The sequence below is a fragment of the Paramisgurnus dabryanus genome, chromosome 19 (genome assembly GCF_030506205.2).
Source record: "Paramisgurnus dabryanus chromosome 19, PD_genome_1.1, whole genome shotgun sequence".
In the NCBI taxonomy this organism is placed as follows: Eukaryota; Metazoa; Chordata; class Actinopteri; order Cypriniformes; family Cobitidae; genus Paramisgurnus; species Paramisgurnus dabryanus.
Genome location: NC_133355.1, coordinates 9,501,456 through 9,629,034, shown reverse-complemented (window position 1 = coordinate 9,629,034; position 127,579 = coordinate 9,501,456). Strand labels below are relative to the sequence as shown.

The following is a 127,579-nucleotide window of genomic DNA, read 5'->3' as shown; positions in this document are numbered from 1 at the left end:
GTGTCCAGTGGTGGTTCTCATTAATGGACCCAATCATGACATCAAATTCATCTGGATCCAGCTGCAGTACAGATACACAAAAAAAACTGTTACGGCTCATTATACTAGATCTCTGATGACATGAAAGATTTATTTGAAGAATTTTCATACCCTCTTCATAGAACTGCCGTTGCCCTTCCAGATGTTTGTCGCCTGAAAGGAATCAATGACATATGCCTTGCCTGCATAGTTCTTGGTCAGCAAACTCAGATATGCATTGATTACCTAAACAAAAGAGAACAAAGTTCACACAGTTCTTTACGGTCTTAATTTATGCCTAAAGAATAGCAGAATACAAAATAAACAGTTTTACAAAATATAAACAGGTATGACTTGCATCACCTACTTCACTTTCAAGCATTTCACCAGGTCTGAGGCGATCTACATCCCATGTGAAGACTTTGTATGGGCCAATTTTACTGCACACTACACCACCTTTTCTTTTGGCCCATATTTCTTGTAATACTGTGTGCGAAAGACACATTCCATTAGTTTATATTTAAAGTAACTTTCAGTCATTCATATAAAGATGTACATGCAAGTAATCAGAACAATACATACAGATTGCGCTGTTTGGCTGGGAGGTCGAGGCACAGACAGGAGGTGGCTGGGAGGTCGAGGCACAGACAGGAGGTGGCTGGGAGGTCGAGGCACAGACAGGAGGTGGCTGGGAGGTCGAGGCACAGACAGGAGGTGGCTGGGAGGTCGAGGCACAGACAGGAGGTGGCTGGGAGGTCGAGGCACAGACAGGAGGTGGCTGGGAGGTCGAGGCACAGACAGGAGGTGGCTGGGAGGTCGAGGCACAGACAGGAGGTGGCTGGGAGGTCGAGGCACAGACAGGAGGTGGCTGGGAGGTCGAGGCACAGACAGGAGGTGGCTGGGAGGTCGAGGCACAGACAGGAGGTGGCTGGGAGGTCGAGGCACAGACAGGAGGTGGCTGGGAGGTCGAGGCACAGACAGGAGGTGGCTGGGAGGTCGAGGCACAGACAGGAGGTGGCTGGGAGGTCGAGGCACAGACAGGAGGTGGCTGGGAGGTCGAGGCACAGACAGGAGGTGGCTGGGAGGTCGAGGCACAGACAGGAGGCGGCTGGGAGGTCGAGGCACAGACAGGAGGCTGGGGCGCAGGACAAGCATGTTCCTCCAAAAAATGAACTAAATGGTCCTTGTTAATTTTCGGAAATGTGTGTCCCTTGTCGTCCCTTAAATCTATGGACTTACCATCTACACTCGTCACAGTGTATGGACCAATGAAGTCTGGGTCCAGTTTACCTCCCTTTCTCTGCCTGCTCCGTATATTTTTACGCAAAACCCTGTCACCAACCTTAATGTCTACAGACAATCCCTTTTCCAGCTTCCTTTTTTTGGCCTTCTGTTGAGCACAACTAATATTGTCCCGGACAGTTTGAAAGATGCGGTCTTGCCTTTTAATGCATTCAGAGATGCACTCCTCAGCCAGAATGTCCTCCACAGATTCATTGATCTATGAATAAAAACTGCCATAGTTCAATCTTAAAATGAATTAATATAAAAAGTAAAACAAAAAAATATATATAAACTGACCTCATATTTGTCAGGTACCTCGGATGGATACCTTGCCTCCCGGCCAAACATTAAGTAATATGGAGAGTACTTTGTCGTCACTTGTTTTTTGGTGCGGAGACCAAACATTGTGGCCTCCAAATAATCAGACCACTTGTGTGGCTGCTTTCCCACCAGCTTGCTTAATGATCTTTAAATAAGAGAAGAGTCACAGTAGGAAAACATTTATATGGCAATTCTGACCAATCAGAAATGTATTTTAACTACATTGACAAGTATTATTCAATTTATTATCTAATTATTCTTATCATTTAAAATGTCTGTTACCTCTGTATTGTGCCATTTAGCCTTTCAACTAGACCATTGGTTTGTGGGTGGTATGGTGCACACAAACTCCTTTTTATTCCCAGCAGCTGACAGACACCCATATTGACCTATATACACATACAAAACACACACAAATTATACTCTTCAATTTCACGAACAATTTCCAACTAGCAAATAAAGTGTAATCCTACCTTGTTCACAAATTCTTTGCCCTGGTCAGTTAACAGCCTTTTGGGGGCGCCAAATTTGTAGAACAGTTTTACAATACAGTCTGTGACCTCCTCAGCAGACTTGGTTTTTAGTGGGAAAGCCTCACACCACTTTGTTAGATAGTCCACCATCACACAGATATACTGGTACCCATCTTTTGTTGGTGTGAGCTTTCCCACTAAATCCATTCCCACAATCTCCCATGGCTCAACAACCTGTCAAGTGACATGTTCAATGTGGTTGATTTCTTAAGCAGAAAATAACACCATCCAATTTACATAAACTTACCTCAATAGGTGTATAGTCTGTGTGATTTTTAATGTCAGCTTGCTTTGCTTGGCAGGCTGCACAGTGTTTTACCTAAAAATAGATTCACGTTGTAATGCTACGCATGTCCACATCAAACAGTAGGCCTACTCATTGATTACTTACCCAATTTCTAATGTTCACACTCATGGAAGGCCAATAAAATCGACGGCTGATGGCATCAGTAGTTTTCACAATGCCACAGTGGGCCCCGATGGAACTGGTGTGGAATTCTGTGAAAACCTCTTGGGCCTCACTGCAGCACAACACTTTGGCTAAACCACCCTCTTCCCTTCTTCTAATGTAGTACAAAATGTCATCTAAAACCAATATGTTAAACCAATACTTTAAAGACCACATAACTCATCCAACCTAACTGTACATGGGACCTTCACCAAATTTGTACCACTGACCTTTGATGACATACTTCTTTGCCTTTCTTACAAGTACTCTTTTTTTGTTTTTTGTTAAATTATCAGGAACCTTTCCAGACTTTTTCAAATCAAACAGCAACTGGTAAGTTGATCTGTCCATTTTGCCAATTAAACAGAAAATAAATTAGATGGTTGGTTGGCCTTTTATCAGAGGTTGGATGCTTAACTAATTGGTTTGATTTGTCTAATTAATAAAGATGTTAATAAGTAACCACTTGTTTAAATGTGTGCAGGGATTGTGGGTAATGAACAGATTAGAAACAGTAATTGGCTTTGAAATATGTGTTTTTTCATGGTTTATGAACAACATTTGTTTGTATTGTGGAACTGTAATTGTGTGTTTCTGTTATTACATGTACAGAAAACATTAATTGAGGACCTTAACACTCAAAACCATTTTTCAGTTTGATACATCTGTGTTTTACATTTGGATAAATAGCTGTTCAAGTATGCATGTCAAATGTTTTTTGTTACTGGAGTCATTTTTGTTTGTGATGGATGGCAATTTTGAAATGACTTTAAGCTTTATTTTGTAATATCCATATGTGTAATGTGTTAATAAATACAAGAAGTTCATTTGTGTGTGTTTTAAGGACTGACAAGCTATTTTGTTTGGCCTAAGAATTGTAAACATTCCTTTATAACTGGTATACCTTTTTGGTCTGTCTCATCCTATTTTTAGCTGTTCAGAACATGGGTCTTGCATTTAGATAAGGCATTCACATTTGTATGTGTAAAACTTTTCATGTCATTCCATTTACATGTATAATTCACCAGAGAAACATGAGTACAGCACGTCATGAAAATCTGTCCTTCATGCGTGATTTTGTTCTTGACCCAAATGAAAAGATGCCATTCTGAATGCATTAAAATTATTGCAAAGGCTCATTTGTGAAAGGCCCTTTAAGTGTAACTGCGTATAAAAACTGACAATAAGCAACACAACAACAGCAACCATTTCCAAGTGTTTATTTGCACATCTTACATTCTTGTGAAAGTTATGATGCATTAAAATACAATACAGCTAAGGAGAACTTCAAAAGACCGTACAAAGACAAACGAGGAACAAGAGAAATGTGCTCGATCTGTGCACTTACTCACACGCGTAAGTTAAACAGCAAAAACATTACGTCGCCATAACAAAGCGTTCTGATAAAATAATTTGCGCAAAGCGCATTAGCCTACATTGTAAAGAATATAAACATTTGTACCTAGATCTACATGGGACGTATGACAATTCGGCTTTATTACCTTATAGAACTAACCAAACAAGAGCTGAAACACAATGAATGACCACTCCATGCAATCGCTCGCAGTACTCGCCCATGGTAAAGCAACCTCATGAATATGCATATATGCCCCGCCCATTGAGACAGTTTTTCATGGGGACTGAATTTTACACAACACCTGACTATGAGCTCAGCTGCGCTCGCTTGGATAAAGTAAGTGGATTCTTTTGTTCATTAGTTATTTTACGTTACATTTCTAGTTTCTTGTTAGCTGTTTTGATTATAAAGTAACAGTGGAGATGACTAAAATACGAGTTTTACATGGTTTCATTTTCTATGACATGTTATATAAATGAATCATTTTTATAGCTATATGAATCAAATGCACAGAATATACAAACTAAAAACAAGATATGTGGTGGAAAATATCAGTATTACCAGCTGAGAAATATAGGTTATTTGGCAAACATAAGACATTTGTAATTATAAATATATTCATGTAATGTGTGTATGTGTGTATGTATTATGTTCATGTATATTACATCATAGTTTCTCATACAAATAGTTGTATGTCTCTAACTTTTGACTCAAACTAAAATCCTCTCTTGCTTTGTGTGTGTCTGTGTTGTGTTGTGTTGTGTTGTGTTGTGATGTGATGTGATGTGATGTAACAGGTCTTCAGCTGACATCCAGAGGAGGACTGGAATCTGGAGTGCATTCATGAGCGACCACATTCAAAATAGCAAGTATTTTGTTATAATGTGCAAATGTTTTTTTCTGAAATAGTTTTTTCTATGTGCTTTGGTGGGCAGAGAAGTTCTGAATTGATATACATCATGTAATATGTAGTCCTGACTCATTTTCTTTTGATAATCATGTCATTTTGTTATCATGTGTATATTTGGAGTTTCCAAGTGCACTTTTTCTGAAAGGACGCCTGGATTTTTTTGAAATAAAAGCTCACAGAAACAACATTTTTTGGAGTATCATTCTCAAATTTGAATCACAGCATGGTCAGACATTCAGTTTACCTATATGGTGTCCCCAGGTGTCTCAGATTACCATTTCATACCTTTTTTGCTAAGTGAATGTTATTTAAAGAAAAACGGAAGTCATTTAATGTATATTTTACCTTGTTTTACTCTGTTTCTTTACTACTCTGAGTTGTTATGACTATTAGGCAACAATATTTCAAGTGTCTAGTTTCAAACAAGACCAGAATTATGAATATAGACCATAGGGTTTAAGAGCTGCAGACGTTTTAGTTTGGAGTTGTCGTTTTTCAGAAAATGCTCAAAAATAGAAGTGCTGGCTAACAGGTTAATATTTAATGAGAAAAGTCCTAAATGAAGGTAACTGAATGCTTACTTTGTGGCTGATAAAAGCATTAAAAATCAATATTATGAAAAAGAAGTAAAATATTTGTCTAATTTTTATTCTTTAAGCCACTGCTAAGCCTTCCCACAAATTACAGGCTGTTTACATTATTAATATTTTATATCATATTAATATATTATTAATAAATAATAAACATGATATTATATGATATAATAATATTGATGAATAATATAAACAACATAAGAATACAAATAATTTTGCACTGTGCTGCATTATTTTCTCTTATTATGTGACGTAAACAGAAACATGTGTTTCCTTACTAAAGCCATATGCAGTAAAGCTAAAGGCACATTTATAAGACGCAACCTTACATTTGCAGAAGCTTTTATAATAAATAACATTAACATGAAAGGCAACCAGTTTTGTCGACTTTACAAAAAATAATCTGTCCATTCCCTCAGACAGTTGTAACAATCACTTTGATGCTTTGCACTTGCTCCACATGAGTCTCTAAGCCAGCTCTTAAACTTCCACTCATCCATCCCCAAGACCAGGAAACGACCTAGGACCTCATATGCTCTTCTTATTCCAATCTTTTCAAGTCGTTCAGCCAACACAGGACCAATTCCAGGAAGTGCGTTAACAGATTTGTCCCCCATTGGCTGAGAACAGAATATTCTTTGTCTTTGAAATGGTTTCATTGGTGCTAATTGTGAATTGACAGTGAGCAATAAATAAGATCCGCAGACCTGAGAAAGTGAGACAGAAATACATATACATTAGGATATATATAATAATCCTGATATTAACTGTAATTACCGATTTAATGTTAATACTTTTAATAATTTCCATAAATGCGTGAATGATAATTAGCGTCTTATTTAAGTAACACCTAAATACTGTCAGAAATAAAGGTACAAAACTGTACCTTTTCTGTCACTGGGGCTGTACCCTAAGTTTCCGTTTGGTACCTTTACATGAATACAAAAAAGGATTTTGGATACCTTGAGGACCTACATTGTTAGAAAAAGTCAAAATATGTACCCTAGGTGTCAGTGGGGCAGCACCCTTTAAGAAGGTAATTGTATGGACCATTAAATACAGATATGTAAACATATACCATGTACATTTGAAATACTATTATGTATTTTTGAGGTATAATAAGCTCTCTTTGGTCCCAATATGTACCTCTGAGGTACTACAATGAAATCCTTAGGTGCAAAGCTGTACTTTTTGAAAGGGTACAGCCCCAGTGACAGAAAAGGTGGTTTTGTACCTTTATTTCTGACAGTAAACGGTAGGTGACAATTTTGCACCTGTTTTTACAAAGTTTTGCTTTGAGAACCACGATGGGTTTTCTGTTTCTCTGTTGTCCTACAATTGTATTTTAATGTGATATATTGACCAAAAAAAGACAAAGCACATAATAAACAAAATTAAATGTTATTTCTGTTTTATTTAATTCGTAATATTGTTGTAAATAATGAACTTCTTTGGCCACGACAATCTTGTACATCAAATCTGATATTGTGAAAATCCTAACATATCTTTAAAAAAAGTATGTAAAATTTTTCTTACCAAAGACGAAATACACCTGCACAGAAGTATCTCAATCCGGACTGTAATGCTTTTCTATTTAAATTTGCTGCTTTATATACGAGATCATGTCCATATATAGGCCGTTTCTCAATGTCAAGGATACTTCCAGGACTAGTCCTTACAAGTCACTTCCTTCAGAGGCGAGGCGAGGCTCCTCTTAATCATTTGGAGAACACGTAAATGGAACAGGCTTGCAAGTGCACGTCATTGCGTCAATGAAAGGTGTGCTTTCGGCGCTGCGTGATCCACCAAACTTTAAAAAACTTTTACGTTTTATTTATGCTATGACTTTTCCAACTGATGGGACTTACCGAATTCCTAAACGGGGCGATCAAACACCCCAAAATTTCCACTTCAAGCCCTGACGAAAGCCTTGTTGGCTGAAACATTTTTTTTTACTAGATTAGCCATGTATTAATAAAGGCCTTTTAATCTTTATCCTCCTGAGTGCCTCAGACTCTATTTTAAAATACCCCAAAATTTCCATTAACTTAACATTACGACAAACTTTGACCGATCATAGCTGTGAACGAGAAATTTGTAGAAACTTGTGGGTTATCACAGTTGAAGAGGCTGGCAGGCTGTGTAATGGCGCTTTTCCATTGCATAGTACCCCATGGTTTAGTTTAGTTTGGGTCGGGTCAGCTCACCTCACTTTGGCGTGGTTAGCTTTTCCATCGAGTTTAGTATCACTTCGCAGTGGGAGGGATTATAGGCGTGTCGTTATATTTACGCTGCCTATTGCTGTGACATCATACACGTGAGAGCGTTGTTGTACATTCCCATACATTCATTTATTTCTCAGTCTGCCACAAAATTAAAATTGGCCACCACAAATAGATGTTTGCACATTGCGTTTATAACTACCTCTGTCTCACATGACAGTTTCTGGGGGTTGGGTCTTTTAAACATGTTAGCTTCATGCTAACTTTATGCTAAATCATGCTAGCGTCATGTTAGCTTTATGCTTTATGTTAAAAAGCTTCATACTTAAGCATACTAACAACCAGATAGCCTACTAAATTCTGTCAAACCACTTTAAACATTCAGACCAGGCTTTGTCAAGCCAACATAAAGTTTGTCTTCAAACTTTAATATCTAGTTTCATTATGCTGTTATGTTAAGTTATGTGAGGATATTTATTGCCATGGCATTGTCGTTATATGAATACCCTTATCTTATATTCAAGTCATATGCGGAATAATGTGTGCATCTTTGAATAACTGTAAAAATACAGCTTTTAAATTATTTTTTGCCATAATGTTTTGAGAAATACTAATGTTGTGAGGATATTTATTGCCATGTGAAACGTTTATTGCCTTTGAATACTAACTCGCAATGTATAACTATTATCAGACGGCCCACCGGGAAAAGTCTTGACTCTCACAATTGCCACTCCCCTACTGGCTGTAGGGAAGTGAGTGCGTTTTGGTCGCTGGTCGAAAAGCTCATCCCACACCCAGATGTGATGTGCCTCACTCAGCTTCCAGGATTTGAGTCTATACCTAGTGTATCTATATCTATGTATTTATCTGTAATCTATAATCTGACTACTTTAGTCTACTCGCCTCTGGTCACTCTCAATGATCTCAGGGCGGGTTTGATAAATGCTCTCCCCAAAGTGACGTAATGCAATGCATTGTGGGGGAAAGGAATTCTTGCAAACCGTTGTAAAACAGTACCTACTTTTTGTATTATATTCCGTTTTGTGATACCCAACAACATAAAATACAGTGGATAACAGTTTATATGTTTATTACCAACATTCAAATTGCACAAATTTGTTGAAAAATTAATCCTGCAACACGGTCAACAAGTGTCTCGTCACATAAAACACTACTGAAGCTTTTATAAATATTTTAAACATGCATTAAATCAAACAGGCATAGTGCATAAAATAATAATAAAATATTAAGCAAATATCCCAGTGAATTAAGATCCATACATTTTATAATAAGGTGTAAATTATTACCAATATGAAAAGCATGAATTCAGCTCTTGCTGTTACTACAGGCACTGCACCTCATTAAACCACACTTACTGTCTAAATGTGCTGTGTGTGTATATAGAGCAGTGGTGTGTACGGTGCATCCCTTTTGTGCCCCGCCCCCAAATACATTTCATGGCATAAAACAATCTCAAATGTAGAATAAAAGACAATATAATAAAATATACAATGTAGTGCTGTTGGTTGGAAATTTTCTGATGAATCCTGGCTCCATCTCACACCCCAGTTTAAGAACCACTGATATGAGCAACATTCATTATAAATGATGAGGAGACAGAAGGCATAACACGCCTGTGATTTTTAGATTGTAAAATTCTATACCTATATCCATATCTTTATGACTAATTCATCAGAAGAAAGAGGTGCCCTAAAGAGGTGGAGCACAACTGCACAAAGGCACCGGTGGAGGTGCGTCAGGCAGCAATGCCCATCAACCTGTATTTTGATAAATGATAAGTGTTTTACAAGGCAGCTATTGAGTCCATTGTCCGGTATGGTATTGTGGCTTGGTTTGGTAACCTGTCCGTTAAATTAAAATCACAGCTACAAACATTGATAAAAAGGGCAGGGAAAATAATTGGGCAAATGCCACCTACTACTCTTAATGAGCTCTTTGAGGAGGCTGTGAAGAAACAAGGTTTTAAAATCATCAATGACCCCAATCATGTCCTGCATAATGAGTACGAGCTGATGCCTCTGGCTAGAAGGTACAGGTTACCAAACTGTAAACTTAATCTGTATAAATTTTCATTTGTGCCACTTTCAATCAAATTAATGAATAACAACAGATAGGGGTGCGTGTGTATTAGCTGCATGTGATGTATGTATGATAAATATTATTAAATGAGATTGGATATACTAGTAGAATAGGTTATGGCTTTGTACTTTTAGGGCACAGGTGCAATATATTATAAGGTTATGTATTTATGAGTGTATATGCTGTGTTTATACCTGTTATGGAATTGTGCAATCGGGTAATGTGCAATACAGATGCTAATTATTATAGCAAGGTTAACGGGACATGTGGAATTGTCAGGTTGAGGTGGGATGGTGGGTGTGTTTTGTGTAAGTAAAGTGTGTTTTTTGTGTAAGGTTATGTATTTATGAGTGTATATGTTGTGTTTATAGCTGTTATGGAATTGTGCAATCGGGTAATGTGCAATACAGATGCTAATTATTATAGCAAGGTTAACGGGACATGTGGAATTGTCAGGATGAGGTGGGATGGTGGGTGTGTTTTATGTAAGTAAAGTGTGTTTTTTGTGTAAGGTTATGTATTTATGAGTGTATATGTTGTGTTTATAGCTGTTATGGAATTGTGCAATCGGGTAATGTGCAATACAGATGCTAATTATTATAGCAAGGTTAACGGGACATGTGGAATTGTCAGGATGAGGTGGGATGGTGGGTGTGTTTTGTGTAAGTGTGGGTATTTTTTGTGTATGTATTAATGTATCGCTTTTCATTCTCTTGATTGCCCAAGACAAATTTCTCCAATAGGAGACAATAAAGGCTCATCTCATCTCATCTCTCATCTCATCTTTATTTTCTGCTTGATCTAAAAACACAATTGCACATCAGTTTAAAAAAGAGATTTAGTTACATTTTACACTGAAATGCTACAAAACAGGGCCAGAAATTATAAAAAAATTATATTTTAAAGAAAATACTAAAGTTCGGTTATAATTTTTTACCGTTGAATTGTTTAATATGTCAATTTATTTAACAGAACAGGAACACAATTGAGCAGTCTTGCTTTAAAGGAGTCATATTATGAATTTTTTAAGATGTTAAATAAGTAAGGAATAATTGATGACGGGCCTTGGGTGTGCATTATTTTCAAAAAATTCAAATGACCGAAGTCAACTATTTCTCTTATACAGCAAACATTGCTATGGTGCCTATTTTTAAGACATTTGACAAGTTAGGTGTGCAGTTTACAGAAAAATAATCAACACCTATGGAACATTTCTTAGCCAATCAGAATAAAGCATTCAACAGACCCGTGGTATAAGTGACTTGATAGATCAACCATCTATCAACCACCAAGCCCTTTTCACACAGACATTCTGGAAAATACATGGAAAAGCCATCCTGGATTTTTTCGAGATCGTTTGATTTTTTGTTCATTCACACTGCCATGATTAGCTGGCATCTGCAAAGTCCCGGAAAGACACGTTTTCTACGCAGCGTCTGAAGTTTGCATATTATTTATTATTTCTCTCTCCAGAAACAACTCGCGTGCATTTTTGTTTATGATAAGACCAGAGTCGTATAATAACAGAGTTACGAACGCTTTGATCTCGCCGCCGCGCGGTCACGTGATTCTTGTAACGTTCTACAGTTCCAAACCAAGCAGGGGCATGTTCAATCTCACACCGGTGCGCAACGTTTTGCTACGGTTTCCGGGTTGAACGACATGTTTCCTGGAAACGGTGTGCAACGGAATGCAACAGGTTTTAGAAGCGTTTTCTCTTGTTTGGTGGGTGTGTCAGAAATGTCAGCCCAATCAGCGGCAAGATGTATAAAACCACGCGATAGTAAAGAGACAGCTCTCTCAATGGGTTCAAGTTGGAATGTTGTCTTTCATTTTGGACAGCAAGGTCAGTGATTGTAACATCGAGGGTATTTTACAGTATTAAACACACATTTATAACGATTTCACCAGGCTTTAGAAACATTTAAAAAAGAACACAAAGAATGGCCTCTCAGCTACCGTAGTTGCAACTCTTGCGTCATCACAACAGGGTGTTCAATGCATCACCGTTTCAGTTTAATTAACGTTGTGCAACGTTTTGTCGGGGCTGAACGCAGCCCTGGGCTGTCAATCTGTTTGCATAGGTTTTCAGCTATTTTAGGTAAATATTAGCTTGTAATGGGAATTGATCACTATACTTACTGTGTTTATAACGGGTTTTTTTTACTAGGGAGTGATGGAAATACAGTAAATCAGTTAATAAAGATAAACAGTTAATTGTGACCCAAATATAACTGTGGTTATCTATACCAACTACAGCAATACAGTTTATATTTTATTTTTGTAGCAAAATATGGCTATATAAATAGGTATCAATCTGCTAAAAACATAATACCTACACTTTTACTATATTAAAATCACAAAAAAGATCGCCAACGCGGTTATTTGTAACAGTGAAGCATAACAGAAACACACTAAATTCATATTTTAAATTCACATTAAATGTTAATATAATCATACATGATTTTCGAGGATACGTCACTCGTATTACTTACCAAACACAATGAACCACATAGCAGCATTGTGAAGCAGTGTGACTTTCTTATAAGGCATTTAGCTTGTCGCTGTTGCCCCCTAGTGTTGCTCGTAATATATAAAAAAGATAAGTATAAAGTAGATGGCCACCAGTAATAACATATTAAACCATTAAATCTATATTATTCACACATTATACACAACTCATTAAAATATAAAAATTTTACTAGTTATTATTAACGATAATCATTACCTACAGCAGAGTTCATAAAATATCACCGTTGACTATATTAATGAAATGTCCGAAAATGTAAAGAGAAACGGTAATTTCATCGATTTACCAGCAGGTGCCATTGAAATGAATGGGCTTCAGTGCTGCGTTTGGAACTATGCGTCACTACCGGTCACTACATGAAACGCTGTTACTTCCGCATTCCATTCTTACAACGGACGTCTATGTTTTTTTTTTTTTTTTTTTTTTTTTTTTTATTGCATGTTCATTTAACATTACAGAAAAGAAAACGTACAACATTACATAACATACATAACAGGGGGAGACGCATAACAGACCTTACTACATTAACATACATAGTTTACACAGAGAAAAAAAAAAAAAAAAAAAATACCTTTCCATTACAAAGCCACACAAACCAGATCATCATAAACTAGATAAGATTTTTCCCAGTATAAGAGATGTTTTCTTCTTTTTCTTATTTTTAAGATTTGTTTTAAGAGATTCAAAGAAAATTTTTAAATCTATACAAAAAAGATTAAAGGCAGGTTTTTTTGACAGTATTTTAGATTTATGTAAATGAAATTTCCCTAATAGAATCATCAATTTTACTGCAAAATCAACATCAGAGGAGCCAGAATTACATTCCAGAAAAAGAATCATAAAGTCATCAATTACAACTAACTTGTGAAATGTGTCAAAAATCATCATAGATACTCGTTTCCAAAAGTTTACAGAAAAGATACAGGAGCAAAACAAATGAGTAAGGGTTTCAGATTCAGTATTACAGAAAGAACATAAAGGAGATATCTCTTTGTTAAACTTATTAACAAAAACGTTGCAAGGATAATATCGGTGTAGAATCTTAAAATGTATTTCTTTTACCTTATTAGGGAGTAAAAAGTAGTTATATTCTGACCATATTTTGTCAAAAGACTGTATGTAAAACATCTGTTTCCATCTTGTAATTGCTTTTGGATAGCAACTTAGTTGTTGAACAAGAGACTTTCTAATATGGAGATTATTACACTTCTTATCCATAATATTAATACCTCCAATAACAATATTTGGAATCTGTCTTGCAACCATGTTATAGCTTAAATGTGTTTTAACAAGGAGAAGCAATTTAATAGAGATGTTTTTTACAACCACATTATATTCTCTAAGGGAAGGCTTCAACCCTGATACAGATAAGAATTGCTGATAAGTATAAACATCACCATTTCTGTTTAGTAAATCTGAAACAAAAACAATTCCTTTTTCTATCCAATCTTTTTTAAACATGGACTTATTTTTAGATAATACATACTGATTATTCCATAAAATGCAAGAATGTGGGGAAAAGTTGTGCTTGAAAGCTATTTTCCAGGCTTCCAAGCATTGTTTATGATAATTGGATAACTTAATGGGAAGTTTACTACATTTAAAGTCACAAGAAAGCAAAAATTTTAACCCACCACATTTCTCAAAAATCAAATTGGGGATATGAAACCACACAGAGTTTCTATGGGCCAGACAATGTTTTATCCAGTTAATTTTAAAAGTTATGTTAAGTGTATTAAAGTCCAGGACATTAAGACCACCTTGTGAAAAAACCCTAATAACAGTCTTTCTTTTTATATATTCAGTTCTATTTCTCCAAATAAACTGAAATACAGTTTTATCAATGAGAGAACACATTTTCGGGTTAACATACAGAGAGAGAGCAGGGTATACAAGCCTCGATAAACCTTCAGCTTTAGAAAGTAAAACACGTCCATGGATTGTCAGATTCCTTTGCAGCCAACAGTTAAAAATAGATTTTGTTTTGGCTAAGCATTTTGAAAAGTTAAGGTCAACTCTTTCATTAGGACATTTGCTAATTAGGATACCAAGATATCTGATTGTTTGTTTAACCTTGATACCAGAAATCTCTGTAACATTGGAGTCATGAATAGTCAAAATTTCTGATTTATTATGATTAACCGCGAGCCCAGAGGCATCAGAAAATAATTTTAAAGCATTTAAAATATTGGGAACCTGATTTTTATTTTTTAGAAAAATGCATGTATCGTCTGCAAGTTGACTTACCAAAATAGTGCTATCTGCTATCTGAATGCCCTCAATATTATTGCAGTGTATTATGTATAAGTTTAGAAGCTCCGCAACCAAAAGAAATAAAAAAGGCGATACCGGACATCCTTGTCTGATACCTCTCCCTACAACAAAGCGAGGAGAAGTCCCTTTGGAAAGAGAGACACAGCTAGTAATGTTATGATACAGGGTTTGTATGGAATTCAGAAACTTGGGTCCAAAACCAAAACGAAGAAGAGTTTCATACATAAAATCATGCTCTACTGTATCAAACGCCTTGTAAAAGTCTAAAAATAAAATAAGAGCATCATCATTAACGAATTCAGAATAATCAAGGAGGTCTAAAACAAGACGAATATTATTAGAAATATGTCTGCCTTTCATGAAGCCAGATTGAGTGGGAGAAATAAGTTCATCTAAGCATGGCTTCAATCTTGTTGCATATACTGCAGCTAATAATTTATAGTCTGAATTAAGCAAACTTATAGGGCGCCAATTATCTAATATTTTATTATCTTTATTCGGCTTTGGAATTAAAGTAATTAAGCCTTGCTTCATAGATTCAGATAAATCCCCTCTATCTAAACATTCATTAAGAGCATCTAAAAGTAAATGTTTAATATCATTCCAAAATAGTCTATAAAATTCAAAAGGTAGCCCATCTGGGCCCGGACTCTTATTAAACGGGGATTTAGACAACACATAATCCAGTTCCGCCATTGTCAATTCACCCTCACAAACATCATGACTATTCTTACTCAAAGTTGGAATGAAAGATTCCACTTTAGAGAAAAATGTTTTAGAAGACTCAGGGTTAAAACAAGACGTATAAAGGTGTTGATAAAATTCGGATACGGATTTAGAGATTTTCTTTTCATCCAAAGTTAAATTACCTTCAATTTCAAGTGCAGAAATCCTTTTAAGCTCTCCTCTTCTTTTTTCTAAATTAAAAAAATATGATGAATTTCGTTCTCCAAATTCTAACCATTTTGCCCTTGACCTAATAAAGGCGCCTTTAGCCTTCTCTGTATAAAGAACATCAAGCTCTTCCCTCAGCAAATATAACTTCTCTTTGTCTTGATCACTAGGTGAGGATAAACATGAAATATTATTTATATCTGAAATGATTGCAGAGCTTCTCAAATTCTTTGCCTTAGCAAGTTGCTTACCAAACTGCACGGAAAATTTACGACATTCATACTTAAAATATTCCCATTTTATAATAGCTGAATTTGAATTAGTTTCAAGATTATCAATTATACTTTTGATGCCCGAGCAAAAAGAGGTATGTTGTAAGAAGGTGGTATTTAATTTCCAATATCCTGGTTTTCTTTGAGTGCTATTATAAGACTCAGATAATTCAAGAGATATGCAAGCATGATCCGTCAACGGAGCAGAAGAAACATCACAGGACCTAATAAATGAAACAAGGCAATCAGATATAAGCCAATAATCTATTCTGGATTTTTGTGTCATATCAGCTTTGAACCATGTAAATGAGGAAGAAGAACTGCCATGGACGTGTCTATAAGCATCTAGTAAAGAGAGGTTGCTGCAGAAATCATTAATCACCATGTTTATACTGTTAACACCGAGTCTTGGAGGAAATCTATCCAAATGTAAGTCAGGTGCCTCATTAAAATCCCCTCCCACGATAAAAGCTGCTGAAGGATATTTTACACTTAAAGCAGAAATTTTTAACGATAAAGTATTAAAAAAAATACGGTTCAACTCAGATCTGTTAAAGCCATAAATATTACAAATAATAACAATTTTCTCATTGATCTGTACCACTGCTATTAACCATCTTCCCTCAGAAGAGGATTGAGATTCAATAATTTTGCCATTGAAATTATTGTTAAACAAAATTGTTACTCCAGCAGAATAAGAAGAACCGTGAGAAAATAGACATTTTCCACCCCATTGTGTTGACCAGAATGATTCATCATTAATTGCAGAATGAGTTTCCTGTAAAAAATAAACATCTCTTTTTTTAGATTTACAAAATAAAAATAAAGCCTTGCGCTTAGTAAGATCACGAATCCCCCGAACATTAAGAGAAAAACAAGAAACATTAAAAGACATTGAAAAAACACTTGGAATAGACTGCCCTACGGCAGAAGAGTATTGCTATATTAAACTCAAAGAGAGAAAGTGCAAAATCTTAAATTTTAACCCTCCGTGTTTAACAACATATTTGTAGGGTAACAGAACCTTAATAATTGTTATAATAATGTCAGGAAAAAGTGCCATTTAAAAGCAAAAAGGATATCAACATCGCCAAAACTTTGCTTTTGTGCACGAACGAGCCGGGAAACCGATAATCTTAGAACCACCGCGAAGCACCGACAGTTGATAATACAAGTCACATATTGTCCGCAGAAATCTTCTTCCCATCAATAATAGCAAACGATCCTTTAAAACCAGCTCGTTTTCCATCTTTCCTTGCTTGACTCACCAATGGCCACAGCTTGTTACGTGCCTCTCTCGCCCGCTGAGTAAGATCTTCAGTTATTTTGATGCCTTTCTGTTTAAGAACTTCAGAGTTTTTGGCGTCTGACCAAATCCGATCCCGGATAGAGCGTGACAAGAACTGCACAATAATCCGCCGTATCTGCATGCCCCCTTCTTTCGGTCCGATTCGGTGTGCCACATCAATAGAGGTCTGTAGAATCTCTCTCAAACCTGGGGACACCTGAGAGAAAACTTCCATTGCGATCATCTTCACGTTTTCCCCAGCCTCTTCCGAAATCCCCGTTATTTTGAGATTCCAGCGTCTTTTATACTCATCCAGCTCGTCAACTCTTTCCCACAATTTCTTATTTTCTGCTTTCATTGCCGCTAACTGTGAGTCCAGTTTATCTGTTTTGATCATCGCTCCCTCAGCTTTTTCAGAAGCTAGATCAACTTTGGTGTTAAGATCAGATATTAAAGTAGAGTTGGATGCAACAGACCTTTCAATTTCTAGTAGCTTCTCCATAAACACATCTTGCTTTTTCCCCAACCTCTCGATTGCCTCCAGAATTACCACATTTGAAGGTTCGGACGAGTGTCGTCTCATTTTCGGTAAAGGACTTTTAGTCGGCGTCTCCGGTAAATGCTGGCAATCCATATCTTCTCCAGTTACGGGTTTAGTATAGTCGTGTACACGCTTCACATTATCTCCTGTTCCTTGATCCATTTTTAGCAGTAGGGATAGCCTCACTTAGCAACGCAATTTTGCTAGTATCAGTTAACTCAGCCACGTGCGGGCTCTTCACGGGAATAACAGGAAAAAAATTGACGAATACTTTCCGTTTAACTTCAGAATAGTTACAGAGTCATTCCAAATATCAAAACATTTGCATTAGTTACCCTTTCACCACCAGGGAAGAGAAAAAAATCAAGATTTGCACAAAAGTTAGTAAGAGACAGAGATTTTACGACTGCACGGACGCCATCTTGGCCGGAACCCCCTAACGGACGTCTATGTGAGTGTCGTAACTCTATTATTATACGACTCTGGATAAGACTACAAAGGAGCGCGTGAATGCACAGTTCTATTCTGGTGAATGATCTCAGCTTCAGAGTGGATATTTGACGAGCTCCCTGATCTCTGCTTTAATTTTCAGACCTTTCTCATCGTGATTGTTTATATGCATTAAAAACCCGCATTTTGAGGAGCTGTTGGGATGACGCGCGGGTATTTTCGTTTATTATAGCTCAAATGAGCATGTGACGCGATATTATTTTATGCTGCTGAATGATCTCCGTTTCAGCGCAGAAAGTGACGAGCTAACTTACCTGATATCTGCTTCAGCCCAGTTTGCTGACATTTCTCGTTGTGAATGTTGTAAAACCCTCATTTCGGCTTCTTGTTCACAAAGAGGGTTTTCCGGGTCCTCTTTCCGGCAACGATCCCAGAAGATTTACAGGACTTCTTTGTGTTCACACAGACGCTTGTCTGGCAATTTTCTGGGTATTTTCTGGGACCAAAGGTCTGTGTGAATGGGGTTCTGAATGTAGAAAGAGTAAGGGGATGGAGAATCCCAGGAGGCAGGATAGGGATTCAGTGACATCTTAACAAAAAATTATTAATGGTTGGGCAGGGCCATGTGGCATGGATGTATGTGTTCGGACAATTTTGTGAGCAGTGCAAGCAAATTTCTGATGTAAATCCCTTTTTTGGACAGTCTTTCCACAGTGTAATGTGTACTATAAAGAGTCTTATACTGTATGAGCTGGAGGTTGGCATTTTTAGGCAAATTTGAGTCCAGAAGTCGGTATCTGGATTTGGATTAGTAAGGTTATGGTTTTATTTGAATTAGTTGGGGGAGGATATATTAACTTAATCTGCTAATGGAGAGGGAAGTTGAAGATAAAGGGTTTGCCATGATATATATGAATTGGGGTTGGTTTGCTAATAAGTCACAGCTCTCATTTTCATATTGCAGAAACAAACTTACTGTGAGATACAACACGCTTATAGACTAGACATACACTAAAGATGAGATTTGAATGACATTGATGAGACAGAATATGATTCATGTATTTTCTGCATGATTTAAACCTCTGCGTGTCTTTATAGCCCATCATGTTTCTACCTGAATTTCACGATGAGTGTGGTACAAAATATTATCAAACCATACCACCAGGTGTGAAGCCCAAAGGCTTATTTGCGCAAATATTTAACCGTGAAAAAAGCGTGTCTTAAATTACTTTGTGCTTGAAGTTACTGCAATTATTGCTAAAAAAAAGAGGCATCACAGATAGCAGAGAACGTGTCGGCAGAGGATTGTTTTAACATGTAGCAGTTTATTTGTTCATTAAATACAGATAATACAATAAAAAGTACAGCTATAAAAATATACAAATATGTTATGTAAAAAAGAAAGAAAAGTAAAACAAAGTGACCTGCTTTTTACTTTTACTTAAGTAGATTTTTAGACCAGTAACTTTACGGGCACTGGGCCCTATCGTACAAATAGGGGGCCCGATTTCATCAAAAATCCTCCTCATCCTCCTCATCTTGATGACAGCTGTATGAGCATTTTACCAGAAACTCCACCTTATAAAGTTGTCTTTTAGGAAAATGAAACTTAATAATTGGGCCACACCCACCAGTCACCTGCCGAGTCTCTCTTGACTGCATTTCTATCTCTTTTATCTTAAAAACAAAACACTAACTCTATCTTTTTCACTCAACAGGTATTGTTTTTGGAATAGTAAAAACTTGGTAGTATAACCATCTTTTGTGCTTTTGCCTCCCTATGACATATCGCTTTACCGCCACATTGAATAAAAGTGATCATTACAAACATTCTGGCATTTATGCAAAGTTTTCTTTCATTCTGTTCAGACCTTTGTCACAGATTTACCTGTTGTCTAAGTAGCTCATTATCCACTTGTATTCTCTCCACCTCTTTATAACTCTCCTATAGCCTCTGGTTAGTCTGTCTGAGTTCTCTCATGTAGTCACAAGCTTTAGACAGGATACCTCCTTTTCTCGGACAACAAAGATTTCATTTAAAATGAGATATAAGCGACTCAGGACATTTAACTGGTTTTCTGCACATTTCGTACCGCTCCCATTTTGGTGTTATCCATATTGCAGTCATGATATCGCTTTACTGCCGCATTGAATAAAAGTGTCTGCTAAATGTAGAATGTAATGTCAATGTATTCTTTTTACTATGTAAGTCAATGGGGCTCATGAATGGTTTGGTTTCAAACATTCCTAAAAATATCTTCCTTTCATCAGAACAAAGAAATTCATTTTACTTTGACTTTGCCAAGGATTGCTAAAAGGTTTGTGTAACTAAGATTTAGTTTTAACATTTAATTTAGTTTTAACATCCTCCTCATCTCGATGACAGCTGTATGAGCATTTTACCGGAAACTCCACCTTATAAAGTTGTCTTTTAGGAAAATGAAACTTAATAATTGGGCCACACCCACCAGTCACCTGCCAAGTCTCTCTTGACCGCATTTCTATCTCTTTTATCTTAAAAACTAACTCTCTCTTTTTCTCTCAACAGGTATTGTTTTGGAATAGTGAAAACTTAGTGGTATAAGCATCTTTTGTGTTATTGCCTCCCTATGACATATCGCTTTACTGCCGCATTGAATAAAAGTGTCTGCTAAATGTAAAATGTAATGTCAATGTACACTGAAAAAAATGGACTTGGTGGGTCTTTGAATTTAAATAAAATAAACATGTATATGCAACACAAAATATTTATATTCCTTGTGTAAACATAATTTAATTGATTATGATGAAAATGTTTTGTTTGAATGTAAAATGAACACATTATTCTCACATTGATTAAAATTGATTGAATTGAATACTTAAAGCAATAAAATTGAGTTTGCACACAAAATGGCAACTCCTAAACAGAAGGTGGCAGTAACGCTCAATAAAAAGGACGTCAATCGCCATAAAAGAAGAATAAACATCGTTTGTTTTGGGCGCCAAAATGAAGACTCAGCAGCAGTCAGTCAGGCAGAAGAACTCTCTCAGACGGACACCACGTTATTAAAGTAAGTGCTATTATTTATTTATGTTCACTTTATACGTGATACATCTTCACTAGATAGACAGTTTTTTACAATATGTAGCCATTGCAATGACTTGTAGTAAAAATGAGTTTGGAGGATGTTGGTGGAGTAAGTTAACGTTACAGTCAGTCAGTCAGTCAGTAAGTGTAAGGCTCATAAAGAAAAACAGCGTTTTAAAAATGTCAGCTGTATTCGTTATTTCACGTTTGGTAGTTTTATCCGAGTTGAAAACTGACAGATTTGAGTTGACTTTTGAGGCACTTTTTACTCAGTTGTTCTATGGAAACGGACGGTTCAGGACAAATAAAACGCTAACCAAAAGTTATTCTGTCCAGAGTAACGTTATCCATGTAAGTAATTTACCAGATGATATCAATTGACTACATTAATAATGACATTGCGTATGAAACAAACTGTCTGCTTAATCAGATGAACAGACCCGCGTCAGTTATTCGTGACTTCGCTACGCCACGTGCAACACTTGATTCAATTAGAAAAAGCTTTTTTTAAATGTCTCGCGTGACGTCTGGTATATTAACTGAAAAAATTGCTTTGAAGTGCCACACCTTAAAGCTGACGTTTTCAGAAGAGCACCTTGTTTTAAGATCTCATTTTGTCCAAAATTGCGTCCTATGACAGATATAATACTTATTTCATTATTGCTCTGTGTATGTGTTACCTTAATCATTTGAGGTTATGTGTTGATTTCACCTCTGAATATTTCCTCTTATAGGTCCATCATCCTTGCATGCGCTACACACTCAAAAGCATTGGTAAGTAATTCCTATCACTGTTTGTACTGCTGTTAGGAGCTAAATCTTATTTTTGTAACTAATATACATGTATTATTCTTTGACTCGCAGTACTCAAATATACAATGGTTGGTTAATTTGTTTTCAGATAAATGCTGAATTTAAAAGAATCACTACTGTCTTATGTTCCTGCGTGTCACCTGGACCTCCAATCCAAAAACCTGTTCTATCAGAAAGGAGGACAGCTAGCAAAAAGACTTCAAACAATGAATGATCAAATGACAGAAGTAAGTAATATAGATTCATAGACATAAAAATGTGTAAACATTGTTGGAAGTACAGAAAATGTAGTATGTTTTAGTTACATCTTTTGGCACACGGGTCATTAAACCACCTGGGAAGATTTAAAGGGGTAGTTCACCCAAAAATAAAAATTCTCATCACTTACTCCCTATCATGTTGTTACAAACCTTTATAAATGTCTTTGTTTTGATGAACACTAAGGAAGATATTTTGAGGAATGTTTGTTCCCAAACCAATCATAAGCCCCATTCACTTCCATAGTGGGGAAATATAATACTATGGAAGTGAATGGGGCTCATGAACAGTTTGGTTGCAAACATTCCTCAAAATAAATGTCTTCCTTCGTGTTCATCAGAACAAAGACATTTATACAGGTTTATAACAACATGACAGTGAGAAAATGAGATAATTCACTTTTGCTGTGATTGTCAGGTATGGTAGCACACACTCGAAATGTGGCCTCTTTATTTAACTCATTCCAGTCTAGTAAACACGCACACACACCTGGAGCAGTGGACAGTGCAGCTGCCTTGCTTTGTAACCCATATATTTGTAACCAATTGTAATATGCTGTGGCAATGCACATGGGTCTGTATACTTACATTTATATTTGTTTGCATTGTACTAATTTCCAATGACACTTTTATTGTAACAGTAACTTTTTTTCTCTTTCTTTAACTACATTTGTCTGTTTTGTACAGGGCATGGATGAAGTCAGCATCAGTGTGGTCATTTGAAGACACCACTGTTGGGATTTGTGCTCTCAAACAACATGCTTCTTGTGATGAAGAAGAGGATCTTTGTATAGTCCTGGAAGGCTTGAAGGTGTTGCAACATCGTGCCATGTTGTTTGAGCTGATGTATGCCTTAAACCTGAGCTATCCTGATCTCTGCTTTATTTTTGAGGAAATCCAAAAGATTTTAATGGAACTGCATTGAGCGTAACTTTAACGAACAGTTTCTTTCAGTGAAAGGATCAGAAAGACTGTGCTGCTCATTTATGTTCTTTTTATTTATCTGTTTTAAGTGTTTTTTCTTATTAAAACATTAACAGTTTGCTGCTCAGAGTTGATTTTGGAAATGGTTGTTGTATTTTGTTTTTGTTGAATCTTTGATTATCAGTTTATACAAATGCTGTAGCTCTGACTTTCTGAAGGATTGATATTTTCCAGTTTGTAAATCCATTTAAAAAATAATAGTACTTACTGTTTTGCATGTCTCTTTGGAATGCAGTGTTTGTGCTTTAGCACTTCTAAATCTACTGTGATAGTAACTATTTTAAACATTTGGGTCAGTTTTACAGATGGGGCTTTTTCTAGTCCCAGACTTTTGCAATGCCTTAATTTGAAAACATATTGCACTGACATATCTTGACATATATCAGTGCCATTGTTTTGTCTCAAGATGTACTCCAGTGTTGTTTTTGTAAGGTAGGTTTGTTTGTAAACTTTTTTTGTAAAAAATATCCTAATATAGCTAGGGCCTAGTCATGGATTAATCTACAACCTGTTTGGGAAATTGCCCCTTTGTATGTACTGCATGTGCTGATTGTTGTAATAGTTATTGACTGTTGTTGAATTAATGTGTAGTGATTTACATGAATTGATGATCTGAAAGCAGTGGTTTGCCTCAATATCACTAAACTTTTGTTTAAAACTCTTTGCTTTTTATGCCAATGCAAATGTATTTTGTATTTAAAAAAGAAATAAATAACATTTGGATAATTATGGATGATTATTCTGGTGCCAGAAACATAATGAAATTGCTTTAGAGTTACATAATCCCATAATATAAGCATTAAAAAAGCATGTTGGAATTACAGATGAAAATCTAGTCCCCTTACATAATAAAATTACTTAAACATTACAAAATAAATGTGTTATAGTAAAGAGAAATAGCACTTTGAGTCAACATATTTATATTAGACTAATTGAAACAATTAAAATGTTTTGGTCTGACACATAAAAATTAAATGAGGAAAATTATGTTGGTTTAACACAATCGGATTATGTGGGACCGATGTACACATTAAAATTACGTAAATTGAAAGGATTTTTTTTTTCAGTATTCTTTTTTTTTTACTATGTAAGTCAATGAGGCTCATGAATGGTTTGGTTTCAAACATTCCTCAAAATATCTTCCTTTATGTTCATTCAGAACAAAGTAATTAATACAAGTTTGTAACAAGACGAAAGTGGGAAAATTATGACAGAATTTCCATTTATACTGTAGGTGAACTATCCCGTAAAAGCCAATTTTTTAAGTTTTGCACTGTGTATTCAGCAAAGTTGCAGAAGCCAATATAAATATTAACATGTGTAAAATAAGTCCATTCAGTTTAACAGTCCTTCTGATGCTTTGCATTAGCTCGACATGAGTCTCTTAGCCAGCTCTTACATGTCCAAACATCCCCACTTTTTGTAATTCTTTTATTTGTCTTGTGTTTAAGTACAAACATAAGCAGTCCTTATAGTATAAACAAAGCAAATCTATTAGCTCACCCACCTATACTCTCTCAATCTCTTGATCAATCTGCAATGTAATGTTTAAAGAAATTCATACTTAGTGAACTCTTATTAACAACGACTAATTTAACCACAGTATACATTTGGAAACAGTTAAAGAGGATCCATACTTAAGATTTGATAATTTAAAGATAAAAAATAAATATGACGTAGAACAGCATTTCTCCGAAATAAATAAAGAATTATTTAAACACAGACAATATGTAAAGTTTTTTTTAAAATTGAAGAATTTAGGTTTATCAAGATTAGATAATTTATTCAAGAATAGGTCATGACTAGAGGAATCAATTATTATTTTAATTTGCTTTACAAATTAATAGCATTAGTTGGACATTACAATACCTTAGTATTTATTGAGAAAAGTCCTAAATGTAGCTAACTGAATGATTACTCTGTGGCTGATAAAAAAATCTATATTATGAAAAAGAAGTCAAAGGTTTAATATATACATTATTAATATATTATACTATATAAATATAATATATTATTAATAAATAATATACATTATTTATATATTATTTGTATTTCTACAAATATTGATAAATAAGCATACAAATAGTTTTGCACTGTGATGCAGTATTTGTTCTTGTTATGTGACGTAAACGTAAACATGCGTTTCCTTACTAAAGCCATATGCAGTAAAGATAAAGGAACATTTATAAGACGCAACCTTACAGTTGCAGAAGCTTATATAAATAATATTAACATGAGTAACATGAAAGCCAATCAGTTTTGTCGATTTTACAAAAAATTATTTGTCCATTCCCTCAGACAGTTGTAACAATCCCTTTGATGCTTTGCATTTGCTCTACACGAGTCTCTAAGCCAGTTCTTAAACTTCCACTCATCCATCCCCAAGACCAGGAAACGACCTAGGACGTCCTTTGCTGTTCTTATTCCAATCTTTTCAAGTCGTCCACCCAATACAGGACCAATTCCAGGAAGTGCGTAAACAGATTTGTCCCCCATTGGCTCAGAACAGAATAATCTGTGCTTTTGGGATGTCGTCATTGCTGCTAATTGTGAATTGACAGTGAGCAAAAAGATCTGCAGACGTGAGAAAGTCTGGAGACAGAAATACATATACAGTAGGATATATAATAATCCTGATATTAACTGTAATTACCGATTTAATGTTAATACTGCACACATTACCGTAAATGCGTGAATGATAAACTAGCGTCTTATTTAAATAACGCTTAAACGGCAGGTGACAAATTTACACCTGTTTTTACAAAGTTTTGCTTTGAGAACCACGATGGGTTACAAAATTGTTTCTCTGTTGTCCTACAATTGTATTTTAGTGTGATATATTGACCAAAAAATGACAAAACAAATAATAAACAAAATTAAAGGTAATTTCCAATAGATTTTATTCAATTCGTAATATTGTTGTGAATAATGAATTCCGTTGTCCACGACAATCTTGTACATAAAATCTGATATTGTGACAATCCTATCATATATCTTATCTTTAAAAATTGTCAAAATGTAAAATTGTTCTTACCAAAGACGAAATACACCTCCACAGAAGTATTTCCGGACTGTAATGCTTTTCTATTCAAATTTGCTGCTTGATGTAAGAGATCATGTCCATATATAGACTTCCTTATAAAGTTGTCAAGTAGTACTCGTGACACGCAAACACCCAAAACAAACAAAACATTCACGCAATGTTGATCTCCTGCTCAAACTTTTTCTAAACCAAATACAGACTGATCTTCCAGAAGACATATAATTATGAAAATAAAGATTTATAATAATTTCATAATTTTTTTATTTAAACAGCAACAGTCATCAAGTATAAACAAATCAAATGTATAGCTTATAGAGTTCAATCTATGGGTAAGAATGCCATGCTGCGAGTTTCTGAATTGAATAATCAGACATCATTAAAACCTCATCATTTCTATCTCATCATATACAATCATTTGAATTAAACAGCAAGAGTGCATTAGAGTCTACTGATTAGACTATACTATCACTTTATAAATCAACAGTCATTTTAATCCAGCATTAGTACTGTAAGACAACACATCTGAGCAAATAACTGTCCGTTTACTTTGTATTGCTGTGTAATCTATGAAACTCATATTAGAATTTTTGGTTTGCAAACCACGCAAATTATTTTAGGTCTAATCCGCTGATTTTGAACTGGTAAGAGCTACTATTGACAAGAAAGTATACCTGTGGTTTGTTTTCCTTATGCATAGCCATCATCAGATAATTTACTCACTTACAATTTTGTGATATTTGTCCATTTCTTAACAGCTCTTCAGTTTTATTTTTCAAAACATAGTTGATGACTGCTTGGAAATGAAGACAAATGATGAAAAAAAATCTTCCATTCTATTTTTCACAACTTAAATTGGGAAATAGGACTTTCCAGATACATTTGTGTAGAATTCATTAATTGAGTTAAGAACAGTGGGTTGAAATACATGATATATACACATTACGTCTACTATGTGAAGCCAAAAGGGCAAAAAGTGCAGGGTTAGAAGGTTAAGGGATTCCAGAGCCTTTGTATTGTCCTGCATCTCAAACCCTGAGCTACTTGTTTTGCCTTCACTAAATCACAGTGCATTAAAATCTGTATATTCTGAAAACGGTAGACAATGTCGCTCAAACATAGTTTAAGTTTAGTCATCAAATTTACCAATCTCTATTATAAACAAAAATGTTCATTTACAGTCTACGCCTACTGTAAAGTAATTAGTCCTGATGTGCCATTATGTAATGTCTGATTAATCATCCATCCTCAAGTCTGATATAGGACAAAACTGCAAAATAAAATAAAAAAACCCTCAGTCAATGTAGGTCGCATGACAACTTTGTTGAGGTTGACGTTTTTAGCTTTAAGCCAAATGCAAAGGTTTTGTATACCTGCTGTGTAATTACTCTCGAAGGCTAATAAATACAATACCAAACAAACCCTTCAAAAAAGACCTTCTGTCATAAAAGTGTATTAACAAAACAAAAAACGATGACCATTAGGCATGAGCAGGCATATAACTGGTTCCAATATTCAAAATAGGACAAAGATCTGTTGAAAGCCGGATGCAGGAGGGTAATTCCATACTGAGTGAGTCCAGGGTCCCGAGTTCTCGTAGGAGTGAAAGAGAAACCAAAGTGTGCTTTTACAGCAGGTACATTTTCACTACTGTCAAAGTCTTTTGTCTGTGTAACATACGCATTCATATCCTACTGAACAGCTAAATATCTGAAGTCTGTGATGAGACGTGAGCAAGTGAGTTCTTGGGGGTTATAAATCCGCTTTGCTGTCGAGTCTCTAGCTGGTTAATGTTTTTGTCACTGTGATGTAGTTTCGCTGATTTCCAGGCCGTGCTGTTGTAATTGAGCTCTAAGCAGTGCATTGTCGTTCTTCAGGTCTTCAATCTACAGAGGAAAATATATTACATTACATACTTATAGTACAGGAATATACTGTTCTATTACACATGCATAGACTAGTTAGTCAGTTTCACTACTGATTATAATAAGTTCCCATTTCATTTTAATCATATAAAGCAGTGGTCTTCAACATGGTGCCCGAGTCTGTGAGTTGCCTGTCAAAGCATATTCTATTAAAGGCGGGGTGCATGATTTCTGAATCTTCTTTTGATAGACCCACCCCACACATACGCAACTCAGGCAACGATTTTGCTTCGCAGACACGCCCCTTACTGCTGATTGGCTACAAGTGTGTTTTTTAGTAGTCGGCACAATTCTCTTTTCCAAAGTGTTTTTTTTTTAAATCACACACCCCGCCTTTAATAGCTTACATTTTAATATTTATTTATTACAGATTTTTATATTAGCTTGACTTAATTTTATGTTTATTAACATTTTAAAAAATAATAAAACATATCAACAAGTAAAATAAAATAAAATAACAAGTAAAACAAAAACGTTTTGAGTAGACTACATCAAAAAAGTAGCCCTCCAGATTTGTTTTATCCATTGTGGTAGCCTTTGCTCACAAAAAGGTTGGAGACCCCTGATATTAAAAATATATGGAATGGTATAAAAGTCTTAAGAGTAGTTTTATAAAATCTCTAATTTGTGACATGTAAACAGCAGTGTAAAAAGGTAACATATCCTTATTTTGTTTAAAATCCCACAAGATGCTTGCAAATGCACAAAATATTCAAATCATGCTGAAATAACACAGATTATTACATACAACAGAGTTCCCACACCTTAGTTAACTTCAAATTCAAGGACCTTTCAAGGACTTTCCAGGTCCAATACCCTAAAATTCAAGGACTAAATGTGGGGACACATTTCAAGTGAGAGCAAGGTTACATCGTGTTACCTATAAAGATACCTTGTTAGGCTTCAGTCACACCAAAAGCGCTTTAAACGCTTGCAAACGCAAGGCGCGACGCACTGCCTTTTTTAAAAAAAGAGCAGTGCGACGCGGCTTTTCATATTGCTAAGCAACCACCGAGTCAGCTGTCTTGTCAATCAAATATTGAAGCGTGAGCGCTCTTTTGCTGTTAACTGTCATATCAGCAGAAACTTTAAAAAGAGGACGCTTGCTCTGACCTTGTTTGAGGGTGAGAGGTGCAGAAACACAGGAGAGAGTGAGCGAGTGGAGTCCGGTTCTTCAAAGCAACTGTAAACTTCCCTCACCACAACGTAAGGCCCGCCTCTCCCCTCATTTGATTGGACAATGGAAAGACACGAATGACGTCGGGCGCTTCTCCGCTCTCAGCGCTCCTTCAAAAACGCGTGCGCGGCAGGCGGCAAAAAACCGCAAGGCGCTCGGCGCGCATAAACAGCGCGCAAACGCGCCCTGCCCATAGAATATCATTCAAAAAAGGGAACTCGCGCTGCATCACTGCAGTGACACTTTGGGTAAGTGCATCTGAATGTGTATATCAAATTGAACCAATGATGAGGCTTAACGTCAAAGACAGGGTGACGCGGGAGCCAGGAAGTATATTGCTATCTGATATATCGCCAAAAACACTGTTACAGGGACGCAGGAAGTATGGCAAGGGAGACGCAGCGCCTTGTTCCCTTTTTAGGGAACAACAGTTACATACATAACCCAAGACGTTTTCATGTGTCAAACACAACTACGCAAAAAAGCATTTTGGTATGAATCAACATTCACATACAGAAGATATAAGCATTTAAGCGAACAGTTTAGCATGTGTGTTTAAAAAGTCTAGAATTTTTATGAGATTATCCTACACTACACAGGGAATAATATGGATTTTTTCCCCAGAAAACTTCTTGCATAAAATAGATTCAAGCACTTTCAATGACCTGTATCTATGTATGCATATATTCAAAAGCTTCCCAGGTCATTGAATCCCCCCCAGATTCACAAACTTTCAAAAATTTCAAGGACCCGTGGGAACCCTATTACAAACATTCTGGCATTTATGCAAAGTTTTCTTTCAATCTGTTTAGACCTTAGTGTCATAAATTTGAAACATCACAGATTTACCTGTTGTCTAAGTAGCTCATTATCCACTTGTATTCTCTCCACCTCTTTATAACTCTCCTGTAGCCTCTGGTTAGTCTGTCTGAGTTCTCTAATGTAGTCACAAGCTTTAGACAGGATACCTCCTTTACTCTAGTGAGGAGGAAAAAGATTTTATTCAAAATGGGAAGACATAAGTGACTCAGGACATTTAACTGGTTTTCTGCATATTTCGTACCGCTCCCGTTTTGGTGTTATCCATATTGCAGTCAGGGATGATTTTAGATAGCGTAACAATCCAGTTGTTGATTTTGTCTCTTCTCCTCCTTTCCACTGCAGAAACACACACAACAATTTTGTAACGTTATGAACTGATGTAACATATTTCATTCAATAGACTGGATTATAAATAAACCATTTGTAAAACCCATTCAATTCCATAGTAGGAAAAAAGAATACTATGGAAGTAAATGGGGTCCACGAACATTTTAGTTACAAACCTCTCAAAATATCTTCCTTTGTGTTCATCAGAACAAAGAAATTTATACAGTCTTGTAACAACATGAGAGTGAGTAAATGATGACAAAATTTTCATTTTTTATTCAATTTATTATTTGGTCATGATGATGTTCACATTGGGCTCAGTTTCAGAATTTAAAAGTCCCATTCTTTCTGATCCCATTTTTTAAACCCTAGTCAGTGTATAATACATGGATTAAAGTGAAAAAAATTCTTCTGACTGAAATTTTTTTCAGGCCAAGACATATTCCTTGTAAAAAGGCGAGACCAATAGCATTCTAAGGGGAGATGTTTTTTGCCATTGATGCCATATTAAAGTCTACTGTGGCATTTATAGGGTTGCCAACTGCTATGAAATACAACAGCAGTGCGAGTATGTTTTTTGTGAATAAACAGTGTTAACACTTAATTACAACATATGATAGCTTTATTAATAGTTTGTTAATTTACAGCTTTACTTTTAACACAGTCCTTTAATTGAACCATTACCTTTAATATCTGTCTAAAACAAAACACTTGTGACTCCTGCACTAAGGGTTAAAAACGTTATCCCGTCATGTTAATCTACTTGTTGTGACAAACTAAAAAAATGTATTCTGTAAAATGTAGTTTGCAGGGCATTTCAGATTAAGGTGAAACAGCTAAATAACTCCCTATATAAAAAGAAATATGAATATCACCCACCTTTAATGAACCTTAATTATTTATTAATTGTAAATCTTATTAATGTTGGCATTTACTTATACATTTTTTTAAATCAAGGTTGAAACTGTTAACATTAGTGAATGCACTATGAACTAACATCAATTACTTTAATGACATAAACATGAATTAATAAATGCTTATATACTCTATATTTTCTATAGTTTGTTCATGTTATATAATGCATTTAAAAATGTGAACAAATACAACTTTTTCATATCATATTATTCAGTACACATAAACGAATAATCCAGGGTCTGTTCTGTTCACAAAACAGCTTACAGTCACAGCTCTAATACAGTAATGTTATGTATGAATATAAACCCTGAACGAGCAACTCGAATAAAACTCGTGTATAATTCGCACAGGATGCCTGTAATCGTGACAGTTGTACATTGAATGATTGTACCCTTTATCAACAAATTATTATTTTACAATAGAGGCAGAGCTGAGGTGCTATTTTATGCGCAATGTTATGCACTTAAAACAACGCATTGTGCGCAACGTGCGTATATTACACAAGAACAAAATTCAAGCTCACGGATAAACAGTCAGTGATGAAATGAGAATAATAAACAATAATGTATATATCTTAGTAAAGGTATAAATTGATTAAGTCAAGAGCAGTGAGAGATTAATTTTTTGATTAACATTAGTGATAGATACGCAAAAAAGTTAACTTTTTTCTGCTGTTTACTTTCTCCTAAGCTCTAAATGGTCGTGTTTGATGATACTTGCAAAGACTGGATTTTTGACGCATAATAACCTTATGTAAATAAAGCGGCAAAAATACTCACAAGCTCAAAGACAAGCGAATGCGCGACTTGCTTATTCCCCTCATACAGAAACAGCGCATTTAACACTGTTGTTATTGTTTCAATTTAAAATCACTTGTTTTTAAATGCGGATACATGTACAAACGTCAAGATTTCCTGACCACGCGCACATGCAACTGCAAGAACTGACAGGTGGATGACATCAAAGTACTGCGAGAGCATTTCGGAAGCAGTCTCGTCTAATGAGTTCTCGGTTCGCTCTCACGGGATTTTGATGTCATCTGACTGCCTCTTGATTCTTGTGGCGCCAAGTGAAGTTTACCCATGAGTTTAACAACTCGTTGTATCAGCCACTGGTTAGATCAGCGTAGCAGTCAAAAACGATCATGTACGAGACAAATCAATTACCCCCAAAATACAGGACCCTAGGCTTACTGTGCAAAGACACGTAAATTACCTGGCTGTTTGATTTTCTTAGCCCACGAACTGAAAGGCTTGCCAATCTTCCTCATTTCGCTAAGTCAAGTTAATCTCCATTGGTCTTATACACCTTTATCGATGTCCAAAACATCGGATCCTTCCTGCATTACAAGTATGTCCATGCTAGCAGAAATAAAGTTTTACCTCAGCTTAACGTGAAATACAGCCAGAAAACCCGGAGTGGATCTGGTGCGTATGATTACAGAACGCTTACAGTGGAGAGAGGAACGTGATTTCGCTCCACTCCAGGCTTTTATCACATTCCACTTAACAAGGTGAATACACTGCGTCTTTATGAAAAGTTAATTTAATAATTTTGCAACTGACGGAAATCCGTCGTAGACTCGCTGCAATCGACGGAAATCCGTCGCTACGACGGAGAACTTTAATCCATGATAATAGCATAAGTAATACCTGCAAAATGATAAAGCTTAAAGTTCACTGCCAGGCGATATATTTTCTTTAACAGAATTCGCCTTTCATAGCCTACAGCGGACGGTCGGTTTGGACTACAGCCCTCTACTTCCTGCTTTAATGATGTCAGTAGAACAGTTTTTGACTAAACTCCGCCCACAGTAATACGTCAGTCACCAGCTACGCTAACGGCAAGCTAAGCTGCTATCAAATCACAACACACTAATCAAGCTACACAACCAGAACTCGATACGCATTTCTGAAGGAGGAACTTCATAGAACAAGGAAGACATCAGTCTATTTTGACGACAGTGGTATACAGATAAGTAAATTGGGTGAAAAATACTACATTTTTTACATGTGAAACATGAACACGTTATATTGCTTACTGTAAACACAATCAAAGCTTCAAAAACACAGAAAGAACGGGACCTTTAAGACTACACTACAATACATTCATACAATACAGAGCCTGGTTGTAGCTGCGAGTATTGCATTGGTTTACCTTCATTATGCTGTGCTCTCCTTCTCTCATCACGAGGTGCTCTGGGTCCATCAATCTTCCTGTGTAAAGAAAGAGGAAACAGAAAGTGCGACTGGTGTGGTGAGCTTGATTTATCACACTGTTAAACTACCTTATCAACACGCTTAATTTTAACACCCCCAAAACCTCCAGTTCAAAAACTGATATCACATTAATCCATACCATATGATTTGCTTAAAATTTAAGGTGTTATTTGCATAAACATTTAATATGCATAAGAAGCAAATGTAACCCTTTATTTGCCCCACATCAATTTTGAAAGACAAACATGTTGAGATCCAGGAGGAAATCCAAACGCCATCAAACACATCTACACTTAAACAGATTAAAACTGCTCTCTAGTGATGAATGGGCTAGTGCAGTTATAACTAGAAGAACAGAACAGACTGGCAGCTGAAGGGGGGGTTAGTAAAAAGTCTTCCTCACCAGTCTGAGCTGTTGTGATGAAGAGTCTCACGATCACCGAGGTCTCTGGGGATGGCAGGCAAGTGGGACAAATATGTTTTTTTCTGACTTTAATTTTGTGAAACTTCAAATTGATTGGGACATTTGAATTCATTTCAATTGACATTCATAATTAAATTTTTATGACATTGCCCTGTTTTCCAGGATGTTACGATTTGAACTTAAAATTCACGTTAGTGTTTCCATTGTATTGTTTTATCAACAACTCCCCCAAAACATAACAATTTGTTAAATTAAATATGAGTATCTATAAATAATACCATGTTACCACAAAACATTGCAACGGCTAAGTCTGTATGCCTTTAGCACACTGTAATGTTTGTTTTGTCAACTCAACAAAGTTATTTTTTGGCACTTAGCATTTCCCATTAAAAATAAATAATCAAGCTCACAGTCGAGCTCAGCTTTTGTGAACCAGCAAAGGGGACCTAAATCATTGTGTATATAACACAGGGCAGACCCGTGGACAGTACTTACGTGGAGTAAGTGTGCGTACGAGGGGCGATTGTCCGCTGTGTACCAGTCTGTAACACATCTGGTGGACTCATCATCACATAAAACTGACCTAATGAAAACCGAAAAAGTGTTTATTTGTCATAAGCTATAAAAAACTAATTAATTTACAGTGCAAGAAAAATGCAATAAAAAAGCACATGTGCACAAGTAAGATTTGTCTTTTGGGGGGGTCAGCATACTACTTACAGCTAATAGCAAATGTTTTAATTTTTTTTTTAAACTGACCTCCAGCCTGTGTAAGAGTTGGATCAGACGTGGCCTGCACTGACACAGCTGTACCATCGCTGACAGTCGCTGCAGGAAAGTAGGCAAAGCGCGTTTCTCCACCCACCGTCTCCCCTGCTGGACTCCCTCCATTGAAGGGGTTCTGGATAACGGCCTAAACACCGCAAACAAACTTTATTTTAAGCAAAATGACAATGGACCTGGCTATACAGAAGATGCAAAAAGTCAATCCCAATGAAGCCACGAATATCAACATGTTCAATAAAAGGTCTCTTGATTCTTATCTGTTTAACCCATATAAATACCTGCGCTACTGCCTGCTGTGCTCCTGCAAAAGCAGCCGTGGACACCACACTGACTGCAGCTCCTCCATCTCCTGCCGCTTCCAAATGGTCTTCTGTGACCTGGACCACGCGATACGTCACCTGCAAAACCCAAGAGCAGGGATAAACACAAATGTCACATTTGAAGAACGTGTGTTAAGTATTTGTCCCTGCTAGTTAGATTTTTTTGTGCGTTCTTTAACATGTGGCATCTTTTGATGTGGATTTAAGTTACATAAACATTGCCTTGAAGATGTAGCTTTAAATCACTGCTGAACATATGGCTCTCGTGAGAGCCATCAAAGGGGCACAGAACCCCAGGTCGTGTTTTATGACAGTCACCCCAGTTTGAACCCTGGGTAGCTTGCACACCCCCTATGAAGGAAGGTTAAAGGTCACACTGACCTGTCCACCATTGCTCTCTGTGCGAAACTGGTATTGAACATTATGGTCTCCAAACGCTGCTGCTTGCTGGACGCTCGCTATGGTAACCGCCGCCTGCTCCTCGGCCCCCACCCCCTCTGCTGAGAAATGCACCAGAAACTGTGTTAGATTGTCTGATGCATTTTTTTTCTCTATTACAAATTCACTGGAATAGCCTACATGTTTATCATACCAATCACACAATAGATAAGGCTGGATATATTTCACATAAATTACCTTCCTGTAGTTGAACACCCTCCTCAGTTTCCTGTTTCTCGTGACTGCAAAGAGAGTTTCAGGTCATATTATAAAATAACTTCTTAGGTTTCTTCAAGAGAAAGTTTATGGTGAAGATATAATCATGGGGTTTTAGTAAATTCGCCAGGCCTAAAGCAAACGATGACAAAAAGGCAAAGATATGAAAGATAAATAGAAACAAAAAAAAGAAAAGAAAACTTATGTCATGTTTTATAGGTGTACGTATTATAGACATAAATATTTCTGCTCTGTGAACTTCAACCATGGTGAACGCCCCGCCCCCACCCTTTACAAACTGACCACTTTCGCTTGACAAACCTAAAAAAAAAATCAGCTACATTTTTTTTAAATAAATAAATAAATAAAATAACATACTTTTCGTAAAAATGCAGAAGAATAAACAGAGACTGCAAAAATAAAAGCTTTTAAAATAAGATAACGACTAAAGATCGGTTGCAGGTTGATATAATGCATTAAACTGCTAAAGAGATTTTCGACACCACTAAACGCGATTATTATGGTTAAAATATCCCGTAAAGTGCATCTTGTATCCCCAAAAGAAAAGAAAAATAATAATTCTCCTTGCAAAACAAACTAGTATACCGGCTTACAGAGCAGAGTTTTGAAAATAACGAAACCTAGATAAAAATCACCAAATTAGCAATCGTGCTAATACTGATATAAATATGTTCACCGTGGGTATTTAAACAGTACTGTATGTTGTTTTGTCGTTGCGCCGATCACGTCTTACGCTTGACTTTCTATATAAATGGCATGCACAAAACTTAACAATAGTCAGAAAAACAAACTTAAAAGATGATCGCTAACTGCCAAGGTTTAAAAACAGAAAAGAAAATGGTCGACTGGGGCCTGTCTAGTGGCCTCGCATAAAGGACGCGCTCATACCTCGTCGAGGTGTCCAAGCTCTGTTCGAGCATATCCATGAAGGCGAGCGGATTTAAAATCGCAATATTCAGCGACACTTGAAATACGGGAGATGGAAGCGCTGATCACGGGGACAAACACACGGGTCATGTGAGAAAGACAGTCCAGGACACGTGAGGTGCAGGCTGGGCGAGGAGTTAAAATGGAGACCGCGGTGGAGGAAGACGGAAGGTGTTCCTGTTGTCGTTGCGCTCATTCGGTTGCATAGGTTTGCGCATTGCGCGCGGCTTTGTTGCGTATGCTACACCCTCCCGCCCTTCGACGAAGGCGAGATTACGACCTGTTGATCCTCGAAGTCGGTTTTCAATCGTTATGCTTGTGTTTTCGTACTTAATGACAGATGGTTTTACGGTAAAGCGTGTTTTTGAGTCGCGCTGTACGGCTTTCGCAGAAACATTAATGTATCCATCCGCAAGCTTTATCGCTGCCCTATTTTTGAACTGCCGTTAATAAGACGCGGAATGGAGTGTTTTATAAGAAACAAAATGCGTTTTATGATTAAATAAATGAACATTTTTGGGTGGACACGTGACAGAACGTGACTATGATTGTGCACGTATTTATAACAACTCGCCGTGTTTTTACAAAAACGACAGAAAACAGAAGCGATAGTTTTAGCATGTTGGTTTGTTACTAAGTTATATATTTCCGATCGTGAAGTCTTAGTCTCAGACTAATAAAGTACTCGTTGTTCATAAAGCGACAACCTCGTGAGTTTCAAGTTTTAAAATAAACGGTCCTTTAATAGTCGCATTTAATCATGAAGTGATCTTACCTTGCGTTTTCGTAAGGATTCACAACCTGCCCGTTTGCAATCTCAGAATACAGTGCAAGTACAAAATATACAGCTTTTCCTTGGACACAAGGAAACAAGAAATCAGGAATATGACGAGTGTTGAATTTCTCAGGTGACCCCCGAGATCCAATCCGGGATTTTGGTCAAACCACATGACACGAATGAAGAGCGCTGGAGGGGAACCGGACATTTATTAAACCCTAGCATGGCGAAGTGGACAAAACTGATGTGTCTAAATCGCTTTCTTGGTATAAATGTGAAATATCTACATAAAGAAATATTCCCCATGTTTCCTATGATCTTCTGTTGTTGTTGACACGATGCTAAATGGCACAATGAACATTTGGAAGGCACAGCAACATGTGCAATGTACAAAAGCGACATCAATGGTTTAAAATACATAAGAGTTTTTAAATAACTTTTAGGGAGGAGGTTAAAGTGAACTCTAGGTGTCTCTTGGTGTTTTTCCATATATTTTTAACATTTTGTGACTGACTATTTTGTCATCTGCCTTGGGGTCATTATTATGTTTCATTAATAAAGATCTGTAAAGGTTATTTGTACAAGCTTTTCTTAAAAGTACAGCATCCTACAAATGTTTATTTAAAATTCAACTGAAAATTAATTTTAAATGTCAAATACTACCCCTTAATATGATTTATTTTAAAATCTATATTTATTTTAAAAGTTTTTCACTTAATATCTGAAAAAAAATCATAATAAATTGATTTGCAATAACTATACAGAAAGTACATGTGCATTCTATCTTATAGCAAAGCATGAGTTTGTTTTTTGTATTGTACATATTTAAATACATATTTAGAGACCATATGAGTTTCTTCTCATGATTGATCTCTATCCAAAAATTGGAGAAGTCAATAGGAAACATTGGGAATGTTGCACTGTAGACTAAAGGCTTATTAAACCTGGGTAACCATACCATCAAAGCAAGCATGCAACTCAGCATTTTGCATTGACCACTACACCACAGCAATCCTTTGAATGGTGCAACAGTCTACCCTACCCAGTCAAACAAAAGCAAAACCAGCAGACATCATTCATACACACATGCAGGGCCCCTTCCCTAACCAGATCAAATGTATGCAGGGACAGAGCAGGTAGCATTTAAAGGATTTTGCCACCATCAACAAAAAAGGGCAACCTTTTGAACTTGAAGTTCTCTATGTGTTTTTCCCGTGTACCTCCTAACCATTCTCCCTCTCAGAGGATAAGGAAAGCACGGTTTTGCCATAGAAGCAAAAAGGTAAGAAATAAACATACTTTGAAATGTTCAGTTGAATCCGAGTAGTTATACTTTAAATGCACATGGCTATCACTTTACTCCATGAATCTGTGCACTGTAAATGTTAATACACCCTAATGTAAATTGTTGCTTTTAACTTAATGTGGCAATTTATATAAAAATGGTTTTGGGAATGATTCACAGAAAATTTCTGCTCATGTTTGCCTGAACTTTGTTAGTTCATAGTTACATTATATAACACATTTGCTTTACATAGAGGTATATGTTGACTGAAAAGGTATACAGGCATATAGGCTATATGTTTTTTTTTTTTTAAGAAAGTTATGCAAAAAATAATAGGAATAAACAAAATTAATATGCACAGTACAGTAAATAGAGTTTTTAAAATGAATGAAATAATAAATATTCCAAGTAAAGAGTACATATCCTCTCCCAGTCAAGAGTGCATTTTAGTACATAACTGAAAAATATTTCAAAATGTTTGTGTATGAAATAGACATTGATATCCAAAACCAAATTTATTATGCTTGGACTGAAAAGCATGAATATTTCTTAATATGTTTATTTATTGTCATTGTGAGATGACTGTCATGGCTCCTATTTATTTCATTTCTCCTTTGCACATGGTTGCAGTGTGTGTCAGGATGTACAGTTTTATGAGCGGAGGCCTTTTTTGTGCATTATTGGGGAGCATCCTAATAGTGGTCTCCACGGCGACAGACTATTGGATGCAGTATCGTCTCTCAGGCAGCTATGCTCATCAGGGCCTGTGGAGGTACTGCATGGCTAATAAGTGCTATATGCAAACTGCAAGTATAGGTAAGTGGTAGTATATTTGTGTATGTCAAATAAAGTTAACAAAAAAATAAATCTATTCACTTTTTGCTTCACATACCCTACATGGCTGAAAATATGTGGACAAAACTTTTAATTAATTGGCTTAATTAAACAAAACTATAGCTTAAGATATCCGAGAATTGTATTAGACATTTTAAAGGCAACAATTTGGGATGGACCCTTCTTTCTTCCAGCATAACATTTCTCATCAACTTTTAGGGTGGTCACTACCTTTTAGCCTTAGTGCATCTAAATTTGTGAATAAATTAAACCTTTAAAATGAAAGTGTCCCTTAAAGTTCACCTGTAGATGGCACCTGATGATTTATTTTCAATAATTGGGCGCCTCACACTGGTTTGTGTTGTCTGAGCATTGCACAGTCATGTTCTGTACAGGTGCCTTAAAGTCGTTTCCCTGGTCTCATAAGATGACATCTGAGATTACAGGAGCTGTGCTTTGGTTCATTCAAGGTGATTTAAAGGAATAGTTTAAAAAAAACAAAAAAACAATTTAAAATAAGAAATCCAAAAATCAGTGAAACTATTTTTAAGCAAAAGGGATTGAGAATCTCTCTTTAGGTGTTTCAGTAATAAATTTCGATTTTTATCTCCAGCATACTGGAATGCCACACGGGCATTTATGATCCTGTCAGGAATAGCATGCTTTGCTGGCATCATTGTGGGCATTTGGCCATTCTCGAATTTTTCCTCCTTTGAGAGGTTCAGCCGTCCCTTTGCTGCAGGCATCATGTTTTTCATCTCCAGTAAGTCACGCACATGATAAAAAGTTTTCCTGTCATGATGGGGCTCTCCTTTGACTTTAACTAAGCCTTTTTTTATCTTTTCTTATACAATTCTGTACATTTCTTTTCTTTAGCTTTATTTGTGCTGCTGGCTATGGCAATCTACACTGGTGTAACCTTAAGCTTCCTGGGCAAGCGTTTTGGAGACTGGCGTTTCTCCTGGTCCTACATAGTGGGCTGGGTGGGCATGCTAATGACATTTTTTGCAGGTGGGAGAATATAATCTTATAATTTACTATTTAAGGCATTAGAATAGCCAATAAAACTGTTTATGAAGACTTTGTGGTTAAGTAGACAGTTATAGTCTTGCAAAATTGTCATGTTTTGGTCACAAATGTGGGTGCGTTTGAAAGCAATTTAAGCTCTTGAGATAAATGTAAGTAAATAAAAAGTTTTTTTAATTTAAATGTATTTTACATTTTTAGATTGAATTAAATTACAATTTACATGTTTAATGATAGACACATTGTCTGTTTTAGGGATATTCTACATGTGTGCTCACAGAATGCATGAATCAAGAGGAGGGACTGAAAATCGCTAAGGGAAGAAACGCAGGACTGCATCTAAAACCATCAGGACTTGTTATAGTAAAAGTATAAGATAAGATGCAGTACATATGTTTACAAAATATGTAAACAATTACAAAATACTAACACACTCAGCTACACACATACCAGCCTGATCTCATGGGAATTTGTATGTATTTTATGAGGTGGCTATTTAATATGAATTAGTACAAAGTGAATTGTACAAAAAACGTATTATTAAAAAAATACATTAATGAAGCCCCACCCCCACTTCTGCTCCTAAATGTCACTGGGGTGAAGGCATATGGTACTTTTTCAAAATCAAAAGTTATCTGTTAAAGGAACACGCCCACATTTGGGGAATTTAGCTTATTCACCATTTCCCCACTCTGTCTGATGCACCCACCGCTAGCCTAGCTTAGCACAAAGACTGGAAGTGAATGGCTCCAGCTAGCATACTGCTCCCAATTAGTGACGAAATGATGCAAACATTTTCCTATGTATGTGTTTGGACAGAGTTGTGCAAATCACTCCGCCCAAGTAGCAGTGCTTTGCCTTCTGAGAATATAGTTCCCAGTATGTATACTGTTAAAAGATAGCTGTGTCTGACCTTGTTATTTGTACACAGTGTGACTATGCAAATCACAACACATAAATAGGAAAATGTTCGCATTATTTTGTCACTTATTGGGAGCAGTATGCTAGCTGGAGCCATTCACTTCCAGTCTTTGTGCTAAGCTAAGCTAGCGGGGGCTGCGTCAGACAGAGTTACAGCACACACGGAGATGAGAAAGGTATGGACTTATCTAACTCTGGGGTATACGGTGAATAAGCTAAATTCCCCAAATGTGGGCGTGTTCCTTTACCAGATAACTTTTGATTTCGAAAAAGTACCATTTGCCTTTCCCCCAGTGACGTTTAGGAGCAGACATGGGGGTCCAAAGGTATCTATGGACTTATCTAACTCTGGGGTATACGGTGAATAAGCTAAATTCCCAAAATGTGGGCATGTTCCTTTAACATTATAGTAAATTAAATTAATATGATTTAAATGTATTAAAATTAATCATGCTGAAAAGCTATTGATCAATTTCCAATTGAATTTTCAGGGGGGTTTTTTTCAATTAAATTTGACATCAGACCAATTGTTTAGACTTTTTTGATCTCTAAGCATAATGCGTTATATATTTACCATCTTTTATGTCCACATTGCTGCAAGGCAGAGCTTTTGCATATGTATTGAAGTAGATATAGTATAACGAGTTTGTTTTGTCAATGAGTTAATCTTTGGTTTTGCATCTTCTGCTTGTTAAAGCATTTATTGCATTGTGAGGTCATATGTGTCAGTCGTGCAAATTCACAACAGCCTTATCATCTGTTCATATCATACAAGTGTTACATCCTGTGCTAAAGACAAAGTGTACTGTACAAAATATGATGATGCCTTAAATATTTAAGAATTGACTGTAGATGTAATTTCCACTTTAAATCTTGACTAGTCATGAATGCTGTAACTTTATATAACAAAATATGTGTGTGCTTGTGCATTTGTGTGCTGGTTTGGTTGAAATAAAAACAATTAAGATTATTAAAATGTGCAGTTAGCTACAGTTTTGGGTTTTGCATTTTGCAGTTTCATCAGTGGTTTAGCTTCATTGCACGAGAGTTGTAAAACAGTGGTGGTATATGGGGATTGTAGAAAAAGCCACTTTGGACGCTCAATAGATAAAAGCATTTGCTAAATGCAAAAAATTCTCACAGTCAAGTACAGAAAGTGGAAGTGGGAAAAACATCTTCATAAGCGTTCTGTCCCAGGTGAAAAAGAAATATATTTAAATAGTATTTTTTGGGACATACTTAATATATTTAAAAGCTACTATACTAAATGCATATTAAATGTATTATATTGAACCCACTTCAAATATATTAAATGCATTTCAAGATATATTTAAAGTCAATTTTAATCTATTTGCATTATATTTAATATATTGAAATTGTGTTAAATTGGAACAACTTCAAATATATTTAGTGCAATTTAAGTGTACTTCTTTAAAATTCATTTGAAATGCACTTCTCATACACTTAAAAATACAGTTAGAATACATTTAAAGCTTAATTTAACTGTGCTTTAAGAACACTTTAATAGTACTTCAGCATATTAGAAATATACTAGCATTACATTAATAGAAATGTATTAGCATTACACTTCTATTTTATTATAAAGCTGATTTTAATATTTAAAATGTTATATTAAAATCATTAAATTTTAAGACACATACACAGATTTTGAATACAGAACAATTTAATATACTTCATATTGTGTTGTGTACATTACAAAAATACCTAAAGTAAATTAATCAAGCACAGAGACATACATAATCTCTTGACCAAAGAGAAACATATAAAACAAATATCAGAGAAATGCAATTACAGAGCTACTTCTATCAAATTTTACAACATTAACATTAAATGTATTAATGAAAAGTACACTATGAATATGCAATCACTAAATATTCATAAGCAATGAGTATATAATAATCATTTGTAATTCTCTGCATAAAAAGTTAATGAAAAAAAATGTTTAAGTGCAATATAAGCAATTAAGCACAATGTTTGAAAAACGCTGTTTGAAAAACGCTTTGGAAAAGGAAATTGGGCCGACTACCAAAACACACTTGTAGCCAACCAGCAGTAAGGGGCGTGTCTACTAACTGACATCCTTGCCGGGGTTGCGTATGTGTGTGGTGGCTCTATCAAAAGAAGGTCCAGATTCTATTGGGGTAGAGACATGTTTGTTTAGGTAATTTCAAATGTTAACATTGGCTTTCAAAAATTGTGCACTCTGCCTTTAACCAACTTAAGATAAACCTATGAAAAGCTGAACTAAAACACAAAACAGTTTAGATGTCACATGTTTAAGTGGAGGGTGACTTCTTCTTGCAATTCAGACACTGTAGTAATTGAAGACTGCTTTATCACACGGGCTGTGAAAAGGAAACAGAATATACCAATTAACCAATAATGAATGAACATTTGGATATCCATGTTTAAAATAAATTGGCATAGATATGCATGTATGGAAGTTTTGTTAACTTCTCAGTTTACCTTTTAAAGCTTGACTGTGTCCTCATCAAGCGTGTCAGTTTTATCTGTCAGAGCACTCTACAAGTGGGAATGAAGATAGGATTAGAACAGGCTCATGAAATAAAGCAACCTGTGTGTATTACAGGATATGTTTTACATTGATAATTGTGTTTTATTTGAACCTAGATCATTTTCCATTGTTTGTCTATTGTGGTCTTGCAAACTTAAGGTTCACCTCTGTTTAAGGAGATTTAAGGAAATCAGAAATGATGCCAAACAGGGCTCCAGACTGCTATCAAATGGTGGCATTTTGCCACCTAAATTTGAGAGTGTGCCACTGAATTTTACATCCGGTCGCACATGTGCGACCAGCAAATTTGACCTTTTTTTTGTGATATGACCACTGATCTATATAAATGACTGGATTGCGCATAGAACGCTTGACGTAACTGCGTGAGGTGAAGCCAGCGCAGAGTTCGAGCCGCCATCTTGGTATACCCAACCGGCAGAGAGCGTCATTGACTTCCATTCAAAATCATGATCAAAATTTACCCCCTTTACAGCGTATCAGTTACACAAGGTTAATTTTTAGGATATGTGTACGTTAATTATTTGTTAATTCTGGTGTTATTTGCAATGTTTATGTTTTAATCGGGCAGGATAATGGATTTATAAAAAAACATTAAGGTGAGTGTGTCTGCTGCATTTGCTAATGACACGGGTATAAATAAAGTTTTTTTTGACATTCAGCTACACTGTGACGGTCAGCGTTATATCTCTAAATAAGTTTAGGTAACTTGTAAGTTAAGATAACATAATTACAAAACTAGCAAATTATTGCATGCACATACTGTACAAAGCATGATTATTTATTTAGATTTCAGAATGAGCACGTTTATTGTCATTAATACTAAATATGCTGCGGTCTGTCTGCTGATCTGATACTGTAATAAAGATGAATGTATAATAACTGTTTAAAATGCAAAATGTACAACTTTCAGTAAATAACTATTTACATGCTTTGGACGTTTGTGTTGTAATAATGTACAGGGTAACTTCAGATATAAAAACGAAGACGAGTAAAGTGATGTTTTATCATTAAAATCTGATAACGTCCATTGATTAAATAGAACTTTTGGGTATACCAACATGGCGGCGCGGTGGCTTCACAAGTGTGACGTCATGTGCAATCCAGTCATTTATATAGATCAGTGGATATGACACTAATCTGAAACAGCACATTGTACTTTCTGAATCTATAATTAAAGTATTTATTAGTAATACAGTATAAATTAGTAGACATGTGAATATTTGGTTAGCATGTTGTTTTACCGTGTGTGCCCCTAAATTTTCTGGTTGCGCCCCTAAAATTTTCAGTTGGGGGCCACTGTGCTCCTAGTAAAAAAAGTTAGTCTGGTGCCCTGCCAAATGGTGCAATGATGACTAGGCCAAGTCCCTTACAGCTTTACAATAAAAAAACGGTTTTTACAAGAATAATTCAAAAGGACAGAAATTAGCCACCTGGAATGGATGTGTTGCAAACGTTTTTCTTCACTCCACATTTGCCCCGATTCAAAAATGTCAATAGCAGTTGATCTGAAAAACAACAGGCAGGTAAATGATGATTAATGATTTGTTTTCGTTTTAAGATTTACTTACCCCGAGTACAATATATTAAGACAATATAATATAATCAAACCCAGCCTCGGCAGTTTTACAATCTCTCATAAAAGTATCCCTTCTTACAATGTCATTTTTGTGTCCATATGTAATTAGAAATACATTTAAAAATAAACAAAAAGACAATAAGGTTGTCAAGATTGAACTGATATAAACATTAGACATTGAACATTACTGGAGTTATAATAACCATATGGTCATATCATGGTATTTTCAGGTAAGACAGCTCAAACATTCATTTTAAACTAACGTTAGCGTTGCAAGAGAAACATTAGAAAAACTTAAACGTGAAATCAAATAGCAACAACAAACTTACCACCAAGAATAAGTCTTTCTATGCGCTATATCTTCATTTGTTCCTGTCTACTTGGGATCTGGTTGGTCATATTTATGTCGCTGTGCTAAAAAAAAGAAAGGTTTTAATGATTTCTGAAATGCTTAAGAGAAATGCCTAATGTTAGTCAGAAAATAAAGATGTTCCAATTACCACACGCAACACAGACATAACGTTACATAAAGAAGCTGGGTTAAATGTAATGTAATGTTTTACTTATTTAATAGTTAACTAAATAAAGAAATGTGAAAATCTGTCATCACTTACCCTCGTGTTGTCTCGTTCATCTCCAAACAAAAAGCGAAATACTTTTTCCCTCAACGTCAGATCCACTAAAACTGCTCATATTTTAAATCGAGTTGTTTTATCTTAGTCCTCTGGTGAAATATGATCGCCGATTAATTAAATAAATACGTTTAATGCAGAGTCGCCATCTAATTTAACAGTTTATACGTTTAATGCAAGCAACCGCATGCACCGTGAACAACTGAACTAAACTGAACAAGTTTCAAATAGCACCGTGACGTGTTACTATGACAACAACCAATCAGGTTTAGTCACGTGTGTCACGTGTGTTGTTTGAAATTAAACAAGTAAGATTTTGAAATTAAACAAGTAAGATTTTAAGCAAATCTTTGAAAAAATAGCTTATTGTGCAATCGGAATGATATAATGTTGAAAGGCTTGAGGAAAGTTCAATGTTAGCTTATTACAATTAATGAATCATGTTTTGAAAAAAGTATGTTTTATCCAAATATACTAAAACTTCACTAGAAGTACATTTGTGTTTAGCATATTTCTTAAAAGTTTAATTATGCATATATTTATTACCAGCATACTTTTAGTACACTTAATATAAATACATTAAAAATATTCTTAAGTTTAGCATATTTCTTAAAAATGTAATAAAGCATATATTTATTACCAATGTACTTCTAGTACGCTTAATACAAATACATTAAAAATATTCTTAAGTTTAGCATATTTCTTTAAAATGTAATTAAGTATATATTTATTACCAATGTACTTCTAGTACACTTAATATAAATACATTAAAAATATTCTTAAGTTTAGCATATTTCTTAAAAATGTAATTAAGTATATATTTATTACCAATGTACTTCTAGTACACTTAATATAAATACATTTAAAATATTCTTAAGTTTAGCATATTTCTTAAAAATGTACTTAAGTATATATTTATTACAAGTGTACTTCTAGTATACTTTTAAAAAATATGTTTAAATGCAATTTAACGTATTTTTAATACACTTCAAATAAGTATGTTGGAAATACAAATGTATTATAAACATACTATTTGTATTTTAAGTATATTTTTAATACATTAAATACTACGTCTTTTTGACCTGGGGTTGCGTCAGACGATTCGGTACAATTTCAAAAAGTGACAAAGCTGAGTCATTCCATCATGTGGCATTTTCTTTATTTACTATTTGATCAAAATAGACATACTATCTATTATTATAAAATACAATTATAAAAAGACCAAAGTAAATACTATGTGACATAAATGTAATAAAAAGTTTTAAGTCTCAGGAAAGGACACTAGATATAAAGAAGCAACCAGTCTCACCCCATGGCGTCAATATTTGACGACACTTGACCATGCGTCAATATGTTGACGCGGAGGGTATACCTTTCGCGTCATTTTTTGACGAACTGGGAACTTCAATACTATTAAGTCCGTTGCATTCTCTTTCCTATTTTCTTACCATTTTCGCGTCGGTTTAGGGTTAGATTTACATAATGACATCCCTACCCAAACCTAACTCTAACCCCAACGCCAGGTGACAACTGTTTAATTTCGCGTACACTGTTTAATTTTGCGTAATCTAACCCTAAACCGACGCGAAAATGGTAAAAAAATAGGAAAGAGAATGCAACGGACGTAATAGTATTGAAGTCCCCAGTTCGTCAAAAAATGACGCGAAAGGTGTACCCTCCGCGTCAACATATTGACGCATGGTCAAGTGTCGTCAAATATTGACGCCATGGGGTGAGACTGTGTTACAACAAGAACCATTCAATGAGACAAGAACATTTTAATAGTTTAAAATTTGTATCTGTAATTAACTTAACACGGTGGTGACACAGGTTCCAATTCTAGTGATAAAGGCCTACTTGAACATTCGTCTGTAATGGTGTTCTGTGACAGAATTTGGCCTTCTTCTTTAAGAGCTCTGTGAAAAATCCCTAACAGGCTTTGACCGCTGCGTCGCCTGAGATTCAGTCCCATGCAAAAGTAAAGCACTGGGTTCACACAGCTGTTGAAATAAGCTAAGTTTGTAGCCATATGCCATAACCCAGATGTGTTGTATTTATTATTCAATAGCTTATTAAGACGAAGGATGTGATAAGGTGCCCAGCATAAGAAAAATGCAAAAACCAATAAAGCAAGAATCCGGAGAGGCCTTGACTTGCCAGAAAATCTCGTTCTGCGAATCCCAATAGCAGCCAGTGTGTAGCAGATGAAGATCACCATGAAAGGAAACAGAAATCCACAAAAGAAGCGAATGTAGGTAAAATACTTTGCTGAATCAGTCTCACTGTCCCTTACTTCTTCCTGCAAATTTTAGACATACAAAATAATCAAGTTAAACCACTTATTTTAACAGTGGTTTACATATATAGTTTTATATATATATATATATACTACATTCAGGCAGTTTTGAAAAGCTGTTCTGACCTTTAGTGAGCATTTGCTGCTGTTGTTCTTGCCAAGGGAGACCTTCCAAAATGCAAGGTTTGGTGAACTGAAGATCACTGCCACAATCCAAACCCCCAAACTGATCAGACGAGCAGCAAATAAAGTCCGTCTCTTCCTGGTAAATATTGGGCACCACACGCAGATCACTCGATCCACACTGATGACAGCCAGAAGAAAAACACTGCAGAACATGTTGGCATACATCAAAAAGCCCTTTAACTTGCACATAAAGTCTCCAAAAGGCCAGTAGCCGATGAAAATCTTGATGAGAGAGGTCATGTGTGTCATGCAGAAGATCAGGTCAGCCACGGCAAGGTTGATCAGCCATACGTTGTTTATGCTGGGTTTCAAAAGGACGCCGGCCACCCAGATGACCACAGAGTTCCCAGTGGTGCCTAAGAGAACAATGATGGTGTAGCAGACAATGTCCAATGTAGTTTTCTCATGGTAAACTTTGGATTGATGGGCAACAGATGTATTGAAGCTCATACTACAATTAAAACAGATCAATTTGAGGCATTAAGAAAAGGTGCTTTAGTGTTGCTTTTGTAAAATATTTAGCGTAACAGCGTGTTTTGCTTTTGGTGTTCAAACTTTAAGTGTTCATTTATAGCAGAGATGTGTGTGTTTCTTGTGTGAAAAAATTTATATATATCACAATATGTGCTGCATCAATTCCTACAACGGAACGACCTATGTTTGTCCATCTTAGTTACCTTGTACTTTTGATTTTCCAATGATTTACTATACAAATGTGCAAACATACATTTCCATAATTTTGTACAAATGCAGCTTGATCTTTCACCAAGCTATACAAATCTTTATTTAAGCTTTTGAAGGTAATTTCATAGCAATAATATTTAATTCATTTAGAACTTCATACACATATCACCAAATATTTTATATGTGTAACTTTTGCAATGAAATGTACACAAATTTGTTAGCTATTTTAAATCTGCTAAAGCAACTTTACAGTTACAGGAAACATAGTATACTACATGGACTAGATAAAAATGTATTGTTTGTGCAAAAGAAATACAAACAAATTTGTCATGAATTGCTGTGCTGTAATGTCTTACCTGTACTGTTCACAATGTCAATACTGTAAGTGTTTGTCACCCCTGAATGAGTCTGTGTAGCAGAAACCGTGGTCACTATTTGATCACTGTTCAGTCTAGCAGCATTCAGCTCTTAAGGAACTCATTTTTTTTCTTGAGTCAATCAGTGGTGTCAGCCAACAGGAAGAGGGGAAAAAATGCACAAGCAAACATCACACACACTTAATGTAAAAGTAGGCCATATGCTAAGTATGTATATATGTACTGTATATATATACAGCTAATTATAATGACTAGAGCTTAACTCAACCCTAGTACAAACCTTTCTTTAGATATACACCCTTTTTACAAATAAGGACATCCCTAAAGAGAACATTTTAAAATTTTTGTGGACGAATTTGTCCCCATACAATTAGTAACAAGTCTTGAGTAAATTAAGTTCTTTAAATGTAGGACAGTGTGGCCTCTAGTGGTGAGGTTGGAGTCAGGGGATGGAGACAGGTGTTACTAATGAGTTTATAAACATTTTGTTACAATGCATTATGTTATTTATTTACTGCAACTATATATTCAACCTAATATTTTAAGTTTTGGCTTAAAAAAGTTTACATAACTTATAAAATCAAGAAGAACTTTGTCACGACCGCAAACAGAGGAGTGAAGACCAGGTAAGAGTGAATCCATTTGCAGTAATACTTTTAATAATAAACGACGTAGCACAAAAACAAACCCTGGAAAACACTACACACGGTTACACATAACAACAACAATGAACCGTAACAAACAGGTGAACAGGAAGTGACTAAATACATGACAATGACCAATGGGAGAACTGAAACAATAATAAACAGATACAAAACACCTGAGTCAATTAAATGAAACCATGGTAACAAATGATGGGGTGGAGATAAACAAGGCAAGAGAGACGGGCAAATAATAATACAAGAAGTCAAACAAAACAAACAAAGACACAACCCTAACAAACTTGTTTAACTAAATTTTTTAAAGTTAAATAAAAACAGTAGTTTATTTGACAAAAAATATTGCACAGTTTTTACATTGTACGTTTGTGTCATAAAATAGAAAGCAGTGAAAATGCTATAACTTTATTACATTGAAATATTATTTTAAACCCAAGAGACCTCTAATACCAATCACATGCAGCCAATAAAAATATGTCGAATTACTATTTGAAATAATATTTATTGTGCTTTCTTTAATGTTTTATATAAACATAAATTCACAAAATGTATCACTAAAGTGGTGATGTTGAGCAGATGTCGATATCCAGTGAAATGAATGGGTCTCTATGGGCATCTGCTGGTCGAAATGATTTAATTCTTAAACAGTAATTCTTTTATGTGTTTTTTTTTTCTTCTAAAAACCGATGGCTGAAACACCAATATCTAGAAACAATTTAAATCAAATTTAGATCATCATTTATGTGCCTTTTCATAACAATGTGATATTTTTCAGGCAAGCCAATGGTGTAGTTGAGGAATTTAAACAGGTACAAAAGTACTTAAAATATCTCAAAACACAGCTTTATTGTATAGATGAGAAGTAAAAAAAACTATATTATTTGTATTATTGAATTTTTTTATTTTTCTTTAAATTATGCTTTCATATAGACCCCAAGGGCCAGAAGTGTAGACAGAAAATAAGGAACATTTGAGGGTTAACCTTTACTAAATCTAGAGGCTTATACCACGGTGCTGTGGAATGCTTGATTCTGATTGGCTGATAAATGTTCCATGGGTGTTGATTATTTTTCTGTAAACTGCATACCTAACCTTTAAATGTCTTAAAAAAGGCACCAGAGCAATGTTTGTGGTAACTGTGGTATAAGAGGAATAATTGATTCCGGTCCTTTGAATTATTTGAAAATAATGCACACTCCGCGTCGTGCCACATTACCACATTGGGTGTGCATTATTTTCGAAGAATTCAACGGCACGTTGTCAAATTATTCCTTACTCAATACCCTTCTCAACCCTACATATAATTTTGCATTTGTGTGTTTGTTTTTATATGATTCAAGCTTTGCATAGTTTATTCATTTATTTTTACTTTCAATTTCATTTTGAATTACATATTACAGCAGACACAGAGCTATTTTTGTAAAGCTGGGAAGGACAACAATTAAGGAAATCTTATGTAATAAAGGTAGTAATATAATTAAATGCAACTTGTTCCTCTTTAAATTTGTACTGAATCTTTTCAATATCTGACGTGCTGTTGTGTTCTGGTCTTGTAGGGCAGTACAGGCATAAACATTTATTGTTATTATCTTTCTGCTTAGCTCCCAGAAACATGACTAACAATAACAGCAAACATTGTATTGAATGAAAAGATATACGCAATTTTTTATGCACTTAATCTACAGCAAAGAAATGTAATATCAACAAGATGTGTAATGAAATATGAAATATGCAATTTCTGAATGCAGAACTTTTCAGTCATAAAAACACCTGCAAGGCTTAAAAGAGATCAAGCCTCAGCCAAGAAAAAGTAACGCAAAAGTAACTAAAAATTAACGTAAGCATTACTTTCCATGAAAACACAATTACTTTTTTGGGAGTAACTTAATATTGTAATGCATTACTTTTAAAAGTTACTTTTCCCAATACTGACAGTCATACATGTGTGTGGTGTACCAGATGCTTTCAAAACACAGTTTGGCTGTTAGTGGTGTCCTGAGACAACGTTCGGCCTTCTTCAGTAAGAGCTCTGTAAAAAATCCCTAACAGGCTTTGATTGCAGCGTTGTCTGAGATTCAGTCCCGTGCAGAAGTACAACACTGGGTTCACACAGCTGTTGAAATAGGCTAAGTTTGAAGCCATACGCCATCCTAACTTTACCAATGGGTGGTTTTCATTACTTAATTTAACAAGACCTAGGATGTGATAAGGTGCCCAGCAGAAGAAAAAGGCAAAAACTAATAAAGCAAGAATCTGAAGAGGTCTTGATTTGCCGGAGAGTCTCGTTCTGCGAATCCCAACAGCAGCCAGTGTGTAGCAGATGAAGATCACCAGGAAAGGAAACACAAATCCACAAAAGAAGCGAATGTAGTAGTAAACATACTTTGCTGAACTTTCTCCAACTGCTTCTGTTTCCTGCAAATTTAAGATAATTGGAATTAACAACTTTGTGAGTAACTTCACAATGACATGCACAAGAAGCAGAGAAAAACATTTGCCACATCCTACAATTATTACATCTACAAATCAACCAATCAGCATCCACAACAGGAAAATGAAAATTGTGGAATGTGACAAATATAGATGCGTGACAAGACAAGACCGTTTTGCAAACCTATTCTGACCTTCATTGAGCAGAGGCTCAGGTTGTTCCTAGTTTTGACCTCTCGGTAGACAATGTACGGTGAACTGAAGATCAACGCCACAATCCAAACCACCAAACTGATCACACGTGCAGAACATAACGTTCGTTTCTTCCTAGTGAACACTGGGCACCACACACAGATCACTCGATCCACACTGATGACAGCCAGAAGAAAAACACTGCAGAACATGTTGGCGTACTTGAAGAAGCCATTAAACTTGCAGAGAAAGACTCCAAAGGGCCAGTGGTCAATGCATATACTGATGAGCGAGGTCACTCGTGTACAGCAGAAGATCAGGTCAGCCACAGCGAGGTTAACCAACCACGTGTTGGTTACATTGGGTTTCATACGGACGCCGGCCACCCAGATGACCACTGAGTTACCAGTGGTGCCTAAGAGAATAATGATGATGTAACAGACAATGTCCAGAGTATTTGTCTCATGATGGGTTAAATCGTGATGGGAGACTTGAGAAGTTGTATTGAAGGTCATTCTACAAGCAAGATAAATACATTTGATAAAAAATGTTTTTCTTTAATAAAAATATTTAAAGCTGTACAACATAACTTAGTTAAAAATGTCAAATTTGTATTTCTCTGCCATCATAACATGTGGAATATTTTTAAATATATATATATTTTTTTTATTAATATATTTGTGCATAAAGAGGAGAATAATACAATTATAAACTTTCTATTAATTGCTGTGTGCTGTGATAGTCTTACCTGTAGGCAATATTACGATTTTTTTCCGATTTCGGGTGTTCTTCTGAATGTGCAGCAGACACTTTGAAGTCATTCAGAAGTGTCAGCCAAAAGGAAGGGGGAAGAGATGTTGAACAAGCAAAAACACAAGTGATAAATATCTTAATTTTTTCCACGAAGCAACAGCTTCTGTCCACATTGCTGCAAGACAGAGCTCTTGCACGTACACAATGTATTGTAGTACATATAATTAAACTTTGTTTTGCCTATTAGGTCATACGTTTTGCAATTCACAACACCCTTATCATATGTTCATATCATAAAAGTTTTACATCCAGTGCTAAAGACAACGTACACTGTAAACATTTTTGATGAAAATTGGCAGTACATGTCAACTTATGAAAAAAGAAACTGAAAATGTTTTATGACTTACTGATCACATACTTTTTTTTACAATGTGTGTGTATTTTATGCCTGTATTTTGGTTTTGCATGTCCATTTTAAAATCATCTACTGTATTAAAAATAAATGCAGTTTTGTGCATAAAAATATTTTAAATCACACATTTATTCTCTTCTACTTTTAAAAACTTATCAAAAGAATCAATGATTATATGTGTCAGGAATTGGCAAGACGAGAACCCAGGCGCAGACAATAAACAATAAACAGGCAGAATCCTGACAGTACCCCCCCCCCCCCCAAGGAGCGGATACTAGATGCTCCTCAGAGGAACACTAAACACGAGACATGACCGATAGACAAACAGAGACAACCCAGAAAAACATAATAAATAAACACAGGGGCAAACAGGCATACATAATTACAGGGTTGGGATGAAATAATAAAAACAATATATAAGGGGGGGGTGGCGGGGGAACACTAGAGTTCATAGGTGGTGGTCCAGGGTGGGAGGGTGGGGAAGGGATAACCGTTGCAGAACATGTTGGTATATTTAAGAAAGCTCATAAACTTACAGATAAAGTCTCCAAAAGGCCAGTGATAAATGAATAAACTGATGAGCGAGGTCAGTCGTGTAAAGCAGAAGATCAGGTCAGCCACAACAAGATTGACCAGCCATACATTAGTGATATTGGGTTTAATACAGACACCGCCCACCCAGATGACAACAGAGTTCCCAGTTAACACAGTCTCACCCCATTTCGTCAATATTTGACGACACTTGACCATTCGTCATATGTTGACGTGAAGGGTATACCTTTCGCGTCATTTTTTGACGAACTGGGGACTTCAATACTATTACGTCCGTTGCATTCTCTTTCCTATTTTATTACCATTTGCGCGTCGGTTTAGGGTTAGATTTACATAATGACATCCCTACCCAAACCTAACTCTAACCCCAACGCCAGGTGACAACTGTTTCTAACCCCAACGCCAGGTGACAACTGTTTAATTTCGCGTACACTGTTTAATTTTGCGTAATCTAACCCTAAACCGACGCGCAAATGGTAATAAAATAGGAAAGAGAATGCAACGGACGTAATAGTATTGAAGTCCCCAGTTCGTCAAAAAATGACGCGAAAGGTATGTGCCCAAGCGAACAATGATGATGTTGAAAACAATGACAATGGTTTTCTCATGATGGGTTAAATCGTGACGGGAAACTTGAAGAGTTGTATTGAAGGTCATTCTAGAAGCAAGATAGATTGGATTAAAATATATATATAATTTTTTTAGCTGTACAACATAAAGCTGATTTTCTTCGAAGTAATACATTTTGCTGCAATCAGTACATGTAGAAACAAATTTACTCATATTTTATCTGTGTAGTGAAGTATGAAGTAATAGTCTTAAAGAGTTGTAATAAAGGTCATTTTACAAGCAAGACAGATTAATAGGATGAATAAAAAAAATGATTTTATCAAAATAAGGTTTGCATCATTCAGAAATGTCAACAGGAAGATGGAGATGTTGCACAAGCAAAAACACAACTGATATATATCTTATTTTTTTCCCACGATACAACAGCTTTGTTCACATTGTACAGAATGTTTTGTATAACGTACATATATTTCAACTTTGTTTTTCCCATGAGGTCATACACTTCATTTGCATTTTAAAGGAAACACTAAAGGAAGCACATTTTTGCTCAAGCCTACAAATTGGCAATTTTAACATACTAGTATACATTTTCTGTGGAGTATTTTGAGCTAAAACTTTACATAAGCACCCTGGGGACACCAAATACTTATTTTACATCTTTAGAAAAATCTCATAATATGACCCCTTTAAAGGCACCAGTTTTGCCTGTAGATGGCACCTGATGATTTTTTTTTCAATAATTGAATGCCTCACACTGGTTTGTGTTGTCTGAGTTGTTTTCCTGGTCTCATAAGATGACATGTGAGATAACAGGAGCTGTGCTTTGGTTAATTCAAAGTGATTGAGAACCTACATTCCCATCTTTATCTACAGCATACTGGAATGCCACACGGGCATTCATGATCCCGTCGGGAATAGCATGCTTTGCTGGCATAATTGTGGGCATTAAAAAATAATAAATTAAATTAATAAATGCTAAAATACTATATTGTTCAATTTCCAATTTGATCAAATGTTTGGACTTTCTGGATCTCTAAACAAAGTAGGGTTATAATACATTATGTAATTATTATATATATTTCTTATCATCCCATTTATTTTCAAAGAAACAGCTATTGGGCACATTGCTAGATAGCAGAGCGTTTTACAGTATTAAAGTTGATATAGTATTATATATTTTTTTTTGCTTATTTTATATTTGGTGTTGCGTCTTCTCTGTTCATTAAAGCATGTATTGCATTGTGAGGTCATATGTGTCAGTTTTGCAAATTCACAACAGCCTTATCATCTGTTCATATCATACAAGTGTTACATCCTGTGCTAAAGACAATGTGAACTGTAAAATATTTGTTGCTGCCTTAAATCTATAAGAATTGACTGTAGATGTAATTTCCACTTTAAATCTTGACTAGTCATGAATGCTGTAACTTTATATATAAAATATGTGTGTGCTTGTGCATTTGTGTGCTGGTTTGGTTGAAATAAAAACAGTTAAGATTATAAAAATGTGCAGTTAGCCACAGTTTTGGGGTTTGCATTTTACAGTTTCATTAGTGGTTTAGCTTCATTGCACGAGAGTTGTAAAACAATGGTAATCATAATGGTAACGATGGTAAAAATCATTAGGTCTATTATAGAAAATACATTCTGTAAGCTCAATGGATAATGGTTTTGGATACATTGTGTACTGTACCTTGAAAACAATGTAAGTCACTTTGAATTAAAGCATTTGCTGAATGCAAATATTTTTCACAAAGTTAGGTACAGAAAGTGGAAGTGGGAAAAACAGCTTCATAAGTACTCTGTTTGAGTTCGGGACAATTTGAAAAAGTGACAAAGCTCAGTCTTTCATGTGGCATTTTCTTTATTTACCATTTGATAAAAAGAGATCAAAAGAGACATATCTATTATTACAAAATACAATTATAAATTACCAAAGTAAATACTATGTGATAAATGTAATAAAAAGTTTTAGGTCTCAGGTAACACTATAGATATAAAGAAGAGATTCGCCTGAGATTCAGTCCCTTGCAAAAGTAAAGCACTGGGTTCACACAGCAGTTGAAATAAGCTACGTTTTTAGCCATATGCCATTTTACATATGTGTTGTTTTTATTCTTCAATAGCTTATTAAAGCAACACTTTGTAGTTTCCATGTAAAAATGACTTACAGCTCCCCCATGTGGTTGAAAAGCGCAACAGTGCCTGGTATCAGACACTCTTCTGCAGGCAGGGAGAGGGGCGGAGCTGTGTTTCCTACCCTCCACCGCCACTTTCAGAGTGTGCTTGTAGCAGCTAGGAGGCTGCTCAGGTTGCAGCAACAGTACAATTTGTCCAGTTAAAAGTTGTTCTATCACTGAAATAATTTTAGAGACATTATTTAAAGGTAAAAAAAACTACATAGTGTTGCTTTAAGATGAAGGATGTGATAATATACCCAGCATAAGAAAAATGCAAAAACCAATAAAGCAAGAATCCGGAGAGACCTTGATTTTAAATCTGCTAAAGCAACTTAACAGTTACAGGAAACGTAGTACAAGTACTAAATAAAAATGTGTTGTTAAAAAACATGTTTGTGCAAAAGAAATACAAACTAATTTGTCATGAATTGGCGTGCTGTCATAGGTGTCATTTACACTGGGGACGCTGGGGACATGTCCCCACCACTTTTTGAAAGCATTTGGATAAAATATTTTGAAAAATCTAACAATACCATTGTGACTTACACTTCAAAAATCACTTTCTTAGTATTTTGTCAAGTTTTCAGTACAAATATCTTAAGATTATTAAATTAAGATGCTTTTTCTTGATGAGCAAAATGACCTAAGAAAATACAATAAAACAAGCAAAAATCTCTGCCAATGGGGTGGGAAAAAATCTATAAATAAGATTTCTTTTTTCTTAAACACTTAATTTAAGCAAAATTTTCTCACCCCCGTTGGCAGATGTTTTTACTTGTTTTAAGCACAAATTCACTTAAATTGTATAGTTTTTGTCTAAAAACTAGACTTATTTTCTAACTATATTTTGTTCATCAAGAAAAAGCATCTTAATTTAAGAATGTTTAGATATGTCTACTGAAAACAAGACAAAAATACTAAGAAAGTCTGATTTTCAAGAAAAAAAATATTTGTATTTTTGTCTTGTTTTCGGTAAAAATATCTAAAAATTCTTAGATGAAGATGCTTTTTCTTGATGAGCAAAATGCCCAAGAAAATAAGACTAGTTTTTAGACCAAAAATATTTAAGTTACTTACATTTGGTTTTTTTGGTCTAAAAACTAGACATATTTTCTTAGGTAATTTTGCTCATCAAGAAAAAGCATCTTAATTTAAGAATTTTTAGATATTTTTACTGAAAACAAGACAAAAAAATACTAAGACCAGCCTACACTATGTCCCCATATACAATCAGTAACAGGTCTTGAGTAAATTAACTTAAATGTAGGACAGAGTGGCCTCTAGTGGTGAGGTTGGAGTCAGTGGGCGGAGCCAGATGTTACTAATGAGTTTATAAACATTTTATTACAATGCACAGAACTTGATTCTGGTAACCGTAATTACTTTAGTAAAATCTCAAAGAACCATGTTTTTATGTATTTTCCACCTTTAACTTACTTTGTGTCAACTGTGAAAAAAATATGCAGCATGAAGTTAACACAACTAGGTTTTGCAAGTTAATTCAACCTACTATTTTCTGTACGTTTGTAACTTAAGTGTACGTTTCTGGCATAAAAATAGCAAGCAGTGCAAATGCTAACTACTTCATTACATTTAAACCCAAAAGACCTCTAATACCAATCACATGGAGCCAATAAAAATATGTTGAATATGTCCTGCTTACTATAGACACAGTGAAGAATATACACAGTTGACTGGATACAGAAGGTTAACTTAACTTTCGTAAATTATGCAGGCTCAATACCCTACTCACCCCTACATATAATTTTGCGTTTGTGTGTTTGTTATATGATTCAAGGTTTGCATAGTTTATTCATTTGTTTTTATATTCAATTGAATTTTGAATTAGCCATTACATATTAAAGCAGACATACAGCTATTGTAAATACAGCTGGAAAGGACAACAAGGAAATATTATGTTATGTAATAGAGGTAGTAAAATATTTAAATACAACTTGTTCCTCTTTATATTTGTACTGAATCCTTTGAATACCTATCTTGCTGTTGTGTTCTGGTCTTATAGGGCAGTACAGGCATAAACATTTATTGTCATTATCTTTTTGCTTAGCTCCCAGAAACATGACTAACGTGACAGCAAAAATTGTATTGAATAAAAGATATACGATTTTTTTAATGCACTTAATCTACAGCAAAGAAATGTAATATCAACAAGATGTGTCACTGATATTGATATGAATAGGGAAGATTGCAAATGGCCGCTCTTGTCCCGCCTCCCAGTTAAAGGAACAGTATGTAAGAAATTTATATCAATTAATAATAATAAAAAATCCCTGATATGTCACTAGACATTAAGAAATAATTTTCATTTCAAATCCTTATATCACTGACAACAGTGTTCTGGCCATGATATTGTCATTTAAAAAGTGTAGTTGCAGTCCTCATCTGATGTTTATGTTGTCATTTTGTGTATTGGCCACCATTTGTGTGATTGCAGTACCAGTTTTAGCCACAAGTTTTGTGATTGCAATACCAGTTTTGGCCAGAATCCTACATACTGTTCCTTTAAAAGAGCCAATCGTCAATCGTTAAATAATGGAATTCTTTGGGAGAGGGACTTTGCGCATACAAAGAATCGAAAGGTCTTGGCTTGCTCTAACAAGACCTGGAGGCGTTGCAAATATGGTGACTTCCTTAAAAGGACATACAGTCATCAGTGTTGAGGATAACACATTACAAGTAACATGCATTACATCATAATATTACTTTTATTTGCGTAACAAATAAAGTAACGCATTACTTTTTAAATGTACCGATTAATATTTCAGTTACTTTTTTAAAAAAGTAATGCAAGTTACTTTTCAGGTTAATTCATTTGATTAAAAAAAAAACATGTACTGAATTAAACTAAACGTATACACATTATGCATTCTATGCATACACACCTGTTTGGGTACAGTTTGAGTCAAAAACTGAGATGGCAGGCCAGAGCTCAACATTTTTGTGATGAAATATGCAATTTTTGAATGCAGAACTTTTCAGTCATAAAAAACACCAGCAAGGCTTGAAAGCGATCAAGCCTCAGCCAAGAAAAAGTAACTAAAAAGTAACGTAAGCTTTACTTTCCATGAAAAGTAACGCAATTAGTTACTTTTTTGGGAGTAACTTAATATTGTAATGCATTACTTTTTAAAGTAACTTTCCACAACTGTGACAGTCTGTGTGTGGTGAACTATACCAGATGCTTTTAAAACACAGCTTGAACGTTCCTCCAAAGTGGTGTCCTGGCACAACGTTCGGCCTTCTTCAGTAAGAGCTCTGTAAAAAATCCCTAAGAGGCTTTGATTGCAGCGTTGTCTGAGATTCAGTCCCGTGCAGAAGTACAATATTGGGTTTACACAGCTGTTGAAATAGGCTAAGTTTGAAGCCATACGCCATCCTAACTTTACAGCCCGGTGGTTTTTATTCCTCAATTTAACAAGACCTAGGATGTGATAAGGTGCCCAACATAAGAAAAAGGCAAAAACCAATAAAGCAAGAATCTTAAGAGGTCTTGATTTGCCGGAGAATCTCGTTCTGCGAATCCCAACAGCAGCCAGTGTGTAGCAGATGAAGATCACCAGGAAAGGAAACACAAATCCACAAAAGAAGCGAATGTAGTAGTAAACATACTTTGCTGAACTTCCTCCAACTGCTGCTTTTTCCTGCAAATTTAAGATAAATGGAATAAACAAGTTTGTGAGTAAATCTTCACAATGACATGCACAAGAAGCAGAGAAAAATATTTGCCACATCATACAATTATTACATCTACAAATCAACCAATCAGCATCCACAACAGGAAAATGAATATTGCGCAAGGTGACAAATGTAGATGTGTGACAAGACAAAGCAGTTTTGCAATATTCTGACCTTCAGTGAGCAATGGCTCAGGTTGTTCCTAGTATAGACCCCTCGGTACACAAAGTATGGTGAACTGAAGATCAATGCCACAATCCAAACCACCAAACTGATCACACGAGCAGCACATAAGGTACGCTTCTTCCTAGCAAACACTGGGCGCCACACACAAATCACTCGATCCACACTGATGACCGCCAGAAGAAAAACGCTGCAGAACATGTTGGCGTACTTGAAGAAGCCATCAAACTTGCAGAGAAAGACTCCAAATGGCCAGTGGCCAATGCATATACTGATGAGCGAGGTCACTCGTGTAAAGCAGAAGATCAGGTCAGCCACAGCAAGGTTAACCAACCATGTGTTGGTGACATTGGGTTTCATACGGACACCGGCCACCCAGATAACCACAGAGTTCCCAGTGGTGCCTAAGAGAATTATGATGATGTAAAAGACAATTTCCAATGTAGTTTTCTCATGATGGGTTAAATCGTGACGGGAAACTTGAAGAGTTGTATTGAAGGTCATTCTACAAGCAAGATGCAATCATAAAAAATAGTTTTTTGCCATCATAACATGTGAATTTTTTTTGCTAAAAATTGTACAATTTCATTTTGTATATATTATGCATGTCTCATACTTTTGTATCATACGAACTGTGTTTAATTTTAAGTTGTGTTTAACATAAATGAAAAAATAAATAAAGAAACTTTATAGTTACAGAAAACATTTTATATTACATCGATAAATTGCATTGTAAGAAAACATGCTTGTGTGCATAAAGAAGAAAATTATAAAATGATTATCTTGCCATGAATTGCTGTTTGCTGTAATAATCTTACCTGTAGTAGGCAATATTTCGAGTGTTCTTCTGAATGTGTCTCTGCAGCAGAAACTTTGTGTATGTTATTGTTTCATCAGTATAGCAGCATTTGATGAACACCTTATTTTTTCATTTTTGTGACGTCATTCAGAACTGTCAGCCAACAGGAAGAAGGAAGAGATGTTGCACAACAAAAGTACAGTGATAAATATCTTATATTTTTCCCAGAAGCAACAGTTTCTGTCCACATTGCTGCAAGACAGAGCTCTTGCATGTGTATTGTAGTATATTTCAACTTTGTTTTGCCTATTAGGTCATACGTTTTGCAAATTCACAACACCCTTATCATCTGTTCATATCATAAAAATTTTACATCCTGTGCTAAAGACAATGTGCACTGTAAATATTGATGCTGACTTAAATCTTAAACATAAACTTATTTTGGTTTCTGCATGTCCATTTTAAAACCATCTACTGAATTAAAAAATATTTTAAATCACAAATTTTCAAATACTTATAAAAAGATTTAATGATAACATGTTAAAAAACTCTAACTTTGGGCAAACTCATTTGATGGACCTCAGTTTTTTCTTAAACCCTATGTATGCCCCTGGTTGTAATGATAAACACTGATTTGTAGCGCAAATAAGCATGCAGAACAGTTTCTCAGCCACTTTCTTCATGGCAACATAAAATATTTTTTTTATCTCATGTTCCTGAATAATTGCCCACAGGGAAAATCTCAAATGTAAATAAATGTACACTGTAAAAAAAATTCCGTAGAAATTGCAGCTGGATTGCCGGTAACTTACCGTAGATTTAAATTTATGTTTTTTAATGGCAACATTTTGTTCAAAGTTAAATGAACATTAAACATTTACAAATCTTTGTCTTTACAAAGTAAAACTAAAAAAACATCATCAAGCAAAACATTCTGGGAAACAAAATCTGAAGCAAAAAACAGAAAAATCTTGATGATGATTTTTGGTTCCCAGAATGCTTTGCATGAGGCTGTTTTTGTATAGTTTTATTCTGTAAAGATAAAGACTTGTTAATATTTAAAATGTATTTAACTTTGAACAAACTCTTGCCAGTAAATAGCATAAATTTAAATCTACGGTAAATTACCGGCAACCCAGCTGCAATAACATTGTAATTTCTATGGAATTTTTTTACAGTGCACCTTGGCCAGCAAATAAAAAAACACAGACCCACTAACCTCTATCGCGTGTATTTTAACTCTTCACAGCCAGAGGGAAACAACAGATATGTCAGAGAAATACTGAAAAATATGCATGACTGTCTATGAACAGTGGATGGTTTCCATATGGTTTGCATAATTTATTTCTGATAAAACTTATCAATGTGAAGGTCATGGTTTCTCAGTTATTTCATTATAGTCAAATTTGTTCTCTTTTTATCCAAGAGAGAACAATGTCAAAAATGGACTTTGCAGGGATGAGTTATTTTAGAAATCGATATATTCCCTGAAAACACCGTAAATCACATAGTTTCAATAAAACATCTGCCGAACATTTTTAGAAAGCTCATAAACTTACAGAGAAAGACTCCAAAAGGCCAGTGATGAATGAATAAACTGATGAGCGAAGTCAGTTGGGAAAGCAGAAGATCAGGTTAGCCACAGCGAGATTGACCAGCCATACATCAGTGATATTGAGTTTCATACAGACACCGGCCACCCAGATGACCACAGAGTTTCCTTATCAAAATAAGGTCTGCATCATTCAGAAATGTCAACAGGAAGATGGAGATGTTGCACAAGCAAAAACACAAGTGATATATATGTTAATTTTTTCCCACGAAACAACAGCTTTTGTTCACATTGTGCAAGAATGTATTCTATAACGTACATATATTTCAACTTTGTTTTGTCTACGAGATCATACGTTTCATTTGCATTTGAAAGGGAAACACCCAATAGCGGTACATTTTTGCTCAGGTCTACAAATTGGCAATTTTAACATTCTATAATATATTTTCTGTGGAGTATTTTGAGCTAAAACTTTACATAAGCACCCTGGGGACACCAAATACTTATTTTACATCTTTAAAAAAATCTCATAATATGACCCCTTTAAAGAGTTTTGCCTGTAGATGGCACCTGATGATTTATTTTCAATAATTGAATGCCTCACACTGGTTTGTGTTGTCTGAGTTGTTTCCCTGGTCTCATAAGATGACATGTGAGATAACAAGAGCTGTGCTTTGATTAATTCAAAGTGATTGAGAACCTACATTTCCATCTTTATCTACAGCATACTGGAATGTCACACGGGCATTCATGATCCCGTCTGGAATAGCATGCTTTGCTGGCATCAGTGTAGACATTTTGTCATTTGCTCATTTTTCCTCTTTTGAGAGGTTCAGCCGTCCCTTGGCTGCAGACTTTAACTAAGCCTGTCCAATATCTTTTTTTTTGCGCTATCCAAACTACCCTTCTGTACATTTCTTCAGCTTTATTTGTGCTGCCGGCAATGGAAATCTATACTTAATCTTCCTGGGCAAACATTTTGGAGACTGGCGTTTCTCCTGGTCCTACATACTGGGCTGGGTGGGCATGCTCATGACATTTTTTGCAGGTGGTAGAATATAGTCTCATAGTTTACTATTTAGGGCATTAGAATAGCCAATAAAACTGTTTATGAAGACTTTGTGGTTAAGTAGACAGTTATAGTCATGTATTGGTCTTACCAAAAGGCCACAAATGGGGGTCCGGTTGAAAGCACTTTAATCTCTTGAGAAAAATTTAGGTAAATTAGTACTAAATTAAATTTTACAAAAACATATGACTATTACAACATAAACACACGAATGAATGGACTGCATTTTTATATAGCGCTTTTAAAAGACCTATGGCCCTCCAAAGCGCTTTACAAGTTTTTGCCTCACATTCACCCATTCACTCATATATTTATACACTGACGGCGGTGTCAGACAGGCAAGGCGCCATCCAGCTCGTCGGGGGCAGCTGGGGTTAGGTATCTTTCTCAAGGACACCTCGACACTCGGACCAGTGGAGCCGGGGATTGAACCACCAACCTTTCGGTTTGTAGACAACCTATTAACCACTGATGCATGATGCATTAGTTATGCATTAGCTAACATGAACTAACAGAAAACAATACTTCTACAGCATTTATTAATCTTAGTTTATGTTAATTTCAGCATTTACTAATTCATTTTCAAAATGTAACATTAGTTAATGCACAATCCACAATATTGGCACTAACTAACATTAAGAAATAATACCTTTAATTAATAAATGTAAAAAACTATATTGTTCAATTTCCAATTTGATTTTCTTTTTTATAAAATTCCACATCAGATCAAATTTTTGGCTTTTCTTGATCTCTAAACAAAGTAGTGTTATGATGCATTATATCATATATATTTTTTATCATCCCATTAACATTCAAAGAAACAGTTATTGGACACATTGCTAGACAGCAGAGTGTTTGCATGCACAGTATTAAAGTAGATATAGTATTATGAATTTATTTTGCTTATGAGTTTATATGTGGTGTTGCATCTTCTCTGTTCATTAAAGCATTTATTAGAGTTCCCTATTTTGGGCCCTATTTTAACGATCTGAAATGCAAGTGCGAAGCGCAAAGCGCAAGTGACTTTGTGGGCGGATCTTGGGCGCTGTTGCTATTTTCCTGGCGGGAGAAATAACTCTTGCGCCAGGCGCAAATCAATAAGGGGTTGGTCTGAAGTAGGTTCATTATTCATAGGTGTGGTTTGGGCGTAACGTCAAATAAACCAATCAGAACGTCATCCAACATTCCCTTTAAACGCAAATGCGCAAGTTCCATGGTGGGTTGCTATTATTATGACGGATTTACCAGGCGCACGCCAGGAGCGGTTCACAGCCGAGGAGACCGACGTTCTTGTAAGAGCAGTCAAAGGCAGAGAAGTTGTTTTGTATGAGGATTGGAGGAACCCACCCAAATCAGCGTCGGTTAAACAGGTGTGGGAGGAAATAGCCACAATTGTCTCATCAGCTGGCATCCCCAGGACGCCGCAAGCGCTACAATGATGTCAGGAGACGGGGGAATCCCAAGCTTGCCAGCATAAATCGGGCACACCGTAACGGGAGGTGGATCTGCCTCTACACAGGACCTGACGCCAGCAGAGGACATCGCTGCGTCCACCCTCACCGCTGAAAGCCAAGAAACGCAAGCAGTCCAACCCCAAAGTACACTTACAAATCAAGTTCACATACATTAAGGTTTCTTATGAAAACATTTTAATTATTATTTACATAAAATAAACGTAATACAGCCACACAACAAACGTATGAAAATATTTTTATTGTTATTTGCATGATAATTTTTTAACGCAGCCACACAAAATAAATAAAAACTATCACCAATGCTCACCACAATGATTTCCCTTATCTCATGTGTTAATATTTTTTATTGTAACAATTTATAATTTGCAAAAATTACTGTTGCATCTGTGTAGATTAGATGCAAAGTGTGTGCGCGTTGTGCACGCTATACATTATGGTCAAGCATGCGCCCTTAAAATAGCATAATGAACAACGCGTAATGCGCCACTGACTTTGAAACTGCAAAATAGCATCAGGGATGGTTTGCGCCGGAACCCGCCTCCTTTTTTGCGCTGTACCGCCCAGGGAGCGCAAGTTCATTCCCTAGTTTGCCAACGTGCGTCTGTGGAGGGAAAAACCCGCTGTGCGCCGGTGCAAAATACGAATGATACATGCGTCACTGACAAAGTCAATTGCGCTGGGTGCAAGATAGGGCCCCATATGTGTCAGTCTTGCAAATTCACAACAGCCTTATCATCTGTTCATATCTTACAAGAGTTACATCCTGTGCTAAAGACAAAGTGTACTGTAAAACATTACATGCTGCATTATATCTTTAAGTATCAGACATTTGACCTTTAAATCTTGACTAGTCATGAATGCTGTAACACATTTTTTAAATGTGTGTGTGCTTGTGCATTTATTACTCGTGTTTTGGTCGATACAAAATTATTAAAATGATTAAGATGTGCAGTTAGCCACAGTTTTGGTTTTGCACTTTGCAGTATCATCAGTGTTTTATTTAATTGCACGAGAGCTGCAATGTTAAAGAGCACCTATTATGGGATACACGTTTTTAAACATCCTTTTGTGTGTAAGTGTGTATTAGTACATGCTAACGATATTCAAAAAGTACATACCTCAAAGAAAACGATGACGCGAGTTATCGTCTATAACGTTCGAGGACTACAAAAAACACTCGGATTGTAGGCAACAGTTTACTTCCTGGGATTGGTGACGTAGATAAGACCAACATTATCATAGTTCAGCCCTCTCTGCTTTGCTTGGGTACGCCCTCAAAGACGGGGGTGGGGAGCGCCGAGTCAGAAGAGAGCTAAAATGGCGGAGGTTGGGAGTCCCTGCATTGACTCTGTTTGCAAACTCTTGTTTCATCGTTTAAGCGATTAAATCTCTCGAGTAGACGCTGTCTCTTTAGATGCGAGGGCAAAATAGCACTTTATGGACTTCCACAGAGGACATCATGTTTAATACGGTTCCGGAAAAATCCAGTCAGAAGTTGTTCACGGAGTTTTCACAATAACTGCTTCTCATGAACCGAAGCTGGACGTCTCCTCTTGAAAGTTGGATTACTGTGCACTTTTGGATCACAGGCTGTAAGTATTCACGTTTATTATTTGCCTTTTACTGTACATTACGTAACCGGTAACCGGAGATTAACATAATGTGCGTGTAGAGCTAAGCTTGCAAGCGAACTGTTTTGTGTTGTAATACTGTATTTCATAAACAACGTACCATATTTACACACGTGTATGTTGAATTATGCAGACTATCGTTTTTTTTATCGATGTTGGTTAAGACATGTTTACAAACTTGCTAAGTTACCAGCTAAACTGTTACCGGTAAAATTTGTTCTCATGATCAAACTCAAGAAACTCTAAGTACAGATGATTTGTTTAAAGTTATATGTATTTTACTGTTGTATTTACTTGAAGCTTTCTTAGATTTTGAAACGAAGTAAACACGTAATGTGTGTTGCTAATGTTGGGCCATGTAATATGTAATACATTAACGTTTTAATGAATAGTCTAACGATTTATAGTCATGGTACTCTATTGTTATAATATGTCTTTTTGACTGAATACATGTTTGTTTTATTTGTCTATATCTTAGATTCGCAGCTGGACACATCCTTCTACACTGTATGCAAACATGCAACATCATAACACACAGTACAAGGAGTCAGACTGGCATATGAGGAGCAAAGGTGTGTAACACAAATGATGTATTTAGCTAATGAAACCACTACCAGTCTTAAATGTATAACTGATCATGACAAAGTTTTTTTTCTCTGCATAATCATAGGAACCCACGCAGTAGCATCGTTTCACAATGTTTCCATCACCATCATCAGTGGATGCCTTTGCCGTCCGTAGCCTGAGATTTCAGATTTGCAGCAAAAAAATTTGATTTTCTCATTTATTGGAATGCTATGCAGGTATTTAAGTATTTTAGTAACTGTGTTAAATAAAGTAGTATTTACTTTTACAATAAATTTATGCTTGCTTATATTTTTACAGGTTGTACCTTGCAGCCATCCATTACAATGTCACCAAGCCGTAACAAAAGCAGGAGAGGGAAAGTACAAGGCTATGTTCCCAAAACACAAATGACATACCGTAAGCAGTAATGTTTTATTTCAAATACATTCATAATTAAAAACTTAATGTATGAAGCAGGGAAATAAATGATCAAAACAAAAGATTTATTTACTGCAATATTTGTACAGTTATGTGGATGATGTGATCAGGCTTGTGTTTGCTGAGGTATTTGAAGATAAGCTGAAGGAAACCCCTATTCCAATGGACCTGGCATCACAGTTTGAGAGACCTTCAAAGGAGGACGTGATTGCATGCCATCTTCAGTGCAGGGGTCGTCGGAAGCCAACATTCCGATCGGGAAGCTCCAAGCGTATCTGGAGAACAACATACGACAGGATGATAACCCTAAAGTGTCATCTTAGATAGCATCAGCTGACAAAGCTTTGATATGCCATTTATCTGAATAGATAGCTGTAAGAAGTGAATTGAACAATTTTTGAAAGAAGAGCACAATATGGTTACTAAAGTATGTTTATTTGTATATTGTTTAACATTTAAATATATATTTGTAATAAATAAACTTTTGACTGACTACTATATTTTCTTTAAAGTTACATCTTTTGTTCTTTTGGGTACTTTGTTACTAATAATACTTTAGTGTTATTGGTTTAAAAATGTAATAAAACTTACTCTAGTCCTGCGCCTCAAAGGCTTATAGTCCGTACAATAAATGTTCTGTGTGTAGGGATTTAGACAATTTGTGCAAAACCTGGATGATGAATCACGCAGGTAAGAGGCCCTGGAACATGTTGCATTCTCCTTAAAACCTAGTAAGTAAAAACATAGCACAGTCTTTCATAATAAAGTTTACCATAGTAAAATAATGTAGAACTAACATTCATTTCAATTAATACTTTCTTTGTGCTACATTTGGTGTTTCCATATAGTTTGCACAGTAAAATAGTATGTAAGCAGTATTTTATAATTATGTTGGCTTGAGAAAGCCAACATACTGTTGTTGCACTTAAACTTATTATGTTGGCTTGAGAAAGCCAACATACTGTTGTTGCACTTAAACTTATTATTATTATTATTCTTTTTCTTCTGAGACTAAAATTTCTAACTCTAACTCGTCCTAGAGCTTTCAAGCTACAGCCATCAAACTTTGGACATACCTTCGGTCTGATCTGACTCGAGTTGCTATATCTTTTCTAACTGATGGGACCTTCCGAATTCCTAAACGGGGCGCTGAAACACCCCAAAATTTCCATTGACTTAACATTGAGACAAACTTTGACAGGTCATAGCTGCGAGTGAGAAACTTGTAGAAACTTGTGGCTTACCACATTTAAGGAGGCTGACAGGCTGTGTAAGAACATACCTCACAATGGGGTGTAAGCTGTACCCCTGGGGTGTAAGGGGCCCCCAAAATTTCCCATTGACTTATAATGGGGCAGGAAACATGCCCATAAAAGGGAATAAAAGCGTCCCAGATGGAATATCTTCACTTTAGAGTGTCTTAGAGACATGGGGGTGGGCTAATTTTACTCAAGCATCCAATCAGTCTCTTAGGATCACCCCAGAGCTATTAAGCCACGCCCCTAGCAACAATTTTGGGTACCCTAGCAACATCTCCCATAGACTACCATTATAAAAAGCCCAGATGGATATCTTTGCACCAGAGTGTCATAGAGACATAGGGGTGGGCTCATTTTACTCAGGCATCCAATCAGTCTCTTAGGATTCTTATTGAGGTATTAAGCCACGCCCCTAGCAACAAAATATGAAGACCCTAGCAACATAATAAACAAAGCCTTATATCTCCGCATCAGAACATTGTAGAGACACAGGGGTTGGACCGTTTTACTTGTGGCTTGAAGTGTGATCATTATGGGATGCCAATTTTCTCCCTAGCAACCAAACTTAATACCCTAGCAACGGAATAAACAAAGCCTTATATCTCCGCATCAGAACATTGTAGAGACACGGGGGTTGGACCGTTTTACTTGTGGCTTGAAGGGTGATCATTATGGGATGCCAATTTTCTCCCTAGCAACCAAACTTAGTACCCTAGCAACGCAATAAATGTTAGCTTCATGCTAGCTTCCTGCTAATCATCCTAGCTTCATGCTAATCATGCTAGCATCATGCTAGCTTCATGCTAATCATGCTAGCTTCATGCTAGCTTCATGCTAATCATGCTAGCATCATGCTAACTTCATGCTAATCATGCTAACATCATGCAAGCTTCATGCTAATCATGCTAACATCATGCTAGCTTCATGCTAACTTCATGCTAATCATGCTAACTTCATGCTAGCTTCCTGCTAATCATGCTAGCTTCATGCTAATCATGTTAGCTTCATGCTAGCTTCATGCTAATCATGCTAACTTCATGCTAGCTTCATGCTAATCATGCTAGCATCATGCTAGCTTCATGCTAATCATGCTAACTTCATGCTAGCTTCATGCTAATCATGCTAGTATCATGCTAGCTTCATGCTAATCATACTAGCTTCATGCTAATCATGCTAACATCATGCTAGCTTCATGCTAATCATGCTAGCTTCATGCTAATCATGCTAGCTTCATGCTAATCATGTTAGCATCATGCTAATCATGCTAGCATCATGCTAGCTTCATGTTAATCATGCTAGCATCATGCTAATCATGCTAGCATCATGCTAGCTTCATGCTAATCATGCTAGCATCATGCTAGCTTTATGCTAATCATGCTATCATCATGCTAGCCTCATGTTAAATTATGCTAGCTTCATGCTAGCTTCATGCTAAATCATGCTAACATCATGCTAGCTTCATGCTAATCATGCTAGCTTCATGCTAGCTTCATGCTAATCATGCTAGCATCATGCTAACTTCATGCTAATCATGCTAACATCATGCTAGCTTCATGCTAATCATGCTAACATCATGCTAGCTTCATGCTAGCTTCATGCTAATAATGCTAGCTTCATGCTAGCTTCCTGCTAATCATGCTAGCTTCATGCTAGCTTCATGCTAACATCATGCTAGCTTCATGCTAATCATGCTAGCTTCATGCTAGCTTCATGCTAATCATGCTAGCATCATGCTAACTTCATGCTAATCATGCTAACATCATGCTAGCTTCATGCTAACATCATGCTAGCTTCCTGCTAATCATGCTAGCTTCATGCTAGCTTCATGCTAATCATGCTAGCACCATGCTAGCTTCATGCTAATCATGCTAGCTTCATGCTAATCATGCTAGCTTCATGCTAATCATGCTAGCTTCACGCTAATCATGCTAGCTTCATGCTAATCATGCTAGCTTCATGCTAACTTCATGCTAATCATGCTAACATCATGCTAGCTTCATGCTAATCATGCTAACATCATGCTAGCTTCATGCTAATTATGCTAGCATCATGCTAGCTTCATGCTTATCATACTAGCTTCATGCTAATCATGCTAACATCATGTTAGCTTCATGCTAACATCATGCTAGCTTTATGCTAATCATGCTAGCTTCATGCTAGCTTCATGCTAATCATGCTAGCATCATGCTAACATCATGCTAGCTTCATGCTAATCATGCTAGCTTCATGTTAGCTTCATGCTAATCATGCTAACATCATGCTAATCATGCTAACATCATGCTAGCTTCAGGCTAATCATGCTAGCATCATGTTAGCTTCATGCTAGCTTCATGCTAATCATGCTAGCATCATGCTAGCTTCGTGCTAATCATGCTAACTTCATGCTAGCTTCATGCTAGCTTCATGCTAATCATGCTAGCATCATGCTAGCTTCATGCTAATCATACTAGCTTCATGCTAATCATGCTAACATCATGCTAGCTTCATGCTAATCATGCTAGCTTCATGCTAATCATGCTAGCTTCATGCTAATCATGTTAGCATCATGCTAATCATGCTAGCATCATGCTAGCTTCATGCTAATCATGCTAGCATCATGCTAGCTTCATGCTAATCATGCTAGCATCATGCTAGCTTTATGCTAATCATGATATCATCATGCTAGCCTCATGTTAAATTATGCTAGCTTCATGCTAGCTTCATGCTAAATCATGCTAGCTTCATGTTAAATCATGTTCGCTTCATGTTAAATCATGCTAGCTTTAATTTAAATCATGATAGCTTCATGCTAAGTTGTCAAACTCTACTCTCAGACTAGGCTTTCTCAAGCCAACATAAAGTTTGTTCCGACGAACTTTTCTATCTAGTTATTATTATTATTCTTTTTCTTCTGAGACTAAAATTTCTAACTCTAACTCGTCCTAGAGCTTTCAAGCTACAGCCATCAAACTTTGGACATACCTTCGGTCTGATCTGACTCGAGTTGCTATATCTTTTCTAACTGATGGGACCTTCCGAATTCCTAAACGGGGCGCTGAAACACCCCAAAATTTCCATTGACTTAACATTGAGACAAACTTTGACGGGTCATAGCTGCGAGTGAGAAACTTGTAGAAACTTGTGGCTTACCACATTTAAGGAGGCTGACAGGCTCTGTAAGAACATACCTCACAATGGGGTGTAAGCTGTACCCCTGGGGTGTAAGGGGCCCCCAAAATTTCCCATTGACTTATAATGGGGCAGGAAACATGCCCATAAAAGGGAATAAAAGCGTCCCAGATGGAATATCTTCACTTTAGAGTGTCTTAGAGACATGGGGGTGGGCTAATTTTACTCAAGCATCCAATCAGTCTCTTAGGATCACCCCAGAGCTATTAAGCCACGCCCCTAGCAACAATTTTGGGTACCCTAGCAACATCTCCCATAGACTACCATTATAAAAAGCCCAGATGGATATCTTTGCACCAGAGTGTCATAGAGACATAGGGGTGGGCTCATTTTACTCAGGCATCCAATCAGTCTCTTGGGATTCTTATTGAGGTATTAAGCCACGCCCCTAGCAACAAAATATGAAGACCCTAGCAACATAATAAACAAAGCCTTATATCTCTGGATCTGAACATCGTAGAGACACAGGGGTTGGACCGTTTTACTTGTGGCTTGAAGTGTAATCATTATGGGATACCAATTTTCTCCCTAGCAACCAAACTTAGTACCCTAGCAACGGAATAAACAAAGCCTTATATCTCCGCATCAGAACATTGTAGAGACACGGGGGTTGGACCGTTTTACTTGTGGCTTGAAGTGTGATCATTATGGGATGCCAATTTTCTCCCTAGCAACCAAACTTAGTACCCTAGCAACGGAATAAACAAAGCCTTATATCTCCGCATCAGAACATTGTAGAGACACGGGGGTTGGACCGTTTTACTTGTGGCTTGAAGGGTGATCATTATGGGATGGCAATTTTCTCCCTAGCAACCAAACTTAGTACCCTAGCAACGCAATAAATGTTAGCTTCATGCTAGCTTCCTGCTAATCATGCTAGCTTCATGCTAATTATGCTAACATCATGCTAGCTTCATGCTAATCATACTAGCTTCATGCTAATCATGCTAACATCATGCTAGCTTCATGCTAATCATGCTAGCATCATGCTAACTTCATGCTAATCATGCTAACATCATGCTAGCTTCATGCTAATCATGCTAACATCATGCTAGCTTCATGGTAGCTTCATGCTAATTATGCTAACATCATGCTAGCTTCATGCTAATCATACTAGCTTCATGCTAATCATGCTAACATCATGCTAGCTTCATGCTAACATCATGCTAGCTTCATGCTAATCATGCTATCTTCATGCTAGCTTCATGCTAATCATGCTAGCATCATGCTAATCATGCTAACATCATGCTAGCTTCAGGCTAATAATGCTAGCATCATGCTAGCTTCATGCTAGCATCATGCTAGCTTCATGCTAGCTTCATGCTAATCATGCTAACTTCATGCTAGCTTCATGCTAATCATGCTAGCATCATGCTAGCTTCATGCTAATCATGCTAACTTCATGCTAGCTTCATGCTAATCATGCTAGCATCATGCTAGCTTCATGCTAATCATGTTAGCTTCATGCTAATCATGTTAACATCATGCTAGCTTCATGCTAATCATGCTAGCTTCATGCTAATCATGCTAGCTTCATGCTAATCATGTTAGCATCATGCTAATCATGCTAGCATCATGCTAGCTTCATGCTAATCATGCTAGCATCATACTAGCTTCATGCTAATCATGCTAGCATCATGCTAGCTTTATGCTAATCATGCTATCATCATGCTAGCCTCATGTTAAATTATGCTAGCTTCATGCTAGCTTCATGCTAGCTTCATGCTAAATCATGCTAGCTTCATGCTAAATCATGTTCGCTTCATGTTAAATCATGCTAGCTTTATCTTAAATCATGATAGCTTCATGCTAAGTTGTCAAACTCTACTCTCAGACTAGGCTTTCTCAAGCCAACATAAAGTTTGTTCCGACGAACTTTTCTATCTAGTTAAGTTTACTATAGTAAAATAATGTAGAAATTACCAAGTGAAATCGTTTTATAATCATTTCAACAAATACTTTATATGTGCTACATTTGGTGTTTCCATATAGTTTGCACAGTAAAATAGTATGTAAGCAGTATTTTATAATTAAGTTTACTATAGTAAAATAATGTAGAAATTACCAAGTGAAATCGTTTTATAATCATTTCAACAAATACTTTATATGTGCTACATTTGGTGTTTCCATATAGTTTGCACAGTAAAATAGTATGTAAGCAGTATTTTATAATTAAGTTTACTATAGTAAAATAATGTAGAAATTACCAAGTGAAATCGTTTTATAATCATTTCAACAAATACTTTCTATGTGCTACATTTGGTGTTTCCATATAGTTTGCACAGCAATACAGTATGTAAGCAGTCTTTTATAATAAATTTTACTAGAGTAAAATAATGTAGAAATTACCAAGTGAAATCGTTTTATAATCATTTCAACAAATACTTTCTATGTGCTACATTTGGTGTTTCCATATAGTTATGTAGTACGTTATAATTACCTTTTGGATGTCTTTGCAACATATTTTCGTCTTCGATTAGCATTCTGGCAGAGCTAAGGACACCTAAAAAAGTTAAATCCAATCGCATTCATTGACGGAGATCGTTTATATCGTAACGGCCTTCTGAACTCTCTGGATCGAGCTCGAAGTGGTAAGGCAGTACAGACACCATCGTTTATAGAGAAATATAGCGCTTGTTTACGATGCCTCTGAGGCTGTGACTCTCAGTCAGAATCTGTGTCAACCCACGCGTAGTCAGGGGCGTAACCTTTCAAACACACGCCGAACCCAGCTGACCAATAACAGTTGAGTAGTCATCTGACCAATCCGATTACACTAGACATTTTGGGAGGCGGAGACAGGAACTAAACCGAGCGTTTTCCAGACAGTGGGAAATCGGTGAGGTATGTAAGCAATTTATAAGACTCACAATGCATTAGTTCAAGTTTTAATAACATGTATGTACTATGGGATATTGCAATAACGTGCTAACGTGCCAATTTATTAGCATAATTGGTGCTCTTTAAAAAATGATGGTAAAAGTGGGGAATAACCAAACAAATAATGGGTTTGAAATGGATACATTGTGTACTGTATCTTGATACTAATTTAATTTACTTTGGATACAAGCATTTTCTAAATACAAACATGAACTAATATTTTCACATATTTAGGTACAGAAAGTGGAAAAAACATCTTCATAAGCATATGTTTGCTTCAGTAAAATTTCAAAAAGTTCTTTGTTTGGATTATCTATTGTACTACCTCCCTATTTTAAATACAAACTTTGAAGGCGGGTTCGTGTTTAACGGGGTGTAATCTCATATACCCTTACATGTTACAATGTAAATAGTCCTCAGATTGTATATTATATTGTATTACCAGACGTTCATGCAAAATCTGATGTAAACAATAGACTATACATCTATATTTCACGGATTATACGCATTTGTGGACAACAATGGTCATTGGATAATCTGAAACAGACTGGATTTGACTTGTGATCCCCACAAAGGTAAAAAGACTCATGTTTATTTTTGCATGTTGTCATTTGGACTTCTGTCATAAAATACTACATATATGATGCTAGAACATCTGTATCTCAAAACGGCTTTACGGGGGTATGGCTTAGCTAAATGAGATGTAAATGAGCTCTATTGTCTCCCCCAGTTGGAAAGAAGAGTCCCTTTCATCTCGATTTTCTTCGGTTTGAGTATTTCTGAGTTCCTATATTCAAATGGCCACAACTTCTCCAAATCTTATCAGATTTCCATGTGTTACACATCGTTGGAAAGCTTAAAAACTGCACTTCCAGAATCTGTGAATAACTCAAAATGGCCCAGATCCGACTTGTGTCACTATACTTTCCGTGACTTGTCACATTTGATTCTTACCGTTTGGAATCAATTCAGCTGAATTCCGGGTCTGGCGCTAGCACTTTTACCATAGCTTAGCACAGTCGATTGAATATGATTAGGCCATTAGCATCGTGCAAAAAATAACCAAAGAGTTTAAAAGAAAATAGTCCCTTTGGTTACTTTCAGTAGCAGGGGACTATTTTTGGGCACTGCGTAATATCACTATGCCCGCTGCAGCCATGTTACAACAGCAAAGTCCTTGATTATTACGCCAGAATGAGAAGATTTTTAGCACATCTGCTCAATATAATGACATAAGGAACATAAACATTGCTTTGAATCAATGTAGATTGTTCTCACTTCATTCTGTTAACCTTATTTTATTCTGTTTTATTGGATTTTACACCCTTAACTTACTTGCTCTGTTGGTATTTATACATTTGTGACATAAAATAACAATGCTAACTACTATATTACATTGAAATATTATTTTAAACCCAAGAGACCTCTATTCACTACTTGGTGGGGCCTACTGAACTAGTTGCTTAACTTTCCTCAGTCAGTCTGGGCAAATTTCTAATGTAAAAAAAGATGTATTTTCATCAAACAAAAAGTATGGCCTACTTTCCACTTGTCTTATATATTTCTTCTCATCACATGCAGCCAAAAATGTACGAACAACATTTATTGTTATTATCTTTCTGCTTAGGTCACAGAAACATGACTAATGATAACAGCAAACATTGTATGGAATAAAAGATATTTATTATTTTTTTTAACATTTCATGCTCTTAATCAACAGCATAGATAATATCAAGATGCACTGCATGGATGGTGACTCTAGTCCCGCCTTCCACTTGAAAAAGGCCAATGGTCTTACAAGACCTGTAAGCGTTGCAAATATGATGGCACAGTGATGCAACTTCCTTAAAAGGACTTTGTCCAGTCATACATGTGTGTGGTGAACTTTACCAGATGCTTTTAAAACAGAGTTTGAACGTTCCTCCAAAGTGGTGTCCTGGGACAACGTTCGGCCTTCTTCAGTAAGAGCTCTGTGAAAAATCCCTAAGAGGCTTTGATTGCAGCGTTGTCTGAGATTCAGTCCCGTGCAGAAGTACAATATTGGGTTCACACAGCTGTTGAAATACGCTAAGTTTGAAGCCATATGCCATCCTAACTTTACCAATGGGTGGTTTTTATTCCTCAATTTAACAAGACCTAGGATGTGATAAGGTGCCCAGCAACAGAAAAAAGCAAAAACCAATAAAGCAAGAATCCGAAGAGGCCTTGATTTGCCAAAGAGTCTGGTTCTGCGAATCCCAACAGCAGCCAGTGTGTAGCAGATAAAGATCACAAGGAAAGGAAACACAAATCCACAAAAGAAGCGAATGTAGTAGTAAACATACTTTGCTGAATTTTCTCCAACTGCTGCTTTTTCCTGCAAATTTTAGATAAGTGGAATGAACAAGTTTGTCAGTAAATCTTAACAATGACATGCACATCTATATTTAACGAGCAGAGAAAAACATTTGTCGCAACATAATAGTATTATATCTACAAATGTTTACATAAATATTACAAAGCTGTTCTAACCTTCAGTGAGCAGCGGCTCAGGTTGTTCCTAGTATAGACCCCTCGGTACACAAAGTATGGTGAACTGAAGATCAGCGCCACAATCCAAACCACCAAACTGATCACACGAGCAGCACATAAGGTACGCTTCTTCCTAGCAAACACTGGGCGCCATACACAGATCACTCGATCCACACTGATGACCGCCAGAAGAAAAACACTGCAGAACATGTTGGCGTACTTGAAGAAGCCATTAAACTTGCAGAGAAAGACTCCAAAGGGCCAGTGGTCAATGCATATACTGATGAGCGAGGTCACTCGTGTACAGCAGAAGATCAGGTCAGCCACGGCAAGGTTAACCAACCATGTGTTGGTGACATTGGGTTTCATACGGACGCCGGCCACCCAGATGACCACAGAGTTTCCAGTGGTGCCTAAGAGAATAATAATGGTGTAACAGACAACGTCCAATGTAGTTTTCTCATGATAGGTTAAATTGTGACGGGAAACTTGAAGAGTTGTATTGAAGGTCATTCTACAAGCAAGAGAGATACATTTGATAAAAAGTTTTTCTTTTATATAAAAAAAAAGTTTTGCAGCTGTACGCCATAAAGCTGATTTACTTCAAATACCAGTAATCAATTTAGCAGCAATCAGTACATGTAGAAACTTTACTCATGTTTTATATGTGTAATTATTGCAAGGAATGTTGTGTCATATAAATTATGTTTAATTTTAAGTTTACTGTAAATTTACAAGAAAAGCTAAAGCAACTTTACAGCTACAGAAAACATTTTATATTACATAGAAAAATGGACAGTAAGAAAACATGCTTGCGCAAAAAGAGGAGAATTATAAAATTATAAACGTGTCTTACCTGCAGACAATATTGCGTTTTTTTTATAAGTTTTTGTCACCAGTCAGTCGGCATTATCTTCTGAATGTGTCTATTAGAAACGTTGTGTATGATGTTTCATCAGTATTAAGCAGCATTTGGCTCACCTTATTTTTTGAGTCATTCGTGTCACCCAACAGGAAGGTTGCAAAAGCCCCGAAGCAACCGCTTTTGGCGACATTGCTGCAACGCAGAGCTCTTGCATGTACAGAATGTATTGTAGTACATATATTGTAACTTTGTTTTGCCTATTAGGTCATACGTTTCAGTCTCACAAATTCATATTTGTTCATATCATACAAGTTTTACATCCTGTGCAAAAGATAGTGTGCACAGTAAAATATTTGATGCTGCCTTAAAGAATAAACAAATTGAAAGGACATGCACTCAGAAAAATGATTCAAGCCCTTCTTAGAAATGACACATTAAAATTGTGTTCAATTAATTTAAAATACCTCATTAAGAGCAATAAGTATATATATTTAATTAGTTTAACACAAACTATGCTAATTAGTATGATATAAAAACGTTTTATATAAAATAACTGACTTGAGTTATTAAGACTACACTACATTGAGTTATTCAAACTACGCTAAATCGAGTTATTCAGACTACACTAAATTGAGTTGAGGCAACCAATTGAGTATTGCCATTTACTGTAAATTGAGTTGGACTAACTCAATATATTTTTATTGTGTAAAGCCGTTTTTTATGAGTTAGGGGTACACATTCATATTGGATGGAAATCCTGCCCACAATTTTTATTGAGTTAATCCAATGAAAATTTTTTTTGAGTGTGTCAACTTATGAAAAAAGAAACTGAAATTGATTAAACTAATTTTCATAAGTTATAATAATGTAAAAACGTGTTTCGTGACTTACTGATTACATAATTTTTTACAATGTGTGTGTATTTCATGCTGTAATTTTGGTTTTGGGTGCCCATTTTAAAACCATCTACTGTATTAAAAATAAATTAGGTATTATGCCTAAAAAATATTGTAAATCACAAATGTGTTCTCTATTTTGAAATACTTATCAAAAGATCGAATGATTACATGTTAAATAGCACATGAATGTCAATTAACTTTGCTGTGAGTGCAAAATCATTTGATGGTATTTCTGTTTGATAATATCACTGCTTTGTGGCGCAAATACTGTTGTTTCAGTGCTGTTATTATTACTTTCCCATAACAAAATAAAGTTGATAGAAATGTGCATCCAGAACAGTTGTTTTTTCAGCCACATTCTTCACAGCAACATATTTTTTTTCTTTGATGTTCCTGAATAATTGGTAAAAAAAAAAAAAAAGTAACTTTGCCAGCATACAAACAACACAGACCCACTTACCTCTTAATCCGTGTATTTTACCTCTTCACAGCCAGATAGAAACAACAGATATATCAGAGAAATACTACAAAATATGCATGCCAGGGGATGGTTCCATGGTTTGCATAATTTTTTTCTGGAAAAGGCCATCAGTGTGAAGGTCATGGTTTCTCAGTTATTTTATTATAGTCAAATTTCTTCTCTCTTTGTCCAAGATTTTTTTTTTAAATTGACTTTGCAGAGATTACTTATTATAGGACATAGCACAGAAACAGATAAATTATATTCCCTGAAAGCATCGTAAATCACATACAGTAGTTTGAATAAAACATCTGCCAAATGCATAAATGTAAATACTTTTACATGGTTAGGTACAGAAGCTGGAAGTTGAAAAAAAACGCATTTACAGTACATGTATAATAAATGTAAAAAGAGAAAACAGCAAACATTGTTGGGAAAAAGCACATACACAAAATTAACAGCTTGATCCCATTTAGTGTTTTATTTTCAATACACTGGAAACTGTGGGACCCATACATTTTATTTTCTCTTTATTGCATTTCAAGCATCTTAAATGGGACCCATTAAATTATAAATAAAAGTAATGTACCATGTTATAACAGTAATGATGCTCTCAAGGGAGCAACTCATCACCTCATAACGTTTTATTTTGTACCACCATACTTACTCGTGTAACTAATGTAACAGTCTTTAAATAGGGAAAACATGGAAGTGTTTGCTGGCTTCTAAATTCATCCCTGTTTGGATCCTAAGGAATGAATGGGGCTAGGCTAAATGCTAACACAGTCACGACACGCTGTACAAAGATGAAGTCCATGCATTGAAAAAAGATAGGTATGTATTAATTTGTCTAAGTTGAGGTAAGAACATAGTAAAATATTGAAAACGGTGGTGTTTTCCTTTAAATTATTACCATGACTTCCTTTCTTCAGTTGAATATTTAAACTTTATTAATGAATGGATGTGCTTTTTGGAACTTCGCCATATAAGACGACAACATTTTAATAAAAAATTATTTGTATTTTTTTTTTCAACTAAAGAAATGAAGTCATATACATGATGAGGACACAGTCAAACAGGTGTTTGGTGAAATGTACCAGCAGGCTTCGAAACACTGCCAGAACGTTCCTTCATAGAGCCATTCAATGACATAGTTTGGACTTCCTCAGTAAGAGCTCTGTGAAAAATCCCCAACAGGCTCTGATTGCAGCATCGTCTGAGATTCAGTCCCGTGCAGAAGTACAACATTGGGTTCACACAGCTGTTAAAATAAGCTAAGTTTGAAGCCATATTCCATCCCATTTTTACAACTGGATGATTTTTATTTGCCAGTTTAACAAGACCTAGGATGTGATAAGGTGCCCAGCAACAGAAAAAGGCAAAAACCAATAAAGCAAGAATCCGGAGAGACCTCGATTTGCCGGAGAGTCTCGTTCTGCGAATCCCAACAGCAGCCAGTGTGTAGCAGATAAAGATCACAAGGAAAGGAAACACAAATCCACAAAAGAAGCGAATGTAGTAGTAAGCATACTTTGCTGAATGCCCTCCATCCGTTTCTTTTTCCTGTAAATTTTAGATAAATGGATTTATCATCATATTGTCTGTAATTCTTAACAATGGCATGCACATTTTTATTTACCAAAACACTTACTTACTATAAACAACCTTTTTTACTATTTGTTTCTGCTTAATGGAGCATGATAATTGAACGTATGAAGTCAGGTTTTAAGAGACTGTGTGTTGTATTGTGAATAAAACACAACTATTGACCAATCACCATCAAGAACAGGAACTATTTGCTTTTTAAATAATATTGTGCAAGGTGGCAAATCTAAAAATGTGTGAGTCTGTGAGAAGACATTCAGGCAGTTTTGAAAAGCTGTTCTGACCTTCATTGAGCAGCGGCTCAGGTTGAACTTGGTAAGGGAAACCCCCTGGTACACAAAGTATGGTGAACTGAAGATCAACGCCACAATCCAAACCACCAAGGTGACCACACGTGCGGCACGTAACGTCTGTTTCCTCCTGGTGATCACTGGACACCACACGCAGAGCGCTCGATCCACACTGATGACAGCCAGAAGAAAAACACTGCAGAACATGTTGGTATACTTGAAAAAGCTCATAAACTTACAGATAAAGTCTCCAAATGGCCAGTGGTGAATAAATAAACTGATAAGCGAGGTCAGTCGGGTAAAGCAGAAGATCAGGTCAGCCACAGCGAGGTTGACCAGCCATACATTGGTGATATTGGGTTTCATACGGACGCCGGCCACCCAGATGACCACAAAGTTTCCAGTGGTGCCTAAGAGAACAACGATGGTATAGAAGACGATGTCCAATGTAGTTTTGGAGTTGGAGTATTGGTGGACCTGAAGAGTTGTATTGAAGGTCATTCTACAAGCAAGACAGATTAATTTAATGAATTAACTTTTTTTCTGCAGCTGCACATTTCTTGCCTATGACATCACTTAATTTATACAAACAGGCATAAAAATGTATAGGAACACCTAAAAAAATCGGTTGCTTTCACTGTGAAAAACTATAAAAACTATTAAAGCTGGTTAAAACTGCAAACTCTGGATTCAAATTGTTGAAAACATTTGGGATAATGTAAGTACACATGTGAACAAAATATATATAACAATGTGCTAGTAGTTTTTGGATATTGTAATGCAAATATCTTTTATATTGTGCCTTTAAAAATGTATTGGAAAACTTTGTGCAAAGAAGACGAAAATAGACTAATATTTTTTTTCAGAATTTCTTTGTGCTGTGATGTCTTACCTGTAAACAATGGCAATAAGTGCTTGTCACCCAAACTGAATAATCCTCTGAATGTGTCTGTGTAGCAGTAACTGTGTATGAATATTAAAAGGTCATTGTTTTCTCAGTAATATAGCTCTTGTTGAAAGCACATTTTTTGTATCTTTGTTGAATCATTCAGAAGTGGGAGCGAACAGTAAGGTGGAGATAAGAAGTATAGGAGCCTAAAAAAACAAAATGTAGTGTGAACAAATATGTTTTACAAACCTGGGTCTCATACACGTCTACTACTTGACACTAATAGAAAACATTTAGGCTACATATTTTTTAGGGGATCCTCAAATCTAAAACTAGTTGAATCTAGAGAAATTTGCCCCCATACGGTGAGTGACAGGTCTTCAATAAAGTGTTTTTGAAGAGCAAAAAAAATGACACAAAGAATCAAATTTTCTTTCGCTTTTCACATAAAAGAGATTTTTGCATCATTATTAATTACATCAATCAACCTTCATAGCTTAGAGTCTGGATAAAATTATATTTAATATGTGTTGTGAGTTTGTCACATCACAGAAATATGTCAGCTGTTGGCGCTGAAGCCACGCCCACTCGCGGGAACGCTTCCGTCAGTCTCGCGATACCTGCAACATGCATGGACCAGAGTCGTATAATAACACGACTCTGGCATGGACGCTTGCGATCGTGTTAGGGGCGGGGCCAGGCTCGGTGGCTCTAGTGCGCCCAAATAATCCTGATCATAGAAATAAGAAAAAACTGTTTAACGGTGTCACTCCACAGTTCAGTATATTCACAGTTTTTTGTAACTTATTTCAGCAAAACACTTCTAACATGTGTTAGAGACAATTTACTTAAAAATTCTTTAAACGTCTTACAATTAATGTGAGACGGGCGGTTTCTGGTGGTGAGGGTTGGAATTGCAACCTTAAACAGCCATAAACAGAATCAAATATTTTCATCTTTAATGATATATTTATTAATTTCCTTACCTTTAATTATATACCAAACACGTCATTGAGGATTTTTTTGCCACAGGAGTTTGTCCTCTATGTGTTCAATTGATCTTGTTAATAATGACATTGTACAGCTCTATTAACCACTGCTTGCATTTTCTAAATTACAGTTAAATGTGTAATTTAGTGTCCTAGTTAATATAACCAAACTCTTGATTCTGATGGATTTTTTACCATTAACTTTTGCAACTGGTAGCTATAAGATAAAAATGGCAAATAGTGCAATGCACAGCAACCTTAATATCACACTGAAATCAAATTTAACACCTAACAAATTTAGACAAAGTTAAACAAACTCCTTACAATGGGATCTGATAAACTAGTTGCTTAACTATTTCCAGATGGTTTGTTTCAGACAGCTTCATTTAAGTAAATCTCAAATGTAAAAAAAATTTGCCCAGTAAATAAAACAATGACCTACTCACCCCTTTCCCTGTGTTTTTCCCCTCTTCACAGTGAAATAAAATATGAATTCGACCTGCTTATATAGAGATATTACCACAAAAAAAATCCCATTGCCTTGTATGGATTGGACTTTATTTAGCCACAGGCTTAACTACTGTCTTCACACACCCCTACATGTAATTATGTGTTTGTTTATCCATATTGTTCAGTCTTTGCATAATGTATTATTGGATGAGAGCATCTGCGTAAGCTTATGGTTTCTTGCTTTATTATATAAAGTCATATTTGAGTCTTTGTCGAAATGGGCAAAATATTTACTAATTATTCTTTTCAGGGTTTATGTATTTTAGGAAACAAGATAAATCAACAAAAGTCTGTCAAATGCACACTTGAAAGACGTCACACAGTTTTCACACTGAAAAATTTGTGCAGGACAAAGGGTACTGTTATGCAACATGTTGCATAAATAGTTAAAGAATTAACACAAGCTCTTTGTTCCTCCTTTGAATATCAGTCCTTTGAATTCTGCATACACAATTACTGTTATTTCTCTGCCAAACTAACAGGTGACAAAAGCGTGAGCAAACAAGACACAGATGCTACTAAATGACAAATAATAACCAGGGTATCTGCACATATCAGATAAAAGAAAATTGTTAGACTTTTTATAGACTTTTTTTAAGCCTATACAAAAAAAATTAAATAAATTTGCAGTTTACAATTGATTACAACACATTCAATTATTTACCTGTTTATAAAATACTAAAAATTAACCAAAAAAACATGACTGAGGTTTGCTTATGTCCATAATCTCCAGATAATCTCTAACATCAGTTTTGGTGTAGAGGCACACATTAATCAAATGTCATTTTTTGTGATTTACTGTTGCAGTAAAACCATAAATCAAAAATATCTGTGTTTGCAATTCATCATACTTTTTTATCAGCTGGTTAAATATTGATCCTGATAGACATTTTAGATAATGAAAAAATTTGATGCACTGAATCTTCAGTCATTCAGGTGTTTGGCGATCTGTACCAGCAGTCTTTGAAGCGCTGTTTGAATGCTCCTCAATAATGCCACCCGGTGCAGGGGCTTGGCCTTCTTCTTTAAGAGCTCTGTGAAAAATCCCTAACAAGCCTTGATTGCAGGGTTGTCTGAGATTCAGTCCCATGAAGAAGTATAAAATCGGGTTCACACAGCTGTTTAAATAGGCTACGTCTGAAACCACATGCCACCCTATCTTTACAGCAGGGTGTTTTTTATTTATCATCCTAATAAGTCCTAGGATGTGATAAGGTGCCCAGCAAAAAAAAAAGGCCAAAACCAACGAAGCAAGAATCTGGAGAGGCCTTGATTTGCCGGAGAGTCTCGTTCTGCGAATCCCGACAGCAGCCAATGTGTAGCAGATAAAGATCACCAGGAAAGGAAACAAAAATCCATAAAAGAAGCGAATGTAGTAGAAAACATTTCCTTTATCTGCTCCTTTCTGCAAAATTGAGATTGGTATTATTAATTTTGGATTAAGATAAATATCTTCAATAAGGGGAGATATGTGAGCACTCCACAGCGATACCAAGAACCATACTTGGTTCCTCAAATAACCATTCAGTCAACCTGAAGAACCATTTTTACTACAAACAAACTTTTTATGAAACGATAAGGGTTCTTTATCGAACAATCTAGGCAAAAATGTTATGCAGTCAAAAGACCCGTAACTATTTCAAGTCTTTCCTGAAAAATCATAGAACATCTAAGAATGTTTGTCAACCAATCAGTATGGAGCATTCAACGTTCAAAGCATTTCTCAATATTTAAAAAAGTAGTATATAAATAATGAGAATTAAAAATGTAGTTGATAAAACATTTTGCCTTAAAAGTTAAAGTATCGTATAAAATTTTAAATCAGTATCGAGGAAAACTTTACGTTTTATCATTAATATTATGCAAGGTGGCAAATGTAGACATGTGAGAAGATATTTAGTTCTTTAAAGCTGTTCTGACCTTCAGTGAGCAATGGGTCAAGTTCTTCTTATCAATGTTGATCCCCCAGTAAACAAAGTTTGGTGAACTGAAGATCAACGCCACAATCCAAACCCCCAAACTGATCACACGAGCAACACATAACGTCCGTTTAATCCTGGCGAACACTGGGCACCACACGCAGATCACTCGATCCACACTGATGACAGCCAGAAGAAAAACACAGCAGAACATGTTGGTATACTTGAAAAAGTTCATAAATTTACAGATGAAGACTCCAAAGGGCCAGTGGTGAACAAATAAACTGACAAGCGAGGTCAGTCGTGTCACGCAGAAGATCAGGTCAGCCACAGCGAGGTTGACCAGCCATACGTTGGTGACATTGGGTTTCATACGAATGCCGGCCACCCAGATGACCACTGAGTTCCCAATGGTGCCCAAGAGAACAATGGTGATGTCGATGACCATTTCTAATGTAGTTGTATTGAAGGCCATCCTACAAAGCAGACAGAATTTGATCAGTTAAAACATAAAGATGCTTTCGTTTTCTTCTGTTAAAAATATCTGAAGCTGTTCATTAAATCACATCACTTAATGTATATAAACAGACATGAAATTAATGTATAGGTAAACACAGCTAATCAGTTTCTAAAACAATCTACAGTATGTTTGACCACCTCTATTATTGTAAGCACTTCCCAATCTTTTGCTCTAAAACAAAAGAAAGAAAAACATTTAAAAATGTCGAATAAATGCAATTTTGGTCTGCTCCCATATATTCTGGTCTCTTGTTGTTCAATATGCTACACGTTTGTTCTCATTGATATAATTTTCTGAAATAATTAACTATGTAAATTATTGATTTCCATTATATCCAAAAACTTTGCTCACATTGCTCTGTTTTTCAAAAAAAATAATACACCAAATATGGAAATATTTGCGTAATATAAATTGTATTTAGTGTTATGTTTATTGTCTAAACATCTAGAGCAGATTAACAAAGAAAATCCAAATGCAATCTTAAAGCTTACATTTACAGGAAATATTTTATATTAAATAATTTAGATTAGAAAATGTATTGTAAAACACACTTGTGTAAAAGAAGAAGAGCATAATAAACTTGACCTGAATTTCTGTGTGCTTTGATGTCTTACCTACCAATCCTCTGAATGTGTCTGGGTAGCCGAAACTGTGTATGTGTGTGCAATATAGCAAAAAATTAGCTCCTGCATGAACATCTTTTTATTTTTAAATCTCTGTTGAGTCATTCAGAGGTCTCAGCCAAATGGGAAGAAGAAGGTGGGATGTTGCAAAGCAAAAACCCACAAAATGTGTAAGTACTAACAGAATTTTATTTGCAAATTGGGTCTCACATTACTGTATTACTTGCACAATATATTTATATTATATTTTAGGTTTATATTATATTTTGTCCAGTAATAACAGAACTTACGTTGAACTTGCTTAACTTAATTTAGAAGTTAAATTGATATAAACATATGTTGATATGTCTTTCCAATCACAATGGAGCTAATTATTATAATGTATGCATAATTCTAAGGAATTATGACTATTAAAAAAACTGACATAAATAGTCATTGTTGCCAGATGCTCACTGATCTGTAACAGAGAAGAAGTGTAATAAATTTTTAACACATTGAGGAGTATTTTAAGCATAGTCTAACTAAAGATTAAAGTTTTGTTTTATTAGCAGAAATGCATGTACAAGCAAACGAATGCTTGAAAGGATTTTAAGAATTGGTTTTGGGATGGGTATTCCAATTCATAAAGTCTTGTAAAACATGGCTATGTATTATGATGAGCATGTCAAAAAAAAGTGCCACAAGAGCTTGAATGTAGCAATCAGTTAGAATGATTTGTTTATTAGTAAAATTAGTTAAATGAGCTTCCTTTTGGTAGACATATATGAGGCAATTTGCTGTAGCAACTTTGTAACAGAAATTACAAAAGGTTTAAAGACAAATATTGCCTCAGTGACGATATTAGCAGGAACTTGTGTGTACTTCCCTTACAAAAAAAATATCTTCCAAGTGTAGTTTATTAAGTATACCTGGGTTAATTCTCTTCCAGAGCTTGTAGACTAAACATTTACTTCATTTTCTTTATTTTACTTCTTTATTATGTGTGTCTCCAAACTGTTTTTTGACGCCAAACTTACTTACCAACCCCTGCCATACTAACTTTATAGCTGGGTTGTTTTAATTCATCAGCTTAGCAAGACCTAGGATGTGATAAAGTGCCCAGCATAAAAAAGGCAAAAACCAATAAAGCAAAATCCGAAGCGGTGTTGATTTGCTGGAGAGTCTTGTGTAGCAGATAAAGATCAACAGGAAAGGTTTTTAAAGCGCAATGTGTAACTTTTACTGCTAGAGGTCGCCCTATAAAAACAAAGGTGTAGCTTGATGATGATAAATGAATGAAGCTGTAGTTTTTAAATCCACTGCCAATTGGAAATGAGTCAGATGGGAAAGCATGCATGTCCATGGATAATGTAAGAAAATAAAGTTTTATAACCATTATGTTATAACATAAGCCAACAGAGTGGCTTGATGGACAAACAATAGGGTGGCGTGCTAGATGGTACAATACTACTTCTGTATCCGGTGCTGTGCACAACAATTGGCGTATGACATCATGAGAGCTATTTGATAGTACAGCTTTGTAACGCTATGATGTCACACGCAGATTGGTCTGTGCAACACCACAAGTAAGGAAAGCATTAAAAAATACAAAAACTACCAGCACGTTATACATTCTGTTCACTTACTTACATTATCCCTGAGCACTTAATAATATTTAAAAAAGTGACTAATTTAAAAGCTCAGCCTTGCCATTAGGAGATCATTTTTATTTTACCATTTTAAATAGGTCATTTATTTTATAAACCATTAATTTAAATGGAAAAAAATGTTTGGGATGACCAAAGGAACTATGCAACACATTTTAACATAGCATAAGTAGTTAAAGAATTTTGTTTCTCTTTATATATGTAATTATGAGATTTAAATATTTTGTTGAAATCTGGAAACAATAACTGTTATTTATCTACCAAACTAACACAAAGGTGACAAATAATAAACAGATTTCAGATAAGAAAAATGTTAGACTTTTCAAGGCTTTTAAAGACTAAACAAAAAATAAAAATAAGCTTGTTTGCAGTTAAAATAGTTTACAACACATTCAATAATTAACCAGCTGGTGTATAAAACTGAAAATACTAAACAACAATACAACCAAATTAACATCACTTATGATTCACCACTGTTCATAATCACTTCTTTCAGTTTTGATGTTAAACCACACATTGATCAAATGTAACCCTGCCTATGAAAACCCATCTAAGGTCATTTGTGATTTACTGTTACCGTAAAATCATCCTGCATAATGTCAAGAACATTTTGTGAAAATATAACCTTGATATCTTTAATATTAACTGAAAAAGGTTACGTCAAATATTAAAATCAATGTGAAATCATTGAGTGAAGCCAAGTTTTAAGTGTTTTTAGAGAGATGCTGTAGAAGGCTATTCCAAAATTAACATTAGTAATCATACTTATTAATACTTTAAGTTACTTCACGTCTGCCTCAGCGTACCTCATATCTCATTGAAAAAAATTTGAAGCTGGCTAAACATTGATCCTGATAGGTATTTTAGCTGATGAAAATGTGATGCACTTAATCTACAGTCATTCAGGTGTTGTACCAGCAGCCAATGAAACACTGTTAGATTGTTCCTCAATAGTGCCATCCTGTGTAGGAGTTTGGTCTTCTTCAGCAAGAGCTCGGTGAAAAATCCCTAAGAGGCTTTGATTGCAGCGCTGCTTAAGATTCAGTCCTATGCAGAAGTATAATATTGGGTTCACACAGCTGTTAAAATACGCTAGATTTGAAGATGTACGGAATCCTAATTTTACAGCAGGGTGTTTTCTATTTATCATCTTAAGAAGACCTAGGATGTGATAAGGTGCCCAGCATAAGAAAAAGGCTAAAACCAATAAAGCAAGAATCCGGAGAGGTCTTGATTTGCCGGAGAATCTCGTTCTTCGAATCCCAACAGCAGCCAGTGTGTAGCAGATAAAGATCACCAGGAAAGGAAACAAAAATCCACAAAAGAAGCGAATGTAGTAGAAAGCATACTTTACTGAATTTCCTTCTTTCTGCAAATTTAAGATTGAAATTAGAATGATTAGGTTTGTCAATAATTACAAAAACATATTCAACAAACAGAGAAATGTGAGCATGTGTAAACAGTATGTTTTCAATTTCATTGTCTGCTTAGAATGCAGGCTAAATTATTTATTAAGTAAGGTATATAACCTAGCTCTTAAGACCTGGTGTGTCCACATACGTGGACATCACATTTTTTGTTGTTTACACCATAATCCTGTATAACTGAAAGGAGCTTATTGCTATCAGGGGAAACCTCTTGTTTGTTTTGGTTATTATATTTATTGGTTCTTCCTAACCCCAAATAGCTGGAAAAAATCTAAAATCCAAGCCAAACTGAAGCTCAAGACTTAGGTTGAAAATTTGTGAATCCCTTTTGTGCATGAGCAGAGTTTGTGCCTGGGGTGACACTTATCGGCAAACAAGGGTACTGCAATACCCTTAGATTATCGAAAGAGTACAGCTCATGCTTTTTAAAGGAGCTGTATGTAGGTTTTTGATTGTACTAAATAAAAAATACTGTAGTATATTCATAGATATTTATGAAACATAAAAATCAATACTTTAGCCGGTTATTCTCTTTTTAAAAAAGTGCCTTCCGGTTCAGAATTTCTGTTTTTTGTTTTGGTCTGGACATAATATTATAAACATATAATATTCAAGGTGGCAAAGATGTGAGAAGATATTCAGTTTTGTAAAGCTTTTCTAACCTTGTCATAGCAGTGGCTCAAGTTGTTGTGATCAGTATGGATCTTCCGGAACACTAAGTTTGGTAAACTGAATATCAACGCCACAATCCAAACCCCCAAACTGACCACACGAGCAGCATATAACGTCCGTTTCCTCCTGGTGATCACTGGGCACCGCACGCAGATCACTCGGTCAACACTGATGACAGCCAGAAGAAAAACACTGCAGAACATGTTGGCGTACTTGATAAAGCTCATAAACTTACAGACAAAGTCCCCAAATGGCCAGTGGCCAATGAAATTTGTGACAAGTGAGGTCACTCGTGACACGCAGAAGATCAGGTCAGCCACGGCGAGGTTGACCAACCACACATTGTTGACATTGGGTTTCATACGGACACCGGACACCCAGATGACCAAAGAGTTTCCAGTGGTGCCTAAGAGAATAATGATGATGTAGAAGACAATGTCCGGTGTAGATTTCTTTGAGTGGGAATGGGATAAGACATTGGAGTCATGCAGAACTGTTGTATTGAAGTTCATTCTGAAAACAAGACAGATACATTTGATTAATTAAAAAGAAAGCACATTTTTTTCTGTTAAAAAGATCTGCAGCTATTCATTAAATAACATCTCCTAATAAACAGAAATAAAAAAAGAATGTAGATACACATCTGATTATAATTACAGGGAATTGAAGTTTATGTATGTCTGACACAGGGGCAGTTCTAGACCCTTTTAAAATTATTAATATTTCTACCAAACTATCAAATATATTTTTCTGAAGTTTTATTTATTTGTAAAAACTATTTATTCGAAGGTAATAATTAAAATAACGCAAAATGCAAGACATTTAGATTAAAAAATTACGAGTTTATGAGGCATTTGATTACCTATGCTGTTATGCGCATGCGTCGTAACCGCCAGTGGAGTAAAGTCAGAGGAGGAGAGCGCGAGTGCCTGTGGTAAAAGTCACACGTGAGGCAGCTGCAAACTTAAAATCATTGTTTCATAAAATGTCCAGCGTGGAAGCTCAGAAGGTATTTCGCTAATGTTTTAATTTGTTTGCTAGCCTGTATGAGTGCAGTCATGTCTGCAAAATATATACGAATATTTGCCGTCTTAAATGAGCTATTAGTTATCCCCATTCATAATTCAAAATTGCTTTCCAAAATGAAAGCGTTGTATTTTTAGTTTACCGTCATGACACTTTTCAATATATATTTGCCTTTTCTAGTTAACAATACTAGCTGTAAATAAGATGATGCTAAGTTAAGAAATTTGTCATTTTGAGTTTAACCCACGAAATTTTTGTAAACATCGCCATCACACGGACACACCTGGCATGTGTAACAAACCTAGTGCACTCACAATTTTTGTATAAGAAACACACAAATAAGAGAGACTATAAACAACATTCAATGACTTGTTACCTTTTATAGATGGATAAAGCGTTTTTTAAAATGCTGGAAAGGAGAGCAAACAGGTGGAGAGTGAAGAGTTAGAGAGACTGAAGGGGTCAGAGACAGGTAAGAGATGATTAAGTGATTTTACCAGTTTCATACTGTAGTCATGATAAAGCTTATTAGCCCCTAAAATAAACATCATTCCATTATTTACTCATCCTTATGTTGTTTTAAAACATAACATCTTTTAATTTTCCGATCAGGAACTAAAGGGGTCATGACATGTATGATTTATTAGAGTCATATTTAGAATCAGTGCAGGTTGTTGTTAGTAAGTTTACGAAGCTACAAGCATGCATGATACATCTGAAAAGTAAAGTCTGACTCGTATAAATATAAATTCTCATATAAATTGTTAGTATTCAGTAAACTTTGAATATACATATGGGTGATTCTCACGAAAACTTGGTTGTAAAAATGTCAAGCATGAAAATGTAAAAATTGCTTAAATTTACTTTTTTTCCACCAGACATTAGAAACAAAGTCTGAAGTATATGGGAACATTAATTTAAAAACTTTTACTTATCATTTAACACTTTTTGTAACATAATTTCAAAAATAAGTCCTAAAAAATCTCATTACCGCAACAGTCAGAAAACATCAACACTGTTAGAAAAGCTAATATATTTTCACATTTTAAAAAATTGATTATTAATAGTCATGCACAGTAAATTGAAATTCTGAAATAATATTTATTTTAAATTTAACGTTTTTTTTATTTTGTTTTATTTAGCTCATATACCGCAACACCTTCCACAATTTACAACTATTTTTTTTTTATATTTCGAAGAAACCTGACACATTTTCAAAATGACATGACAAACCTGAAAGAACATAATTTAGAGATTCTGCACATGCATTTAAAATCAAAGTATTATGCTTCTATTAATAAAATTAACATTTAATAAGCATCTGTTGCGGTAATGATACATAGGTTTCGGAAATGAGGTTAATTATTTCGGTAATGAGAATACGTATACTAGCCTGAGATTTTGTTAAAAACAAATTGTAAAGTAGAAAGTCTGATAATATTTACAGCATCATGCGTTCAAGTTCAAAACTGTTTTATTATGTAGTCTTTGAAAAAAATATTAAAGAAAAAACATTAGAACAGGAAGGCTTATATTAATATTCCTTTATGTCATATTTAAGTCCCCATTTATGCATTTAACATACTGAAATAAGATGGTCTTGATGACATATGCTGCCTACAAATGCGAGCTCTGAAGGCTGCAGCCATCGGATTGAGAAATGGCCAGCTAATGTCAGCTGGATATCACAAAACATTTGTGTAAATTAGATGAAAAATATTTCCTTGCTGGATATGATGACCTTTTACCATTCTGTATCTGTTTCGATTAGAGAGAGAGAGAGAGAGAGAGAGAGAGAGAGAGAGAGAGAGAGAGAGAGAGAGAGAGAGAGAGAGAGAGAGAGAGAGAGAGAGAGGCTGTATCCGAAACTTTAGACAGCTGACTTGTTCCCTAGCTGCCTTATGAGACAATGACTTTGGCTGCATAATGGCAGCTCCGAGAAATGCTTTAGGACAGACTTCATAGGCAGCAAAATTGAATTCAGGTTGAAATGTAAGCAGCCCTCTCTGTGTTCCGGGATGTCGCAAATCTGCTTGTGGTGCGGAGGTCTGATCGACCCACCCAATTCACACGAGCTCTGCCGGCAAAGAGCCGCTGGTGGTCGTCCTCCCCTCGCTCAACCGGTTCAGTTTGTCGCCGAGAGCCTGTGTTCTGAACCAGGAGCCGCCAGGTCTGTTTCCTTTGGGTTTCCGGCGGAGGAAGATGAGATGTCTCTGACAGCGTTGGATGGAGACTGGGACCAGGCTCCACATGGTGCATCAGACACACAGCCATCCTTCTACAAGGAACTGGTGGGCATTCTCTTCAAAGCCGTGCAGGACTTGGAGATTGAGTGGAGCACCCCACAAGAACCCCAGAGAAGCAAGGTTGACTTTTGTTTTCTTCACTCAGGCCGCCCCGCTGATGCTTGGAGGAAAGTCACCAAAGCGTGGGCTACCCCTCCCCCCATTTTTTTTCTTAGGTAGGCTACCTGTGTATTCCCCCCATCAAGGACACTGTGGCTGCTCACCTCTGCCTCTTGTCCACTTCCTTGGATGGTGTGGCACAGCTTTGAGGGTAGTGAAGCCTCATGACAGCACACCAGTCCGAAAAAGCATACCCGCGCCGAGAGAGGCTCTGTCTGCATTGCACACTATGGCGGTCCTACAGATCTTTTAGGCGCAGGTGCTTAAGGCTCTAGATGAGGGCAGCACGGATCTAAATACCTTCAGGGATCTGAGAATGGCTACGGATTTCACGCTAAGGGCCAAGAAGACCACTCATGGTGGTCATGCACAGTCACGCCTGTTTCTCCATCCGGCCTGTTTGGTGACACGGTGGGCACAATCACGAAGCATTTCTCGGAAGCGGTGAAGAGCTCTAAGGCTATGAACCACTTCCTACCTCACCACCCTGTGTCTCATGGACCAGAACCGGTGGTGCATCACAAGAGTCCATGGCACAAATCCTCCAGTATATGATGCAAGAAACTGGGTCCTGGGGGACTGCCGTCCGGAACGAAGCCGCTCAAAAACAGAGCATTTTTCTCCTCAGTTGGTTTTGTGTTGCTCGCCCCAGGGCCCGTCCTCACATAAGCGTCTACAACACGCCCCGCCACTCTCGAACACGACCCACATGCTGCGAAGACAGCAGAGGCGGAAAGGGTTAACGCACAGTCCTAATGAATTGCGCAGCAACCCGCTTTCTGTCACAGCGCCGGGCGCTTTTAGGCCATCCTCTCTGGTGTCTGTGACTCAAGCACTGCGCAGAAAGGAGGTGCCGCCTTTAGTCTCCCTTTGTCCCTCGCCCCCAGGCAGCAACCTGACGCTGCAGACAGCGCGCATTGTACGGTCGCAGGTAGCTGAGATGCTGGCACGCATGGGATCCAACTTTGTGGATCTTGTGATCCAACTGATGTTGCAGCGCCTAGATGCGTGGCGTGCCATCGCTAGGTTGTTTTTGATACCTGAAAGTGGAAAGAAAGCATAACATTAAATTAGCATGTCTCACAACATGGGAGAAAAAAATTACACATCAGATGTACACATCATCATATAGTATAGTCTTGTTGCGTTGTGTGTGTGTCATGTACATTTCCTAACACTGTAGTGTGTTTTTTGCTAAATACACCTGCTAGTAACATCTCCAAACCTAACCTCTCTCTCTCCTTCCTTCTGTGCTCCTCGAGCCATTCTGGGTTGCTGTTAAGTTTCTCCCTGAACTTTGTCAACCTGGCCTTTGCTAAAGCTTTTTTCTCACTTGCTGACTGTCTACAATGAAGCATCATAAAGCAAAATATCAACAGTTAATACATTTTAAATTTATATTAAATTCATTAGAGATATTTAAATGTAATAAACAATATGCTTAAATTCTCATTTCCGAAACAGAAGTTATCTTTACCGCAACTGCTATTAAATGGTTGCGGTATATGAGAATGGTGTTGCGGAGGATGAGGTACCCCAGTATGTTTTGCTAAAAATAGAGAAGCCACATAGGCTTTGCTCATTTTTTATTCAGTGCATATAATTAGACTTTAATAAAGAACATTTTCATGAAAAATTGTAAATCAAACAATTTTCGAAATGTAGAAAACTACCTGTTTCGGTAATGATAATCAAAATGTCGTGTAAGCATTCTGACCAGAGAATATTTCAAATTTAACTGGAAAGATATAAAGAGATGATCTTACCTGGTAGCCATCTTGAAGTAACTGGTCCATGTGCTTGGTCACTCAAAATCAAACTTTATTAAAATTCTGTATGTGTGCTTAAACTGTTCTCAAAAAGTGTTGCGGAGGATGAGAACATCAGGCATGGACACATCAATTTCCTAATTTTTCTTCATTATTATTATACATGAATATTCAGTAAATTATTTTTCTGTCATCTAAAGTAGTCTAGCAAAACATACATTTATTTTTTTTCTAAATATTTTTGTTTTAATATGTTTAAATTACAGCATGACGCATGTTCAAACACAGCCGGACGCATTGCGGTAATGAGAATTTCAGCAGAAAATGAGATAAAATTGACAAATTATAAATTCTTATGTTGAAATCACACATTGTGCAAGGTAGAACACAGTATTGTGTTAATTCTGAGGCTTTTTAATATTACTATATTACACATTTTATATCTAAAATCATTAGTGCCGTGGTGTTTCAATGGTTTCGTGAGAATCACCCATATAGTATACTAAACTTTAATTTAAGATACAAAATAATAAATAATAATAATAAATAACTTTTTTACCTTTATATCTGTTCAATAGTTTGTTTTTATTAGGTTAAATCAACAATCATAAGGGCTTGAAAAGAACCGCCCCTGTCTGGCACAATATATCTTAAAAAAAAAGATTTTCAGGAAATTGTTGCTTTATAATAATTGTATTATGTGTTTATAAGCATTTAAAAGCAGACTAATAAAAACAATACTAATTAGCTAAAGCAACCTTAAAGTTACAGAAAATATTTTGTATTAATTTAACTGGATTACAAAATGTATTTTAAAACGCGTTTGTGCAAAAGAAGAATACAATAATAAACTGGTGTGTGCTGTGATGTCTTACCTGTACACAATATCTGATCAATAAGTGTTTGTCTCTAATCAGCCAATATTAACCAATCCTCTGAATGTGTCTGTGTAGCAGAAACTGTGTATGTTTATTAAGAGGTCATTGTTTTACAGCGGCAGTATAGCAACAATTAGCTACTAATAAACTCCTTATTTTTATATCTCTGTTGCGTCATTCAGAGGTCTTACCCGACGGGTAGAGGAAGGGGATGTTGCACAAGCACCAAACTCACAAAATGCATGTGTACATTTTAACAAAATTGTATTGTATTTACAATTTGTATTTACTTGGCTGTACTAAGGATGAAATTTAAACATAAAAAGTTATAATTATGAGATAAAAAATTGAAATGATGATATTAAAAGGTCAAAGGTACATCAATTATCATTGTTGACATAGTCTGTTCATACAATCAGCAATCTTCTGTTTCTCGATCTTGCTTCACGGTGCTGCGATATTCAGATTGGAAATTGGGAAGGTTTTGAAAAGTTTTGAAATGTATATAAATAGAATGGTTATCTTGTCTGAAGTTACAGATAAGCTGTTCCTGAAAATTTGGTGGTGACAATAAAAAGATCCACACAGGAGCTAAAGTTGCAATATTCTTGCCTTGTCCGGCACTGACCTGTTGCTCTTGTGATTTGATATTATGATCCGTTTTTATTATCTAATGATAAAAAAGATGTTTCTGAACCGAATGATACAAGAATCTTCATTTTTGTCTGTGCCTAAAGTGAACACAGAGACAATCAAAATCGATGTAAAATAATAAAATACGCCAAATAATAAACATAGTCAATAAAATCATTAATTTCAGTATTTTACTTTATAAATAAAAGTTTGAGTATTGTATCTTAAAGGGATTAGTTTAAATTTACAACAATGAATACAAAAAATTAATTGACATTATGGTTACGACTACTTTGATAGTGGACTTGAACAGTAAGATGGAGCCGTAAAACTGAAGACACTTCAGTGTTGCTGGTCTCTATTAACAATTGAGACTGGTATTGTGGGTTTAGTAATCATTATAGTGAATATGAAAATTCTAGGAAAGCTAAAGGAAAACTATTTAAACATAAAAAATCCCTGATGTTTGTACAGCATCTTCTTCTAATTATAAAGCTTCTTTTTTTCTAAACATACTTAGGCAATTTACTGTGGAAACTTTTGTAATAGAAATTACAAAAGGCCCTTACAAATCTTAACTCAGTAACATATAAACAAGAATTTGTTATGTGTACTTCCTTTATAAAAAGTATACTTCCAGTACACACTTACAAATAAGTTGGATAGATTAAAGGCGTTCTAAGCGAATCTGCGAGACGTTAGTTTTTGTTGACGTTTGAATTGTTTTCAAACAGACGGAGCGTAGCTAACTCCTCCCCCTCCCTTCCGTGCTTTCATGAACGCGCCCAACCCCCACCCCCAAATCCTTCTTGTCGTTTATTGGCTGGAACACTTTGTTATGGTTTCTGTTTGTAGGTTTGGCCACTGTGTTGTTATTGCCGTTTGTGAAGCCTGGGCTGTCTACAGAGATTGCGTTTTTTTACAGTTTGATCAGCGGACAGGCAGCAAGCAGATAGTGAGGAGATGTTTGCTGTATGTAACAAAAAATGTTTTATGGTCTAAAACGCGTCAATTCGCTTAGAGATCCTTTAAATTAGTAAACGTATTTGATGTGCTGTCCGGGGAGAGGGCTCTGAGCTCGGAAATGGGCCCGAATGCAGAGTATCCCCCGGTTTAGGAAATAACCTGGTGAGTGAGAGGAGATGGGGTGGTGGAGGGATTCTGGAGACTGCAGAGGATCTTTGGAGAGTTAAACTGTGACTTATATATGGCTTGCCTTTGTGCTTATTGTGTAGCTATGATGATTACTGATTGCAGACAGCTGGTGGTACTAGAGTATTTGTTGATTACTGATTATAGACAGCTAGAAGTACTAAAGTGGTTTATTTGACTGCTCCTCCCGAACTATGCTAATAAAACATCATTTATTCACACAGTATCATTGTACTAGTAGTATACTTATAAGTGCACTACTTTAATACTGATTTAATTGGCCAACTAGTTAGGTTATATAATAATAACTTTAAGTGTACTTTAAGTGTAACATTAGTTAGTAAACTAAGAGTGAACTTACAGATATACATTTAAGTTCAATAGTTGTAATACATTTTGTAGTTTATGCACGTACACTTTAAAGTATACTCTCAGTAAACTAGTAGTTTTTATAGTATACCTGTAAGGTATACTTTAAGTGCAAAACTCTGAGTACAAAAATTTTACCCAACTACGAGTTATGTATACTGGTTACTAGTTTAATACTTATAGCACTTTATAATAAACTACTAGTTTAGTTTACATATACTGCAAGTAGCATATAGGGATGAGCGGGAACAAACTAACACGGTTAACTTTAACATGGCTACCTGTACTTTACACATTTCTACAGGGCCAAGCAGTCTGTGCTTTTGGTCTTTTTCTCTTCTTACTGTCAGAAGATGATCTCATGTGAATTTGTGAAACGTTTGGTTAAGAAATTATCATTATAAGCTAATTAAAATTATCCTAATTTTTTTATTTTTTATTTCTGAGTTCCAAGTTACCATGTTATTTGAATCACTATCTTGTTACCTAAAACATAACACCATTTTAAAACATGTCAGCAACTCCTAGTAACTGGTAGCTGGGATTAAAAAAGTAATCCACTGTGAGGCAAGCATTTTAGAACCCAAGTGCAGTTTATTCAACATAAAACATAACCAAAAACTAAACTTGACATGAAAAATAAAATGTAATAATCTTCGTTTCTGACTCAAACTGTTCCTGCTCAGGTGCACAGCGTGCGTAATTCTACGTTAATATGTTGTTCAGTACATTATTTTATTTTTAAATTGAATTAATTAAACTGAAAAGTAACTCGCATTACTTTTTTTTAAAAGTAACTCAAGCGTTACTTTACTCGTTACTTCAGAAAAGTATTATTATTACGTAATGCGTGTTACTTGTAATGCCTTAACCCTAACTGACTAACTGACAAATTAATAATATAATGCATGATTAGATGTATAAAGTTTTATACATTACCATTCCAGGAGAGATTTCGTATTAAATGCATTTAATGCATTCCAATTACTTGAATTACAACAAACAAACAGTCCATGTGGAGGCTTGAAATTTAAGTGCTTCTGGTGTAGTTTTCACGTTTTATGAGGTAATGCTTTAGTAGACTTTCTGGCGAATGTCACGTGAACAAACCAAAAAAACTGGTCTCATCGAATCCACTTGTAGAGGAATATCTCAAACTTTTAAGGTATTCAGCTGTTTGTTTACGTTTGTGGCATTTATTTTATTTTAGTATCCAAATCTCAATGACATTAAATACATCTCTGTATTCAATGAAGCACACGCAAAAGACCTTAACCAGAAGTGAAGCCAGTTTGTTGGATTTAGTTTATAAAAAAGTAGACAAATTGGTCCCTAGTGACATAGGTTCAGTGAATGAAATGTCTTTAAATGTAGAACAGAGCGGCCTCTTGTGGTAAGGATTGGTGATCCAGGTTCCATTGTAATGTGGTTAGTAATGGCATAGTGCAGTGTTTCCCAATCCTGTTCCTCGGGCACCCCTCCCAGAAAGTTTTAGATGTCTCCTTATTTACTGTAAAACACCTGATTCGACTCATCAGCTTCCTTCCAAAATGGTAAACATGTGTCCCTAACAAGCTGATGAGTTAAATCAGGTGTGTTAAATAAGGAGACATCTAAAACTTTCTGGGAGGGGGTGCCCGAGGACCAGGGTTGGGAAACACTGGCATAGTGAACATAAAACATTGCACTTTTTTCTGCACAGTTAAATGTGTAACTTAGTTTCCTAATAACCAAAATACCACAAAAAAAAAACACAATACAACCAATACTGTCCATAATTTCTTCTTTAAGTTTTCATGTTGAGCCACACATTAATCAAATGTAACTTTGCCTACGAAAACCAGCTAAGGTCATTTAGTGATTTGCTGTTAAAGAACATTTTGTTAAAGTATAACCTTGATATATCTTTACTATTAACTGAAAAAGGTGTTTGAAATCAACATAAAAAAAATCACTGATTGAAGCCAATTTTTAATATACAGTCATTCAGATGTTTGGTGATCTGTACCAGCAGTCTTTGAAAGACTTTTAGACTGTTCCTCAATAGAGCCACCTGGTGTAGGAGTTTGGTCTTCAGCAATAGCTCTGTGAAAAATCCCTAAGAGGCTTTGATTGCAGCGCTGCTTAAGATTCAGTCCTACGCAGAAGTACAATATTGGGTTCACACAGCTGTTAAAATACGCTAGATTTGAAGACTTACGCCATCCTAATTTTACAGCAGGGTGTTTACTATTTATCATCTTAAGAAGACCTAAGATGTGATAAGGTGCCCAGCATAAGAAAAAGGCTAAAACCAATAAAGCAAGAATTCGAAGAGGTCTTGATTTGCCGGAGAATCTCGTTCTTCGAATCCCAACAGCAGCCAGTGTGTAGCAGATAAAGATCACCAGGAAAGGAAACAGAAATCCACAAAAGAAGCGAATGTAGTAGAAATCATACTTTACTGAATTTCTTTTGTTTGCTTCTTCCTGCAAATTTAAGATTGAAATTGGAAAGATCAAGTTTGTCAGTAATTACGAAAACATATTCAACAAACAGAGAAATGTGAGCATGTGTAAACAGCATGTTTCACACGGTGTTTAGTTCATTGCATAAAATTAAAAATATAATTTCTATAAATGCAGCTTTTATAAATGTTTGACTTACAGTAGAAAATTATTAAAGTCACAAACGTTTGTTAAAATGTTATTAAAAAATGTTTGTAAATGTTATTCGTATAATCATTTAATGTGAAACTTTTTGTTAGAAGTTCAAGTGTTTAAGGACTAATCCACATCCAGGACAGGAATTGTAAGTTTTATTATAAATATCCAAGGTGGCAAATGTGGGAAGATATTCAGTTTTGTAATGCTTTTCTAACCTTTGTTAAGCAGTCGCTAAAGTTGCTGTCATCAGTGTTGACCCCCCGGAACACAAAGTTTGGTGAACTGCAGATGATCGCCACAATCCAAATCCCCAAACTCATCACACGAGCAACACATAACGTCCGTTTATTCCTGGCCAATACTGGGCACCGCACGCAGATCACTCGATCCACACTGATGACAGCCAGAAGAAAAACACTGCAGAACATGTTGGTATACTTGATAAAGCTCATAAACTTACAGACAAAGTCCCCAAATGGCCAGTGGCCAATGAAAATAGTGACAAGTGAGGTCACTCGTGACACGCAGAAGATCAGGTCAGCCACGGCGAGGTTGACCAACCACACATTGGTGACATTGGGTTTCATACGGCCACCGGCCACCCAGATGACCACAGAGTTTCCAGTGGTGCCTAAGAGGATAATTATGGTGTAGAAGACAATGTCCAATGTAGTTTTCTTTGTGTGGGATAAGACATTGGAGTAATGGAGGACAGTTGTATTGAAGTTCATTCTAAAAACAAGACAGATACATTAGATGCTTTAGTTTTTTTTCTGTTAGAAAGTTTAGAAAGATGTAAGACACTGTAGTTGCAGTATTAATTACATTGTTTTAAATACATATAATACATTTGTAAGCAAAAGATATATCTGAGAGGGGCGCAAAACATTTTTTTAAACCAATAATTTTTGTCATACCAAACTGTAACAATTTAGTGTTATTTTAAGCAGTGTAAAACAAAATAATCCCGGTTTATATATATATATATATATATATATATATATATATATATATATATATCTCACTTAATTCTATATACTGAATATTATTGTTGTGCAATTCAATTGAAAAACCTTGGGCAATGCTGGGACATGGGGGGCCTTGGTGCTTGGACTTTGCATAGGGCCCCCAAAATGGTAAACACGCCACTGATTGAATCTTGCCTATCACATCTCCTTGTACATAAACAGACATTAAAAAGATTGTATATACAGGTGCTGGTCATATAATTAGAATATCATCAAAAAGTTTATTTATTTCACTAATTTCATTCAAAAAGTCAAACCTATATTATATTCATTCATTCCTCACAATGACTGACAAGACTGATATGTTTCAAATGTTTATTTCTTTTAAAATATTTCTTTTGATGCTTAGAACTGACAACTAAGGAAAATCCCAAATTCTGTATCTCAGAAAATTAGAATATTGTGAAAAGGTTCAATTTTGAAGACACCTGGTGCCACACTGTAATCAGCTAATTAACTCAAAACACCTGCAAAGGGCTTTAAATGGTCTTTCAGTCCAGAGCTGTGTCCGAAACCGCTCCCTATCCACTATATACAGTATAGAGGGTATGCATATGACGTCAGAGGGACTGCGCTTACGGCCACTGAGTGACAAAAGACAGAGTGGCAGCATTTGAGTACAGTGAGACATTAGAGATGTTCCAATACCATTTTTCTCTTTCCGATACCGATTTCCGATACCTGGGCTCGGGTATCAGCCAATACCAAGTACCGATCCGATACCTGGGTATGTATCTATATATACTGTACATCTGTTTGTACTACTAGCCCCTTATGAATGGATATAATTATTTTATGGTGTGCTTTAGACTTATTCCTGTATAAAACATGAACAAATTCATACAGTGAACAAGAGTATTTTTATTATCTGAAAGACATTTGACAGTAATATTAATTACTATTAATCAAGTGAATAAAATGCATACACAAATCTAAAACTGTAAACTGAAAGGATATTTTAGTTTTAGAATATAGCTGTATAAAAACAGTGCAACAAATAAGGAATACAAAATATATATATATGAATAATATAACAAATTAATCTATATAAAACTTAAAATTTCAGAAACAATTTTGTTAAATAAAAGGCATTTCAGTTTTTAAATACAAAAGCACAAAAATGTCCTTTAAAAACGGCATGTCGACGTTTTATTAGTCTGAAATACAAACAGCAGACATACGGCTGCGCGTTTTCATTTCTTCTTCGTCGCTCTAAACCGCTTGTGGCAACTTCCTGGTGTTTGCGTTCAGAGCAGCAAAGAAGAGATGAGCGCCGCTTTGCAGTGTTAGCTTTAGCGTTAGCTATAGGGGGCATTAATAGGTTATTTAAGAAAATGGTATCGGATCGGTACATGGGTTCAAGTACTCGTCGATTCTGATACCAAAATTCTTTGTGGTATCGGCCTGTTTCGGACGCAGCTCAGTTCTGAAGGCTACACAATCACGGGGAAGGTTGCTGACTTGACAGTTGTCCAAAAGACGACCATTGACACCTTGCACAATAAGAGTGTGGCACCAGGTGTCTTAAAAATTGAACCTTTTCACAATATTATAATTTTTCGAGAAACACATCTACACTCTATAAACAAATTGTGCTAAATAGCACTAAAAGTGATTTACTGGCTCGTAGGGGAACCATTATAAGTGCCATGTAGCACCTGTGTAGAGCCATATTGTGACAAAACATATTGTTAAAAAAAAATTCAAGAAACCGTTGTGAATTGTATTTAGCACAGACCAATAAAGAATTTTTTTAAAGCAACCTTAAATATTTTGTATTAATTTAACTAGATTAGAAATGTATTTTAAAACAGGCTTGTGCAAAATAAAAAGAGAATAATAAACTTGAGATGAATTTCTGTGTGCTGTGATGTCTTACCTGTACACAATATCTGATCAATAAGTGTTTGTCACTAATCAGCCAAAAGTAACCAATCTTCTGAATGTGTCTGTGTAGCAGAAACTGTATTAAGAGGTCATTGTTTCATCAGTGGCAGTATAGTAACATTTAGATCCTGATAAAGTCAATCAGAGGTCTCAACGGACAGGAAGGGGATGTTGCAGAAGCACAAACTCACAAAATGCATGTGTAAGTATCAACAAAATTGTATATGTTAACTGTCTTAAAAACACATGATAATGGGATATAAACAAAAACTTAAAAAAGTTCAAATTTAAAAGTCAAAAAATCTAAATTATGTCATTAAAATATTAAACGTATGACATAAATGATCATTGTTGACATACAGTCTGTTCATACAATCAGCTATCTTCTGTTCCTCGATCTTGCTAGGTCATGCGAGTGTCATATTAAGATTGGAAATTAGAAATGTAAAATATGTTTTGAAATGTATATAAAATAGGATGGTTATCAAGTTGAGCTACAGATAAGCTAATAAGCTGTTCCTGAAAATTTAGTGGTGTCAATAAAACCATCCACACAGAAATACGCAACTAAAGTTGCAATATTCTTGCCTTGTCTGGCACTGACCGTTTGCTTTTGTGATTTTATATTATGATCCATTTTTATTTTTACTATCTAATGATACAAAGATGTTTCTGAAGTGAAGATACAAGAATCTAAAATGAATACAGAGACAATCAATGTTAAATAATAAATATGCAAATAATAAAACATAGTGCTTATAAATTTTAGTTTTTTACATTATAAATAGAAGTATGAGTAGTGTATCTTAGAAGGCTTAGTGTAAATTTACAACAATGAACACAAAAATTATTGACATATTTTGGTCATTTTATGGTTATGACTACTTCTGTACAGCATCTTTTTTAACATACTTAGGCAATTTACTGTAGAAACTTTGTAACAGAAATTACAAAAGGCCCTTACAAATCTTAACTCAGTAACATATAAACAAGAATTTGTTATGTGTACTTCCTTTATAAAAAGTATACTTCCAGTTATTAAGTATACACTTATGTAAAGTTCAAGTATATTTTAATAACACTTTATGCGAGTAATATCATTGTACTAGTAGTATACTTATAAGTGCACTATTTTAATACTGATTAGGATTTAATTAACGTAACTACGTGCTTCATAGCCGGGTTGTTTTAATTCATCAGCTTAACAAGGATGTGATAAGGTGCCCAGAAAAAAAAAGGCAAAAACCAAAAAAGAAAAATCTGAAGCGGTGTTGATTTGCTGGAGAGTCTTGTGTAGCAGATAAAGGATTGGAAATAGTTTTAAAGGTGCAATGTGTAACTTTCACCGCTAGATGTCGCCCTTCAAAAACAAAGGTGTATAGCTTCATGAAGCTGTGAAGGAGAATGGAATGAATGAAGTTGTAGTCTTTACCTCGACTGCCAATTGGAAATGAGTCCGATGGGACCTACAAGTCATGTCCATGGATAATCTAAGAAAATAAGGTTTTATAACCAATATGTTATAACCTAAGCCAACAGAGTGGCTTGATAAATAATAGCGTGCTAGATGGTATGCAAATCAATTAGCATGTGACATCACATGAGAGCAATTTGAAAGTACTGCTTTGGAGCGCTATGATATCAAACGCAGATTGGTCTGTGCAACACCACAATTAAGGAATGCATTAAAATATACAAAAACTACCAGCACGTGTTATACATTCTGTTCACATTATATAAGAGCCCTCAATAATATTAAACAAAAAAGACTAATTAAAAGCTCAGCCTTGCCATTAGGAGATCTTTTTTATTTTACCATTTTAAATAGGCCATTTATTTTATAAACCATTATATAAAAGGGGACAAAAGGAACTATGCAATACATTTTAGCATAGCATAAGTAGTTAAAGAGTTAACATAACCTCCTTGTTTCTCGTTATATTTGTATTTATGAGATTTAAATATCACTCAGGTGGATCTTGTTGAATTCTGGTCTTTGAGGGCAGTGCATGCAAAAAAGAATTACTCTTATATCTTTGCCAAACTAACACAGAGGTGACAAAAGACATGCAAACAAAACACTGACAAGTGAAAAATAATAACCAGAGTATCTGCAGATTTTAAATAAGAAAAATTGTAGACTTTTGAAGGCTATTAAAGACTAAACAAAAATTAAAAATAAGCTGTTTGCAGTTAAAATAGTTTACAACACATTCAATAATTAACCAGCTGGCGTATAAAACTGAAAATACTAAAAAAAAAACAATACAACCAAATTAAGATCACTTATAATTCGCCACTGTTCATAATCTCTTCTTTCAGTTTTGATGTTGAGCCCCACATTGATCAAATGTAACCCTGCCTATGAAAACCCAGCTAGGTCATTTTGTGTTTTACTGTTACGGTAAAATCATTATGCATAATGTTAAGAACATTTTGTTAAAATATAACCTTGATATCAAAGATTGAAATCAATGAATGAAGCCAAGTTTTAAGAGTTTTTTAACACTTAATATACAGTCATACAGATGTTTGGTGATCTGCACCAGCAGCCTCTGAAACACTGTTAGATTGTTCCTCAATAGTGCCATCCAGTGCAGGAATTTGGTCTTCTTCAGCAAAAGCTCTGTGAAAAATCCCTAAGAGGCTTTGATTGCAGCGCTGCTTAAGATTCAGTCCTATGCAGAAGTATAATATTGGGTTAACACAGCTGTTAAAATACGCTAGATTTGAAGACTTACGCCATCCTAACTTTACAGCAGGGTGTTTACTATTTATCATCTTAATAAGACCTAGGATGTGATAAGGTGCCCAGCATAAGAAAAAGGCAAAAACCAATAAAGCCAGAATCCGAAGAGGCCTTGATTTGCCGGAGAGTCTCGTTCTTCGAATCCCAACAGCAGCCAGTGTGTAGCAGATAAAGATCACCAGGAAAGGAAACACAAATCCACAAAAGAAGCGAATGTAGTAGAAATCATACTTTACTGAATTTCCTTCCATTGCTTCTTTCTGCAAATTTAAGATTGAGATTAGAATGATTAGGTTTGTCAATAATTACAACAATGTATTCAACAAACAGAGAAATGTGAGCATGTGTAAACAGCATGTTTTCAATTTCTTTGTCTGCTTAGAATGCAGGCTAAATTATTAATTTAGTAAGGTATATAATTTGTGAATCCCTTTTGTGCATAAGCGGAGTTTGTGCCTGGTGTGATACATATTGGCAAACAAGTGTACTGCAATATTCTGAGATTATCGAGAGTACAGCTTTATGCTTTTTAAAGGAGCTGTATGGAGGTTTTTGGATGCACTAAATAAAAAATACTGTAGTATATTCATAGATATTTATGAAACATGAAAACAATGCTTTAGCAGTTATTCTCTATTTGAAATGCACTTTCCGGTTCAGAATGTCTGTTTTTGTTTTGGTCTGTGCGATCCTGCCCATTGCCAAGTTACCCAATAGTGTATTTCGACAGCTCTCTGTATGTGGCAGGGAAAACTTCTCCAATATTTTGAATTTAGACTGCATTACCAAGTTCAATTGCTAAAAGTCAATGTTAATCACAGCTCCTTTAAATATGGATTAAAATAATAAAAATTAATTTAGTCTTAAGCAAGGCCGCGTTATCCTAATGGGCAACATGGGCTGCAACACTTTTTTTTTGAGTTTTTAAAAACATTTTTATTGACGTAATTCTGCGTAAGTGCTACCTAGAGCAGAGGCCCCCAACCACTGGGTCGCAAGAATGTTCTGAAAAAAAATTGTATAATAGCTACGTAAAAGCTTATGGGATATTTTGTCCTTTAAGAGCCTCCGCGCCCAGCCGCAATTCTTCTGGCATCTCTCCTCATCATCTCCTCCTTCACTTAAACTTGGGGCTCGAACCCGACCTAAGGTCGAGGCTCGAGCTGCCTTCAAAAACAGCAAGCCAAGTTCGTTTACTGATAATTATTATGACTAATAGGCAGGGAATCTCGTGAAACAATGAAATTAAAACGATCTGCCAAAATATGATTTAACTTGATTTTGATGATTTAGTCGAGGAATTCTCTTTAAAGAAGAGCAGAAAGAAGCACTTTTAGTTGCTTAATAAATGTTATCTTCTGTGCTGTTCTGATTGTAAAATTATTACTTGATAATATTGTTTAATTTGTTTAAATAATTTTAGCCTATTTAGAGCCCTGCATTTCAGCCTGAGCCTGACGGGGCTCGACCTGTTTACGGGTTGGGTTTCGGGCCAATTCTAACGTCACAGCAGATACGCGGGCCGGACCTCGGGCTTATTTAGGCTTCTCCATCTTTTTATATTTTTCAATTAATTAAAAAAACCTTTTGACAGACATTGATGATTGCAAAACAAACATAGGAAGACGTTTAACCTATCGCATGAGTCCGCTACGCACAGCCACACATTTACAATGCAGCTGTGCTTATTTAACAGCAGGACATTCAGCGCACCGGGAAAAATTATAAATGGAGTACTAGATTAAAACCTTGGATACTGTACATATTATGCAGACAGCATCCAAGACATAATCTATTAAAGACTTCTCCCTGTATTAATTTCGTGTAAGAAGGCTGTGTCTTTATTTCTTGTTTGTGTATGGATCGACTTTTTTCTAGTTTAACTGTTGGATGGATACATGAATAGCCATCTTCTGTGGTAAGTCCTTACATAAAAAAAATGTATATGCAAAAGCGAAGTTGTAAGATAAGGCAACATGCATGTTTATTCTGTTTCATGTTTATTTCGTTTCGTTTTGTAAAGCCCTTTTTATTTTTTTATTTCTGCACCCGTTGCAACTGCCAGCAGCAGGGGCGTAGCAAGCTTTTTAAAAGTGTGGGGGATGGATATATATCATTTTAAATTTGATATAAACGCACCAGAAACACGCGTATGTGCACCTGGGATGGAATTAAGCCCCACACATGACACAAACACACCCTCTCTTCCTTCATAGACCTCTTTCACAAACTGTAACATTCATTTTTCATTGCTCACCTGTGAAACTTTCTGTCTCTCTCTCTCTCTCTCTCTCTCTCTCTCTCTCTCTCTCTCTCTCTCTCTCTCTCTCTCTCTCTCTCTCTCTCTCTCTCTCTCTCTCTCTCTCTCTCTCTCTCTCTCTCTCTTTAAACTGATGCCTCCAGCAACCTCATCTCCTAAACAAGGTGATAAAGGAATAAGGCTGTGGTACTAGCAAACCTTATTAAAACTTGAAAAGTAATATATTAAATTAGTGCAAAAATATATAATGGTAATAGGCTACTGTTGTTTAATGTAAAAATTTATCAACGTCCAGCTTTCAACTTCACTTACAGGATTTCTCTTGAAAAAGGTGTCAATCTTCTCCTGCCTCTTTCTTTTCTGTATCTTATTGATACTGCGTGACAAAAAGATAATGGTAAGCTCGATAGTGACATGGGTCTGACAGGACTGTTACTGCTAAATTTAGCTACTTGTGCCCTGAAAAGCTTTTTCTCTGGTGGTCTAAATGATGACACAATTTACCGTTTTTACATTTGAATAATATAGGCTACACTTTTCTTTCATTGTTTGCATAAGTTACCTGTTGAAGAACTATGTCATCATTTCTCATTTTTTTCTCCTCAACAAGTACAATCATACACAACAGGTAGTATTAACAAAGTATTCAGCTAATCAACAAACAATGCTCAAAATATCAAATCGATTGCAATTTGTCCCTCATCCTCGTCAATTCCCTGCCTTCTTCATCACAGGTTATACATTGCATGCCACATTGTCTACATGACCGAATTTAGCCAGCTGCTGAACAATAACCCAATTAGCATTAGTCCCAATATCAAGCTTATTCAAAAACCTCAAAAGCATAGAGTTGATTAAAGTGTTTAATAAAGTTTTTTAAACACTCATTCAAAGTACACTGTTAGATGTCGCTGTAGATTTAGCAGTACATTACTGTAAAAATCCACAGTACTATTCTGTATGTGTACATTACAGTACAGTACTGCAGTTCATAATGCATTCTGGGTAAATTTGTTTGAGCGGGAAAATTTTACAGTATATTTTGGTCTTGATGTAACCTTGCTGTAGCCATTGCTGTAATGTGCCAGGTGTACTTGCAATAATCAGAGAAAGTGCGCCAACGTCAAATCACACAGAGGGAGAGAGAGCACAACTCCTGGCTGCAGCTGAAGGAGGACGATTGATTTCTGGCAGTTCGGTAAGTTTGAAATATTTCTGTTTCATGAAAACTAAATTTTTAGTTTAAGAATGTTGTCAATAGTTTGTCACAATATTGTTTTAAACGTGCAATGAGAGAGAAAAACGGTCGCCAACAAAGTTTCAATCTCCCTCGGAAAGTAAGCTAACGTTACACACAGATGTCTACCGCTGCTTTTACTCGCTTTACACCCTTATTAATGAATATAGGGTTGTTTTAACTAAATTATGAGGGTTTTGGTGAGTTTATATTGTGTTGAAAGTGTGGTGACAATGAAATTATTTTTAACGAAATGGACAAAGACCACCAGCCAGCGCGATCTTGCGGTCCCAGCATAATGGTCGTTTATCTCGGCGTTTCATCCGTTCAGTTAGCGTCAGAGAAAAGTATTAAGTTCGACTGTTTGGCAAGGCTGACTCGTGGTTGTAAACAGTCAGGACTTGACACGCCGTACACATCATACTGTAGTACCGAACTCCTCCACAGAAGTGAAAACAAGAAACCTCATATTTAACTGGATACATACATCGAACTCATCGCAGCTTTAACTTCGACCAAATATCATTCAGACCTGGGCTCATCTTAATATCAGATGAACGTAAGGGATTGCCGCGCTTATTGTTGTTGTTATTATATTACGGTATATCAGCAAAAGCAGAGAATATCTTCGCGTTTTACACTCCCAGTAAGTTGTCCAATACATTTTTATGGCATATTGTTTCCACCACTTCAGATGCATTACATGCAGTATATATAAGTTTCCAAAACGCATCAAATCAATGCACGAAAAGAGAATGGGCTCCGCATTTACGTACCTTTGTCTTCTCGTCTCTGTCATCTGATCCTTCATCTCTGGATGTAAAATAGTCCATAATAACATCGTGTAGGAAACTGGCATCACCAGGATTGCTCAGATTTAGGCGATCATGTTTATCTTTAAAGTGAGCAGCCAGCTAGCTACTAACTTTGTTAAAAAACTTTGCGTGAAATAGCGTGTTACACCGCAGCCGGTCCGGGTTAAACATTAGGGGCAGTCTTTTTACCTTGTCACTATAAATCGCTATTTTCTGCACTAAACGAGACATTTTCAGAGGTTTTCTGTAGACAAGATGTTATAGAATAATTATAAAAAAAGACTTATTTAGATATTTATATATAATATATAATATAACAACTAATATATATATATATTTGTTTTACAACTGACTAAACACTTACAGAAAGGTTTTATTTGTTAGCATAGCATGATATTAGATTTAAACACTTAATACATTTTTAAATCAATCACTTTGTCTCTGCACAATGAACATTATCAAATATTATTAATGTTGTAAAATATATTGTTCATTGTTAGTTCATATTAGCTAAGGCATTACCAAATGCTAAGGAATAAACTATTGTAGTAAAGTGTTACTAATTTTTTTTTTACCATTTCCTTCACAATGTCTACTTATTTCTATGGCTAACAGATTTTGTAACATTTGTATTTTTTACAGTCTTACCATTGCTTGTAAGTCGGATTGGGTAAGATGGATCATCTTTAAAGGAACCAGGCAAGTACATGATGTACAGTTACAAGTCATGTATTTTTTTGACTGCAATATTAAATGCTTTCACGTCACATGTAAAAGTACACAGGAATGTGGCTAATCACTTTTTATTTGTAGTTTACCTGAGTGTCATTGCACTTTTCAGTAGTTAAGGCAGATGTGGAGGCACAACGGGTGACACCAGACACACACCAAGCACATTATGTTTGGTAAGTTTGCACTTTACCACTACAGCTTCTTTAAATACCCATGTATACACTCATTCACAATTCCCACACACAACACTGTAACACGACCATACACAACATGTACACAATTGTCTTAGTTTGCCATGTAGAAATATACAAACAGAAATATTCAGACTTTGGTTTTTAAGAAATTTAATTTAATAATTGTTTTTATTTAGCAGAGGTGTCCCTGGACTTTATTGACAAAAGATTTTGTTTTCAGAATAAAAAGTTGTGTCCAAATCAGTAACAATTTTACTTTCTGTTCAGGACATTCAATCATGACATGATCCATGTGGATGCTGTCCATTGAGGAAAGAGTTTGTTCAGCGGTAAGTGAATCTTCTGTATTTTAATGTAATTAGGTGTGGAACATTAGAATAAAAGCAAAGGTTTCAGAATAGGGGTAAATTCAAGGCTGAGTTTAGTTTTTTAAGAATCTTTTTCTATCTTATATTTGTTGACTTAATGTTTATGATATTTCTAACAGGTTTCTGGATAGAATTAATTCCAAAGATGGGAAAAAGTGCACATCCAGACAAGGAGCAAGCAAAAAGACAAGGAACTTGGTGCAGAGAAAAGCTGTGGCCATTAACCCCTGTGAACAGCTTCATGCAGTCCCTGATTGAGTTCGAATGGACGACTTCAAAGTAAAGGCCACTGTGGTCTGTCTGCCACAGTTTAATTTTTAATTTATTTTTAGTGTTCAATGAAATTCAAGTAGAATATTTAAAACTATGGGCCAGTGTTCTTTTTACCACAGTGAAATGTTACCTTTTAGTCGATGATGGACTTTAAACTGAAAACTTCAAACTATGGAACAGTGTTCTATTTGCCAGAGTTAAATATGTTACAGCAGGGGTCTCCAAACTTGTTTATACTTGTTGATTTTATTTTATTTAACTTGTTTATATGTTTATTATTGTTTAAAATCTTGTTTTAAATATGTTTTGTTTCAATTAAATGTTTTTTTTTAAATAAAATTTTGATACATACATTGCTTGGATTGCCTTTTAATTCATTATGTTTTAGCTTAGCATTTTTACCATATTAATAACTATAGATTTAAACCTAAATATCTAGCTATTATATATAATATTATTGTATTAACTGTAATAAGTAATAAATAGTATTTATGGGTCAATATAGACATTACAGTAAATTACTGTAAAAATAGACTACTGTAATAAAATATTGTAAAATTACAGTACAGTACTGCTTTGTAACTATACAGTACTAGTTTGTGTACTGTAAAATGGTATTACAGTACACTACTGTAAAACCAAAATACAGTAACTTACTGGCAACCGTGCTGCCAGTACCGTACTGTAAAAATACAGGGAAATCGTTAACAGTGTAGCCTACCTGAAAAAGGGAGATGTAAATAAACAAAGTTCCCGCCTCCTCAGCGCGAGCTTGACCGATCAATCTAACCTACCAAGAGAGGCGGGACTTAAGGCAGAACAGCCAATCATCAGCCGGTAACACTCAAAGCCGGCGTCATTTTTGAGAGGGGAGGGGGAGAGAATGCAGCGCAGCGCAGCAGACAGAGAGCGGCCAGAGAAACGGAGGAGCAACTTTAATAAGGCGTTCTTGCAAAACTGCATAAAAAGTGTGGGTGTTGAACCCTCTCACCGGGAAAAGTGTGGGTGTTAAAACACCCACATCCCCCACGGGTGCGATGCCCCTGGCCAGCAGCATAGCAACCTGCCTTCGCTTTTTAAAAATAGTGTGTGTTGATAATAAACATTTAAACTAACATTGTGATATGCTGAAAATATTTATTTTAAATAGTTGTTATTATGTGAAGTATTGATTTGAGAGGCTCAATTCATCATACATGTTGTCTTGCTGTCGGCCGCTAACCACTTGTTTATCATAAAAACTTTAACAAACAAAAACTGCTCTAAAATGTAAATAAAAAAGAAATATAACTATTTTGCATTTAAAACAAAACTGAACTGCTTTAATTGCTGCAAGAGTACAGCTGTACAAGCTGTGTAAGCAGTTATTTTTTGCTATTTCTGCGGATTTCTTTTGCAAAATCTATGCGGAATTTTGCAGAATGATTTAAAACGATCCGAGAGAATGTGCGCTGTGAATATTAAAAACAATAAAATATTTTATAACTATATTATACATTTTATTAAAGGATTACCCTGAATTAAACTAGACCAACATGAACCAACAGATAATGGATAATGTGCTTTCACGACCATAGAGTTTTATATAATACACATATATTACTGTCTACAGTGTAACAGTAAAAAGAAAAGGCTTCTCATAATAAATGTAGCGTATATAGCAAGATAATTTCATCAGTTTAACAACACAATGTATATATATTTATCTTGTAAACGGATTTGAAATAATATATAATTATCGCGTCACGTAGCAAGAGAGACGATAGAGATCTCATTAACTTCTCCGCAGTAAGTTTTATTTCAAATTCAAGTTTTACATATTAAATAGACTATTAAAAAGTTTGTGCTTCTCTCATAAAAACCTCACAGCAGACAGCACAGACTTCTACTCACAAACATACGCGATGCAGTAGGCTAACTATATCTGCGGACACAGATTCCTAATGGGGAGAATTAAAAAGTTTGGACTCGGGCTGAGAATTCTGGGCTCTTACCTTTGCGTCAACTTGATTTTAATAATTTAACTGAGGAATTATATTTAAAGAAGAAAATGTATGCAATGGGGCACTTGGTAAATCCAGCCTTTATTTTTTTCAGTGTATTGGGGGGGCCCCAAACCAGCGTTAGCCCAGGGCCCCACAAAGGCTTAACCCGGCACTGGTCTTAAGTTACTCAGTCTACCCATTAAAATATTAAGAATAGACAAATAAAATATGAATTCTCATATTTCTATTTCTTTAGCTCAGACAAAATCTAAATTGCATGTGGTCTTTGGCATCGTGATGCACCTTTATTTTCAACAGACCTGGAACTATTTTGTTTAAAAATGTATAGTATACAAATTATGAAAATTCAAAATATAATTTCTATAATTACAACTTTCCAAAATGTTTGACTTACAGTATATAAAATAATAAAAATCACAAATGTTAAAAATGTTTGTAAATGTTATTAGCATATCATTAAATGTCAACTCTCTGTTAGAAGTTCAAGGGCCCTATTTTAACGATCTAAGCGCATTGTCTAAAGTGCACGGCGCACGGTCTAAACGGGCTACCCGATTCCACTTTTGCTAAATAATGGACAGAAAAAATGGTTTGTGCGCCAAGCGCAGGGTTGAAAAGGGTTGTTCCTATTCTTTAACGTGCAATAAACCAATGAGAGTCTCAGCTCTCATCCCCTTTAATGCTGCGTTCACACCAGCCGCGGTAGAGGCATCGCGACTGATTTTAATGTTAAGTCAATGTGAAGACGCATTGACGTGCATCTGGAGTTTAACTCTTTCACCGCCAGCGTTTTAAAAAAAAGTTGCCAGCCAGCGCCAGCGTTTTTCATGATTTTCACCAAAGTTTAATGCCTTCCAGAAAATGTTCTTCTTTAAATATATAAACATACAATATACCAAATGAAAGAACAGACCCTCTGCTTTCAAACAAAAAAAAAACCGTTTCATCCTACCTAGTGGTTCTTTTGCAATCAGCTTTTGAATATGGGTAGGTTTTTGCAAAAACACCATATTTTGAGCAAAAAGCAAAAATAATTCCATTTTTGTGACGAACTTTTCATAGAGATCACATTCAGAGCGATCTTTAAAACAGACACGGACATGCAGCAGCTTGCCATAGGGCAATACTTCCGGGTTTAAAAAGTTGCGGAAGGGCGCCACCTGGTGGATAATAGCGGTATTGCGGAAAGACGGAAAATCTCGTCATTGGCGGGGAAGCGTTTTCTCTTAATTGACGAGATATCTCGTCAATGGCAGGGAAAGAGTTAAAAAAAACCTGCGTCATAGGTATTTCCGTTTGCAACAAAAAAAACAAAGATGAGCCAACTTGAGGAGTGATTTAACTCAAACTGCAACAAAAGTCGCTGTTTATTTACTTCCATCATTGCTGGTTTTCTCAAAACATACACAACAAGTTGCTGTTTCTTCTTCGTTTGTGGGTTAACTTGCCAAGCTTCTTCTTCATTGACGGTCGCGCTGCTAATGTGGTTACACGCGGGGATACTTTACGATGACGCAGAAGTATAAATGAAAACCGACGCGGAACCTATGCCGTCGCGGCTACACCTTAGTACCTACGCACAACTATAACAAGTCCTTAAATGTCTCGATAACTAGAATTTCACGCACGGCTTTCACGCGCGAATGAAGCAAGTTAACTCAAAATGTTCAAACAGCAAACTAGACGCGGTACACACGAATTTGACGCCTTAAACGCAGCTGGTGTGAACCCACAGTAAAAGCAAGTTGCGCTAGCACTATTTCTAATCCCTATTTAAATGACAGACATTGTAAACTGAAAAACTAAGCAGAGGAAGAAGACCCCCAATTTAAGATTAATGTTAAATAATTGTGTTGATTTCACTTGTATTGAAATTGTTCCTTTTTTTTTATAAAACCTTTAAAAGCCTTTTCTTTTAGTCATGGAAGTAAAAATTGCAGGCATTTATTTGCTGTAAATATATTAATATCCTAATCATTGTAATCTCATAAAATAATTTGCAAATATACAAGAAAAGGTTTGTACTCTAAAAATACAAACAAGAGATAAAGAATTTACAAACGTGCAGAGAGTGTTTTCAGCACTCCGACAGCGCCATGTTTTTTTTTTAAAGCATTACTTAAAAAAGGTTCTCATCTCACCATATCCACAAGAATAAAGTCATCATATACAAAAACATTTTAAAAAGATGCATTTGTTTAAAGTAGTGCTGGGCGATAATTCGATAACGATAATTTTACCGGTATAAACTTTTCCGATAAAACGATAAGGGAAGTTCGATAAGTGATCGATAATGTTTACGCACTGTGCGTAATGTTGCGCGAGCACTTCCGGATGCGGCACGCGCTCTTGGTTTACAATCACATTGTCAGTTAGACTTGAAGGAGTGGAAGATGAGGCAAGTTATTCATTTATTAGTAGAGACCTATGATTTTCGCGATGCGGATAACGCGGACGGAATCACGAAATCCAAATGCGCGGAAACATTTTCTTGTGTGTAATGTTGGACGCGCAAACAGGGTTCGTCAAACACAGCAGACACAATAGGTGCAGTATACTGTACTTTCATTCAGCGTCCGCCTTGCGTCCGCACAGCTTTAAAAGTATATTTACAGGACATTCACAAATTCAGGAAACTGAGGAAAAGCAGCAGATCCACCACTGCAGTGAATATAGTGTTTGCGTATGTGCGCTCCCACAGCAACGTGACAGTCTTGACATCCATTTATCAGCGTGTATAGCTCGTATATGTATAACACACGCGTGATCACTGAACTAAGTTTTCTTTCTTGTTTAAGTGAACATAAACAGCTGTTACTCAGTATATTGAAACTTAAAGCAGTCTGTCTTGGGTCTTAAAGTGACAGTAGTCTGCTGCTTTTGTGGCAGAAATGTGTTGATTTCATAACAAATAGATTTACATTTAATACAGATGCATTAAAACAAGATTTTAGTATTTGTATTTGTCATGTTCTGAATAAAAAGTAGTTTAAAACCATTATTAACTGTCTGTTTTTTACAATTTTCATTCAGGAGCAAAAATCTGCCTTTAAATTTGACAGGAGTAAAGATTTGTTATTTATCATGATAATTATCGATATCGACTGATATGGAAAACATTTTCTCGATAATTTTTTTGGTCATATCGCCCAGCCCTAGTTTAAAGCAAAGCATTTATTTACTTACAAATGTGAAGCAGCTCTTTACGCCTTCTAACGTCGCAACATACACTTTAATAATCTTTTTTTGTTTAATAAAAGTTTTTGTGCTGCTGCGCATCCATGTATGTGATAAGCAAACCCACGTTGTAGTCCTGTTTATAGGCGCATTTTACTAACACGCTCATTAAATAACAAAAACAATATTGCGCCACTGACTTTAGACTTTAGATCAGGTTTTAGTTGCCTCAAATTAGCTACGCGCTAACAATGTGCCTGAACACACCTCGTTTTCAGACCAGAACGCCCATGGGCACAACATTGTGCGCAAATGCATTTCCTTTTTAAACAACGTGGCCCCAAACGTGAAAATTATCATTGCACTGGGTTAAAACTAGCAAAAGACACTTGCAATAGTCACGCATTGCGCTGCATTGTGCCGGGTGTATGATAGGGCTCCAAGTGTTTAAGGACAAATCCGCATCCAGGACAGGAAATATACGTTTTATTATAAATATGCAAGGTGGCAAATGTGAGAAGATATTGAGTTTTGTAAAGCTTTTCTTACCTTGTTATAGCAGTAGCTCAAGTTGTTGTGATCATTATTGATCCCCCGGAACACTAAGTTTGGTGAACTGAAGATCAACGCCACAATCCAAAGGCCCAAACTGACCACACGAGCAGCACATAACGTCCGTTTATTCCTGGCAAATACTGGGCACCACACGCAGACCACTCGATCCACACTGATGACAGCCAGAAGAAAAACACTGCAGAACATGTTGGTATACTTGATAAAGCTCATAAACTTACAGACAAAGTCCCCAAATGGCCAGTGGCCAATGAAATATCTGACGAAAGAGGTCACTCGTGACACGCAGAAGATCAGGTCAGCCACAGCGAGGTTAACCAGCCATACGTTGGTGACATTGGGTTTCATACGGACACTGGACACCCAGATGACCACAGAGTTCCCAGTGGTGCCTAAGAGAATAATGATGATGTAGAAGACAATGTCTGATGTAGATTTCTTAACAGAGGATAAGACATTGGAGTCATGGAGGACAGTTGTATTGAAGTTCATTCTGAAAACAAGACTGATACATTTGTTTAATTAAAAAGATGCTTTAGTTTTTCTTCCGTTAAAAAGATCATTGAATCTTGCCTATCACATTTCCTAATGTACATATACAGCCATAAAAAGAATGTATATAGATACATACACATCTAATTATAATTACAGGAAATTGAGATGTATGTCTGACACAATTAAATCTTTCAAAAGAATTTCAAGAAACTGTTGCTTCATGTGAGTTGTATTTAGCACAGAATTAAATAATTTTACAAAAATTAGTTAAAGCAACCTTAAAGTTACAGAAAATGTTTTGTATTAATTTAACTAGATTAGAAAATTTATTAAAAAACACGCTTGTGCAAAATAAAAATAAAATAATAAACTTGAGATTAATATCTGTGTGCTGTGATGTCTTACCTGTACACAATATCTCATCAATAAGTGTTTGTCACTAAGCCAATACTAACTAATCCTCTGAATGTGTCTTGTTTCATAAGCGGCAGTATAGCAACATTTAGTTCCTGATGAACTCCTTATTTTTATATCTCTGAGTCATTCAGAGGTCTCCGCAGACAGGAAGGGGATGTTGCACAAGCGCCAAACCCACAATATGCATGTGTACGTTTTAACAAAATTGTATATGTTGTATTTACTTGGCTGTCTATAAAACTCATAATGATGGGATTTAAACATAAAAAAGTTATAATTATGAAAAAAAATCTAAATTATGTCATTAAAAGGTCAAAAGTATACATAAATGATCATTATTGACATAGTCTGTTCATAAAGTCAGCTATCTTCTGTTCCTCGATCTCAATCTTGCTTCATAGGTTCAGCGATATTCAGAATGGGAAATTGGGAACCTTTTGAAAAGTTTTAAAATGTATATAAAATAGAATGGTTATCCTGTTATTATCTTGGTTATATTACAGATATAAGCTACAGATAAGCTGTTCCTGAATATTTAGTGGTGACAATAAATCTTTATGTGTTTCTGTGCCTAAAGTGAACACAAAATCAATGTAAAAAAATTATAAATATGCAAGTGATTAAACATAGTGCCAATAAAATCATTAATTTCAGATATTTATGTTATAAATAAAAGTTTTATTATTGTATCTTAGTTAGGCTTAGTTAAAATTTACAGCAATAAACACAAAAAATGACATATTTGGACATTTTTATCATTAGGACTACTTTGATGCTCTAAATCTTATGATTAGATTATATGACTTTAGGTGGAATTTCAAAGGCGGCCTCACAATTAATTTTTTTTTAATTCATGCCTTTGTGATGAAGACATTTGTATTTGTTAATATTATGCCAGGGCATGATTTGGACATTACAAACAATGTGTTTGCAGCAGTGGACTTGTACACTTAGGCAGCTAATCGAAAGTAAGAATTGAATTGTATTACTAAGCAAAATGATTTTATCACTAGTAACACCCAGTGTTAGCATATAGCCCGCTAGCATCACCAGTCGGTGCCGGCTAAAGCTAGCATTTCTTATCGTCTGTTTACTTAAACCTGCCTTCGTTGGCGATGTAATGGCGGATTCATCCGATGTATGCTTTTCTGATCTGTCCACACCAGATCGGGAAGCTGTGAAGGAGCTGCTGCCCGGCCTTTCGCTTGGAGCGAGCACCCCTCTCGATGCAGCTTCACGGACCGCGTTCGAGCGAATGGAGACGCCATCGCCCAGCATGAAAACGGTAAGACTCCGCTTGTCATTGTAACCTGCACTTCTTGCCACATGTACAGTTTAGCTTCTTCCGTCAGCATAGAGGGGTTTACATGTGCTAAGTGTATTGAAGTAGTAAGGCTGACGGAGAAGGTTGCAGAACTAGAAGCGCGCATCCGAACGCTAGTTGAGGACAGTAAGACCGCTAATGTTAATGTTACAAACACTGTTTCGGGTGCGCCTAGTGTTAAGTGTAATACACATGGCTCTGTTTCGACATCAGGGTCAAGGCGGCTGACTAACTGGGTGACTGTCAGGTGGCATAGTCACATTCGGCACCCAAATCACGCTCCTGTTTTAAAATCAAACAGATTTTCTCCACTCAGCAATACACGGGCTGAGACGTCTGTTAAAAGTGCCCTGGTTATTGGAGATTCTATATTCAAGAACGTTGACATTGATGCACCAGCCACCATAGTCGATTGTATACCGGGAGCCAGAGCGTCTGACATTAGATCCAAACTTAAAGTGCTGGCTAATGCTAAACGTAAGTTTTCTAAGATTGTTATTCACGCCGGCACGAATGACACCAGACTCCGCCAGTCGGAGATCACCGAAGATACTATTAAAGAGGTGTGTGAAATTGCAAAAAGACAATGTAATTTGCTCTGCTCCCCACCCCGCCTACCAAATTACAAATGACCTCCTATTAACATCCGATCGTGGTGAAATTTCAATCCTTATATTACTAGACCTTAGTGCAGCCTTTGACACAATAGATCACAGAATCTTACTCAATAGACTAGAAAACTATGTTGGCATCAGTGGTCAGGCGTTAGCCTGGTTTAGATCGTATCTAACCAATCGATATCACTTTGTTTATGTAAATGAGGAAGAGTCATATCAGTCCCCTGTTAAATACGGCATACCTTAGGGATCAGTTTTAGGCCCTATCCTATTCTCGTTATATATGTTACCTCTAGGAGACATTATCAGGAAACATAACATAAGTTTTCACTGCTATGCGGATGATACCCAGCTTTACATCTTGTCACATCCTAACGAAACCCACCAGTTTGCTAAGCTAACAGACTGCATTAGTGATATTAGGGACTGGATGGCACATAACTTTCTTATGCTAAACTCCAATAAGACTTGAGATACAGTACTTATTATTGAACCAAATCGCTCCAAACATAATATGTCAGATAACAAGTTGCCCATGGCAGCACGGTGGTGCCATCTTCCACGGTTAAAAATTTAGGCGTAATGCTTGACAGCAATCTATCTTTCGATAGTCATATCTCCAACGTCTGCCGCACAGCATTCTTCCATCTTAGAAATATCTCAAAAATACGCCATATGCTGTCTGCATCAGATGCAGAAAAGCTTATCCATGCTTTAATGACCTCTAGAATAGACTATTGTAACTCGTTACTCGGGGGATGCAATGCAAATCAGGTAAACAAGCTACAGCTGGTTCAAAACGCCGCCGCAAGAGTGCTTACTCGATCTAAAAAGTATGACCACATTAGTCCAATTCTGGCATCTTTACACTGGCTACCAGTTAAATATTGCAATTTAAAATATTACTAATCACCTACAAAGCCTTAAATGGCCTAGCGCCCTCGTATATTAAAGAACTACTATCAGAATACAATCCACCACGTAAACTGCGATGACAAAATTCTGGTCACTTAATTATCCCTAGAATATCAAAAGTGTCTAAAGGTGGTAGATCCTTTTCCTACTTGGTCCCTAAGCTCTGGAATGATTTACCAAATAATGTTCGAGTATCAAACACATTCGAGCAATTTAAATCTAAACTTAAGACTTTCTTCTTTAACAAAGCATTCACATAAAATGTCCAGTAAATGTACTTTTCCCGCAGTAGTTATTTTGTCTAGAACAAAGCACTCACATACCTCATATGGGTAATATACTATTGCCGCAATAGTTAGCCTGTCTGGAACCGAGCTGACTTATAAACCACTATAATGTATGACACTTGCATTACATGCGAACTGCCCCTACGCTAATAGAACTCTCTTTTTGTCTCCCTGTCTCGTCCTCGACCCTGAGGACAATGAGACAAACAGACCCAGTTCCTGTAGCTGTTAAGGTCATTGCACCACTGATCTACTGGCTGTCCTTCAACGTGATGCCCAGCCGATGCGCGACCAACGACCACTGAACCAGTTTAATCCGCTAACCCGCTTCCTATCCCTACCGTGTTTATATATATAAATATATATTAATTTCTCCCAAGGGTTTTTGTCCTTCTAGTAGTTTTTCCCACCAGGTTTTCTCCTAGGGGTTTTTTTCGTCCCAGGGAGAGTCAGCCAACTTTGGCTTAACTTAGCACTTTACTTTATACGTTACATTATTAATACGCTTGTACGGTTTAACCTTAGCCGCTATATTCTACTTCTTAAATTATCTATAGATTTTCTGTGTTCTCCTCTACATCTACTCATGTAAAGCTGCTTTGCAACAATTAACAATTGTGAAAAGCGCTATATAAATAGAATTGAATTGAAGATGGAGCCTAAAAAAATGTAGTGTACCTTGTGTCTATTAACATTTGAGATCTGTATTGTGGGTTAAGTAGTAATCATGCTAGAGACATGCCAGAACCGTGATGATGAAAAGTCTAGAAAACCAAAAGTAAAACTACATTTACTAGACAAAAAAATTCCCTGACGTGTGCAGAGCATCTTCCAATTATAAAGCTCTTTTTTTAAAAATACACACTGAGGCAATTTACTGAAGAAACTTTTTAACAGAAATTACAAAAGCCCCTCTTGACTCAGTGACATATTAACAAGAATTTGTTATGTGTACTTCCCCTACTAAAAATAAGTATTTTTCCAGTGTATTTTATTATTATAAACTTAGTATATTTCAAGTACAGTTTTTGAATGGTTTAATTGACCCAGTTAGTTTATAAAATAACACTTTAAGTAGTTTAGTAGTCTAGTTTTTATACTGCAAGTACAGTAGCATATACGTTTTTTTTTTTCAATTTAAGTATCTTAACATCATGCCCCCTGATAAAATATGTTGTGGGAATTTTCATATTACTGATACATTCATTTATTTGCAGAAACTTTTTACACATTGAGTTGTTTGTTTTCAATAGTTTGCTCACTGGGTTTTTAGTCATATTTAAATGAATGTGCTGCTTAGTAATGGCATAATGTTACCGTAACTCTATTCTTTATATTGAGTATTTTCACAGCCAGATATAATGAACACATATGGAGACATGACAAAAAGTATGCACAGTTGTCCTTAATGTATAAACTGCAAAAAATGATGTGTTAATGTTTTACACATTGTATGTGTCATGCCATTTAAGGCGTTATTTCATGTTAAAATAAATGAAAGGGACAACACAAGTTGTGTTAAAAAGCAGTGACGGGAGTAACGCGTTACAATGTAATTCCGTTACTGTAATTCCACTATTTTTAGCGGTAACGAGCATGTAGCGCAGTAACTTTATAACAGAATAAATAATAACACAGAAGGTGTGTTAGTATAGGGATGTGTTGTCAAAAACATTTTCGACAAACAATAAAAAAACATAAAATTAAATGTTATTTAATAATTGCAGTTAAGAGAGTAAAAGAATTAAACATAACTTCTTTATTCTTTATATTTTCCCCTTTGTTGGGCAAGCTACTTGGAAAATGTAGTGAGCTAAGCACTGAAAAAAATGATTCATTCAATTTACTCATTTTTTTTTTAGGTAAGTGGTTGCAATGAATTTATTTAAGCTACATTTAAACAAAAGTTTAAACCGTTTTAACAGGTGTTTATTTTCATAAATCAGTATGCTGCAACAGTGGCGCAGTGATACTTCTGTAAAGTGGTCTCAACCGTGGGGTTACCGGGGTATTTTATCATGGCTTAGAACATGTTTCAACCAATCAGAATACAGCGTACAAATGACACGCAGTGTGATTATCGTGCAATAGATACGCCAAATTCCGATTTTGCGTGCATATGATACGCCATCCCTTCCCATTCACTTATATGGCGAATCGTTTCGTGACGTTTTATTTATTGTTTTCTCATTTGTTTTCTGTTTTTTTTTACCATTTTCACTTGGGTTTAGGGTTAGAACAACTTTTTGTTATATAAAAATGACATCCTAACCCAAACCCCAACTCTAACCCCAACTCCAAGCGACCATGGCTTAAATATAGTGTTGCTTTCGTCAACGAAAAGTATGACGAAATATCCTCGTCAACAAACCTTTATCACGTGACGAAAACGAGACGAGATGCAACGTAAATGCTGGTCATGTGACGAAAACTATAATAAAATGTATAATACTATATCGTTGACGAATAAAAACGAGACTAAAAGTGGTTTACTAAATAAAAACTATGCTAAAATGTGTCTTCATTTTCGTTGACCAAAACGAGACGAGACGAAATGTATATTCGTCTAGCCATCTCCTGGCACCCCGCCACCTGACTGCAAATGATCATGTGTGTTCAATGGCGCTCTGCAAATCAATCCGCAAAAATACGCGAGAGCGATTAGAAAGCATGCAGAGCAGTCTGTTCTCGCGATGCTTTGATATCATACGCAATCCGTTTGCGCAGTAACACGCGACACGTCACGTTTGATGGCCAGCTGCGCCCGCGAATACACCGCCGCATCAAGTCTTCAAATGGAAACGAAAAGTCCAAAATGAAACCCGTGCATCGTTTTCAGGTGAGTTCACAAGCCTGTTAATATGTATAGCGTTGACTGCTGGCACCGCAAACTCATCTGTGTGATTTAAATAATAACAATGTACCAGTTTGCATCTTCAATCGTTTAAATGACATGTGCTGCGTTGTGTTTTTAAGCATGGTAAATATATATATGCTAAAGACGTTGTTTTATAACTTATATGCTAACAACAAGGGTCTGTGTTATTATTTATTATTTGAATTAACTAAACTTGTTAAACCTAAAGTTAAACTTAACTAAAAATCGGAATTTGGCGTATCTATTGCACGATAATCACACTGCGTGTCATTTGTACGCATCTTGGAGAGAACGGGTAGCAACCACCAGAACGAG

The 127,579-nt window shown here is 35.9% G+C and overlaps 11 protein-coding genes, 5 long non-coding RNA genes and 2 pseudogenes across 20 annotated transcripts in view; 4 read left to right on the top strand and 14 right to left on the bottom strand.

Moving 5' to 3' along the window:
- Window positions 1-436, bottom strand: part of LOC135773517 (sentrin-specific protease 2-like) — a 1,284-nt gene extending 848 nt beyond the window's left edge. The window contains exons 1-3 of the mRNA XM_073812656.1: window positions 386-436; window positions 151-264; window positions 1-61 (exon numbers count right to left, since the gene is read on the bottom strand). The exon at window positions 1-61 is cut by the window's left edge and continues 5 nt beyond it. Coding sequence (XP_073668757.1) covers window positions 1-61; window positions 151-264; window positions 386-400 — 190 coding nt within the window. The 5' untranslated portion in view covers window positions 401-436. The remainder of the gene's footprint in view (window positions 62-150; window positions 265-385) is intronic.
- A 918-nt stretch (window positions 437-1,354) lies between these two features.
- On the bottom strand, window positions 1,355-1,969 carry LOC135771851 (uncharacterized). The gene is made up of 3 exons (XR_010543078.2): window positions 1,906-1,969; window positions 1,600-1,768; window positions 1,355-1,519 (listed from the first exon to the last, which is right to left on the bottom strand). It is a non-coding gene; the product is annotated as an uncharacterized lncRNA (long non-coding RNA).
- A 3,441-nt stretch (window positions 1,970-5,410) lies between these two features.
- LOC135771840 (barrier-to-autointegration factor pseudogene) lies at window positions 5,411-7,140 on the bottom strand (annotated as a pseudogene).
- A 13,876-nt stretch (window positions 7,141-21,016) lies between these two features.
- Window positions 21,017-24,071, top strand: LOC135771833 (uncharacterized). Of its 2 annotated transcripts, XR_010543070.2 has the most exons (4): window positions 21,017-21,085; window positions 21,837-21,876; window positions 22,004-22,142; window positions 22,860-24,071. It is a non-coding gene; the product is annotated as an uncharacterized lncRNA (long non-coding RNA). The 2 variants fall into 2 exon arrangements; XR_012335485.1 differs by lacking the exon at window positions 21,017-21,085 and having other exon boundaries at window positions 21,650-21,876.
- A 347-nt stretch (window positions 24,072-24,418) lies between these two features.
- On the bottom strand, window positions 24,419-27,472 carry LOC135777774 (barrier-to-autointegration factor pseudogene; annotated as a pseudogene).
- A 148-nt stretch (window positions 27,473-27,620) lies between these two features.
- On the bottom strand, window positions 27,621-37,242 carry usf2 (upstream transcription factor 2, c-fos interacting). 3 transcript variants are annotated; one of them, XM_065287994.2, is made up of 11 exons: window positions 36,675-37,238; window positions 35,748-35,791; window positions 35,493-35,608; window positions 35,070-35,189; window positions 34,765-34,918; window positions 34,501-34,588; window positions 33,985-34,029; window positions 33,520-33,578; window positions 30,362-30,456; window positions 30,148-30,276; window positions 27,621-28,082 (listed from the first exon to the last, which is right to left on the bottom strand). In XM_065287994.2, the coding sequence occupies exons 1-11, from the start codon at window positions 36,710-36,712 to the stop codon at window positions 27,996-27,998; spliced, it is 975 nt and encodes a 324-aa protein (XP_065144066.1). In that variant the 5' UTR covers window positions 36,713-37,238; the 3' UTR covers window positions 27,621-27,995. The 3 variants fall into 3 exon arrangements, with proteins under 3 accessions (XP_065144066.1, XP_065144056.1, XP_065144072.1); XM_065287984.2 differs by having other exon boundaries at window positions 35,493-35,611; window positions 36,675-37,232; XM_065288000.2 differs by lacking the exon at window positions 33,985-34,029 and having other exon boundaries at window positions 35,493-35,611; window positions 36,675-37,242.
- A 272-nt stretch (window positions 37,243-37,514) lies between these two features.
- Window positions 37,515-41,221, top strand: lim2.4 (lens intrinsic membrane protein 2.4). The gene is made up of 5 exons (XM_065288016.2): window positions 37,515-39,592; window positions 40,006-40,080; window positions 40,224-40,373; window positions 40,487-40,621; window positions 40,892-41,221. Exons 1-5 carry the CDS (start codon window positions 39,331-39,333, stop codon window positions 40,951-40,953), a joined length of 684 nt encoding a protein of 227 aa, XP_065144088.1. The 5' UTR covers window positions 37,515-39,330; the 3' UTR covers window positions 40,954-41,221.
- A 2,354-nt stretch (window positions 41,222-43,575) lies between these two features.
- On the bottom strand, window positions 43,576-46,824 carry LOC135777750 (uncharacterized). Its single transcript, XR_010544324.2, has 5 exons — window positions 46,305-46,824; window positions 46,020-46,104; window positions 45,545-45,619; window positions 44,045-44,101; window positions 43,576-43,923 (listed from the first exon to the last, which is right to left on the bottom strand). It is a non-coding gene; the product is annotated as an uncharacterized lncRNA (long non-coding RNA).
- A 1,308-nt stretch (window positions 46,825-48,132) lies between these two features.
- On the bottom strand, window positions 48,133-49,254 carry LOC135773509 (formyl peptide receptor-related sequence 4-like). Its single transcript, XM_065283129.1, has 2 exons — window positions 48,745-49,254; window positions 48,133-48,621 (listed from the first exon to the last, which is right to left on the bottom strand). The coding sequence occupies exons 1-2, from the start codon at window positions 49,252-49,254 to the stop codon at window positions 48,133-48,135; spliced, it is 999 nt and encodes a 332-aa protein (XP_065139201.1).
- A 3,235-nt stretch (window positions 49,255-52,489) lies between these two features.
- LOC141281088 (C3a anaphylatoxin chemotactic receptor-like) lies at window positions 52,490-53,961 on the bottom strand. The gene is made up of 3 exons (XM_073812783.1): window positions 53,895-53,961; window positions 53,149-53,662; window positions 52,490-52,939 (listed from the first exon to the last, which is right to left on the bottom strand). The coding sequence occupies exons 2-3, from the start codon at window positions 53,659-53,661 to the stop codon at window positions 52,490-52,492; spliced, it is 963 nt and encodes a 320-aa protein (XP_073668884.1). The 5' UTR covers window position 53,662; window positions 53,895-53,961.
- A 5,522-nt stretch (window positions 53,962-59,483) lies between these two features.
- On the bottom strand, window positions 59,484-62,347 carry LOC135771822 (formyl peptide receptor-related sequence 4-like). Its single transcript, XM_065282202.1, has 3 exons — window positions 62,311-62,347; window positions 61,484-61,997; window positions 59,484-61,275 (listed from the first exon to the last, which is right to left on the bottom strand). Exons 2-3 carry the CDS (start codon window positions 61,994-61,996, stop codon window positions 60,754-60,756), a joined length of 1,035 nt encoding a protein of 344 aa, XP_065138274.1. The 5' UTR covers window position 61,997; window positions 62,311-62,347; the 3' UTR covers window positions 59,484-60,753.
- A 5,064-nt stretch (window positions 62,348-67,411) lies between these two features.
- On the top strand, window positions 67,412-69,268 carry LOC135771816 (uncharacterized). 2 transcript variants are annotated; one of them, XR_010543067.2, is made up of 4 exons: window positions 67,412-68,590; window positions 68,689-68,821; window positions 68,904-69,002; window positions 69,113-69,268. It is a non-coding gene; the product is annotated as an uncharacterized lncRNA (long non-coding RNA). The 2 variants fall into 2 exon arrangements; XR_012335482.1 differs by lacking the exon at window positions 69,113-69,268 and having other exon boundaries at window positions 67,414-68,590; window positions 68,904-69,079.
- Window positions 69,269-78,039: 8,771 nt separating this feature from the next.
- Window positions 78,040-79,830, bottom strand: LOC135771810 (C3a anaphylatoxin chemotactic receptor-like). Its single transcript, XM_065282177.1, has 3 exons — window positions 79,698-79,830; window positions 78,842-79,355; window positions 78,040-78,686 (listed from the first exon to the last, which is right to left on the bottom strand). Exons 2-3 carry the CDS (start codon window positions 79,352-79,354, stop codon window positions 78,195-78,197), a joined length of 1,005 nt encoding a protein of 334 aa, XP_065138249.1. The 5' UTR covers window position 79,355; window positions 79,698-79,830; the 3' UTR covers window positions 78,040-78,194.
- A 2,306-nt stretch (window positions 79,831-82,136) lies between these two features.
- LOC135773503 (formyl peptide receptor-related sequence 4-like) lies at window positions 82,137-87,742 on the bottom strand. The gene is made up of 4 exons (XM_065283117.1): window positions 87,269-87,742; window positions 86,596-86,753; window positions 82,925-83,462; window positions 82,137-82,628 (listed from the first exon to the last, which is right to left on the bottom strand). Exons 1-4 carry the CDS (start codon window positions 87,740-87,742, stop codon window positions 82,137-82,139), a joined length of 1,662 nt encoding a protein of 553 aa, XP_065139189.1.
- A 2,368-nt stretch (window positions 87,743-90,110) lies between these two features.
- On the bottom strand, window positions 90,111-92,667 carry LOC135773492 (C3a anaphylatoxin chemotactic receptor-like). The gene is made up of 2 exons (XM_065283105.1): window positions 92,146-92,667; window positions 90,111-91,425 (listed from the first exon to the last, which is right to left on the bottom strand). The coding sequence occupies exons 1-2, from the start codon at window positions 92,665-92,667 to the stop codon at window positions 90,955-90,957; spliced, it is 993 nt and encodes a 330-aa protein (XP_065139177.1). The 3' UTR covers window positions 90,111-90,954.
- Window positions 92,668-102,369: 9,702 nt separating this feature from the next.
- On the bottom strand, window positions 102,370-103,763 carry LOC135773485 (formyl peptide receptor-related sequence 4-like). Its single transcript, XM_065283093.2, has 2 exons — window positions 103,248-103,763; window positions 102,370-102,855 (listed from the first exon to the last, which is right to left on the bottom strand). The coding sequence occupies exons 1-2, from the start codon at window positions 103,761-103,763 to the stop codon at window positions 102,370-102,372; spliced, it is 1,002 nt and encodes a 333-aa protein (XP_065139165.1).
- Window positions 103,764-107,780: 4,017 nt separating this feature from the next.
- Window positions 107,781-121,339, bottom strand: LOC135777736 (formyl peptide receptor-related sequence 4-like). The gene is made up of 3 exons (XM_065287961.2): window positions 121,232-121,339; window positions 120,308-120,836; window positions 107,781-108,956 (listed from the first exon to the last, which is right to left on the bottom strand). Exons 2-3 carry the CDS (start codon window positions 120,821-120,823, stop codon window positions 108,468-108,470), a joined length of 1,005 nt encoding a protein of 334 aa, XP_065144033.1. The 5' UTR covers window positions 120,824-120,836; window positions 121,232-121,339; the 3' UTR covers window positions 107,781-108,467.
- Window positions 113,852-114,917, top strand: LOC135777744 (uncharacterized). Its single transcript, XR_010544323.2, has 3 exons — window positions 113,852-113,913; window positions 114,202-114,263; window positions 114,422-114,917. It is a non-coding gene; the product is annotated as an uncharacterized lncRNA (long non-coding RNA).
- Window positions 121,340-127,579: the final 6,240 nt, after the last annotated feature.

Excerpts from the sequence above, each read along its gene's own strand:
- LOC135773509 (XM_065283129.1), bottom strand. The coding sequence starts at position 49,254 with ATGAGCTTCAATACATCTGTTGCCCATCAATCCAAAGTTTACCATGAG. Across the intron at positions 48,622-48,744 it reads GCAGCAAATGCTCACTAAAG|GAAGAAGTAAGGGACAGTGA; the intron begins GTCAGAACAGCT and ends TAAAATTTGCAG.
- usf2 (XM_065287984.2), bottom strand. The coding sequence starts at position 36,712 with ATGGATATGCTCGAACAGAGCTTGGACACCTCGACGAG. Across the intron at positions 35,792-36,674 it reads AGCTTGGACACCTCGACGAG|TCACGAGAAACAGGAAACTG; the intron begins GTATGAGCGCGT and ends CTCTCTTTGCAG. Across the intron at positions 35,612-35,747 it reads GGGTGTTCAACTACAGGAAG|CAGAGGGGGTGGGGGCCGAG; the intron begins GTAATTTATGTG and ends TGCATTTCTCAG.
- LOC135777736 (XM_065287961.2), bottom strand. The coding sequence starts at position 120,823 with ATGAACTTCAATACAACTGTCCTCCATGACTCCAATGTCTTATCCTCT. Across the intron at positions 108,957-120,307 it reads TGAGCTACTGCTATAACAAG|AAAGAAGCAATGGAAGGAAA; the intron begins GTAAGAAAAGCT and ends TTAAATTTGCAG.
- LOC135773485 (XM_065283093.2), bottom strand. The coding sequence starts at position 103,763 with ATGAACTTCAATACAACTGTCCTCCATTACTCCAATGTCTTATCCCAC. Across the intron at positions 102,856-103,247 it reads TTAGCGACTGCTTAACAAAG|GAAGAAGCAAACAAAAGAAA; the intron begins GTTAGAAAAGCA and ends TTAAATTTGCAG.
- LOC135773492 (XM_065283105.1), bottom strand. The coding sequence starts at position 92,667 with ATGAACTTCAATACAACAGTTCTGCATGACTCCAATGTCTTATCCCAT. Across the intron at positions 91,426-92,145 it reads TGAGCCACTGCTATGACAAG|AAAGAAGGAAATTCAGTAAA; the intron begins GTTAGAAAAGCT and ends TTAAATTTGCAG.
- lim2.4 (XM_065288016.2), top strand. The coding sequence starts at position 39,331 with ATGTTTATTTATTGTCATTGTGAGATGACTGTCATGGCTCCTATTTAT. Across the intron at positions 40,081-40,223 it reads TGTGCTTTGGTTCATTCAAG|CATACTGGAATGCCACACGG; the intron begins GTGATTTAAAGG and ends TTTTATCTCCAG. Across the intron at positions 40,622-40,891 it reads GCTAATGACATTTTTTGCAG|GGATATTCTACATGTGTGCT; the intron begins GTGGGAGAATAT and ends TGTCTGTTTTAG.
- LOC135773503 (XM_065283117.1), bottom strand. The coding sequence starts at position 87,742 with ATGGCCTTCAATACAACTACATTAGAAATGGTCATCGACATCACCATT. Across the intron at positions 83,463-86,595 it reads CCTCTCCAGATTCTTGCTTC|AATGACCTTCAATACAACTC; the intron begins GTTGGTTTTGGC and ends TCTTGCTTGTAG. Across the intron at positions 82,629-82,924 it reads CTTTTCAAAACTGCCTGAAT|GAAAAAGAAACGGATGGAGG; the intron begins GTCTTCTCACAG and ends TAAAATTTACAG.
- LOC135771810 (XM_065282177.1), bottom strand. The coding sequence starts at position 79,354 with ATGACCTTCAATACAACTCTTCAAGTTTCCCGTCACAATTTAACCTAT. Across the intron at positions 78,687-78,841 it reads TGAGCCGCTGCTCACTGAAG|GAAAAAGCAGCAGTTGGAGA; the intron begins GTTAGAACAGCT and ends TAAAATTTGCAG.
- LOC135771822 (XM_065282202.1), bottom strand. The coding sequence starts at position 61,996 with ATGACCTTCAATACAACTCTTCAAGTTTCCCGTCACGATTTAACCCAT. Across the intron at positions 61,276-61,483 it reads TGAGCCATTGCTCACTGAAG|GAAAAAGCAGCAGTTGGAGG; the intron begins GTCAGAATATTG and ends TTAAATTTGCAG.
- LOC141281088 (XM_073812783.1), bottom strand. The coding sequence starts at position 53,661 with ATGACCTTCAATACAACTTCTCAAGTCTCCCATCACGATTTAACCCAT. Across the intron at positions 52,940-53,148 it reads TGAGCCTCTGCTCAATGAAG|GAAACAGAAGCAGTTGGAGA; the intron begins GTCAGAATAGGT and ends TTAAATTTGCAG.